The 144,179-nt window shown below is 39.2% G+C and overlaps 2 protein-coding genes and 1 non-coding gene across 6 annotated transcripts in view; all 3 read left to right on the top strand.

Annotated features, from left to right (window-relative positions):
• Window positions 1-35,539, top strand: part of ABCA9 (ATP binding cassette subfamily A member 9) — a 61,368-nt gene extending 25,829 nt beyond the window's left edge. The window contains exons 17-40 of one of the 4 annotated variants that reach the window (XM_032429540.1): window positions 374-464; window positions 2,760-2,899; window positions 5,621-5,740; window positions 6,901-7,099; window positions 9,000-9,166; window positions 9,830-9,963; window positions 12,893-13,030; window positions 14,817-14,924; window positions 17,057-17,230; window positions 17,416-17,529; window positions 19,444-19,563; window positions 22,108-22,176; window positions 22,637-22,728; window positions 23,920-24,040; window positions 24,632-24,749; window positions 25,486-25,577; window positions 27,797-27,957; window positions 28,347-28,422; window positions 28,496-28,590; window positions 29,300-29,419; window positions 29,605-29,745; window positions 30,610-30,689; window positions 33,062-33,117; window positions 33,247-35,539. In XM_032429540.1, the coding sequence (XP_032285431.1) occupies window positions 374-464; window positions 2,760-2,899; window positions 5,621-5,740; window positions 6,901-7,099; window positions 9,000-9,166; window positions 9,830-9,963; window positions 12,893-13,030; window positions 14,817-14,924; window positions 17,057-17,230; window positions 17,416-17,529; window positions 19,444-19,563; window positions 22,108-22,176; window positions 22,637-22,728; window positions 23,920-24,040; window positions 24,632-24,749; window positions 25,486-25,577; window positions 27,797-27,957; window positions 28,347-28,422; window positions 28,496-28,590; window positions 29,300-29,419; window positions 29,605-29,745; window positions 30,610-30,689; window positions 33,062-33,117; window positions 33,247-33,345 (2,825 nt within the window). In that variant the 3' untranslated portion in view covers window positions 33,346-35,539. Of the gene's footprint in view, window positions 1-373; window positions 465-2,759; window positions 2,900-5,620; window positions 5,741-6,900; window positions 7,100-8,999; window positions 9,167-9,829; window positions 9,964-12,892; window positions 13,031-14,816; window positions 14,925-17,056; window positions 17,231-17,415; window positions 17,530-19,443; window positions 19,564-22,107; window positions 22,177-22,636; window positions 22,729-23,919; window positions 24,041-24,631; window positions 24,750-25,485; window positions 25,578-27,796; window positions 27,958-28,346; window positions 28,423-28,495; window positions 28,591-29,299; window positions 29,420-29,604; window positions 29,746-30,609; window positions 30,690-31,975; window positions 32,930-33,061; window positions 33,118-33,246 lie in introns of those variants that run through there. The other 3 variants (XM_032429537.1, XM_032429538.1, XM_032429539.1) reach the window with 3 other exon arrangements.
• A 20,927-nt stretch (window positions 35,540-56,466) lies between these two features.
• Window positions 56,467-120,372, top strand: LOC116647994 (ATP-binding cassette sub-family A member 8-like). Its single transcript, XM_032429706.1, has 39 exons — window positions 56,467-56,811; window positions 62,263-62,364; window positions 63,451-63,655; window positions 65,090-65,254; window positions 68,365-68,468; window positions 69,709-69,935; window positions 72,420-72,561; window positions 72,905-73,090; window positions 75,103-75,250; window positions 77,526-77,694; window positions 79,507-79,565; window positions 80,273-80,383; window positions 81,425-81,600; window positions 82,152-82,271; window positions 82,514-82,652; window positions 83,250-83,340; window positions 86,424-86,563; window positions 90,001-90,120; window positions 92,069-92,267; window positions 94,012-94,178; window positions 97,489-97,622; window positions 98,184-98,321; window positions 100,781-100,888; window positions 104,942-105,115; window positions 105,295-105,408; window positions 107,247-107,366; window positions 108,221-108,286; window positions 108,744-108,835; window positions 110,041-110,161; window positions 111,053-111,170; window positions 111,816-111,907; window positions 114,429-114,589; window positions 115,217-115,292; window positions 115,369-115,463; window positions 116,213-116,332; window positions 116,545-116,685; window positions 118,126-118,205; window positions 119,777-119,832; window positions 119,961-120,372. The coding sequence occupies exons 2-39, from the start codon at window positions 62,269-62,271 to the stop codon at window positions 120,057-120,059; spliced, it is 4,869 nt and encodes a 1,622-aa protein (XP_032285597.1). The 5' UTR covers window positions 56,467-56,811; window positions 62,263-62,268; the 3' UTR covers window positions 120,060-120,372.
• Window positions 101,592-101,698, top strand: LOC116648163. Its single transcript, XR_004302449.1, has one exon. It is a non-coding gene; the product is annotated as a U6 spliceosomal RNA (small nuclear RNA).
• Window positions 120,373-144,179: the final 23,807 nt, after the last annotated feature.

Genomic DNA, 144,179 nt, shown 5'->3' with positions numbered 1-144,179 from the left:
TTTGAATGTCTGCGTCTCCATGTACATTGTCCCACAGATGTATTCTGATCCTATTGCAAAGCAACTCGTTGGTTGTAAATATATAGCATACTCTCAAATATATACTATGTTTTATTCAGTAGGAATGTCAGTTGGCTTGAAACAGATCCTCCCATTGTATGATGATTTTTCTCAACATACTAGAGAATAAACTAACATATCATTTAAGTTATTGGATAACAAAGAAATTGGCTTACGTACGACCAGAATTAGAATGCAAATATTTTAGTGGGTCATGCTCCTAAAATGCATTATTTGTTAATGGATTTGTTCTTTTATAAACAGTGAGAGAATAACCTCTTGATACAATGCATTGTTTTTCTTTTCTGCTTAGATAGGAAGGTGTTTATATCCAATGGGAGGCTGAAGTGTGCGGGCTCTTCTCTATTCCTGAAGAAGAAATGGGGCATCGGCTACCATTTAAGGTACAACCTGTGTTGTTGGAGACATATTAGAACATGTTGCAGACAAGAGATCGTATTAGTATGTTAAAGTAGGCTACAAAATTATTAAGATCCTTTCAAGAGCACTGTGTTAGAACAACTGATCTCTTTCTTAGCTAGAACGAAGGGCAGGTGGGATTGTAGACATGGAGACTACAAGGATGATTAAGCTAAGTTTAAACAACATTTTTGGAAAATATTTTCACAACACCTTGTTTGCAAAGAGAAATTTAATGGCATTCCAACCCTCTCTCAACATTTTTCCAATGCTTCTTTTTGTTCATTGTGACAATTTCAAGTCTCCTCTCTGTTCTCCCTGACTTCATCTTCTCCCTCATTCTTTTCTCTCTTCTTCTCTTCCTGATAGTAATTAATATCATTATTAATTATTATTATTATTATTATTAAGTAATGTCTATCACTTATTCCATATTGGCTATGCTCTAGGTTCTTGCTAAGATATTTACATATGGAATACTCATATAGTCATATTTAATCCTTCAGATAACTGTAAGAAGATGGTATTGTTAGCCTCTGACAGGTCAGGGAGTTTTAGTAATATACCCAATCTCACATTACTTAAAGTGGTAGAATCTTTGGGCCAAGATTACAGGTGTGATATGAATCTCTCCCTATACTTCCTGCTAAAATATTAGTGTTTCTTTTTTTTAAGATTTTATTTATTTATTTGAGAGAGAGAATAAGAGAGAGAGAGAGCATGGGGGGGGGAGGGTCAGAGGGAGAAGCAGACTCCCTGCTGAGCAGGAAGCCCGATGCGGGACTCGATCCTGGGACTCCAGGATCATGACCTAGCTGAAGGCGGTCGCTTACCCAGCGGAGCCACCCAGGGGCCCAGTATTAGTATTTCTTAAAAAATAATTTAAGGCACTTTATCCTCAGAGGTTAAATGTATTCTGTACATTATTTACTGAGGGTTTAATCTGATCAAATCTACCATTCCATCATGATTGCTTGGTACAATCTAATTGAATCAATACCTTCCAACTAAAATGGACCCCTCATTGTTTTCTAAGTATGTTCCGTGATTTAGTTGTCTTCTCTCTGCTCAAGGTAGGATGTCTGTTTGACATGTCCTCCTTCAACCCATTTTAGCCAAGTTCAAGTCTTATCCATTCTTGAAAGTCTTTTTTGAATATTTTCTCCTTAATAAGCATCCTCTTTTCTGGAACCTGGGCAGCACTATTTTGAACTGTTGCCTCAGTCAACTTAATTAACCGGTCTTTGATCCTCAGTAATTTCATTTTATATAATAGTGGTAATAATACCCACATTGCTTAATTGACTTAACTTCCCTCTTCCTCACTTCTTCTATAATATGCTGCTTTATATGACTGCTATGTTCCAAGCTCCTCCAGGGAAAGTTCTGTATTCTTTCTGTTTGGGATCCTGGATCGTGTATTGCATAGGGCCTTGTAAACACAGAATAGTTTTACCTAAAATTGATTTTTTAGGTTTGTATCATCAAAGTGATGTCCTCATCATTTGATAGCCCCAGTAAATTTCAGTGGATGTGACTAATAATGGTGCTTCTAAAATCTGATGATTTCATGAAGAACTTTACGTGTTCTCACCAAGAAGACAGATCAGCTTTGACTCGAATAAATTTTGGACAATAAAAATGATAAAATCAGCTAACATATATTGAAGGTTTACTTGGTGCAAGGCTCTGTGTGATCACATGCATACTTTATATTAATCTGTCTTTTGAAATTCTTTGAGAGCTGAGTATAAGAACACTGATTGGAATTTTGATGGAAATTTGACACTGCAAGACCTTAAGCCTGAGTTCTGGAATGTGGATCAGTGGGACATTAGGACCATGTTCTTAATGACTCTATCAAGTTACCCCTGTGTCTGTGTTCACCATGTTCAAGTCTTAGTTTTTGCAAAACCCGTACTTTACTGCAAAGGGGAAATTCAAAGCTGAGCTTTTGGATAGATGGAGACAAAATCAGGCATTTCCTCCACCTCACTTCAGCCAACATCTAGCTGAATATATCTTTCCTCCAAATAATAATCCTTGAGTTATTACCCCTTATACTGGTGTCTCTAGATTATATAGTTTGGACTATATTAATGTGGACTATCTTTGGACTATTTATTTTTAAGTCTTGCTTCTTCCATTAGATTATATATATATATATATATATATATATATAGTCTCATAAATATTAATGAAGTGACAAACATACTACAATTGTTTGTAGAGATGGTATTGGATAAAAATAGCATTAACATGCTCTTTTTAAATGTCAGTTTGCATCTGAATGAAATGTGTGATCCAGACAATATAACATCACTTGTTAAACAGCACATCCCTGATGCCAAATTAACAGCACAAAGTGAAGAAAAGCTCATATATATTTTGCCTTTGGAGAGGACAAACAAATTTCCAGGTAACAGAACATAGAGACCACAGAATGATTTATAACGATGTTACTAATGATAACGGTGGCCTCAAGAATGATGGATGACATTTTTATTCTTGCTAAGTGCATGGCACTGTGCATAATCCTTTAATATTCCCCAAAGTTACTGCTAATATTAGCCCCTGATATTATCCCCAGATCACTTATGAGGAAACTGAGGCAAAAGATGCTAAATATGCTTCAAGTGGTAATCTGGGCAGTTAAGAGGTACAGGACCACATCAAGCTAAAATTAAGAATATTTGGGACATTTGTTTCAGGAATGAATGAGAGAACCTGGTCCGGCAAGGAGGGGTCTGTGAAAACAGCATAGAGTGTTAAATGGGAGCGAAGGGAATGGTACGCTGCCACATGTAGATGGTTTTATTATAAACACCGTGACATAATGTTATAATCTAAGTAACCGAATAGTAATTATGATCAATTCTAAACTCACAGCTTTGCTGCAAATACAGAAGCCTGGAGGCTCATTGCCATTCCCACTTTTCTACCTGGTCCCCCAGTATGATTTCATTTGCCAAGAGTTTTCAGGTAGATTGCATTAAAAAAAAAAAAAAGTATAACCATAGAATGTGTTTGTTTTCAGTTCAAGGAATTTGCCAGCTTTTAATGGAGGATAATGGCTCCGGGGCTGCCTGCTTGAATCAATAAGCCTGCCATAATCATGGTTCATAAAGAAATATAGTACTAGACAGTAGAGTGTGGTGATTGAAAGCTGGGATACTAGAGCCAGACTGGGTATGTTCAAATCCCAGCAGGGCTGTTAGGAGCTCCATTATCCTGGACAGGTTATATTACCTTTCTGTACTTCAATTTCCCTATTTGTAACAAGGGAATAATGAGAGTACTAACTTTATAGGATTCTCATGAGGATTAAATTATTTAATATATTTAAATATATTATTAAGATATTAAAAATAAGCACAGCACCTGGAATCATACCTGACATAGAAGCTATGGTTATTTCTCCAAGTCTAAGACAGCCTCAGCCCTAGGATGTGTTACCAAGAAAGAAACAGACAATGACATACCAGCATTTGTGATACATTCTCATTTCAAATATGGTAAAAGATGATGAAATGTATTATCTTAGAATCAGTGAGATCACTGCAGTCTTAGATGTGTATACCATGTCTTTGATATACGTGACCTATGGAAGCAGAAACCTTTATGAAACCCACAAAGCAAAGTGTTACCTGATTATTTGTTAAATGCATTTCAAAGGGGAATGCACAATTTAAAGAAAGACTGAAAAAGAACCAACACTTAGGAACCATGACTACATCTGTATTTTTATTTATCTAACATACCCTTAAGATAGATACCTTTAATTTCTCCCAATATTTGAATTAGTTTATCCTTTATTCTACTTCACATTTTCCTGAACTTCCCCCAAACTATTCCCAGTATCTTAAAAAAAAAAAAACCTGCCAAATGACCTACTAATCCCTATAAAGACCTACCTTCTTTTTAAAATTTTTTTGCAGCATGATGTCCCTTTTATTTTTTTATTTAAATTCAATTAATTAACATATAGTGTATAATTAGTTTCAGAGGTAGAGTTCAGTGATTCATCAGTTGCATATAACACCTAGTGCTCATTCTATCATGTGCCCTCCTTAATGCCCATCACCCAGTTACCCCATACCCCTACCCCCCCTCCCCTCCAGCAACCCTCAGTGTGTTTCCTATAGTTAAGAGTCTCTTATCCTTTGTCTCTCAAGACCTACCTTCTTTGAAGGCTCTTGTGTAATCTTCATACCGTGGTCAGAAGCTGAAAAAGAGAGATAGAGTAAATGCAAAGTTACATACATACTTTATCCTTTCCTTTAACTTATATATTTCTCTAAACTAGGGAAGATTGTGCAGCACCTAATTATTTCTATAAACATTAGTTATTTTGCATTTGTTATTTTATTGCCTACTAGTTATTCCTAAGAGCATTCTTCTCTCAGTTTTTGGAATAATATTCCTGAATTAACAAGGTTTTAGAATTTAATATTTCCTACCTTAGTCAGTTGGGGGTGCTATAACACATACCATAGGCTGGGGGGCTTACAAACAGCATACTGATTTTTGACGGTTCTGTAGGCCGGGAAGTCCAAGATCTGGGTTCCAGCACCTTTGGGTTCTAGTGAATTACCTCTTTGGGGTTACAGAGTGCAGACTTCTTGTATTCCCATACGGCAAGAAGCAGGGAGAGGAAGCCAGCTTTCTTGTGACTCTTTCAAAGGTATTAATCCCATTAATCAAAGCTCCACCCTCAGGACTTCATCTAATCCTAATTACCTCCCAAAGCCCCCACCTCCTAATACCACCACACCTGGAGGGTAGGGTTTCAACATATGGATTTATGGGAGACCACAAGCATTCAGTTCATTTATTACACTCCCATTATCAAACAGAATTAATTTTTTAAAAACAGAATAAATAAAACATAGTATTTCTTAAAGAACTCTGCATATGTAGCTTTCCAAGAATGAAACATAGGTGATTACAATTTTATACTCAAGACATGGACACACACTGTATAGGTTATTTTAGAAATAAGGGAATGTCTGTATCATAGCTTTGTTTCTTATGAATGCTTTTGGCTTATCACACATGTTCTCTGTTGTTGAAAAATATAGTTACTATCAATCTCATTACAAATTATATTCTTCTAATGCATTTTTGTGACTACTTTTAGATCTTTACAGGGATCTTGACAGATGCTCTAACCAGGGCATTGAGAATTATGGTGTTTCCCTGACAACTTTGAATGAAGTGTTCTTGAAATTAGAAGGAAAATCAGCTATTGATGAATCAGGTAAAAACAAAAGAAACTTCAATTTTATCTTTCTGTAGAATATTCTATTTTGAAAATATACTTTGAATGATGAGGTTGTATGCTTTTGGAGGTGCTCTGATTCAGTCTGGTCTTGGGAAAACTTAGAGCAGAGAAGAGATATATTTCTATCTCCTTCTTCCCTTTTCTCCCAATACTGGTCCCCCCTCTTAAATTCCTTATTTTGTACTATGCATTTTACTAAGGGTGTGGGATATAGCAGTATACAAGACTAGGTCCTCATGGAGTAGACAATAAATATATAATGTAAGTGCTATAGAGAGAAGGAAATTAAAATTGTATCTTGACAGTTAACTTTTCTTGTAACATTTTGAGGCTACTGTTCCAATATCTTCAGGGTTACATTGTTGTTATTGGAAAGATTTGCTGTTGGTATAATTGCCATTCCTTGGAAAGTCCTCTCTACTTGATCTAAGATAATTCCTTGTTTCTGGTTTACTCTTTTCTATGTTCTTTTTTTTTTTTCCATTTTCTATTTTTTATTGATTGAGTGGATTTTTAAAAATACCTCTTTCCCTCTTTTATCCACTTTTGAAGTTATATACTTGTGGTTATGCTTAACTTTTAATATACATATACTATAGCTTTCTCAAAGTCTAGAGCTGATCAGTTTCTCTAGGCTTGTCTTCCAAAAGAGGTAACTTTTTTCTTGTTTTCAACCATGGCTACATGAAAAAATATTGTCTCTACCAATTTTATACCCTTGGAAGGGGATGGGGAGAGTTCTATATATATACCAACTCTTCCACCTTAGTCAGAAATACTGATAGTTTATCTTTTGCAATGAGTAGATTTTTCTAGGCTAAACATGGGTTTCTTTTCATTGATTTCCCTAGAATAAATTAAGTCCTTAAAGCTATAGACATAAACCTTTTTAAAAAGAAAATACAAGATTTCTTTCATTATGTCATTAGTTTTTCTTCTTGTATTATGCCTTTTTTTTTTTGCTCTGTTTCCTTTTCTTTGGTAGTTACTCTCATAATGCCATGAATTCGTTTATTAACATCTTTGCCCAAGATTCTCTACTCCAACACCATTTGGTGAAAAGATGGTCATAGAAAAATCTAAGTAATGCACATCTAAAATGACACATTATAAATTATTGATTTTATGTTTTATAGATGTTGGAATTTGGGGAGAGTTACAAAGTAATAGGACAAAAGACACAGGAAGCCTTGTTGAGCTGGAACAAATTTTGTCTTCCTTTAAGGAAACAAAGAAATCAATCAGCGGCATGGCTCTCTGGAGACAGCAGCTCTGTGCAATAGCAAAAGTTCGCTTCCTCAAGTTAAAGAATGAAAAAAAAACTCTGTTGACCATGTGAGTACCCAAGTGTTTCAGATATGTTGGGTTAGTGCTCTCAAAATAAATTCAAGGGGAAAAAAACAAAAACAAACAAATAAATAAACAAACAAAACACAAGAAAAACCCCTCTGAGATAAATTCCAGCAATTGCATGTGGTCTTTTTTTTAACACAGAAAACAATTTCCAATTGCTTTGGTGGGTATGTAATTAAACCCAGTAAAGTTTGGGCTTTTTCTCTTAATTTCACACAGAATCTGCTCTTATCCAAGGGTTGAAATCGTTTTTCTGAAGCATGGAAGTTAGCACTTGGGTCCCATCCCCAGAACTTCCTCTTTGCCCAAATAGCCCTGTGCCAGGCTGGATCTGAGCCATCCGCTCTCTGGAACCTGCTTCATGGTTCACACATTTCCCTATAGCTTCGGGCTGTTCATTGAGTAATACCTCCTTGCAAAAATCCTGCTCTCCAGCCAGGAATCATTCATTAAAAAATATTTGTTAGCACTTCTGCATAACACTCTATGTTAAATATCTGTAACACTTATCAAAATAAATCAGACATGAGATTTGGCTCTTGAAGATAATTAGAAGTACACTCAAAACCATAGCATAAGATTAGATAATATTGTCAACCAGAACATTCAGTATGTGAAAGATTATGTTCCAATATGGGCATCAGAAAAATCATTTTATATGAGGGAGAAATGGAGTCTGGTGTAGGAAAATGTAACAGTTAGCCAAGGAAAGAAAGGAGGATGGAAATTCAGGCAGAGGGGGCAATACTGACTATGGAGATACATGGAAACTCAGAAGAGCTATTATCAATTTGAGTCGATTACAACATAAAGGATCCAGAAAAGTAAAAAATAATTTTGATAACGTATTACATACAGCTGAAGAGTTTGGGCTTTATGACTAGGAAGGAAGTATTGAAGTTTTCTTTTTTATTTGAAAAGATGATTGACATAATTAGAACAGATTGCCAGGGAGGGGCACCTGGGTGGCTTGTCTGTTGGGCATCCGACTCTAGATTTCAGCTCATGTCATGATCCCAGGGTCATGAGATCCAGCCCTGTGTCAGATTCTGCACTCAGCAGGGAGTCTGCTTGGGGATTTCTCTTTCTCTCTCCCTCTGCCCCTCCCCGCACTTGCACTCACTCTTACTCTCTCTGTAAAATAAAAAATAAAATAAAATAAAATAAACAGATTGCCAAATTGCACTTAATTGGGCAACAGCGCAAAAATGGCTCAGAAATAGTAGACTCTAGAGACAAGGAAAACAGTCATTGAGGACAATACTGAAAGAGGTCAGGAGAGAGACAATTAAGGTCCAAACTTGAAAAGTGGAAGAGAAAAGTTTTTAGGCACCTAATAATGATGATATGACAGAAATTTTCAGCTATTCAGAAAAGAGACTTAAAGGAGACAGATTAGTGGAAAATGATCCTTGGGAACTTGAGTGAATGAGAAAACGTTGTAATTTATACAAATTGGGAACAGGAAGGGAAAAAGTTTCAGAGTGTGGTACGTTTGAGTGTTGGTGGTATATGCCTGTGTTCAGTGGTCTAGAAAAAGGAAGAAATGCAAGATGGAAACAGAGGAAAGAAGTAGGAATTGGAGAGATATTTAAGAGTCATACCTAGCCAACATCATGAGCTTGAGTGACATGTCCAAAATGGGGGGGGGGGCGGAGGAGAGGCATTTAGAGAGATAGAAAGACCAAGCATAGATACGTAGGAACCATTTCATTTTAGAAAAAAGAAATAAGGGGTGGGGGTGGGGGGGAAGCATGATTCCTATATTTGATTAGTGCTTAGAATTTATTTCTATTTTAATATCCATTATCTACTCAAACTTAAAAATCTACAAAAGTTGCTATAGATTTTTTTTTTTTCTTTTACATTTTCCTCCATGTAGATTATTGCTTTTTGGCATCAGCTTTTGCCCTCAGCTTTTGGAACATCTATTCTATGAGTTATATCAAAAAAGTTATTCTTGGGGACTGACTCCTAATATGTACTTCCTCTCTCCGGGACAACCACCTCAAGCTCCTCTGACCCACTTACTGGTCATCAATAAAACAGGTAAACATAGAGCTAAAATGTAACTTTTCAGTGTTGTTCTTCTTGAGAGATTCCCCAGACAACATAAACCATGAGGGGAAAAATAAATTCTGTATGTTTTAGAAAACACATATGAGGCCAAATAGGAAATTAATTTTAAAAAATGAAAAATTCAAGGTTAGGAAGTTTATGTTAGAAACACATCTTGCAAGGTTACTTAAATCCTAAAGTTGATTGCACCGAACAACCAAAGGGGATTTAGTAAGATAAATCATTGACTGATCTTTGAGGCCTTTCCACAACATTTTTGAAGTACTATGCATTCTTGGGTGCTGGAAAAAAATCTGTTCCAAATTTCTAAGAAAATAGAAGATTAATATCTTTAAGGATTATGATGTTAATTTTAAGTAGTATTTTTACACTAACAGAAATTATATGTAAATGGCTAGGCTCTAGGGAAAGTAATCTTGTCCCATCTTTGATATCAGAATGGATTTTGGTATCATAGCATCATTTCTGCCTTTCTAAGGAAATCCTTAGACAATCTTTTATTATGGTATGCTTTGGGTGACATCATTTAGTTTACTTTAGGGTTTTTTTTGTTTTGTTTTTGTTTTTTTTTATTATTACTTGCCTGTTGTTTTACTTCCCTCTTGCTTCTTTTGATTTTTACCTTCATGATAGGGTCAAGTATTGATAACTTTATACATTCACTGAGGCAACAGAACATAGCTTTGGAAGTGGATGCCTTTGGAACTAGAAGTGGCCCAAACGAGCTATCATACAATGGTGTTATCACTGTGTCAGGTGATGACAAGGTATGTTGGGTTCTGACTGTTGCATCTCACCAAAGATGGGGTATGGCCGCCATTTGAATAATACCTAACAACGGACATAAAAGGCCAATTTAACACAAACAGATGGGATATCTCTCATTTGTAAGAGGAGAAGCTGTACTGCAAATATTTGCCCATAGCCTCCATTATAACAACACAGAATGAAATGCTGTTTGATTTTATTCCTCATTAAATTGTATGCACTATTATTCACAATGAATTTAAATCTTATTATAGATTGTATTCCATTCCAATAATGAACTTAAATCTTATTCTCAATTGGATTTCAACTCAAATGACACTTTGAGGAATCCTCTAATAAGAAGTCTGATTAATATCTATCGTGAACTTCAGCTCCGTTACCAAAAAAAAAAAATCGTTCTTAATTTTTTTACAGTAGACTTTTTTTTCTTTTTTTTAAATTTTTTTATTGTTATGTTAATCCCCATACATTACATCATTAGTTTTAGATATAGTGTTCCATGATTCATTGTTTGTGCATAACACCCAGTGCTCCATGCAGAACGTGCCCTCCTCAATACCCATCACCAGGCTAACCCATCCTCCCACCCCCCTCCCCTCTAGAACCCTCAGTTTGTTTTTCAGAGTCCATTGTCTCTCATGGTTCTTCTCCCCCTCCGATTTCCCCCCCTTCATTCTTCCCCTCCTGCTACATTCTTCTTTTTTTTTTTTCTTTCTTAACATATATTGCATTATTTGTTTCAGAGGTACAGATCTGAGATTCAACAGTCTTGCACAATTCACAGCGCTTACCAGAGCACATACCCTCCCCAGTGTCCGTCACCCAGTCACCCCATCACTCCCACCCCACCCCCCACTCCAGCAACCCTCAGTTTGTTTCCTGACATTAAGAAGCTCAAGTCTTGGCTGCTAAACTTTATACAAATGGGTCAAATCTTTAGATAAATATTTATATTCAGCTATCTGATATTAAAAAATTTCTGTTTCCGGGGCACCTGGGTGGCTCAGTCAGTTAAGCGGCTGCCTTCGGCTCAGGTCATGATCCTGGGGTCCTGGGATCAAGCCCCACGACCGGCTCCCTGCTCAGCGGAGAGCCTGCTTCTCCCTCTCCCTCTGCCTGCCACTCTGCCTACTTGTGCTCTCTCTCTGTCAAATAAATAAATAAAATCTTTAAAAAAAAAAATTTCTGTTTCCTACAACTTGCAGTTCATGAATCAACAACAGTGGATCACCTAGGAGCTTGTTAGAAATGCAGACTCTCAACTAATGAGTCGTTGAACACTACATCAAAAACTAATGATGTACTATATGTTGGCTAATTGAACATAATGATAATAATAAGTAAATAAATAAAAATTATGTGCCAGATGTTGAAAAAAAAGAAAAGAAAAGAATTGCAGACTCTTAGCCCCCACTCCAGACCTACTGAGTATTTGCACTTTAATAAAATCTGTGGATTAGTACGCTCACTGAAGTTTGAGAAGGACTGCCTTATTTGGCAATATTTAAGATTGGTGTAATTCTTATAAAAATTTACATTTCTGCTTCCCTTGAAAAATCCCTCCATATGCTAATTCTGGCAGTCTGTGGTTGGAATTGAGAAACAGTTGCCCAGTTTAGACTTGGACTTTACTTGCCAAGTTGCTCTATCCCCATGCTGCTTCACGCATGTATATGACCTGCCTAGACCCTGTGGGAGTTTGGGGAGAAATCCCTGTGACAGACAAATGAAAAAAGATAACAAGAGAGTGTTATATGTGTAAGCCACAGCAGGTAAATGTTACAACGCTTGACCATTTGCAACTTGTCGGAGTTAATTTTCAGAAATAATTTGTGTGCCAATAATAAAATTAGAAATTACCTTTGATCAAACTGGTCTTTGGTATGTTTTAATCAGGCTAGTTTCCGGTGTGCTCAGAAAAATAGTTTAAAAAATGGCATTCTTAATATCAGTAAACATTACTTTAATTAGATTAGATACAATCCATGTGATTTATTTGTGATTGCAAAAATGCATGCCCAAATAACTTACTTACATTCTTTTTATTTGGGCAAGAAGTAATCATGTTATATATATGTATATACACGTCATATATTTTATATAATATAGAGAGAGATGTAACATTTTTTACCATATGTCTCCCCCCAGTTTTATTAAGATAAAAGTAATATGCAGCACTGTATAAGTCTAAGGTGTACAGCATTATGACTTACATATACTGTGAAATGATTTTAAAATGTCATTTTAAAAGAGATTTTTTTTTTTTAAAGATTTTATTTATTTATTTGACAGAGAGAGAGACAGTGAGAGAGGGAACACAAGCAGGGGGAGTGGGAGAGGGAGAAGCAGGCTTCCTGCCAAGCAGGGAGCCTGATGAGGGGCTCAATCCCAGGACCCTGGGATCACGACCAGAGCCGAAGGCAGACGCTTAACGACTGAGTCACCCAGGTGCCCCTAAAAGAGATTTTTACATGCAGCATTGCTACTGCAAGCTCAGTATTTGTGAAAACCTGTGCTTTCATGACAGTAGCTGCCTGCCTTCTGCTTCCAAGTATCCACGCATTCTTAATTTATAAAGTGCATGTATCGCATTTTGAAAGGAAGCCTACTGCCATGTCAAAGAGACATTGCTTTGTGGAGTTTTATGGTATTGCTGCTAAAAAGCATCTGAGGTATTTCATTTTGTGAGCATTTAGGCATAAATAGCCACACGGCTGATGCTATGGTCAGTAAAGAGCAAAATACTGAATTATTCCTTGCGGTATATCGGGAATTAATCAAATAATATGGGTGATGGTGATATTAATCACATTTAGTGCTTTAGCCTTCCTGTTTTGTCAATAATTCGAACGATTTTCTACCATATTCTTTCATTAAATTTTGTATTTGCTTTCTGAGGACTTAGAATGCATATTTGTTACATTTTAGGATCACAGGTTCTCAATAGCATGTAACACCAAAAGGCTGAATTGCTTTCCTGTCCTCATGGATATCATCAGCAATGGGCTACTTAGAATTTTTAATTCTTCAGAACACATTCGGACTGACAGAAGCACATATTTTGAAGTAAGTATAATTTTTTAGAGGGGGGGCAGAAGAAGAGAGAGAGAGAGAGAGAGAGTCCTAATCAGGTTCCACGCCCAGCTTGGAGCCTGATGCGGGGCTTGATCCCACAACACTGAGATCATGACCTGAGCCGAAATCAAGAGTCGGATGCTTAACCGACTGCACCACCCAGGCGCCCCTGAAGTAAGTATAATATTATCTCACTTATCCTGAACTTTAAGGAGTTTTCAAGAAGACACTTGAAATGCTGAAATAACATCATGTTAATTTTTGTGAACTTGTTCTTGAATAAGTGTATGTTTTACATACATGTAGTTTACATTTACAGGTTTATACACACACACACCTATATACATACACACACTATCTAGTAATGACTATGCAACATTATAACCTGAATTGGATGACTTGGGGTCAGTGGAACAGCAGAAAATACAATTAGTTGAGGAAAAGAACTGACAAATTTTCATCTTAGATCTGTCACCGTCTGTTGCGGTAGGTAATGGGACCTCGTTGAAACAGCCAGAGTCTTAAAGGCCAGACAATGTGGCCATAACAACTTGACCTTCTGTAGCCCTTGGCTCAGCAATCCACAGGAAAAAAATACAGATAAAAACTTCATCTCAAAGTTTTCTTAAGAAGTAAATACAGCAACGTGAGTAGCAGGTGCAGTTGACTGAGTTAAAGACGATGAGTAAGGCACAAAAACATCGGAAACCACAGGCACTCGATAAACTGCTCTCGTGATCACTATTGCTATTTGTATTATTTTTCTTCGGAGCGCATCGAGTTTCCATTAAAGAACGTTCAGCTTTGACTAGATCAGCAGACAGGCTGAACTAGAAGCAGTTTTTGTTTGAATTACAGTTTGCCAGGCCTGCTCAGATCTTGAGTCAGAACCTCCACAGAATCTCCACAGAACTTCCACACGCCACAGTGGGGGAGGGTGGGCAGCTCTATCATCTCGCCATCTTGAATCTCCCTTCGCCTTCTTGAAATGACACCATGGGCATACTCTACAGCTCCCTGGTCACTCTTTGTTATTGAGAATTATTCCAGTGCTGTCCAAAACTTCAATTTCCTATCCAATTCAAACACCGCAGGGTCAATTTGTGGCCTAATGGCGGTGGACTGGGTGGGTGGGCAGTGGTGGGCTTTGCCCTTTTCCCCCCTTTTCTAGTCTAACATCCTGGAGTAGAAAGGAGAGAGTGACCTTGCTCAGACTCCCCACCCCCTCTTTTCTCCACTGCTGGGGCTGGAAGCAGAGAGGAAAGATGGAGAGATTAAGACAGGAAGAAATGCTGCTCTGGAGACATCCTGCTTTCTCTAGTTGTATCTGCTACCTGTAGCTTCTACGTATGTGGCCGCCACAGCCTAGGTGACCTGCCTGATTGTCTTGGGTAGTGTTTAGCTTTGACTCCAGTCGCTTGTGTGGAGGAAGATGCACTCGATGATGCAGAGCAGAATTTCCCTTCGGCTGCTGCAGAGATGCCCTCACTGTCAAGCTCTCTCTCCTTTCCCTTGTTCATTGCTTGATGTGGCCATCATGCGGGTAGTTAACAACTTCCACCCCTGCGTTAACCTCTGTGTTCTTCAGAAAGAGCTGTAAGAACTGTTGAGTGCCTCTTGCATGCTGTTGGAAAGCTATAGAGATTTGGGGGTGCGGGGGAGCTGCCCCACATTCTTCATAACCCTAATTCACATATTTGAATGACTTAGTTAAGATTAAGCACAAATGAACCAGACGTCCAATTGCTAGCAGTTCACATGGTCTGCGTGATTTTAGGAGCACATGTCTTATGAGCATGGGTACCTGAGCAATGCCTTCTTCTGGATACCTGTGGCGGCCTGTTTTACTCCTTACATTGCGATGAGCAGCATCGGGGACTATAAAGTAAGAAGAGTTAACAAAGTCCTTGCATGTTCTTATTACTCAGAGACCCCTTCTCCACTCTATGACCGTACATTTCTATGGGGGTGGTGCACCTAATTTATATGCTTTTAATAAAAGGTTGGCAAATATGAAGAAAATGTTATTTTTCTTAAACAACTGTGAGACCTCAGGAAGGACAGCTGCGGAATATCATCAGCTAACAGGGAATGGCAGCTTTCATCTGGTTTATCACTTAGATTTTTATTGGTAGTCACAACCCTCTGTCATTATCACAATGCCTCTTTCAGCGATGGTTTTCGCTTTAAGATTGTGGTGAAGTTACTCAGTTAAACAGTCCTAACCAACTCACCACAGCATTTTGGCTTATTGTTGAAAAAGGCTGCCCCTTTCAAGATTCATTTTAGCTTCATTTGGTTGGAACATACTTGTACTAAAATTTTTTTTATAGGGTATTTATCTAAAACCCAAATCAAATTGGCAACTCCATGATATTGATATCTCTTTCTCCTTAACCTCCATAGCCGGCTAATGGTGAAGTCATGGAATTTGCCTCTGAAATATGTCTAAATCTTTCCACATTCCTCCATCTCTCCTCAACACCCTAGTGAGATCCACTATCATGTCTCTCCTGGATGAGCACATCAGCCTCCTTAACTGCTCGCTGTGGATCCCCATTAGTCTTCTCCTTACCCATTCTCCACCCAGTGGGACAGAGCAATTACTTAAAAACATGCACCTGACCATGTTGATTACCTGCCTAAGTCCCTCCAGTGGTTTCTTGGCAAACCAAAGAGCAAGAATGAAATCCTTGCTGTAGCCTGAAAAGCCGTGCATGATCTGGACCTGGACGTCTTTCTCCACTTTGATCTGACACCACTATTACCTCAATAACTATGTCCAGCCATGCTGTCTTTCCAGTTTCCCGAGAGGGTCAACTCTCCCCACTGCTGGTCTTCTCTCCTATGCTCTCTGCCCACTGTGCTCCTTACCTGTCACCTGTATAATTCCTACTCACCACTTAGACCCTAACTCAGGCCCTTCATAAGGGAACCTCCTCTGACAAATCCCCTAATTACAATTCACCTCTCCTATGACCCTTATCTTAACACTTTTAATTTTACTTCTTAAATTTTAATTTTCACAATTTTAATTATGTAGCTATCACTACACTTATTTGCATATCACCTTTATCTCTCTTGCCCCCTGCAACTTAAACTCCACAAGAGCCCATGACCAACACAAAGCACATGGTGGGCTCAGCAAACATATATTGAACACATTACTGAATAGAAAATGTCCAACTCTCTAACACACCCTTGCTATCATTCTTTTTCCTGCTGTTTTTCCAGATACACTCCCCTTTCCAGAATATTTATCTCCATTCTAACTTTTTTCCTAAGGAATGTCTTTATATAGACTCAATTTTAGGTTTAAAATTTCCATTGCTTTTGTGCTTCTGTTAAAGTTCAAGTAATATTTTAAGCCTTGTGTTAAGGCAATCACCGCAACAATATAGCTTAGAGTGAGTCACAATATCAAAATCTACTTACTAGTTTTCATATGTAATAATGAAAAATGTGGTCTACTTCAAGACAATAAGTGTCTTATTTTTATCTTATTAGTTTTAACAGACATCTTCTTATGCCAACCTAAAGAGTTGGTAATGAAATTGACCTGTTAGAAGATCATTTCTTAGACCTAAAATAAAATGCCGATAATTAATGGACTCTTTACACCCAGCATAAATTTGAAGAATCTTACAGGAAATTTGCAGACCTACATCTTTTGAATCTTTGTACAGTTTTCAAGTCTCAAGTGTCAAAAGGAAGAGTAGCTTTGTGAATACAAGAACAGGAATCTTCTGAGGCAATGTCCAGTCATTCTGTGATAGAATGTGAGCTGGTTATATTAGTGCATTTCTCCTTCAGATGATGAAGTCACCATGCAGTTTGGAGCATCATCGATCCCCTTGAAGGAGGAGTGTGGCCAGTAAAACTCTCATTTACTAAATCGGCATAATATATGAAAGGGACACAGGAAAAAAAAAATGACTGATTTTGTGACCACATATTTACAGCTTCTCGAGCCTCAACTATTCAGCACTTTTGACGATTCTTCCTTTTCTTTCCCAGAGAAAAGCTCACTCCCAGCTACGGATTTCAGGGCTCTACCCTTCTGCGTACTGGTTTGGCCAGGCGCTGGTAGATATTCCACTCTACTTCTTGATCCTCCTTCTGATGCAAATAATGGATTACGTTTTTAGCCCAGATGAAATTATATTTATAATTCAAAACCTGTTAGTTCAGGTAAGTGGCAAAAATTATGAGGTAGTTTTATTAGACTATATTTCATGAATGCAATGACATTATTTATCTTAAACTAAAGAACTTCAAATTACCTTTGCTATCGCATAGTTTGGAGTTGAGGTTTCAGTAGGAATGCTTTCCTAGGTCGTATTTACCTTCTCCAACCTTAATATTTCTATTTTCAGATCCTGTGTAGTATTGGATATGTCTCATCTCTGATTTTCTTGACATACGTGATTTCATTCATTTTTCGCAATGGGAGAAAAAATAGTGGTATTTGGTCATTTTTCTTCTTAATTGTAAGTATGCAGACAGTGCATATTATTTGATTTTTAAATCATTTTTAAATAATTTTAAGAGTATGTATTTTAAAGGTACAATCAACAAGAGGGACAATGTCAAACTAAAGAGCTTCTGCATAGCAAACAAAGCAATCAACAAAATGACAGGGCAACCTATGGAATGGGGAAAATATTTATAAACCATATATGTCAATTATATCTCAATAAAGCTGGGGGGGAAGGAGAATCATTTAAGGATGAAATTAATCTGACCAAGAAATAAATTAGAATAAAGAATTTAAAAAATTAAAAAATGTTATAAAAGCACTGGTAGAGACCACTGAATTCTGTTAAACATGCATGAAGATTGCAAAACTTTGGGAATCATGGTTATAACATTTATATAAAAAAAATCCACAAAGTGTAATAGTGCCTTTTATAAAGTGAGCATAACTTTAGTAACAAATCCTAAGAAAGATAGGGACACCTAGGTGGCTCAGTCAGTTAAGCATCTGCCTTCAGCTCAGGTCATGATCTCAGGGTCCTGGGATCGAGTCCCACATTGGGCTCCTTGATCAGTGGGGAGCCTGCTGCTCCCCCTGCTTGTGCTCTCTCTTTCTCTCTCTGACAAATAAATAAATAAAATCTTAAAAAAAAGAAAGATAGAGTAAAAAAGAATATCATTGATAAATTAATTTGGAAAATCAAAGACAGTTCTCTAAATAAAAAGATGACAAAGCAAACCCAGAAATAAATTAAAATAATAAGAAGAGGAATAGTCCAGTATGATTTATTTTAGATTGAGATGATGGTTCACTATTAGGAGCTTTCAAACTAAGAGAGGAAAACTGCATGAATTAAGAAAACACCATATAATTCCTTTAAAAATGCCCAGTAAAATGTATAAGCACAGGAAGGACAAATTACTAAAAACCAATGGCAAATATTACAGTACATAGTAAACTTATGCAGCTATTCACCTAATATCAGCAATAAAACAAGGACACCTACAGTAATTAATTATAGCACCCAGTGTCAGTGAGGTGGTGTAACATGCACACCCATTCATGTTCATAAGAGCATAGACTGTCCCCATCGTTTTGAAAAATAATCTGTTAGTAACTGTTGAAAATGTGAATCCACATAAATTTTAACCTGCATTTACATTTCTCAGAATCTTTCCTAAAAGACTAAGAGTGTTGGGGTACCTGGGTGGCACAGTCAGTGAGGTGCCAGACTCTTGGTTTCAGCTCAGGTCATGACCTCAGGGTTGTGAGATGGAGCCCCATGTCCGGCTCTATGCTCAGTGTGGAGTCTGCTTGAGATTCTCTCTCCCTCTCCCTCAGCTCCTCCCACTTGTGCTCAGTCTCTCTCTTTCTCTCTAAAATAAAATAAATAAATCTTAAAAAAAATAAAGATTAAGAGTGTCAATAGATAAGGATTTATGTATGCCATTATTTATAGGAGCAGAGAAATTGAAACAACACATTTTCTAAAGGCAAAATTGTTGAATTCTTGCATATCCACTCAAAGAAATACTATGCAGCTGTGAAAATGAATAACTGGTATATTTAAACCCCAACAGATGTCCATGACCTCCTGTGAAATGAAAAAAAAGAAAAAGGCTGAGCAATGTGTGATAAAGAGCCCTCTTGTCAGATTCTGAATTTCAGCAAGAACTCCAACTGATTTGCATGCACACTGAATTTGAGAAGCCCTGGTGTGTCTTAAAAATGTCATAGTCAATCAAATACAGAATTCTGATAGAATCTTGTGTCGCAAAGAAAAAAAACATGGTGGCAGTACTGCCGTGTGAGGGGAAAGTTGAAAATAAGAACATTTACAAGATGAATTCCCACCCTCTTGGAAAACATACTAAAATTCAGATTTTTTACACTTTAGTGAAATTAGGATGCTTTTTTTTTTTTTTAGATCACCATCTTCTCGATAGTTGCTACGGATCTAAATGAATATGGATTTCTAGGGTTATTTCTCTGCACCATATTAATACCACCTTTCACACTGATTGGTTCTCTATTCATTTTCTCTGAGGTAAGTAATTTCACACCTGTCCTCAGGTCATGAAGTGTGTGGCATTGGAGATAGCCTAGGATATTGTAGAAATGTAGGTAGAGTCCTTATCTACAAAATTTGAAATCTCTGTCTTGGAAAGGTCATTCTCTTACCACAGGCAAGAGTCATGTTATTTAATAAGAAGCTTTGCTTTGGTTCATGAAGGTCAAGGGCGGTTCTGCAGTAGTGGAATTTTATAGTTCTCGTGATAACCCTCACTCCTGGGACCAAATGACCCTACTGGGAGGCTAATGAGATGTACTTTTTCTGTTAATTTTGGACATATTGGGTTTAAGATTCCTAATAGGCACATAATGGGAAATGCCACGTAGCCAGTAGGATGTATGAGTCTGAAATCCAGCATGTGGTTACTTGAGATCCATCAGCATATAAATGATATCTAAGTGATGGCACTAGATAATATAACCTACAGAGTAAGTATAGTTCGAATAAAAAGTGGGCCAAAGATTTGGCCTTGACTCCAAAATTTAAAGATTGGTAAGAAGAGTCAGCCAGTCAGGTTGAGGAGGAGCCCATGAGGTAGGAGAAAAAGTGGGGAACTGTTGATTGCCAGAATCTCTTCTCAGAAACTCTCCTTAAACACTTAAAGTATCCGTATAGAAGGATATGAGCCAGATGGCAGTAAAGAATATTTCAGGAAGGAGGGAGTGATTCAACCATCAAACGAGAGATCTAGAAAGTTGATGACTGAGAAGAGACCACTGGATTTGACTACATGAAAGTCATCGGTGGTATTAACCAGACAGAATTCAAGGAAAGGGTGAACACCAAACCTAACAAGAGCGAGCTTAGTAGATACTGTGATATGAGGAAGTAGTGCAATAGAGACAGCTACTTCTAGTTTCACTGAAAAGAGTAACAGATGGGAAAGTAGATGGATGAGGAAACTACATTTTTGTTTAAGAAGGGAGATAACGTGCTTATAGGAGAGAAAATTTTGATGAAAAGAGAGACATGAACTACCTAAGAAGCCAACTTCTTGAATAGCTGAGAAAAAAAAAACATATAGCACCCAAGCAGAGAGGTTGCTTTCCATCAAAGCAAGAACATCTCATCTATTTATGAAGATCATAGCCAGAGGCAGATCATTTAGTGGCTTTGATGGTAGTAAACGCATGATTCTCTTCTGAGTGATCCTCCTTTCTTAGGGAAAGAGATGAAGTTATCAACTTAAAGTGAGGTGAACAGGGGTGTTGGGATGTTGAGGATAGAGGAAAAGATGTAAACATTTATTTCAGAAAGTAGATCACCAGTAGAATTGACAGGGAGTATTAAAAGACCCCTTGCCCTACTTTGCAAGTGCAGTCAGCAAAGCTGATAGTTTCTCTTATCATAGTCTCCTTCCCAGATGCAGTTCAGGGCAGGTGGAGTTGGGTTCAATCAGGGTTAATGTTTTCCCAGTTGAGTCTGACAAAGAAAAGGATAAAGGTACAATCAATGTGGCAATGAGCAGTGGTTCTGTATAAGGAGGGATTGTAGCAATGGACCATGGAGATTCTAAGCTGGGGAATGATGAAGTTAAGGAGATGAGGGGGTTTATGGACAGTGGGACAGTGGTGGGGTTGGTGGGTTGGAGGGTCACCAACTCCAAATTATGGAGTAAGGATAGTAGAGCAAGGAAGCTGAAAAAATAAAACATAGTAGACAGGACAAAGATTAGGGTGCCTGAAGTTGATTTTGGATGTGGTACATTGTTTGGAAGCGGGTGACAGAGGCACATAGGAGAACAAGATTATTTGAAATAATGTCAGGGTCCTGGAAAACCATTCAATGAGAAAAATATAATCATCTTTTCTAGATGATGGATGGCTGTGATAGAGATTTCCTATGTCAGCTTAACATTGCTCAGAAAAAAGTCCTGGGAAATACAGCTCAAGAAACAAAATTGGCTCTTTACTCTTTATTTACTAAGGGAGTTGGGGGATGTTTTAGAATGTATTGTGAATCTAATGAAAATCATGCACTTATGTATTATGCATGTATATTCTGTATATTATGCATGTGTTGTAAATCTAATGAAAACCATGCCAAATTCCAGGTGAAGAGTTTTGTCTTTAGCATGAAGAGTTGTCATGATTATTCTTAAGAGTGGGTGGAGCAAGGGACAGAGCAATGTACTGGTTCCAGGGCTCTTAGGGAAGGAGCACAAATGTAGGGAGAAAAGCAGGTAAAAGTTAGGGAAGAGGGTTTGTCTTAAGACAGATCTTGCCCATGGCTTCAATGGTCCCCAGCACCACCCAGGATTCTCTTAGCACGGAGAATCATGCTGACTCACAGTGTTCTAAAAGCATCTGAGCCTCTAGGCCAGCACAGGAGAGGAGGTTACTGAGTGACTTTGGAAGCAAGGAAGACACATAGCACAGTCGGAAATCGACTTTTACCTGATGCACGAGAGAACGCTGGCAAAGTCATTAAAAGGACATTAATGTATCTTACATGAGATGAGATGAGATTTGAGAACAGATAAAGGTTCATCTAAACCTACTTTTCCTCATTTTACAGATTTCTCCTGACTCCATGGATTATTTAGGAGCTTCAGAACATCAAGTTGTGTTTCTGGCACTGCTAATAGTAAGAATACATTTCCATTTAAATGTTCTTGCATGAGGGGGACACATTTGTTTGCTTAGCATTAAGTTAAAAAGTTTAACTTTGGCACTTAAAAATGCAGTATTTTAGGCATCTGAAGCAACACACACACACACACACACACACACACACCACAGAGGCTTTAAAATTTGGACCGCTTTCTTTATAACAATCATCTGACATGGAGTGTGGAGCCCAAACTCTCAATGACATGAATAGTCTGGGTACCAACTTACTACTATCTTGTCTATTACAGCTTCTCTGAAGAACAGTGAAGCTAGCTCTGAGAGTTTCATTGGATATTAAATCGATTGTCTTTCAAACTTGTCAAAATGTTATCAGATCTATCTTTGTACATATGATCAAACTCCTTAAATAAATTCCAATATTGAACTTGTTTTTATGGTGATTTCTAATATTGATTGTCTTTTTCTCCCCTTAGCCTTACCTTCATTTTTGCATTTTTGTTTTTGTTCTCCGGTGTCTGGAAGCGAACTTTAGGAAGAAATCAATGAGAAAAGATCCCGCATTCAGGTTGAGAAAATTCAAATACAATTTCATGTTTTATTTAATATTCATTGTTTAAAAACATTTTAATATGCTTAAGTTAATTGAGTAAAAATAACTGCACAGGATTGTTCTTTTAGGAATTGTATAGTGTACAAAATTATTATAATTCACGATATTTTAATGAGCTTACAATCTAATGAGGGAAGCCACATCAGCACACGTGAGATGCTGAAAAATTAAGGAATTTCATTGACATACTAAAAGAAAGTTATATATGAAAGATAAAATCTTTAAAATAATTGGTAAGTATAGATAAACAATTGGTAAGTGTAGCCAGTCCAGGAAGGTAGGGTAGTCTGAGCAAAAGAACAGAAGTTGATATAAATGCCACCTTCCTGTAGATTTGAGTAGACAGCTAGAAAGAACTTGAAAGTTTGTATTGGAAAATAATGGAAAATTAAATTAAAGGTGAATTTTAGAGGGTGTTGGAATAGAGAAGTGTAGGAAAGATTTTGCAAATTACATAATGGGAAATCAAGACAGGTGTGTTTTGGAAACCTCACCTAACTCACAAAATATGAATCAAGTTCAACTGTAAAGTAGGTGGTAGGGCAGGAGCGTGACAAGAATCAGCAGACAGCAGCAATTTGTGATGGCATGACGGAGGGAGAAGATGAGAATCAGCAGTAATCAGTGGTGGGGGTGATGAAGGAAATAACTGGATAGATAGCAGTCAGGAAGGAGTGATTCTGAAACATTCCTAAAAAGTGACAGTGCTCACATACTGGTGATTATGTGTCCTGGATTTTCTGGGATATGTCTCAAATTCCAAATGTTTCAATCCACAGTTCTCGCAAAGTCTTCAGAATTCCAAAATATCTGTGCCAAAATTACAGTTCCTAGATGCCTTTCTCACACAACTGTGCCCCAAAATCTTTTGCCAGAGAATGTGTCCTGTTTTATTATTATTATGTTTTTTAAAAGTCACAACCAACAAGGAAAAGTAAACCTAGGGAAAAAGCAAGAGTTGCATCACTTGACTCGTCATGGAAACCAGGTTGTTTGCAAGGCGCATGGCACAGAGCTGAAAAATGGGGGTTATGTTGTACTCACAGTGAACCCATTCACATAATTGAGAGCAGTCTACAGAAAGCTCATTTTTGCTACAAGTTTTTCAACTGGAAACCTGTTATTATCACACTGTTTTGATTTTAGAATTTCTCCAAGAAGCAGTGGCATTTTTCCAAACCCAGAAGAACCCGAAGGAGAGGATGAAGATGTTCAGATAGAAAGAAGGAGAACCACAAATGCTGGGACTGTTGAAGACTTTGATGAGGTAGAACGACTAAAAACATGCATCAATATTTTGAAAAACACTTTGTGGTTCTTTCGTCCTTACACACATAGCTCATCACTTGACTTCACTGAATATGCAATGTCCACAGAGATAGAACAAGGGAAATACACACATACACACAGGCACAGACTTGTTAATTCATTTTTCAGGGTTGTATTTTGGGTAAGAAAAGCTACACATTACAAAACCTAAGTAAGACATTGTGAGTCTTATGAACTGAGTAAAGCTTACTGCAAGAGGAGGGAGTCCATCTGAGGTGTATGTGTGTTTGTGTGCATGTGTGCATGTGTGTGTGTGTGAGTGTGTGTCTTAACAGTCCTATCGGTTTGGTGGATGTCTCTATTCCTATTTTCTGAGAAAGAGAAGCACAGATCATGCGATACGGTGCAAATGTTATTTCCCTGCAGGAATATAGATTGGGAAATTTCACTTGAAAATGGCAGTTTCTGGGGGAAGGACTTGTCTGAGTCATGATTCTGTACAGGGAAAAATGTGGTTGGAAGGAATATGGTGCACTCACTCATTTCAAGGTAAGAATAAAGCCCCATTGTTATTTACTTGTCTCTACAGAAACCCGTCATCATTGCTAGCTGTCTACGGAAGGAATATGCAGGCAAAAAGAGAAACTGCTTTGCTAAGAGGAAGAAAAAAGTGGCCATAAGAAATGTCTCTTTCTGTGTTAAAAAAGGTTGGAGACAGTAGTTTTAACTGTTGGCAGAGCTATCTTGACCTCCCAAGATGAGGTCTTTGGGAGGAAATAATAGTACCCGAATCTGGGGCCATCTATTGATAATCATGAAAGGCAGCCCACTCATCCACAGGCACACACAGATCTGTCCTGCTTAAAAGCCTCAGTTATAATAACAGTGCTTTTTCTTTGCCTAAGAAGACAGTTCTGTCTGTTCTGTTGAAACAGGCAAACAAACAAAAAAAGAACACCAAAAAAAAAAAAAGAAAAGAAAAAAAGGAGGCAGTTAAGAAGGATGTTATAGCTTTCAAAGTACCATTAATTTCACAACAGGGAATATACGCAAGAGGGAACTCACTGGGACACAGCAGTGCAGTCTCCATTCTAACAAAGAGCACATTTTGTGAAAGTGTCTGTTAAATGCAACAGACTTTGGGACCAAAATTTGTTTCTGTTCCAGCTTAGCATCTCAATGGCTGTATGACCATGGGCATGAGCAAGTTATACATCCTCCTTACCCCTCAGTTTCTTTGCCTATAAATTGAAGCCAGTAACAATGCTTAGGGGTTTGTGTGTGTGTGTGTGTGTGTGTGTGTGTGTGTGTGTGTGTAGAACAGATGAATTAATGCATTCGTGCACTCGACACAGAGCCTGACACATAGTGAGCCCTCCAATAGTATTTGCTTTTAGATTTATTGTAATTACTTGAAGTTCTAAGCATACCTATTTCTTTCAGGTGAAGTTATAGGGCTCTTAGGACACAATGGAGCTGGTAAAAGTACAACTATTAAGATGATAATCGGAGATACAAATCCAACCGCAGGGCAGGTCAGTAAACCACACAGAAATATGGTCATTAATGCTGCCTTGAACAAGCATTAACCCGTGAACATTGATGACAGTCTTAAAAATATGTAAACGATCCTTTCTTATGAATCCATTGAGTTATGCATGGAATGAAGAGGATTAATTAAAAACTTCTCTCCTTAATTCCAAAAATGGTGAGCTGCCAAAAAGGGCTCCATGTTATCTACACCATATGTTTTATTGAATGAAAAGTAGTGACATTAAAAGGAAGTGTTTTGGTAAAAGTAAAGCTGAACATTAGCTTTATTCAGGTCAGAGATCTTTGGGTTTTTTATTTTTTATTTTTTGTTGACTTATGTATCCTAAGAATTTGTTGAATTGAATTGCCAAGATCCAGGATTTATTCAGAAAAGAGAGGTCATAGATTAGAGAAAAAAAATAAGGATTGTCTAAAGTCCCAATCAAAAGCTAGAATGGTATGTGAATGTCACTTGGCAGTACGTCTAGGCCAAGTTGGATAACATGATGGCCGGAGATCCACAGGGACTACAACACTGAGGAGGACCTGCTGCTGACATTTGACAGAAGGTTGAGGGCAGAGGGAGTGGGACCATGAAGAGAGGTTGTGTAGGCGTGTGGATTGCAACATAAGTTTCTGAATTGTCTTTCCATTTCTCCTCTTGCCTCACACAGCAGCCAGAACAGTCCTTAAAAGATGCAGATGAGATCATGTCACTATCCTGCTTATCATCCTTCACTTAGAATTGATCCAAAATCGGTGTTATGCACAAACAATGAATCATGGAACACTACATCTAAAACTAATGATGTAATGTATGGTGATTAACATAACAATAAAAAATTAAAAAAAAAAAAGAATTGATCCAAAATCTTTAGCATGGCCAAAAAAGGCCCTGTAAGATCTGGGCTCTGCTCATCCCTTGCTCACATTGGCCTTTGGTCATCGTCCCTCTGTAGGACCTTTGGGTTTATTTTTCCATTGGCTAGAGTGCTCCTCCTTCGGTTTTGTACTTGGTTACCTCCTTCTCATCACTTTAAAATTTACCTCCGCAAAAGGATTTGCCCTGACTACACTCATGGCTACATTGGATCTTCCCTTTTTATTCTTTATCACGTTTATTGCCTTGAAAGCATTAAGCAGGGGCTATAATTCATCCCCATATGCATCTACTTGTTTTTATTTTCCATTTCTCTGTCTAGATTGAAAGCTCTGTGAGCCCACATTAACTAGTTCTCTCCTCCTTTATATTGGGGAAAGACAACATAGAGTTGGGGTCAAGGGCTTGGATTCTGAAGGCAGAGTCCAGCTTTAACTCCCAGGTTTACCTTGTGTGACCTTCTGCAAGCTACTAAATCTATGCACATGTTACTTTTCTCCTGTGTGAAACAGGGATGATAAAACTAATACCTGAGTCATATAGGATTTTTCTAAGGATAAAGTAATTCAAAACACATAAAATGCTTAGATTCTAGCACATAGTAAGCACTGGTACACATGACCTGTTAATATTGTCATATAGCACAGTGATTGGCTCATTAAAATAATAAATGCTATTTATTAGTATTTACTGGTTCCTTTGTGCCAGACTAGTGCCAAGGACTTCTCATTTATTATCTTAGTTCAGGATTTCTTAAGTTTGGCACTGGTAACATTTTGGTCTAGGTTTTTTTGTGCGTGTGTGTGAGGGACTGTCCTGTGCAGCATCCCTGGTCTCTATCCACTCAATTCCAGCAGCACCCAAGTATAACAACCAAAAACATCTCCAGGCATTACCAAATGTTCTCTGGAAAGAAGATTGCCCCTGATTGAGAACCACTGCCATTTTTAATGCTCACAATAAACTTGCGCAACAAATCCTATAATTATAGCTAGTTTAACATTGGGGAAATAGAATCCTCAACAAGTATCTACTCCTTTGAATGTTTGGATCAGTGAAGGAAGTCAAACAATGAACAACCAAGTAAGCCACCCTGAATCCAACCAAGGTAATGGACTTGGAAATAAAGTCTATAGAGAGATATGACAATGTGGAATATGTTCCTTTTGATTTATTGAGTTTTTGCCATCTTTCGCCTACAGCTAAGTGATCACTTATTTACATTTGTACTCTTGGCAGCTGTGTGTGTACGAGGAGGACATCACTGAATTATGCACTCATGTGCCCATATGTGTGTATACACAATTTTGGACTGAATGTGGGAATGAACTTTTTGTGCAGGTGATTTTGAAAGGGAGCAGTGAGGGGGACTCCCTCGGGTTCCTGGGATACTGTCCTCAGGAGAACGTGCTCTGGCCCAACCTGTCAGTGAGGGAACATCTAGAGGTGTTCGCCGCCATCAAAGGGCTGAAGAAAGGGGACGCCACGGTCACCATCACACAGTACGTGGGGGGAGACACACTGGTTCTCTACTGGGGGGATGTGATAGGAAAGATGTTCCCACAGAATTAAGGAAGGGAGATTCTAACCAATGACTCCACACCTGTGGGAGAAGATGTAGTTATCAAGAAGCTAGTGGAGTGTTGTATTAAGCCTGGAGAGAAAAATATTGTTGATTATTCCTTAATATGGAAAGATGTCATTGAAAAATATGAATTTGACCACTATAAAAGGCTCATAAAGTATCCTAGGTAGTTTCAATTTTATGATCATTCTGAATACTCTTTTTAAAAATGTCTCTAATATAGTGTTTGTTCTGATTTACCCATTCCCCACACACATTCCTCATAGTGTGGGGGTAATGTGGATTGACTCACTCTGCTTCCTCCAGGTTGGTGGATGCGCTCAAGCTGCAGGACCAGCTGAAGCTGCCCGTGAAGACCTTATCCGAGGGAATAAAGAGGAAGGTAGGAACAGGGCTCGGTGTTACTCTGCACACCCCATAGGTCGGTGCCAGACATGCTGTTCCTCTTGTTCCAGGTGTGCTTCGCGCTGAGCATCCTGGGAAACCCATCGGTGGTGCTTCTGGATGAGCCATCCACGGGCATGGACCCCGAGGGGCAGCAGCAGATGTGGTGAGGAGATGTCATGAGTAATCCTAAGTGAACTGATTAGTCCTATAACAACTAGTCTTCAAAATCATTGTTTATAAGGCAAAAGACAACCCATTATCAGGAAATGCAATATTAAGGGCAAAAAATCTGATGCCCTATCACAGCCAGTTTTTATTAAGGAGAAAAAGATAATTCTAACACCCTAATACTCTTAAGAATCTTGTTTTCATGGTAGATCTTCGGAGTATGCATGGCCCATTTTTATACCCAACCATATCAGTCTATTATTCAGTTTCAATTTCTACAACATCACCTGATACACAGTTCTTATGAGGAAAAAAAATCCCAAGTTCTTAGGACGATTCTGAAATCTGCTGTTTTGTATTTTAGGGTTTATATCATTATTATCATGCTTTTAAATAAGTGCTCCTCGTTTTCTCTCTTTCTTCCCACTGCCCTCTCATACATATCCTTGGAATTCAGCATTTTTCTAAATAACCTTTTACCCAATATTATCTTCTACCTTCAGCACCAGCCATGTTCTGAATTATATTACCCCACCCGATAGTTTGGGTATTTACATGAATGCTGTCCCTCCAAAACTCCTTTTTTTGTCTAAACTGAATTCACTAATTATTTCGTGTGTGCTAGTAAAACATGTTTAAAAGATGCGAAGACGTCTTACGTTGAGCATCGCCACCAGCTGGCATTGCCCCTAACCTCCCTTTAGGCAGGCGATCCGGGCCACCTTTAGGAACACGGAGAGGGGCGCCCTCCTGACCACTCATTACATGGCAGAGGCAGAGGCCGTGTGTGACCGCGTGGCCATCATGGTGTCCGGAAGGCTGAGGTGGGTGCCCATCCAAACCCACCCTTGGCTCCCAGTGGGCCTTGAGCAAAGGACATTTCCCTGCACAGGGTTATCACTGTCAGGGGCTGGAGTGGCCTGGCCCTGGACTCCAGAGGCTGAAAGTCACTGGCAATCGATTTATCTTCTCCTTCTCTTCCTTGACTTCATCCTCCTCCTACCTCCAGATGTATCGGTTCCATACAACACCTGAAAAGCAAATTTGGTAAAGAGTATCTGCTAGAGATGAAGGTGAAGACCCCTGCCCAGGTGGAGCCCCTCCACTGTGAAATTCTGAGACTTTTCCCCCAAGCTGCTCGGCAGGAAAGGTGAACACAGGGGTTGGCTTGTTTCATCTTTTTTGTTTTTCTATTATGGCAAAGAGAAATAAAAGCTTTACTTGATCATTCTTCTTTTTTTTTTTTTTAACTCTATGGTAATTGTGACTTAATGAATTAGAGGCTAATCTCTAATTAATTAACTGTGATTTTATTTCTTGATTAATTATTAGAGAAAGGCCCAATTCCACGGGAATTTCCTTCCACAGGAGGGATATAAGAGAGCAAAGTACTGATTGGGAAGCTGATTGTTGTAAGGGAATTCACATTCCTGGCAGCTCTATCATGGGCCAGGTCCTAATGTGTGCATGGACCTTGGTCATCTGGATCCTTTCTAGAGGGTAAAACCATCCCCATTAAATGCGACCACTTGTCTGAAGCTGGGACCCGGTGCCAGGCATCAGTCAAAGCTCAGTGAGTGGTGGCTCTTAGCATTTTTATTATTATCGGTAATGGCACTTGAGGTCGTTTTGATCATGCCAAATCCTAGTGGTGGAGCCAGGAGGTGAACTTAGTTCTTTGTACTTAAATGCTATTCTCTTCTCACTAAGGAAGAAGGATGATAAGTCATCCTGCCTCTCACCATCTTGGGGTGCAAGTGCTGCTGGTCTCCTCTGTCTCCCATTCCTCCCAAGAGTAAAAGGAAGCCCTACTGTGAGAGCCCCCTCCTGCTTCTGCTTGAATAAAGTGACTTCTTGTTGATTAAAGAACATTCCCACTATCACTGCATCCATGGCTCTGCAGACACGTACATTGAGATAAATTGTTGGTGATGTTGCTGCTTTTTAGACATGCATCCAGTAATGGTTGTCTTCTTGAAACATGGAGCTCAGCCTCCCTCTCCATTCCTGGCAGGTACTCCTCCCTGATGGTCTATAAGTTGCCTGTTGAGGATGTGCACCCCTTATCGCAAGCTTTCTTCAAATTAGAGATAGGTAAGAGTGACCATTTGGACTCCAGGAAACAGAGAAATTCAAATCTTGCTTAAAACCAGTATAAGAAGTATTAAGACTTTTAATGATGGTTCTCAACCATGAGTGATTCAGTAATGTCTGTGGATACCTTTGGTTGTCACAACTGGGGCTGGAGTTGGGGGGTGCGACTGGTATCTTGTAGGTCAAGGCCCCGGATGATGCTAAACATCCTACAATGCACACAGGTCCACTCCCTCCCACAGCAAAGAAGGACCAGACCAAAATGTCATCAGTGCCAAGGTTGAGAAGTCCTGTCCTAATTGAATGAGACTCTAGAGGGAAGAGATCGTTGGCATTTAGGGCTGGAGTGTCCACAAAGACATCCCTAGAGTACAGTGAGCCTTTTCTTCAGAGCCTTCTAATGTTTCTGCTTTTAAACATGTTCCCTCCCACCTCAGATTCCTCCTGCTGTGTTTCATTTGCTAAAACTAAAGTTCTGAGGGCACCTGGGTGGCTCAGATGGTTAAGCGTCTGCCTTCAGCTCAGGTCATGATCCCAGGGTCCTGGGATCGAGTCCCACATCGGGCTCCCTGCTCCTTGGGAGCCTGCTTCTCCCTCTGCCTCTGTCTCTCTGTCTCTCATGAATAAATAAATAAAATCTTTAAACAAACAAACAAACAAACAAACAAAAAACTAAAGTTCTGCTTTGGGGGGGTAACCTAACTTTTTATCACAGTTTTCCACCCCACTATGTCGTGGAAATGTAAGTTAGCATTTTTTTTCCCTCCAAATGTTAGGTGAGACACAGTTACCTTCTCAGCTGCAATACATTTATTGAATGAGGTAGATCCCATAGTGTGTGAGCACAACCCATGTCCTGTGACTATTCCTGTGTCCTGCTACATAGACTCATTCCCCCATAGCATCAGATCGCTTTGGGGTGTTGCAAACTGCACAGAACTCCAGCCTCGCATGCCCACTCCAGGTCAGAGTTGCTTAGTTGCTTAATATTTGGAGACTTCAAGCTAGGGAGGTGGGAGGGTTGGTTTTATCTCCCTTCTTATCTTATTCCTCCTCTGCTCATCCGATCTTTTGAGCCTCTCTGGTGTGGAGTGTAAGGAGAGGGAAGAAAAGATATGACAGCAAAGCTTGATTTGCTCATTAGAGCCGGACTATGGCATGAGGGCCTCCTGTGCAGAGAGGAGTTCCTTGAAGACTCCCTCTCCCTCCCATCTGTAACCTCTGACTAAAGCTTCTACTCTGGGGTGGGTGATGCCTTCTCCTCTTGGTCTCTTGGTCTCTTGCAGCCTCTGGGCCACTTCTTGGAATTCCCTTGCCTTTCCAAGAGATCTCTTGGAGGACCTCCATTGGATGCAGCATCTTGGCCTCTCCAAACTCTGCAAGTACAGGGCCATCACTGTCCACAATTTTTTACATGTTCCCAGACTTGAGGCAAGGACCCAATCCCATGTCCCCTGATTACAGGTCAATCCCACCAGATCCTCTGTCCACAGAGGGGAGAAAGGAAATGCCACAGCAATCTGGACAACTGCCCACAAGAAACCTTTGCTTTCTAGTCTTACCTCTCGGTTCATTATTTTCTTCCTTTTATGTATCTGCACATTTGGGGGTCTTAATCACAGTCCACATTGATAACAGATGGTCAACTCAAAATTAGGATAATTTGACAAAGTTTGGTTTAGGCAGGGACCATTTGCCAAGGGGCAAGGCACAGTGCAATGACCCAAGGCTAGACTTAGCAGAAGTGTTGCCATTCTCAGGTCCAAAGGGACTAAGAGAGGAAGCAATGGCTGGAACCCGGGAGTAGAATCATGTAGAATTTGTGACCTCGTGAGAAGCAGTGACTTTCAATCAAGGGACAAAGTTGATATCAGGGAGGGAGTGAAGGAATAAAGGCCTTGACCTCCCCTCTCCTCTGTCCCTCCTCATGAGCTACCACTGGTGGAAACCACCAGAAAAAGCCTCTTAAGTCAGCCGGTAAAGCAAAGAGCAGAGTAGAGAGAGTGAAGGCAAATGTTGAGGGGCACATGGTAGTGTTCTAGCACAGGGGGGAACTGTCTCTCCACTCACCTGGCATAGGTGGTCTGGGACCTTGCACATTGTTTTCCAGTCTGGTATGCCCCGGCCCAAACTCTAAGACAATGGGAGAGTATTTCCGTCCTGTACAAGACCACAGGGTGAATTTGCCTTTCCATATTTAGCATATGTGCTGCCCAGGTGAGCACCTGTCTTTCCATATTTAGTCTGAGAATATTTATTACCTTATCCTTCATGTTTAAAATCTGTATGTATGTAGATTTTGTGCATAACTTGGTAAAACTCTCCAAATAAAAAAGTAGATGAACTCCTAACGTCCGTCCGTCCTTCTGCAGTTAAACAGAGCTTCGACCTGGAGGAGTACAGCCTCTCCCAGTCCACCCTGGAGCAGGTGGGTCAGTGTGCGTGTCTTGGTTCATCCATGCACTATAAATGTACAGCGTGAGCGGACGCTTTGCACTCACTTGGAGCTACGGAGGCAGTGTGGCCTCTCTCCCTCTTTATTTCTTGTCCGTCTCAGGTTTTCCTGGAACTCTCCAAGGAACAGGAGCTGGATGACTTTGAGGAAGAACTTGACCCTTCAGTGAAGAGGAAACTCCTCCCACAGGAAGACCCTTAAAGCCCCAAATACCCTATGTTTCTTTTTAGTCTTATGCCTCTTTTTAAAGATAATATTTTATGTCATTAATATATCTTATCTCAGATATGCTACAAAATGCTTTTGAAACTCATGTCCCCATTTTTCTCAATAACATGAGGGATAGTAGGACTAAGGAGAAAAGGCAGTGAGAACCGTCTCAAAACCGGACCATGGGGCCTCTGTACCGGCAACTAAATCCCACATGTCATACGGAGGTAAATCGAAAATGCATTTGTTGTAGAATGTTTGGATCTCTCAAGATGACACAGAGGTTGCTTTATTTTCTTTGTTTCAACATCAAAACTTTGAATATTTTCTTATCCTTTTGAATAAAGTGCACAAGTACAAAGTAAGACCGAATCCTGATTTTAGGGGAAAGAGAGGCAGTGATTACAGAACAGCACAGTATTTGCTTTTTTTAAAGTTTTTGTTTAAATTCCAGTTAGTTAACGTACAGTGTGATGTTAACTTCAGGTGGACAATACGGTGACACAGCACTTCCATATAAACACCTGGCGCTCATCCCAACAAGTATTTGTGTTTTGTAATTCAGAGTTTGTTTGTTTGTTTTTGTTGTTGTTTGCTTATTCATAATAAACGGATTTTCCTTTTCTGTCATTTTTCACATTTTATGTTGTACAGTCTATGTTTTGTCTGTTGTGACTGTCAAGGAAATTTGAAACCTGTTAAAATAAGTAATTTCAGTAAGAATTTGAATAATCGAGTGGGGGAAAGTTTAAAAATGACATATCTTACAATTTGGAAACATATTTCTGATTTTATATGTTTTCTTATGATGCAAGGGTCTACTCCTATGCAGATCTTAATTTCTCATGTTTATGTATGTTATGACCTCTCCAACTGGTGACCCTGTAACACCTTAAAATCAGTGCAATATACTTGTATACTCTTATTTAGGTAAGTTTTTTTGTTGTTCTTGCTACTATTGCTGTTGTTAGCTCTTATGGACTGACTTGTGTTCCCCTGAAATTCTTCTGTTAAAGCCGCAAACTCCAGTGTGGCTGCATTTGGAGATGGGGCCTTTAAGGAGATGAAGGTTCAGTGAGATCTTAAGATTGGGGCCATAATAGCATTGGTATCTTTACAAGAAGGGGAAGAGACACCATATCTCTGTGCACTCACATGAGGACACGGCAAGGTGGCTATCTGCAAGCCAGGAAGAGAGACGTCACCAGAAACCAAGTTTTCTGGCACCTAGCCTGGGAGTCACCATTTGGAGATGAGCTGCCTACAGAGCTCCCTGGACTGTGCAGGACCAAGGCATGAAACACACACCTACACACACTCCAGTGCAAAACCAAAAAGTGAAACCCCTACAAAACACTTTGTGGCATTGAGCTACTGAGGTTGCTGAGACTGTGGGGTTGTTTGTTACAACAGATAGTCAACATGACGTTAACTAACACAGATCATGCCAGGAAATGGGTGGGGACAAAACCCTGGAGTAACTATTTCTTGCTGCAATCGCCAAAGACCTTTGAACTATTCTAAGCTGCCTGTCCGCAGTCCTTGCCTGGATCAACTCTACAAGGGTGACCCTTCCTTCACTTTCAACCCATTTGTCCCACACCAGCCTCAAAGTATAGCCAAATAACAGTAACTTCCAACCCAAGACATGATGCCTTTGAGTGAGTCCACCCTTCATTGTATTGTAAAAAGCCAAGAAGGGATGACCTAACTTAGATCTACAAAGTTATACTGAGTGAATGTTTGGAGTATTTGAAGTAGAAAGTAAGAATAATTTATTCCAAGGGATTAATAAATGAAAACATTGCAGTGATTATGAATAAATAATTTTAATGATACTGGGTTTATTTTTCTCATACTAGATGTGCTTTTCTCAACAGTGACACCGTTAACACTTTGTGCCAGAGAATTCTTTGTTGGGGGAGGGAGAAAGGAGAGGTTGTCCTGTGTCTTGTAGAATATTCAATGGCAATCCTGATCTGTACCCACTAGATGCTAGTAGCAATCTCCACCTGAGTGTGACAATCAAAAACATTTCTAGACATTGTCCAAATCACCCCACTGTATTACAATTATATGTCCTTAAGCCAACTGCTTGGAATTTTATCATCTTGGAGCGAAGTAAAAAGTGAATTAAAGATAGTGGATCTTGTTCATTTGGGGGTTTTGGTGTCTTGCATTAAATACTCTGGACTAAACTACAAAAATTGTTCTTCTTGAAGAAATCTAGGAAATTAGCAATAAAAATGGTCAATAATACATTTTAAAATTTGTAGGCATTGGAGTAACTTCTGTTTGAAGTTCATGTCTCTTTGAACTTTTTAAAGAGAGCATAAGCCTCAGTAATGTGTTGTACAAGGCTGTAAATGATTTCGGTGAGGGAAAATGAAGAACCTCGCAAACTGGTGTGTCCCAAAGCAGTGGAACCTCTGAAAAAGCAAGTATGGCAAAGAGCATTGAAAGCTAAATGAGGCAGTTGGTTAAGTGACTGACTCTTGATTTTGGCTCAGATCATGATCTCAGGGTCGTGAGATCGAGCCCTGCGTCAGACTCTGTGCTGGGTGTGAAGCCTGCTTGGGATTCTCCTTCTGCCCCTCCCTGCCCCACCTGCATACGGTTTCTCCCTCTCAAAAAATAAAAAAGTACATGTCTCTTGTTTCCATAAATACATATTAACACATCTGAAATCTAATTGAGATTCTCCATAATATTTAGCCATGTTAATACACTGGTAAATACCAATCTTCAGAAACTGATTTATCTAACACAACTTAAGGGGTACTTTGTTAATTCTCCAAGGTTATTTTATTTATGCTAAATTGATGGGAAACTCTCAGATTCTCTTTTCCCTGTGACGAAAACATAATCTTCACTTTGTTTGAAAATACTGCAGTGTTGAAATAGAAAACTTACCAGAATTTTGAACTTGGATGATTCTGTGCCTTTTGAAGATATAAGGATTACACTAAGAATAACATAGATCTTTAATGCACATGTGGGAGAATATGTCTAGATGATGGACCTAGAAGAGAAATTGCAGAGTTGCTGGGCATGAATGTGTGTGTGTGTCCATATCCCCAGTGTTCTCTATTTTCCCACTGGAACTATGTGAGAATTTATTTTCCTAGATCCACTGCCGTGCTGAGTATTGTCCTTCTCTTTGCCCATCTGATAAGAGTATACAGTAATTCATTGCTCTCTGAGGCTGTATTCCCTTGCTTTCCAGAGAAGTCAAGTATCTTCTCAGTTAGCTTTCTTCTTTTGTGAATTGTCCTTTTGTATTACCTGTCCACCTTCCTATTTGACTTTTAAAACTAATGCATTTTTGTGGCGCCTGGGTGGCTCAGATGCTTAAGCATCTGCCTTCAGTTCAGGTCATGATCTCAGGGTCCTGGGATCGAGTCCTGCGTCAGGCTCCCCGCTCAGCAAGGAGTCTGCTTCTCTCTCTCCCTCTGCTTGCTATCCTCCTGCTTGTGTTCTCTGTCTCTCTCTCAAATGAATAAATAAAATCTTTAAAAAGAGAAAGAAAGAAAGAAAACTAATGTATTTTTAAGGGATCTTTATTCTGGATATTCCTTTTTCTGTTTTGTTTGTTTCAGACAACTTCTTTACACATCTGCCAGCTCTTCAACTTTCTTAATCTTGATTTTGTTTATCATTTCTTTTGTTGTATTGAGGTTTTAATTTTATTATGATTGAACATTATAATTTTTACTCTGTGATTGTGTGTCTGTGTGTGTCCTGTTTTAGGAACTCTTTCCTTTTTGGAAATCAAAATATATTCTTCTGTATTTCCTTCCAACTGTTCTGAAGTTTTATTTGTTACATTTTCTCTTGACTCCACCTACACTTTGTTTTTTGTGTGAGGCACAATGTGGGGATCTAACTTTTTTCTTTTACATTTGTCAAGCTAATTGTCACAACACCATTTACTTAAGTTCTTTCTTTCTTCATGGAATTTATGTGTTTCCCTCTCATTTTCAGGCTTTCTTTTCCTATTATGAATCTGTTGTATCCCCTTCCACACTTTTTAAAAAAAGATTTACTTATTTTACAGAGAGAGCGCGTGCATGTGAGTGGGGGGAGGGGCAGAGGGAGCGGGAGAGAATCTCAAGCAGACTCTGCACAGAGCGTGGAGCTCAATCTCATGACCCTGAGACCATGACCTGAACCAAAATCAAGAGTCAGATTCTTAACCAACTGAGCCAGCCACATACTGAGATGTCTAATAATCTTTCTATTATCATCTTTCTATATATCAAAAAAATATATTTTTTTCCAGGTGAGCTTTTAGGGTTATTAGGGCTTAACGGAACCAGTAAAAGCACATCCATTAGGATGTTAACTGGAGACACAAAACCAAGTGCAGGACAGGTAGGTAGATGAGATGAATAATATGTAATCTAAAATACCCAGGATAAAGTCAATTTGAAGATCTAATTGGCTTTATTAAGCAATTGATGATTTGGGCAGCATCCCATCTAGCAAGAAGAGAGACATTCTTCTCCCCTCTATTGATAGCATCTGTGGTCACTGTGACGCATCTTTCTCTTCTCCAACCTGAGTGTCCCAACTTTCCAGCCCGTGTGGTCATTCACAGTACACCCCAGATTGGCACGGTGGCTGCTATTGGCCTGGGACATGTGGTGGCCCATTTCCAATCCACTGGGCTCCAATAGGGACCCTAACTGTGCCTCCCAGGCTATTTTGTTGAACCAGAAGTATTTTCAACTCTATTAGGGGCAAACTGTAATGGCTTCTGAAAAAAAGCCCAAGAGGCTATCTGTTCCTTAGACAACCATAGACAACCATAGCTGTCTTCACTCTAATCTCCTGATGTCTGCCTTTTCCCCAGGTTTCTTCTTCCCACAGCTTCCTGCCGCTGTGCCGAGTCTACTAAAGCTCACGTGCAGGGAAGGAAAACTTCTCAGGATGTCTCCTCCCTCAAACAGAGATCTCACAAAGTGGACAACACCCAAAGATAACACACGCTCTTCCCCCCGCAAACCTGAGCAAACACGTTTGTGTGTTTAGCTATAAGACTCTCTGTCCATCACTCCATTTAAGATTTGCCTGTATTTTCTGTTTGTACCCTAAGGTGATGTCATAAACCATCCAGATTGAAAAAAGATGAGCTCCTAATACCTGGCCGTCCTTCTGCAGTTAAATAGAGCTTCAACCTGGAGGAGTACAGCCTCTTGCCTCCCAGCCTAGAGCAGGTGGGTCAGTGTGAGTGATTTTATATCATCCGTAGACTATCAGTATACAATACATGCAAGACCTTACACTCACTTGGAGCTACAGGACGCAGGGTGACATCCCTCTCTCTATTCCTTGCCCCCCTTTCCTGGAGAGGTTTTCTTGCACCTCTCTGAGGAGCAGGAACTGGATGATTTTGATGAGGAACTTCACCCCTCAGTGAAGTCACGCTTCCACAGGTATTTAAGCCCTAAATGCCCTATGTTTCTACAAAAGAAATATAATGTTATAACTTACTAAAAATGTTTTAGAATGATAAAGTTGTAATATTATAACTTTATATAATATATATAATAATTATGTAATTATTATTTTATAATTATTATCATATAATTATTTTATATAATTATATAATTAAAATTATATTATATAATTATAATTATATATCATTATATTATATAATATAATATATTATATATTATATAATTATCATATTATATGTTATTATATTATATTATAATATATTATTATATATTTTTATTATATTATATATAATAGTATATATTATATATAATATAATAATATATATTATAACTTTATATTATAACTATAATATTATAAAGTTGTATATTATAACTATAATGTTATACATTTCCTGAGAAACACAGCATGGTTCTTCCTGTGGTGGAGAGGAGGAGCAAGGGTTGGGCAGTTACAGCCACCACATGAACAGAGGCACGTGATTGAGCCCACCTCCCAGTCACAGCCTCTGTGTCTCTACAGGTCATGTCTAGTTTTCTTTTTGTTAACTCAACATTATGTGTGAAATCCATCTACATGGCAACTGATCACTCTTATTTGTTTTTGTGTGGTATTTCACTGTATAAATCTACCGTAATTGATTTATCCATTCAGGCTATTATGAATAAGCCTGCTGTGAACATCCACTTATAGGTCTTTTGGTAGAAATAAGCATTCATTTCTGTGTATCGATGTCCTAGTGTCTAATTGCTGCTGGTCATAGAGTAGGCACTTACTTACCCATAGTAGATACTACCAAACAGTTATGAAAAGTAATCATACAAATTCACATGAGTCATATCAATAGTATGCAAGAATTCTGAGCCTTCCACATTGTTGCCTATCTGTTTAATAATAGACATTCTGGTGGGTGTACACAAGTATCTTATTACGATTTTAATTTACATTGCATTGATGGCTAATGATGTTAAATACCTTTTCACATTTATTGGCCATTTGGAAATATTTTTGCATTGAGATCTCTTGTCCATAAAAAAAATCAAGTTGTATGCCTTTTGTTTATTGACTTGTGTGGATCTACAGCGGATGCACACATGTTCTCTTATTTTATGATTTTTAGTTTCATGCTCGTAATACTTCCTTTTAATGAACAGAATTTCATTTATGGCTAGTCCTGACTTAAAAATACTTTGTTTTCCCCAATGTTATGAAAATATTCCTCTGAATAAGTCTTTATTTTTCCTTTTTTTTTTCATTTTAAAATCTTTACTAAAAATATAGTAACAGTGTCTTCATTGTGTTTATGGGTAAATATGTGATCTATTAATACAAAGTATTTTTGATAAATTGTTTTCTAGTCTTAAGTTTTTTTTGTAATATACTAAATATTATATCTTGATCTAAAGTTTTTTCCAAATGTTTTCCTTTATTCTCTAAGAAAAATATTTTTAAAATATTTTTTAAATTTAATTTTATTATGTTATGTTAATCACCATACATCACATCATTAGTTATTGATGTAGTGTTCCATGATTCATTGTTTGCATATAACACCCAGTGCTCCATTCAATACGTGCCCTTTTTAATACCAATTTCCTTTCTAATTACCCATTACTTTCTAATTACGTCTTTTAGTTCATTTTTCTCCATTTTGGCACTGCTAAGACCTCCAATACAATGCTGAAAACACTCCACTGATTGTGGACATCCTTCTTTTTCCTACTCAAAGGGGCAAAACATTCCATACTTCTTCCATGAAGAGTAATATTAGCTGTGTTTTTTTAAAAATCCTTTATCATATTGAAGAATTCCCTTCTTAGTCTGCTGATAGTTTTTATTATGAACAGGTGTAGATTTTTACAAAATGATTTTTTCTTTTGGTAAAGTAACCATTAATTATTAGTGGTTAATATGATTAATTAAATCAATTGATTTTTGAATGCTGACCAGACTTGCATTCTTGGACCAGTTGATGGCCAATTAGGTCACGACTATCTGTATTTGATTTGGCAACATTTGCTCAGGATTTTGTATCTATGCTTATGAGGCATGTTGTTCTATAATTTTCATTTCTTATAATACCCTTGTTTGATGTTGGTATGAAAGTAGTGCTGGCCTCCTAAAACACATTGGGAACTTGTGTGGATCACACAAGATCAGATGTCTGAAGGGACGCTCAGACTCCTCCTGTGAGCTTTTAAAGGTAAAGGATATGCTAGACCAGGGAAAAACATAAGCAAGCAGTGGGCTCTGAGAATACTGCCCTGGGCTTCTTTCTTAGTCACACAGAATGTGCTTCTTGGACTTAGGATCTACCAAGATATGTGTAAGAAATTTGACATCAGGGAAGTCTGGGAAAAAGTTTTCAGCAAGATCTTCTATACCTCACTGCTCATGATGCCAACCTATCTTCAGGAGTTGGGCCAAGAGACCCTCGCCCTCCCGTCACTCAGGATCATAATTCTGGTCTTTGTCTCCCACCATTTCAATTGACACTGGTTTTGAATTGATTGTAGTTTCCTCTTTTGAGTGATCATCAAATATTTCAAAAGTCATTGATGCCGGCTTTCATGGCACGCATCTGCCATGGTCCTGTCGCAGCTCTAAGTGTTGGTGGAACATCTGGATCATCTAATCTCTTTAGTGTTCCATTCCAATTTTGGTAATTATCCATTTCTTCCATTTTTAATTAACCTCCTACATAGTCTACATGACTTAATTATTCCAAGGTTTTTGTTTTTTTACATGTTTATTCTGATCTTCTTTCTTCCAAATGACGGACATTTCCTCCCCATTATTCAGGCACATTTGTGGTAGCTGGGTGAGGAGGTCTGCAACCACTTCCCTCCCCCCAGCTTATCCCCCTGACAATAAAGTCCTACGAGGGGCCAAACAGTGGGAAGCCCTTTTATGATGGCATCCTGCATGAACTGAGGTAAAGACAAAATAAAAAGAAATTGAAGACTCGCCAGTTACCAAGTCTAAAGTTGCTTGCATTCCCAAAATTTTGGCAGCCTCAGAAGGAGTATTCCACTTCATATGTATGACTGGAGTTGCACAATTCCTGTCTCATTGTACTTTATACAACCCTCATATTTACCCTGGTTAACAAATTGGGGATTGAGAATTTGTCCCTTTATACAAATTTCTACAAAAGCTGGTGCCACCTGATGGCCTGAGTAAGACTGAGCATTCCCTTGCACTTGGGCGTATCTGGTGCAAGAAGAAGAGTTCTTTGATATTCGTGTGTAAAATCCACTTCAATAGATGTTCAAGAGAGGGAGGGAATTCCTTAAGCTTGCTCACAAAGCAGCCTAGGTCTTTGACCACATCTCCCCATGTTTAGGTAGTCTTGATTCTCCCCCCCTGCTACCTATATCATCTTGTTGGTGACCATTTATTGGACAGGGACCATATTCCCATCCAAAGAGGTTCCCCCCAACTCCTTTATGATGTTAAGTCCCTCCCTTACAGACTGAATCACTAGCCATAACTCAGGGGTTCGGGTGGTCTTGGGCTGTTACTTAGTTACTTTCATTCTTGGTGAAGGAACCCAAAGCAGCCAAGGTACCATTTTCTTGGCTGACCTCGGCTTGAATTTTCTTTTACAATGTACTTGTAATTCATCTTTGGCCCTAGATATACCAACCCCAAGCCCCAGATAAGCTTTTCCTTTTGTCCACCACTGTGGTGCTTTGCGACTTCACCCCAGGGATGGCCACGAGACCCAGTGGGCATCAGCGGTTCTTCTCCTTTGGCAACCTTTTCCATTTGTCTCTCTGCCAAACAAAGCTATAGCCATTATTAAAACTGCGACACCAAGGATACTTTCTTGTACACAGTGCCAATTCCATAAATTGTATAGAAGCAGATAATTGAAAGAACACACAGACTCTTTGGGTGTATTTCGGTAAGGTACAGCAGGGAAAACAAAGGGCAGGGAAAGTATCTGGGGCCTGAGGGAATTCCAGAAGTAAGTCCTCAACGGTCCTTTTTCAGTCACATGGGTTACTCTTTGTATTTTGATTACCAGCCACAAAATAGGTGCAAGGAATATTGGCTTCAGGAGAACCCAGGTAAAAGTATATAGCAGCATGTTTATCCCTCACTGGTGATTTATCCAAACCAGGCTGTGTAACTGGTTAAATTAGATGTGAACTATCACCTCAACATCTCCATACAATGAAGACAGGATAGCCCCAGGTACTGGCCGGGGCATTTCACATTTTAAGCAAATTACTAGCTGGCCCTTCTAGTCTTCTCTTGGCCGAGGGTCAGTAGCCGACTTCCAAAGTCACTGGAGATAACATGGGCCCATCCAGTCTAGCAGTAAGGTAATTCTTTACATATGTATTCCTTCTGTTTTTTGAAAAGTTTCTGTAAGAGTGTACCAGTTCTTCCTTCAGTATGTAGAAACATTTTCCATCTAGACCTGGCTATTTCCCTCCTCCCCTCCAAGGAAAGGTTTGTGGTGATAAATTCAGTGACTTAAATTGATATAGAATTATTAGATTTTTTTTATTGCTTCTTGTGTTACTTTTGGTAGGTTGCGTTTTTAAGGATTTCTCATTTAATCTGAATTTTCAAATTTATTAAAATATAATAGTTTATAATACCCTCATTACTTTTTGATATTAGTGGGATTTATAAAGAAACTTTCCTTTTCATTCCTGATATAAGTAATTTGTTCTCTGTTTTCTTATTTTCTTACTCAGCCCTCCTAGTAGATTAATAATTTTTATTATTATTTTTTAAGAATCAAATTCTGGCTTTGTTGGTCTTTCTCTTTGGGGTAACTAGACTTCTCTATTGGGTTAAATTTGCTGTTCTATTTCTAGCTTCTTAAGGTGGAAGCTTCGGTCACTGATGTTCAACCTCTTTTCTAATATACACCTTTAGAGCTATAAATTGCTCTCTAGTGTTAGTGTTTGATATGTTGTATTTTCATTATCATTAAGAAATGTTTGATATGTTGTATTTTCATTATCATTAAGAAATAATGTTTTCTAATTTTTCATTTTGATATATGTTTTAAAATATCATTGTGGCATCTCTTCTGAGTCCCATTTCTTATTTAGAATTGCATTCCAAACATCTATGGAAACACACATGCATGTATGTATGTATATACATCTGCATGCATTACTATTCTATTTTCAAAAATATTTCATTTTTTTTAAAGATTTTTTTTTTTTTATTCATTTGAGAGAGAGAGAACAAGAGCATAAGCAGGAGGGAGGAGCAGAGAGAGAGGGAGAAGCAGACTCCTGCTGAGCGGGAAGCCAGTGGTGGGGCTGGATTCCAGGCCCCAGGATCATGACCTGAGCCGAAGGCAGACGCTTAACTGACTGAGCCACCCAGCGCCCCCTGGAAAATGTTTCATTTTAATCTATATTTCCTTTTGGGCCCCCAAATAATTAAGTTAGCTAGTGGTTTACATATTTTTAAATGTTTATTTATTTAAAAGTTTCAGTTAGATCTATTTTCCTTCTCTACTTACTAATCTTTACTTTTTTTTTTTTTTTTGCTGTCTCTTTGCTTTGGCTTTCTTTCTAGTTTATTTTGTTGTGATTTTACTAGCTTTCTGTGCTAGAAATGGACACTTTTTATTTTCTTTTTTCCAGTAGGAGTATGTGTTGGAGGAGGTCACAAGGAGGACAGGACTGCCCCAGGCCCCCAGGGCTGGCCCCAGCAATCCCAGGCTGCTCGCTCCTCCCTGGTCCCTGGAATGTGTGACCCACCCGCCTCACCCATGCCAGAGCCATTTTGAAGATCTCAGCCTTCAGAAAGCAATGTGCTGTTGAGACCATATGGAGGGTGTACAAGACTGAACCCCATTAAGGCCTTTGTGTAAACAATTAAGATTCTGGTGGCCGGTGTGGAGATCTCCCTGTCTGGCCGCGTGGGAAACAAGCCTCCTAAGTAAGTCCCCTTGCTTCTTAAACCCGCCACCTGCTATGGAGTGGTCTGCCTGTGTCTTCTGGTCTCCTGGCCCTCTGCCTTGGTGGGAGGTGTGTGTGTGGGGGGCGGGGGGCAAGTTTCAGATGTCACCCAGAGAACTCCTGAGGGTGCGAACCAACACTATTTAAGGCCATGAAAGTTTCCTTTAATTACTTACCTAAATATGTGCCCCTGATTCTGACCTGTAGTGTCTTATGAGCACTACTTTTTGTAAAATCAGGAACTTCCCATTTTACGTCCCTTTCCACTCAAGAGGTGTTTAGAAGGTTGTGCTGTTTCCAGATGGACCACCTTTTACGTTCTGCTACTAATTCTTAGCCTTATTACATAATTTTCTCAGAATATTGTTTATAGTATTTCTATTTTCTGTAGAACTTATTGATTGATTTTGTGACCTGATACAGAGTCAGTATTTCTAACAGGTCCACGTGCACTGGAGAGAAAGACGGGCTCCCTGTGGTCAGGGCGTCAAGTTATTTCTATCGATGTATGATAGAGCGACATAAATTCAGACTTAAGAAGTTGCAAGAGGGGCACCTGAGTGGCTCAGTTGGTTAAGGCGTTGGGCTCCGTGCTCAGCGGGGAATCTACTTCTCCCTCTGTCTCTCCCCTCGGGCTTGTGCTCTCTCTTTCACTCTCTCTCTAAAATAAATAAATAAAATCTTAAAAAAAAAGAGAAAAGTTGCAAGAATACTTGCACACATGCAAAGTACACAGACACACACATAGACCCAGCCATACACATAGTACCTCGTTGCTGTGATGTTTAAAACAGGCAGATAGAACTATATATATATATACGTATAACTATAGTTTTATGTGTATCTATATCTCTATGTAGTACCTCTGTAAGTATGTTGTTCAGATCTTCTGGGTCCTCACTGTGTTTCGTGCGGTTCCTCTGTCTCGTGCTGAAGGTGGTGTGTTAAAGTATTCCACTGTTGTGATGCTTCTCTTCATGTCTCCCTAGCATCTCTTTGTAATTTTTGTTCTATAGAATTAGTTGCTGGGCTTTTGGTGAATAAATATCATAATTGTTATAAATTGATTGTCATGTTTAATTTTTTTTCTTGGAGTTGATAGCAGTATTGCTACATAGGATTTCTTACCAATTACCCGGTATATTTTTGCCAATCTTCTTTCATTCCTGCTGCGGACGATTTCTGGTTTTTTGTTTGTTTTTATGGTTAGGTTAGCTAGAGGTCATCAATATTATCAGTCCTTCCAAAGACCCTGCTTCTGGTTTCATTGAATTTCTCTATTACTTTCCTTTATTATTTATTCTAGCCTCCATGTTAATTTTAGACTTTTCTTTTTTCTTATACTAGCACATACAACCATAAATTGTCCTCTAAGTACTGTGTTAGCTGCTTCTCAGAAATTTTGATATGCTGCATTTTATTTTTATCACTTCAAAATATTTTATTTCTCCTTTTAATATATTCTTTGAAATATTTTAAGTATATTGTTTAATTTCCAGCTGTTTGGGAAATCTCCAAGTGTATTACTATGATTAATTTCAGTTTAATTCCCTTTTGGTCAAGCTCACTTTTAAAAATACTTTTAATTTATTAAATTTATTGAGATTTGTTTTGTGGTTAATATAGGTCTCTTGTGATGAATATTCCATGTGTATTTTTTGAAAAATTTTTAAAGATTTTATTTATTCGAGAGAGAGAGTGAGCACGAGCAGGGGCAGGGGTGGGGGGTAGGTCCAGCAGAGAGAGAGGGAGAAGCAGACTCTCCACTGAGCTGGGAGTCCAACGTGGGGCTCGATCCTAGGACCGGGAGATCATGACCTGAGCTGAAGGCAGACGCTTAACTGACTGAGCCACCCAGGTGCCCCACATTTATTTTCTTTTTAAATCTGTTTTGTTTTGTTTTTTGCCTGGAATGTTCAGTAGAGGCCAATGAATTCAAGTAGCTTGACTGTGTTGTTCAAATTTCCTATATACTTATTAACTTTTTAATCTAATGATTTTATCAGCTACTGAGATATAGGTGTTGAAATCTCCAAATATAACTGTGGACTTTTAATTGGCTTTTTCAGTTCTATTCCCCCCCCTTTTTTTTTCTCTTTATACTCATTTTTTATTAAACAAATAAGGCTGGTGGGAGTTCTGTTTTTTCAATCATGAGGTTTCAAGCTCTGCTCTTAGGTCTGTGTACATTTAGGTTTTCCATGTCTTTTAATGAATCAACCCCCATATTATTAGGAAATATTCCTCCATTGCTGGAAATAATTCTTGTCCTGAAATCTAGTATGTATCATATTAATGGAACCACTCCAGTTTTCCTGCGATAAGTCTTTCCATAGTGTACCTTTCCCATTGTTTTAGTTCTCATCTTTGGGTCTTTAAATTTAAAGTGGGCTTTCATTTTTTGTTGGTAGCATATATTTATGTCACACTTTTAATATTAAGTCTGGAATTCCCTCTTCTAACTGGAGTGTTTTGATTATTTGTATTTAGTGTCATTGTTGAAATTGGTTGGGTTAAATCTACCATGATTTTTTAATTTCCCATCTGCTTACTATTTCCTTTTTATCACTATTCCTTTTTTTTTTTTTTTACCGATTTTATTCATTTAGTATTCTACTTTATCTGTACACTTGTCGTATTAGCTTTCTTTCTTTCTTATTTATTTTCAGTGGCTCCTTTAGGGCTGACATTATGTATCTTTGTTTCTTTTTATTTTTTTGCACTGTGCCCAGTTCCATCAGCTATTTTTTCTTTTTCTGAAAAGTATTTATTTTGTCTTCCTTTTTGGTAGATATTTTTACTTCGTTAGAAATCTAAGTGGATTAATTTTTTTCCCTACTATAACAATGTGGCTCCATTGGCTATTGACTTGCATAGTTTCTGATAAGAAATGAACCTGGCTTTTTGCAGAGTTGTAGCAGAAACAGTGATTTGACACAATCTGCTACCTCTTGTCTAAAATCAGAAGCATCAGCAAACTTCTGCTTGAAGTTCATGGGTCTGTGAATATTTGCAAAAGGGCACAGGACTCAGAACTGAGTGTTTCAATCATCTGTAAATCATTTATGCATGAGAAAAGAAAGAATCAAAGCAAGTGAATTGTGGCATATACTGATTAATGTGAGCTCTGAAATTTTAATTGTAGCAAAGAATGTGGAAGTGATAGAGAAGTCATCTGGTCAGCTGGAGCTACTCCAGGAACAGGTGCAGAAGGTTCTCCTTTCAGTATCTTAGCCAAAAAAATCATTGAAAAGTTACCATGTGTTTGTGGTGAGATAATGCACCTTATTTTGGTAGCCCGACTAAATACAACTCCTCACCTGAGAGTTAAGAGTGCATTTCGGCCAGTATTAGAATATAATCATAGAGTACAGACCTGAAATTTTCCCTGGAGATGATACTGTCATTTGTGTGCTTTACAAATAAGGAAACTTCTCTGCATATGTGAGAACAGAGGGACCTTTATTACCAGCGTGGGCTCTTGCATGCAATTGAAGCATCCTCGTGGTTTTCACACGTGATTTCCAGTTGTCTATTACTGGGCCTCAGCTACAGTGTGCTAATGGTGTTTCGCAGTAGCCATCAAATATCTTCACTTTTGTATTTACCTGTTGAGACCATGGTCTCAAAAGCCTTAGAGATTTGTACCTGCTAGTGCATTCCTTTCCGCCAGTGCATTTCCTCCTTCTCCAAAGGTGAAAGTTTGAACTGTTGGTCCACCACCCCCCTTTGCACAGGTTTGCGTTCTCCTACCACCCGACTACCCAAAGAAGGGAGGTTTCCATTTCCAGCGAGGAAGTAAGCGATATAGTGTCAAAATCCCATCTCCTTGCCCATTTTCTTGGACCATTTCGGATATTAAATATTAGATTCTCTAGCGCACGACACTGAATTGGCATTTTGAGTGCAAGATAAGGGATTCTTGTCTTTTAAAAGAAAGACGATGGGACCAAATGGCCAACAGACACATGAAAAAGTGCTCAACATCGCTCGGCATCAGGGAAATCCAAATCAAAACCTCAATGAAATATCACCTCCCACCAGTCAGAATGGCTAAAATTAACAAGTCAGGAAATGACAGATGTTGGCAGGGATGCGGAGAAAGGGGAACCCTCCTACACTGTTGGTGGGAATGCAAGCTGGTGCAGCCACTCGGAAAACAGTATGGAGGTTCCTCAAAAAGTTGAAAATAGAGCTACCCTACGACCCAGCAATTGCACTACTGGGTATTTACCCCAAAGATACAAATGTAGGGACCCGAAGGGGTACGTGCACCCCGATGTTTATAGCAGCAATGTCCACAATAGCCAGACTGCGGAAAGAGCCAAGATGTCCATCGTCAGATGAATGGATAAAGAAGATGTGGTATATATACACAATGGAATATTATGCAGCCATCAAAAGGAATAAAATCTTGCCATTTGCAATGACGTGGATGGAACTGGAGGGTATTATGCTGAGCGAAATAAGTCAATCAGAGAAAGACATGTATCATATGACCACTGATATGAGGAATTCTTAATCTCAGGAAACAAACTGAGGGTTGCTGGAGTGGTGGGGGGTGGGAGGGATGGGGTGGCTGGGTGATAGACATTGGGGAGGGTATGTGCTATGGTGAGCGCTGTGAATTGTGCAAGACTGTTGAATCACAGATCTGTACCTCTGAAACAAATAATACATTATATGTTAAAAAAAAGAAGAAGAAGAAAAAGATAGCAGGAGGGGAAGAATGAAGGGGGAAATCGGAGGGGGAGATGAACCATGAGAGACAATGGACTCTGAAAAGCAAACTGAGGGTTCTAGAGGGGAGGGGGGTGGGAGGATGGGTTAGCCTGGTGATGGGTATTAAAGAGGGCACGTTCTGCATGGAGCACTGGGTGTTATACACAAACAATGAATCATGGAACACTACATCAAAAACTAATGATGTAATGTATGGTGATTAACATAACATAATTATTAAAAAAAAGGATATCAAAAAAAAAAAAGAGGATGGGAGAAAAAGGAATGTGGAATTGTGATATCAGAGCAAGAAAGCCTCAGGCAGCCTGGCAGAGGGCTCCGGATGAGTTCTGCCAGCAAAGTTGTCTGCATCAGGTTGGAACAGCTGGGCTTTGTATCGATACCAGCTTCACTCAGTCACTGGATACAAGTGGCCCTGGAAAGAATGTGACCTTGTGTCATATGGGCTTCTGCAGGGAAGATGGATCCAGAAGGAACTGATAGCTAGAGGCTGTCTACTGATCCTGCTCCCCAGAGCTAGGCAGCAGTTTCTTCCTTGAATGGAGGATTCGATGAAAGAGCTTCATGTCTACCGCAGTAATATGAAAGCAACATCATAACTCCATCAGGGTACAGCTCATTAATACGAGAATATCACGAAGGTACCATAGATAAGCATTGTCAGTGAGGTCATTGCCCCACAGATACACGGAATCAAATCTTATGAAAGGGCATCTAATGCTTTCTGATTTTCAGATGTGGTCTATTTATCTAGGTAACAGATTATGAATATTGAACATTTCTGAACAGAATTTCATGCTGAATTCTTAAATATTTTCAGTCTCCTAATCGTAAAATCATCCAGGTTGCCCCATGCTTAGGAATACAGTTTGACTGGTGTAGATGGAGGGAAGAGAGAATGGACCTAGATTTCCAGTATACTTGGGAAATTTTAGGAAACCGGAGGTGTCGTCAGGACATTGAGCTCTTGGTTGGAGTAGTGATGCCCAGAGGCAAGTATGCAGCTTAGAAAGTAAGGTAAGAGATATCAAGAAGGCAGTTGGACTGGTGCTGCCTGCTTCCTTCCAAGGACCCTGAGATGCTAAACTGACTGGATTTACCTTTTGTCCCCCAAATCCTTCTTGCGATCCAGATCATTTTCTTTATCGTGAATTCACTCTAGACTTTGTGACTATACCGAACAGACTCATATTTACCAAATAAGGACTAGAAAGAAGTTTTCCGCAGATTTGCATTTGTTGTAGGTGGTAGCCTGACACCCGGAGCCCAGCCTCCCCCTAGTCTCCCAGGGGTTCCTCTCCAGTGGTCTATACATTTCTGGGGGAGAATATGCAACATTTAGCCCAAACTTCCTTCAAATTAAAAATAGGTAAGAGATAAAAGATTGAAATGAGATTCTGAGAAGCAGATAATTTCAAACATTAAAATAATCCACGTATATGATCCATTGAATTTGACCATCATATGGAAAATGTAAAAACCTCAAATTGAAATTCAAGAGTATGCAACCAAGGAGGTAAGGTATTCTGTTTATAGGTGTGTATATTGTTGTTGGGATGGTTTCATCTCTTGCTCTGTGTTTTTTTGTTTGTTTCACTGTCTTGCATGTATGTTGGTGCAAAATAAGCAAAACCTAGTTAATTACATACCCAGTTATATATATTCATCAAGGAGACTATGTTTTAGAGCGTAGAGACACACACATTAAACACAAAATATGATACATCCCTTTGTAATTGATATTCTTTTATTGGTTTACACCAATAAGTGGATTAAACCAATGGCTTAAGAAACAGGCCACTCATCTAGATGCTGATAACACGTTCTCCTTTGGTTAGTTGCACTTTACAACTAAGCATCCTCGAACATTCCCTCCAGCTCAGTCTTACGGTCTTCTGTTTGTTTTTCTTGCTACGCTAGCTCAGGGGCTCTGCTAGTCAGAACTTCCTCATTGTGCTCTTTTCCTTGTTATTGCTCAGTGATATCTTTGCTTGCTTGTCACCTACTCTAAGGTAAGCATTCAGGTTTTCTGGTTCTGGAAGACTCCTGACTCCTTTTCAGAGCAGCATGGTCACAGGGACACATCTTCTATCCATTCTTTGATTAAGCTAAGCACCTCAGCTGTCTCAAGGACGTGGTCATTGGTCACTGTCCTCAGATAGGCAGTGTGGCGGGGACTGACCCACCACTGCTGGTGGTGTATTTTCAGTCTGCTGGGCTCCTCTTCCAGGCTCTCACTGCCCTTCCCAGACTATTTTGGTCAACAGCAAGGGCGTTCAATCCAATTAAGGGCCATCTGCAGTGGTTTCTGGGAAGAGACACAGAAGGATATCTGCTCTAAAAAACCACAGATAACCAGCTCTATAATCTTCGGTTGCTTCCTTTTTCAAATGTTCCTTCCTCCCACCATTTCCTGCTACTGTGCTGAATGTTAAAACACTTGCTCATGTGCAGGAAGGAACCTTTAAGTTCAGATGCAGTATCTAAGCATTTTTTGTTTTCTCAAACAGACAGAAGCAAATGCATTATGTATTTTAACCCTGTGACAAACTGGGTCCACAGACTTTTATTACCTTATCTTGTTCCTTAGCATTGATACTTTGTTGCTTTTTCAGATCATCTGGATACAGAAATGTATGAACTCTTTTTTTTTTTAATTGAAATAGAGTTGACACATAATGTTACATTACTTTCAGGTGAAAAATGTGTGAACTGTTAACAATAGTTCCATAGTTTTAGAGTTAGAAATTCCATCTGGGGGAGGACAGCAGTCCCAGAGCTCTGCAAGGAGCAGGACTTGGCTGATTTTGATGAGAAAATAGATTCCTTGGTGAAGTAGAAGCTCCTGCAGGAAGACCCATAAAGCCCAAATACCCTACGGTTCTGTTTATGCCTCTGTGGTTTTGTAAGAGAATTATTTTTGTAGCTTTAATATGATGCCTTAATGTTGAATGATTATACCAATTATTTGGTATAAACTATCGTGGAACTCATGTTATGATTTTACATAGAGATGCTGAGATGAATCTTCATGCCAGAAGGAGGGCAAGTGCTAGGGTAAAGTCAGTGATGACATTGACTGAGAAGATCACCCTGTCATAACCAAGATAGATGGGTGGATGGGGAGAGAGACAGAGGGACAGAGAGAGAGGATAGATAATCGATAGTTATCTTCGATAACAAATCAAACTGACAAATGCACAGGACTCGACTTTAAAAGCGTGCAGCTCTCATTTAGGTCAATGTTGGATTCTGGCTTGATTGTTATCCTATGTGCTAAATATAAAAACTAAATACTAATTCCAGTTATCTCCTGGACCCCCTTTAGGTTTATGATAAAAGTAAAAAACAAAACAAACAAACAAAAAACCCAAAAACCCCAGAAAACATAAATGGTGATCAGTTTGAGTATAGCCCTCAACAATCCATTTGCTAATGCAGATTAAACATCTAATTTGAGAAAGAGGTTGGAATTTGGAATCCCAGGTCATCTGAGACGGCATTGGCTTCTTTCTCGTTACATGGTTGAGATTAAAGCCCTAAAGCCCATAACCTTACTGAGTCTGGTGTCCTCTTAGTCCTGTTTACCCACTAGGTTGTATGGAACTCAAATGAGAAACCGCAGGTGGAAGTTTTGTAAACCACAAAGCTCTTTATGCAGATTTTCTACTGAAGCAGAATGCACATTCACACAATGTGTGACCTTGACAACACAAAGTGATTTCCATTAACTCCTAAAATCTTCACTGGTAGGTCACAGACTGGTAAGTCTCTGATCCATTCTCCAAGGACAAGAGGCCCACACAACGAAACATTCTCATTTTAACAGAATTTTCCCACCCTGGGCCTCTCCTGTGCCATAGGGCGTATAGATCACATGATGGGAGTGGCAACTGTTTGCAGAACACTCTGAAGTAAAGTCCGTTCCTACTCAGGCTTCACTCAAAGATGGCAGCCTTCCCGGTGAGGCAGTGCATGGGCTGGAGAGTATTACTAGATGTTGAATGTGTTGCCTCCAGAGTACACAAAGCCATACTAGGTACTGGTCTTCTATTGGTAGAGGATGCAAGATGTGGCAATTCATCTCTTACTTTGGAAGAGATATGCAGAGCACCCCTGACCACTAGACCGAGAACGCCTTCAGTGACGTGATGGGTTCCTTATCCTCAGATGATTTGTCTCCTACTCTCTGGAGCATTTGTGTCTTCCCCATGTGACCAGTGGTGCCCTAGTCATCTCTCCTTGTCCTGATAGATCAGCATGATGTTATCGATGTATCAATATGATGTTCAGGGAGACACTCTAGATCTCTTAAGACTGTAACAGAGGCAAGAGGGTTAACGTAGCCCTGAGGCAAAACTATCAAGGAATATTATTGTGTAACTCACCTGACTATGAACTTTTTTCTAATCAGAATAGAAAAGACTCACCAGCTGATTCTGTTCTAGGAACAGATACCATGTCTGGCAAAGCAGCTGTCACGTTCTGTTTGAGCTTCCAATAACCTGGTTGTTCTTCAGGATCCATCTGGTTTCTGGAGGGATAAGACTAGTAAATTAAATGAAGATGTGGTAGATACACTTCCTTTGTGTCCTGTATGTCATTAATGGTCTCTACTTTCCCTCTCCTCAAGATGTGGTGGTGTTCTTGATTCAGGGTCTTGGCTGGGGGTGGGTTGAAGGAATTGTCAGAAGTGTCCACTTTCCCTTCCCCATTATGTGAGACTTCTTACCCAACAGGCTCAGGACCCAACGTGGGGGTTATTCCCAATACCAAGTATAATTAATTCCTTTTTTTTTTTTTAAAGATTTCATTTATTTATTTATCAGAGAGAGAGAGAGAGAGCATGCACAAGCTGGGGGACTGGCAGAAGGGACAAGGAGAAGCAGGCTCCCCGCTGAGGGAGCCCAGTGTGGGACTCGATACCAGGACCTAGGGATCATGACATGAGCCAAAGGCAGACGCTTAACTGACTGAGCCATCCAGGCATACCCAAGTATATTAATTCTAATGTTATACCTGGTGTTAGAGAAATGGCCACTAGGTGTGTTCATAGACCCGGTGGGACCACATAAAGCTGGGCTTTGACCATAACTCCATTTATTACCTTGACTTCATGTGCCCATTCTAACAATGAGGCCATAGTGACATTTTGGTTTTCTAAATATCAGTGTCCATTTAGGCCCTATGTCCAATAGCTCTAGAAATGTCTGAGGACTTTTTTTTCTCCCTCCAGTGTACAGTCATCCAAGTAAATGGCTGTAGGTTACTTTGAGTAAGGACTAGGGGAAACCATCAGAGTATATACTTGTCAAGATGTTTTGGGATCCTTCCTTCTGGCTACTTCTTCAGACAGAAGATTCTGGATCTGAAAATTAGCTCAGGACTGGGAACTACACAAGGAATAATAAGTTTTTATTGGAGTGATGGTGACTGCCTCTTACTCTCCATTCTTGACTCGTTCTGGTTGTAGCTATTAAGCAGCATCCCGTTGGCTGCCTACCTGTTCTGCCCCCATATGGTGGTAAGGCTTCTACATCCTACTTAAAGTGGTAAAATATTGCTTCTAAGTAGACTGTGTAAAGTTAAGTGTGTCTCTTGTAATCCCTAGAGCAACCGCTAAAATAACTACACAAATATATATGGTTTAACATCACAGTGGATAAATTGGAATACTTAAATTTTTCAGATAAGACAAAAGAAGGTAGGAAATGAGAAACAGAAGAATGAAAATCAGAGAAAATACATAACAACATGGCAGAACTGAATCCTGAAATATCAGTAGTTAGGTTAAATGTAACTGGTCTACACATACCAATTAAAAGGCATGTGTTATCAGATTGGATTTAAACAAACAAATGAACAAAAATGATGTCACTGTAGGCTGTCTAAAAGAAGCTCACTTCATATAGAATTATATAGATAGTTGAAAATAAAAAGATGGAAGAAATATACCATGGGAACCAATCAAAAGGAAGTGGGAATGGTTATATTAAAATCAGACAAAGTAGGGGCGCCTGGGTGGCTCAGTTGTTAAGCATCTGCCTTCGGCTCAGGTCATAATCCCAGGGTCCTGGGATCGAGCCCCGCATCAGGCTCCCTGCTCAGCGGGAAGCCTGCTTCTCCCTTTCCCACTCCCCCTGCTTATGTTCCCTCTCTCGCTGTGTCTCTCTCTGTCAAATAAATAAATAAAATCTTAAAAAAAAAAAAATCAGACAAAGTAGACTTCCGAGCATAGAAAGTCACCAGGAATAGAGATGGGCATTATTACATAATGATAAAAAGGTCAATTCACCAAGAAGACATACCAGTTCTAACTATCTATGTACCTAACACCACAGTGTCAAAGCGGATTGGACAAGACTAGTGAGATCTGAAAGGAAAACAGAAAAATCCATAATTTTTGTTAACATCGTCAGTACTCCTCTCTCAGTAATCAGCAGACCTAGTAAACAGAAAACCAGCAAAAATATAGAAAAACTGAACAGCACCATCAACCAACTAGATCTAACGGATATCTATGTAATACTCCACGCACTCAACAGCAAAATGCACTTCTCCTCAAGTGCATGTGGAATATTCACCAAGACAGATCATATCCTGGATCACAAAACAAGTCCTAACAAATTTGACATACAAAATAAATTTTTTGACCATCATACAATTAAACTAGAAATCAATAACCAAAATATAACAGGAGCATCTCCAGACACTTGCAAATTGGCCCATGTTTCAATAATTCACAGGTCAAAGACTAAGTCATGAGGGAGATTAGAAATATTCTGAGCTGAGTAAAAATGAAAAACAGAAATGAAAACCCTGATTATCCAAGTGATGATGTCAATCAGGCACTGGAGAGCCCTGTGTAGAGAGGAGCTTTTCTCTGATTCAACTGTTTACTTTCTCTTCAAAGGCACTGCTTTCAATGGTGATATTAGCCAACAGTTACGTGGGACAGAATAGACAAAAGCTTAGGAATACTGGATCTCTCTGATAAGATTGCTCCTTATGATATGATATGGACAGGCCACCAAGTGTAAATTCCACTGCGTTCTGCAGGATTTGGCCGAATGTCAATGAGAAGCCCAACGGTCCAAGAGGGATCACGTGAATGCAATGTTTGGCAGGGTCCACAGAGCCCAGGCTGTAACTTCTGAAGCTGGCCCTCGCAGGAACTTTTCATAGAAGTCAGTTAAAGCAGATTCTAGAGATGTGGTAGAAACCAGGGGAAAATGTGCATTGTTTTCTTCTAAATAAGGAGATCAGTGGATAAACTGTGCTTCTCAGAGTCCTGGCCTCAAATGTCTCAAAAGTAAGTTCACCGTATTTTTTCCGTGTTGTGATTTGCGTTTGGAGGTTTTGTTTTTTCCTTTTTTTCCCTCTCGCAAAATTAGAAATAAGCCTTTAGGAATTGAATGCTGACCCTCTGTGGGAGAATCATTTTGAAAACTAATGGGCTATCTTGATGTTTTTGAACACTCAGTGTTTAATATTGTGTAAATGAAAGCGCTGAGTTAAAATACAGTGTTTTATTAAACATTATGCAATTGTTAAATGATTTTTAACCAGAAACTGAGCTTGGAAATAAGCCGAAATTTGCTTTAAAAATTTAGGAAGAACTAAGTATCTTGAGAATTGATTTGTAAACCTGAGTTTTTTCCAAAGTGATAGATATTTACTTTTATTGCCCAATAATGTTAGGGCATTTTGGATAAACTGTTCTATGACTCTGAGACTGTTTACCAGAAGCATTTACAGAAATATTTGTCTTGTCTCTGGCTCTCACTCTGGGGCTCTGCAAATTTGGGAAATGTAAGATGCTTTCCAGGATCTTTTACTCTGTGCACAAGATGTACTGAGTCAGAATTGAAATATGCCACATTTCCTTATCACAATATTATTTCAAATGCACTTTATTTCCGTAAACAGAGATTTCAAGCTCCTCAAGTGTTAGCATTTTGCTCTGACTTTAACAAACATATAAGAGGAAAAAAATCAGAGTCCTCACAACTTGGAACTGTCTACTGCATGCATAGTAAGGAATTCAGGTTGTTAGTCTTTTGATAAACTACAGAACATACATGAGTTGGGGGGAAATAAAGTAGGCGATACTAATTTCCGAAGGAAAATCGAAGGGACTGGAGCCAGGCAGAAGTTTCTTAATCTGGCTAAAGCCTATCCAAGCCTTTTCAGGTGGAGTTTCTACCTTCCATCGCAAGAACAAGCTCAAATATATCACAGCATCCCCAGAGTAACCTGGGTAATCCATTAGCAAATTTAATTAACTATAGGTGGCTAAAATAAATTCACTTTGTGTATTCTTTAAAGATTGAACAAATTTCTGTATAATAATAACCAGAATGATCAGGTTGGAAATTCAGCAGAGAGATAATTTCTAGAAAGTCTTTGTCTATAAGAGGATAGGGATAATAAATTATGTGGAGTTTCCATTTGAAAAAGAAAGATATTTTTCCAGGAAAGACCCCAAATTAAGAGTAGTCATCGAAGGAATATCTTTTATAAGTATCTTTGTATCTTTGGGACAGGAAGAAAACATGGGGAGGGATCCTTGATAAATTTCAATAGAAGGTAATATGGACAAAACTAGAAGCAGAGGAAAAGCAGACTTCAAGTGAGAATAAAACACAGTGAAAGATAATCCAAAATGAAAATTTATACATGACTAAATTCACTTCTTAAAAATATAGCATCTATCAGCTTGGATTTCTAAAAAGAAATTATGAATCTTTCTTACATTAATCACACATTTAAAAAATTTGCAAAAGGTTAAAAATAAAGAGAGGGATAGGGGCGCCTGGGTGGCTCAGTTGTTAGGTGTCTGCCTTCGGCTCGGGTCATGATCGCAGGGTCCTGGGATCAAGCCCCACATCAGGCTCCCTGCTCAGCAGAGAGCCTGCTTCTCCCTCTCCCACTCCCCCTGCTTGTGTTCCCTCTCTCGCTGTGTCTCTCTCTGTCAAATAAATAAATAAATAACCTTAAAAAAAAAAAGTATACACAAGATAAAAGGCAATTTAAAAAAAATTAAAAAATAAAAAAGAGACGGATAAAGCTACATTAGGCAAATATTAAGCTAAAGTCTGTGCTATTATCAGAAGTAGAAGCAACCTACCCTTAAAATATGAATAGTAGAGCAATGTTTTATGCACCTAATCTCTTAGTCTTTAAATGCACACACTAAAAAGTAACAGAGATACAATAAGAAATTGGCAAACCTATTATCAGCCTGGAAAAATTTAATAGAATTCTATCATGAAATAATTGATCTAGTAAACGTAACATTAGAAAGGATACTGAAAATTCAAAGAACACAATTATAAAACAAACTAAAAGCTGACATATGTTTATTTCAAGCATCTATGGAATATTTCCAAATATTAATATATGCTGTGCCACCAAGGAAGTCTCAGGATATTTCCAGGAAGCAATACCTTACAGAGTCGCAATTCCTCTGACCACAGCATGATCAAATTAGAAACCAAAAATAAAAAGCCACTAAAATCAAAGAAACACAATATTGTAGAAGCTAAATAGGGAATCCTAAGTAATATATCTGTGGTCTATAGCTGCATTTACATTGCACAGCAAAAGAGAAAGAAGCAACAAATAACACATAACAATAAACATAGCTGGGATGCATGGGGTGATATAGTTTTTTGGGGTTTTTTTTCATCTTTTTTTTAATTTAATTTTATTATGTTATGTTAGTCACCATACATTACATCATTAGTTTTTGATGTAGTGTTCCATGATTCATTGTTTGCACATAACACCCAGTGCTCCATGCAATACGTGCTCTCCTTAATACCCATCACCAGGCTAACCCATCCTCCCACCCCCCTCCCCTCTAAAACCCTCAGTTTGTTTCTCTGAGTCCATAGTCTCTCATGGTTCGTCTCCCCCTCCAATTTCCCCCCTTCATTTTTCCCTTTCTACTATCTTCTTTTTTTTTTTTTAACATATAATGTATTATTTGTTTCAGAGGTACAAATCTGTGATTCATCAGTCTTATGCAATTCACAGCACTCACCATAGCACATACCCTCTCCAATGTCCATCACCCAGCCACCCCATCCCTCCCACCCCCCACCACTCCAGCAACCCTCAGTTTGTTTCCTGAGATTAAGAATTCCTCATATCAGTGAGATCATACGATACTTGTCTTTCTCTGATTGACTTATTTCACTTAGCATAATACCCTCTAGTTCCATCCGTATTGTTGCAAATGGCAAGATTTCGGGGGGTTTTTTTGATGGCTGCGTAATATTCCATTGTATATATATATACCACATCTTCTTTATCCATTCATCTGTCGATGGACATCTTGGCTCTTTCCATAGTTTGGATATTGCGGACATTGCTGCTATAAACACTGGGGTGCGTGTACCCCTTCGGATCCCTACATTTGTATCTCTGGGGTAAATACCCAGCAGTGCATTTGCTGGGTCGTAGGGTAGCTCTATTTTCAACTTTTTGAGGAACCTCCATACTGTTTCCCAGAGTGGCTGCACCAGCTTGCATTCCCACCAACAGTATAGGAGGGTTCCCCTTTCTCTGCATGAATGGGGTGGTTTTTAGGAGGTTCTGCTGATCTTGGATAGGCTTGGATCCCTAGAGTCTGGCTGCCCATAGTCTGATGTAGGCTACTCTATACTGGCATGACTGGGATGACTCAGCTCTGTTTCATATGCTTTTCAGGTCCCAGAGGCTGGCCCAGTATTCTCTTACAGCAATGACCAAGCCATAACAGCAAGCAGATACACCCAGGGCTTCATAAGGGCTAGGCTGAGAATTGGCACATAGTCACTCCCACTCCTTTCTACAGTCAAAGTTATACTCTGCCTTTAAGGAAGGAACTCAAGAGTTACCAGACAAAAGGTGTTGACAAAAGTAGAGTGAGGAACTGGGGCTTCTGTGTTGGACAGGAGGGGTAAAAATGGGTGTCTTTGTCTTATTCCCAATCATAGATGGAAAGCTGTCAACCTTTCACCCATGAGTATGATGTTAGCCATGGGCTTATTGTATATAGGCTTTATTATGTTAAGATATATTCCTTCTATACGTACTTTGTTGAGGGTTTTTATCATGAAAGGATGTTGTCTTCTGTGAAATGTATTGTCTGCATCTATTGAGATGATCATATGATTTTTACCTTTCATTCTATTCACATGGTGTATAACATTTATTGATTTACATATGTTGCACCATCCTTGCATCCCAGGAGTGAATCCCACTTGATCATGGTGTGTGATCCTTTTAATGTGTGGATGCATTCAGTTTGCTAACGTTTTGTTGAGAATTTTTGCATCTAAATTCCCCAGGGATGTTGGTCTATAATGTTCTCTTCTTTTAGTGTCATCTGTCATTGGCCTCGGGGTAATGCTGGCCTCACAGAGTGAGTTTGAAAGTATTCCCTCCCCTTCAATTTTTTGGAAAACTTTGAGAAGGACTGGCATTCATTCTTTTTTATTTTTTAATTTTTAAAAAAGATTTTATTTTATTTGAGAGTGAGAGAGCACAAGCAGGGGAGAGGGGGAGAGGGAGAAGCAGACTCCCCACCGAGCAGGCAGCCCAACTCGAGACTTAATCCCAGGACTTTGGGATCATGACCTGAGCTGAAGGCCTACACTTAACCAACTGAACCACCCAGGTGCCCTTCATTCTTTTTTAAATGTTTGGTAGAATTCACCAGAGAAGCCATCTGATCCTGGCCCTGGGCTTTTCTCTGTTGGGAGGTCTTTGATCATGGATTCAATATCCTTCCAGCTTTTCTTTTGTTTCTGATTTCTAGTTTCCTATCCCCATGGTCAGAAAAGATACTCAGTATAATCTCAATTTGCTAAGACTTGTTTTGTGGCCTGTTGTACAATCTGTTCTTGTATCTGTTGGGAGGTCTTGGATATGTGAGAGCTGCTTCACCCCTCTTTGGGTAATAGCTTGTCTCTGCTTTGTGTCAATGCTGGGTTGCCAAGCAAACCTCAGCAACAACTCACCTTTGCTTAGGAATGGGGGCAGGGAGGTTTCCCACCCCACCCATGGTGGTAGATGGCCATTGCTTTTTACTCCATGCAAGGGTCATGTTGCGTCAACTAAGGTGTGTTTAGATAGGTGTTGTCGCAGCCCACTGAAAGTCAAGCCATGGGCACAAGGAGTGCACTGACTTTGCAATAGGGGATCCAAAGGAAACAAAGCTCTGGGGGAAAGGCCCTAGCTGTCTGGGGCTCCCAGATACATTACTGCTCTTGAGTCAAGAGCTATTGAAAACACACAGTGAAACCTTCACCATCCAGGCACTTTGCATTGGAGAAAATCATTTAGTCTGAGCAGTGGGGAAAAAAAAATACAGTCTCTAGGAATGGGGAAAATGAACCACTCTGACACCAGAAAGGAGGGCCTCTTCTTCCTGCAATGTCTCTTCGATCCTCTCTGCTGACAAAGCTTTACATCATGCCGGCTGGCAAAGAAAACAATTTAAAAGGCCGAGATCCATTTTCATAGAGCTGAGGCAATACGTTGGTCACTGATACAATGCATGACCAAAAAAATAAGGCAGTAAAGAGTTTGGAAGTGGAAAGAAAAGAAAGCCAGGGGAGTCATAACACGCTAACTTTGGAACTCACAGAGTCCAAGCACTCATTTGTAGCACTGCAATTATCAGGCTGCTCTTTTTCTGTTTGCAGGGTATGTCTTCTCATGAAGATCGTCACATTTACGTTATCTTCTCTTTTTCTTTCTTCTTAAACAGGGCAAAATGATTAAGAGAGAAATAAGTGTGTGTCAACAGACATGGGCATTATTATGCAAGAACCTTCTGAAGAAATGGAGAATGAAAAGAGAGTCCTTGATGGTATGATTCAGTATCTCTGTCACTTCTTATTTACAATATGGAAATGTATATTTCCTGGGAAGTAACCATACTTTATCTCCCCTTCCAAAAACCAAACCAAACCAGAAATCCTCTCTACAAGAGAAGGAGTTGTTCCTCAAACTGCAATCTGTCTGCAGACCTTTCAGTTGACACAGATCCCAAGTTGAGGTCTAAAGTCACTGACACTGGCCAGCAATAGAAAATCCAATAAATGTTTTAAAAGTCAGTGGTCACATGTTTGCTAGGGCTCCTACTCATGGATAGTCAGGTTTAGACACTGAGATTTTGAAGGCATGGTTAATTAACCCACGGAAGTAGGTAACTGGTATATTCTCTTTTGAATCTCTTTCTCTTTTTAAAAATAAATCATTCTCTTCAAAAGAGTAGAAAACTTGGAAATGTTATTAGTACCAAGAAGAAAATTAGCATTAGCTCCTATCATTTTACCATATAACAAAAATCCTGGTTGAACTTCAATATCTTCTGAAAATCAGATAGATATAAATTAGTAGCATTTTTAACTAAATTAGAATTTTACTGTCTAATTGTGAATTTTTTCTATCATCATCCATTTAGGAAATAAAGTGATGTCTTATTGGAAGTTTGCAGGTGACCAACAATGATAACTAACAAAACAGTCTTTCTCCGGTTGCCTGAATTGTGCTGAGTTTCCAATACCAGGATCTTGGCATGTAGCCAGTATATTATTACTCAGTAAGCAGTGCCTTGGAACTGTCTCATGTAACACTAGGCTCTCAGTAGAACCAGATACAGCATGAGTAGGTCATACCAGCTGGTAATAATTTATAATAGCTTGCCTCTCATATTTTCATGATCAGTGCATGCTTTAGACTGGTGCTGTGGATCAATACACTTGAATACCTATTAAGAGCTCATTGGAATTACTCAGACTGCTGAATTTTGTACTGTACATATTTTAAACAGTTCATAATGTGGCGTATATTGAAAGCAGAAAAATGCACAAGACAAACTGTATGACCAAATGATTGTGGATAACTAATTCAAAATCATAATTTTCTTTATTCTTTCTCTTGGATTGTGTAGGAATGGTTGACCCCATTGCTCCTCCTACTTTGTTTGTATCTATATCCTACTAATCATAAAGTTAATGATTTTTCTTCACTGCCTGCTGTGGACCTGGGACCGGTAGACTCATTTAAAGATTCTACATTGTCTATTATATACACACCTGTCACCAATACAACCCAACAGATAATGAGTAAAGTAGCCTTAGCCTCCTTCATGAAAGGTGAGTTTTCTAGCAACCAAGAGGAATTTCTGATGTCAATTTTTGGTTCATTTGACTGCAGAGACATGCATTTAATTTGCATTTCAGTTGATAAACTGTGTTGTCAAAATTTATAGATTATGTGAAATTGAGTGCACAGTCTCTCAGCAAAGAAATCTTGATCTTGCATAGGGTTTGGGGAAGCATGGAATATAGTGTTTGGAGACTTTGAAAAGCAGGAGTGTTTAGGGAATTGTTGACATTTGGCTGTGGAAGCCTTATTACTAGAATGAGACTGTCACTCTAGTATTTGCTTATTATTAGAGACAAAAACAATGAGTCTTTTCTTGAATTTGATTATGGGAGTTCTATCTCCAGCTTTTTACTACCAAAAATTGTCTTACTATATTTGAAGATTCTATTGATGAGTATTCTGAGTTTCAAGTTTCCACCCTTCAGTGTTAAGATACTTACCAGTGAAAAATAAGGAGAGCATTATGACTGTCAAAGTCACTTTCCTTTAGAATAATTTTCTGAAATCAGAAGAGAAACAGCCTAGTGCAGAGGCAAGAGAACTAGTCTTAATATTCATTAAATGCTCTCATGCACTAGATTTTATAGAGCCTTTATTCTGTAGTAATAGAATATTATTCTGTGATAATATTATTCTGTATTATATTTTTCTGTACTCTGTAGTAATATTATGTACTAATAATAGATATTATTGTTTATTTTACAAATAATGGAAATTGAGTGATAAAGCTTACATGACTTGCTCAAGATTACATGGATTTAAGGAATAGATTCCAGAAAAAGAATAGTTCTATCAAAATACGTGCTGCCTTTTTCCTCCACTTGCATCTTCAACACTCCCACCCCAATCCAGGACTTTCTTTGCATTCCTTCTCATTCTTTCAGTCTTAGTGAGACCTCTGTATGGCATTGAACACAATATCTGCTGAAAAGAGGGATTATTTTAGTGATGTCAATCGACGTATTTTTAAAATTTTTCATTCTTCCTTTTTTAAGTATATTTACCATACTGTCAGGATTATTAAAGGAAAGTGAATTTTTATAATTATTTCCATCTGCTATAAACCAGAGCCTAATTGTGATTTAAACACAATGACCTACCATTCGTGACCATTTTTTTTACTACAATTGTAGATTTATTGCAATGCTAATTCTCCTGTGAATAGTTTAATTTGTATGGAATAATATTATATGTGATTGAAATTGGTTCAAGAACTACAAATGAAAATAAAATAACTAATTTTCATGTAGTTCTTCTGAAGAGCAATGTCTCTTCCCAAACTTTACTCTGCCTGACCTATTCAAAGTTGATATTTGATTTTATTTCCATGAAGAACTCTAGTAAAAGTAATTTATCATGACATCCTGAAGTTGATCTCCTAGTAATTTACTAACAAATATATTCCCTTCTTGTAATGGCAGGTATAAAAGTTTTGGGGCTGTCCAATGAAGAAAATATTAAAGAATTAATGCCAGATTATCCTGAGGAAGTAATACAAGTCATCTTTACTAATACATTCTCATATCATTTGAAATTCTTGCTGGGATACAGAATCCCGACAAAGAAGGAACACAGGGACCATGAAGGTAACTTTTCCAGCTATGTAATTCCAGTGCTGTCCACTTCAATTATGTCATAAGTTATATATAGGAATGGATGTTAATACAGCAAATTTAAAAATCCCTATCTGCAATGTGATGTCAACAGGATAATCAACACATTTTAAAAATGTACATTGGTTTTTGGGTTTATTAACATACTGTATTAGATAGTTGTTATATATGGTTTTATATATATATTATATATTTCCATATATGCATGTGCACATATACATATATATTAAATGCAATATGTGGTTATAATATATATTGCTAAAGGAAAGTAAAATTGTTTATGGATAAAATAGAAGCTTCTCTTCAAATGTCTGAGTAAGCTTATTTTTGAGGGCCCAAAATGAAGAGGGCACCAAATCCAGAGTGATTGATTATTGTTAATGCTCTATGATTTTGCCAATCTCACCAACCAAGAGGTTTGGGTTTTAGCTACATGAGGACAGGTGAGAAGATCTTGGGTTTATATGAGATGGACATTTCTGTATTAATTTGGAAACTGGAGAGACTATATACTCAGTGAATGCATAGACAAGAAAAAAGGCCAAGATGGTTTTTAAAAAGAATTAAATAAGTAATTAAGAGAGTATGCTATTACCATAGTAAAAGACAGATAGACCAATGAAACAGAAGAAAGAAACCTGGAAAGCTCTCACATAAACATGAAAACTAACATATGACTGAGAAGACACTGTGATTGGTACTGGGAAAATCATCTCTCCATAAAGAACAAAATGAAATTATCTCATACTAAACAATCAATTCCAGGTACAGAACTCAGTGAAAAAAAAAATCCTGTAAACTTTCTAGAAGTCAATATAGGAGAATATCTTTATAACTGTCGGATAGAACAGAATTCTTAAACAAAACAAAAAATACATAAACTATAAAAGAAAAGTTTGCTTAATTCAGCTAGATCAAAATTAAGGAATTATCTTTATCAAAAGACATCAGAGAGTGAAAAGTAAGGGCAAAACTTGTGATGAAATATTTATGCAAATGAAACTAACAAAAAGTTAATACCAGAATATATAAAGATTTTCTCTGAATAAATAAGAAAAAAAGCATAGAAATAGGAAAGAAGTGAAAGATATAAATAGGAACTTCATAGAAGGAGAAACACAGATCAAGAATAAACACTTGGACCTGCATTAGTAATCAGGGAAATGCATTTAGAAACCACATGTGGTATCATTTTATATTTAACAAGATTGGCCAAAAACAGTAAACAGAACGATACAAAGTATTGACGAGGATATGTAGCAAAGAAAACCCAATATTATAAAAATATTTTAAACATTTAATATTGAGAAATTTTATTTTTAAATTGAAATTTAAATAGAATTTAAATAGAAATTTAGCATCATAGAAACTTTATTAGTGAAAGTCTCATGCCTGTGTTAAAGATTTGCAGCCTATTCTCCTCTCCTTCTGAGGGCATAGAATAATTGTTTTGTAGCTATAATTAGATACCTAGATTCAAGGCATTGAAAAACAGATGTGAGTTCTCTCTACCCTTTCCTCACCTTCTTCTGCAAGCTAGATGGAAACTGTCACCTTGGGACCCCTGGTGTGAAACAGAGGACCTCGCTCCCCCCCTTCCAAAGACCTGTGCTGAATCTATAGTCTGAGTGAGAAGTAAACTGTTGCTGTGAAAAGACATTAAGATGTTGAAGGTTGTTACTAGGCATATCATAGACTATCCTGATGATACACACATATTCATGAGAAGACATATATAAGTATTTTCATAGCAGTGGCTTTTTTTTTTTTTTGTAATAGCAAAAAGAAAAAAGAAATTAACCAAATTGTCATCTATGAGAGAATGGATAAATACACTGAGTTGCATTCCTGCAACGTGGTTCTACACAATCATAAGAAGAAAAAATGGGGCCATCTATATAAATTTCAAAATCATAACATAGAACAAATGAAGCAAAATGCAGAATGATGACTGTAATGAGGTAGAAGATAGAAAGTTCAACAATTTTAAATTACGTGTGTAGTTTGGGGATACATTACAGAAGCTTAATGGCATATATAAACACAAAGTTCAGGAAAGCAGTTAGCAGTTAGGAGCTTGCTGCTAGGAAAAGCAATAAGATCATAGACAATATACAGGGAATTCCAGTTGTATTTGTAATGATTTATTCATTTTTTTACATATGTGTTCATTATATCATCATTTGTAGGCTTGAACTGTTTCCAAATGACTTTTAAATATTTAAAATGTTAATGAAACATGAAACATGCATTTAATTCTAATACTCAATTTTATTTTATTTTATTTTTTATTTTTTTATTTTTTTAAAGATTTTATTTATTTATTTGACAGAGAGAGACACAGCGAGAGAGGGAACACAAGCAGGGGGAGTGGGAGAGGGTGAAGCAGGCTTCCCGCAGAGCAGGGAGCCCGATGCGGGGCTCGATCCCAGGATCCTGGGATCATGACCTGAGCCAAAGGCAGACGCTTAACGACTGAGCCACCCAGGCGCCCTCTAATACTCAATTTTAATTTTTCATATTAAATATCACCATCTCTTTAATGCAGTTTAATACTCAATGGACTGGTAGGCTTTTTTTTTTTTTTTTTGGTAAGATGTTTTTTCTTCAGAAGATGTTCTGGTTGACACGATTTGAACATAGTAAGTTATTTCCTCTGAACTCCCAGTTGCTCATTATTGCCTGTGTTGCATGTAATGTTAGGCAAAGCTCTAGTTCTCAATCCATATGGTTCTCAATCCATAAAAGACCTACTAACCTTTGAAAAACATAAAAAGATTGTTTTGACAATACAAAATCATAGAAGAGAAAAGCTCCACAAAATTCTTGATGGGTGAAGAAGCAGGGAAGATAGTGTAAGAAAGCATAGTATATGCTTTAAATGCTAATTTAATGCAGAACATCCCCTATAAGTGCTCTGTCTGCCCTGCTTTGAGAATCATTACTCCAGTTTATGTTTTCATAGGCCTTGAGTCAAAATAACAACATTTGGAATGTGCAGCCATTGTAAAGTCCACTGTTTCCTATAATCAGGACTGAAATAATCCATAATGATATTTATGGCTTTCTTTTTTTTCTTAAAGCTCATTGTTTTAAAATGAGTGGCGATGTTAACTGCCAAGTTTCACAGTACTGGGAGAGAGGTTTCGTCGCTCTTCAAGCTGTTATCAATGCTGCTATTATAGAAGTGAGTTCAAATGTTCCATGCTAACTAATGTTGCATGCAGACTAATGATATTAGAGGCCTCAAAAGGTTCATGAAATAATACATAAATGGGTAGCCTTGTTCTTTCACTTAATCACTGGTTTCTTTAATACAAAGTTTATTTATAAAGTTTCTGTATGCCATGGGGGCTACAAACATAAACAGAAACTTTCTCTCCCAAGAATTCAAACTTGTCAAGAAGCCAGGCATATAATAGGAACATTATTAGCACCCAAATGTCCATCAGCTGATGAATGGATAAGGAAGTTGTGATACATATATATAGATATGTATTTATTTATATTTGTCTTTATATATATTATACATATATCACATATTATCACATTATATATATATATATATACACATACACATACATATATATATAATGGAATATTACTCAGCTATCAAAAAGAATGAAATCTTGTCATTTTAATGATGTGGCTGGAGCTAGAGTGTATTATGCCAAGCAAAATAAGTTAGTCAGAGAAAGACAAATATCATATGATTTCACTCATATGTGGAATTTAAGAAACAAAACAGATGAACATAAGGGAAGAAAAAAAAAAAGAAAGAGGAAGGCAAACCACAAGAAACTCTTCACTATAGAGAACAAACTAAGGTTTGCTGGAGGGGAGGTGGGTGGGGGAGGGGCTAAATGGGTGATGGGTATTAAGGAGGGCACTTGTGAAGAGCACTGGGTGTTGTATGTAAGTGATGAATCACTAAATTCTACTCCTGAAGTCAGTATTACGGTATATGTTAACCAACTAGAATTTAAATAAATAAAGAAAGAAAGAACATTATTAGAAAGGGAGAAGTAAGGTATAGGGAGGTATAAAGTGTCTGTAAGTAAACAAGCCTAATTTCTCAGACTAGAATGCCATGGAAGAATTCCTAATTGAAGTAACATTTAAAACGGAAGCTTGAGGTAAGATTTGCCAAGTATATAAAGTCATAAATGGATTTCAAGCACATTATAAGGCAGTGTTAGGCAGGGAGGTGATAAAACACATCGTAAATTTTGAGAACTGTGAGAAGCTCAGAATGCTGGGAGTCAGGGCCCCAAGTGGGCCAATGGTGGAACATGGAAGTGAAAATTTAGGCTAGGATCAGATCCAGATTGACCACTTACACATTCAGAGGAAAACAGTTGACTGAAAGAAAACAGAGCATGCCATCCATGAATATACAAATTTTGTTTATTAATATATTTCTTCAGACTGCAACAAATCATTCAGTGATGGAGGAATTGATGTCCGTTACTGGAAAAAATATGAAGATACATCCCTTTGTCAGTCAAGGGGGGATTGCAACTGATTTCTTCATTTTCTTCTGCGTTATTTCCTTTTCCTCATTCACTTATTATGCATCTCTTAACGTTACAAGAGAGAGGAAAAAGATGAAGGGCTTGATGAGGATGATGGGTCTTCGGGATTCAGCATTCTGGTGAGTAAAGTGTAGCACAAATAAATGTAGGGATTCAGGAAGAGTGGGCCTCTTCAAAGCATCAGTATTCAAATCTAATGATTTTCTTTTTTTTTTTTAATTTTTTTATTGTTATGTTAATCCCCATACATTACATCATTAGTTTTAGATGTAGTGTTCCATGATTCATTGTTTGTGCATAACACCCAGTGCTCCATGCAGAACATGCCCTCCTCAATACCCATCACCAGGCTAACCCATCCTCCCACCCCCCTCCCCTCTAGAACTGTCAGTTTGTTTTTCAGAGTCCATCGTCTCTCATGGTTCGTCTACCCCTCCGATTTCCCCCCCTTCATTCTTCCCCTCCTGCTACCTTCTTCTTTTTTTTTTTCTCAACATATATTGCATTATTTGTTTCAGAGGTACAGATCTGACATTCAACAGCCTTGCACAATTCACAGCGCTTACCAGAGAACATACCCTCCCCAGTGTCTATCACCCAGCCACCCCATCCCTCCCACTCCACCCCCCACTCCAGCAACCCTCAGTTTGTTTCCTGAGATTAAGAATTCCTCATATCAGTGAGGTCATATGATACATGTCTTTCTCTGTTTGACTTATTTCGCTCAGCATAATACCCTCCAGTTCCATCCACGTCGTTGCAAATGGCAAGATCTCATTCCTTTTGATGGCTGCATAATATTCCATTGTATATATATACCACATCTTCTTTATCCATTCATCTGTCGATGGACATCTTGGCTCTTTCCACAGTTTGGCTATTGTGGACATTGCTGCTATAAACATCGGGGTGCACGTACCCTTTCGGATCCCTACTTTTGTATCTTTGGGGTAAATACCTAGTAGTGCAATTGCTGGATCAGATGGTAGCTCTATTTTCAACTTTTTGAGGAACCTCCATACTGTTTTCCAGAGTGGCTGCACCAGCTTGCATTCCCACCAACAGTGTAGGAGGGTTCCCCTTTCTCCGCATCCCCGCCAACATCTGTCATTTCCTGACTTGTTAATTTTAGCCATTCTGACTGGTGTGAGGTGGTATCTCATTGAGGTCAAACCTAATGATTTTCTAACTCTTCCCTATGAATGGGATAAATTGTCATTGATGTAATACTTGCCAAGTTAAGGCTGCGGGTTACTGTGCTTCTCAGACTGAAGAAAGAATAGCAGGTTTGGGTTTGTGTGGTGGTTGTGAGGTAGGGATAATGAGGGATGGCCATTGAGTCTACTGGTAAGAGTGCAGTAGAAATGGCAGATTTGGGTGTCAAAGCTGGATGGAAGTGGAATTCAAGCCAGCATGGACTGAAAGGGGGAAAAGAAGAGGTCAAAGATCAGGAGCTCTTTTGAGACTAAAGATCTGGTATGATGGATATATTTGAAGGAAGAAGCTGGCAGAACAGGATTGTGAATAAGGGCTGGGTAGTTTGGATGGACAAGGCCCTGTGTGAGAGAGAACTTGAGAATGACTGAAAAAAGCATGGAGGTGATGTTCGTAGTGAAGAGAAAGTAAAGTAACACAGAGGCTAGGAAGCCAGGTGGAATATGCAAATGGCAACGAATTTGGAATCTGGAAGAAAATGCTATAAGTCAATATTGAACTGCTTATTGAATTAATATTGGAGGGAAGTATGACGGAGCAGTGAAATCTAACGACTCTAGAGCCAAAATGCCTGGACTTGAAACCATATTACTTAACATCTTTGTTCAGTAGGTTCTTTGTCTAGAAATTAAGAAAATAATGATGCTCCTGCATAGAGCCTTTGTGAAAATAAAATGATTTTCTATTTGCTAAGTTCATAAAACACTTTCTGGCACAGAGTAATTGCTATATGTGTGGACTATTATTTTGTTGGTTTTGCTGCTGTTTTTGTTTTTCATTATTTCATTATACCCTTCAAAGAATAGTGATCAACGTGATAAAAGAATTGAAGAAAGGAAGGTGAACTATCCTATATCTTTGAGGAAATCCATGAAGCTCCTCACCCCTAGAGAGGCCTGAGAGGAGAAAAGGATTTGAGATTCACTGAGGGGTTACCGTGTACTAAGACAGTGTCCCACATAGACATAACTTCATTGAACTAAAACTGTGGTATTATTCCTAGTGTACAGAGCAATAAAAAAAAAAAAAGAAAGAAAATGATGAGGGATTACAGAGTTTGCTCAAGGTCACAGAGTATGAAGGCAGCCGAAAAAAATGTTTCAACCAAAATCAATCAGACTGGAAGACTATTTTCTCCTTTTCCCCACAGTGATGTGTGTGTGTACATGTAGGTGTGTGTGTATTTCTGGAATTAATTTTAGGACAAAAAATATCCCTAATTCCTATAGAATTCTTCCCAAAACATTTATCTTGTATTTATATATCCTGAAACTCAATAAGTATCTACTGAAAGAATGAATGGATCAATGAATAATATTAGAATCCATTCTAGATCCTCCTTTCAATGGAACATGAAATTCTAAAATAACATCTTATTTCCATCCTAGGCTCTCCTGGGGTCTGCTCTATGGTGTTTTCATCTTCATTATGGCACTTTTCTTGGCACTTATTATAAAATCTGTCCAGTTTGTCATTCTGACTGGCTTCATGGCGATCTTCACCCTCTTTTTCCTCTATGGATTGTCTTTGGTGAGTTGGTGAATTAAATTGCTTTCTATCCAATTTACCAATCTACCCTAAGGATCAAGTGTTGGTTTCTAAATAGGTAATTATTCTCCATATCCCTTTTCTTCACTGTCTACTCTTTGCCTGAGAACATCTATGTATATCTATGTATTTGATTTGTAGTGTTTTTTTAAAAGATTTGCAGTGTTTTGTAATGCCAACTTATAGTGCAATTTGTAGAGCACAGTTTTGTATTATAGACCAAAAAAAAATGTAACTCTAATTTTGTATATTCAATCCCTTATTGTGTTATGCTAAGAATAATCCTTAGAGAAATATAAACCAACTGGATCTTCTCTCATTTTAGATAGCTTTGGCTTTTCTAATGAGTGTCTTGGTAAAGAAATCTTTCCTCACTGGTCTGGTCATGTTCCTTCTCACCGTCTTTTGGGGAAGTTTGGGATTTACAGCATTGTACGGGCAACTTCCTACATCCTTGGAGTGGATTTTAAGCTTTCTTAGCCCCTTCGCCTTCATGCTTGGAATGGCCCAGGTGAGAAACAATCCAATTGTTGATTGATGGAATTTCAGAAACATCTTTTCTGTCTGGAATTCAGTTGTCTATAGTCATTTCTATGATTAGCGTTGTCAGATTTAAAGCCTCAGTGCCAATTACTGTGACATTGCAAAGATGAACTTTTTAAAAAAGATTTATTCATGTATTTGAGAGAGAGATTGAGAGAGAGACAATAGGGGAGAGGGACAGAGGGAGAGAGAATCCCAAGCAGACTCTGTGCTAAGTGCAGAGTCCAACACAGGGCTCGATCCCAGGACCCTGAGATCATGACCTGCACTGAAACCAAAAGTTGGTCACTTAACTGACTGAGCCACCCAGACACCCCGCAAAAATGAACTTTTAAAAGCTTTAGGCATACTGAGCTCAGCAAAATAAGCCATTTGGTGAGTGAAAAAAAGGAAGGTCAGCGTATCATTCTTCATAGATGATCTAAAGCATTTTCTTGACTATTATTATTATTTTTTTAAGATTTTATTTATTTATTTGACAGAGAGAGACATAGCGAAAGAGGGAACACAAGCAGGGGGGGTGGGAGAGGGAGAAGCAGGTTTCATGTGGAGCAGGGAGCCCTACATGAGGCTCGATCCCAGGACCCTGGGATCATGACCTGAGCCGAAGGCAGACACTTAACTGACTGAACCACCCAGTGCCCCTTTGGCTCTTAATTAAATATGGATTTGATATTGCAAATCTAATTCTAATTATTCCAGCTCGAATTTTGACTTCGTAACTGAACAACACACATGAATCTATAAACCACCATATAAAAGAAAAGAAAATCACAAATTAAAAACACATTAATTGACCAGCAAATTTCATTTCTGCTCATCAAATGTCATTTCTCTTTATCTGATTCTCAAATTGAACTCACTTTGCTGTACCTCCAATTAAATGGTAATGTCGATCATTGCATACATATCCGTTATTTAGTTCTTAATGAAAGGATTATTAATTATAAAAGACCCATTAACTTGAACATTATAGACAAGCCCACTTTTCCCACAGGTTCTCCTTAAACACACCAGTTTTGTTTTGTTTTGTTTTTCCAAGAGCATGAATTCTCTCTCATGTAGCCATTTCAAGGAGGACCACACTTTTGTCCTGTATCCTATTTGGTAAAAATTTATCTAAGGTTGAGCTCAAATGTCATCTTTTCCCATATTTCCCTGCCTCCTCCTTTTAGGACTTAATTGGACACTTAGGTAGTCAGGGCCAGGGTCCCCAACAAGAAAACAGAGAGCCAGGACAGCTAAGATGAAACCACACTAGCATCCTGTTTTACAGATTAGACAAGACCACAATGGCATCCTGTCTAGTAGCCTCTGCAGAAGTGACTTTTGCAAAACATCCTGAAACAAAACAATTAACCATAAAACATGGGTCACTATCACAAGTTGAGGCAGTTCATGTCCAAATGTCAGCCCAAAAGACCATCAACATGTGAACAATAACCCAACAGGTAGACAGGTGCATGATCAAAGCCCTGACTGGCACCCCTTAGCAGCCAATCCACAAGGGGCCCACACTCAGGATGCTCAAGATACATCTGCAAAAGAGCTTAGAAAAACCCCTAGATTTGAATACCAAAAGGGCAACCCTCTCAGGTCCCCTCCCTCTCCTGGAGCTTTATACTATCGCTCAATAAACTTTGCTTTGCTGCCCACCACTCTTTGTCTGGTCTACCTCTTCATTCTTCGAAGTGGCGTGACCAAGAACAACAGGCACCAAGGGAACAAAAATCCTGTAACACTCCTAATGCTCCAGTTTCACTTGGAACATACTTTAATCACAGCAGTTACTAAATTTCATTATAGTTGGTCACACACCTATGCCTTCCAAAAGATTTGAGAATTGTAAAGAAGGCAGTTTCATTCAACTTTGTGTTAGTGGGAGGCAAAAAGTAGCTCTTACACGTTTACGCTAAACCTAATTGTTTAAAATTTATCACAAAACTAACGTCCTTTCTTTAACTACTTTTTAATTTTCAGCTTTTGCGCTCAGACTATGATTTGAATTCCAATGCATTTCCTAATCCATCGGACTACTCAAATCTGATAATAGCAACAAATTTCATGTTGGCTTTTGATCTTTTCTTCTATGTGGCACTGACGATTTATTTTGAGAAAATTTTGCCAAGTGAGTACTGATGTGATTAAAATCAAATATTATTTCCTAAAGACGAATCTCCTAACACATGTGTTATTTATATTTTAAAAACTACTTTTTGCATCCAAAGGAAGGCAATGAACAAGGTCATTGCCAATGGCCACATTAGTTCTTTATTTCTTGCTACTTGACTGGTCAGAACTACAGCTTGAATTTTGTTTATAGGATCACTGATCTTCGAACTTCACTGTGCTCTAAATGTAGTTTGTTTCTTTTTAAAAAGATGCTTAGAAAGCTATTTCCTAAATGGGTCTGGCTTGGTATTTAATCATGGAAATTTACAGTTGCTTTTGCGTAATTATTTTGCTCAGTGGTTCTTAGCCCTGGCTGTATTTCAGAACCACCTTGGGAACTTTAAAAAAAAAAATACCAAGCACAATTCAACCCTAAGAGATTATGATTCATTTCATCAGTGGTGGGACTGGGCATCTATATTTTTAAAAATCTCCCTGGAGTTCTACAATAGGGAAGTCAATAGGTCATACATTTTTACTTTTGTAGTAGATCTCAGGTGTTTTCACCACACACACACACACACACACACACACACACACACAGAAAAATGATAACCATGTGAGGTGATGATATGTTAATTTGCTTGATGATGGTAATACTTCACAATGTATGCCTGAATCAAAACATCACATTATATACCTTCCATGTATACAGGTTTTATTTGCCAGTCATACTTCAATCAAGCTGTAAAGATTATGGAAGTTTCTAATGAAATAAATACATTGAGTATATATTTTTTTAAAGTCAATGATTCAACACTTGGTCAAAGGGACAAAGGAGAAAGAGTGAGGGCAAAGGTGCAGAGAAACATCTGGAAGCAGTGAACTGATCATGTTGTTGTTTTCAGATAATCCCTTAAGAACAGTAACTGTCTCTCCCTTTCAGAAGAGACCAGAATAATAGAGGCCAGAATCTACAATTTTGGCTAAAACATTTATTATACACTTGGAATTATTTTTATCATCCATTCACTAAGGCTGAATGTAAGCCTGAATTCAAACAAGGTGACTTTGTTCAAAATTCTTTGAAAGATAAGCAGTATCAATGAGAGAAAGGAAAATTAACTGGCTAAAATGACAGAATCATGTCATGGGGAATCTGGTGGTAAAATGGACCCAGTCGAGCTATATGCTTTCATTCAATAGATTTCCTCATGAAGGGAAAGAGATAAGTACTAACTAATAACGTACCAAGTAACAGGTGTTTAGAAAGTATTCGGTCAATATTGCACGAAGGAATGAAATAAACACGTGAAAAGTACACATAAATTTGAAAACCCATGGTTAGTACCCTGGAGGTCATTACAGAATATTAGTGAAATATAATGTTTTTTTCATTTCATAATGTCTCTCAACATGTAGGGAAATAGAAATGATAATTAAATGCACATACACAGTGGGTTAATTTCCAGAAAGAGGGTCATGAAGAGTAAGTTTGCTTCAGAGGAAAATTATTATTTGGGGATGGAATAAAACATAAATACAAAAGAGCTTTTTAAAAAATTGCACTCTGTTAAATTTCAATAAATTATTTTGCCTCTTTCTCTCCCTTTGTTACAGTATGTCCACCTTTTTCCTTAAATCCTGTTCTGTTTTCTCTTGGAATATTTGTATCCAATAATAACATTGGATACAAATTCTCAATTTCTTCTTCCTTTGTGGGTGGCATGACACCTGGGCTCCTAGATAGCATTCGGCATGCCTGGCACATCTTGCATTTGTATTCTAATAGCTGGCTTTCTTGGGGTCAGGGAAAGTCTTAACATTTATTTAAGTCCCTCCTTGATTTTTTTTTTTTTTTTTTTTTTTTTTTTTTTTTATTTGACACAGAGAGACACAGCGAGAGAGGAAACACAAGCAGGGGGAGTGAGAGAGGGAGAAGCAGGCTCCTGGCTGAGCAGGGAGCCCAATGCGGGACTCGATCCCAGGACCCTGGGATCATGACCTGAGCTGAAGGCAGACGCTTAACGACTGAGCCACCCAGGCGCCCCCCCTCCTGGATTTTTTAAAATTCCAGTTTCCTTTCCTCCTGTAGGAACAATGATTATAATAGAGACATCTTAGTGATTTTTTTTCCTTATGTGATTACACCTATCAAGGAAAATGTGTGCATTTTGTGTTGATGACGTGTTCAGATGTCTGGGCAAAGAGGTGACATTGTGCTGCTTTATTAGGATGACTCTTTCCCTTAAACTGGTGATTGACCCAGTATTTTTCTCCTGGTCATATAGATGAATATGGACATGGATATCCCCTCTTGTTTTTCCTAAAGTCCTCCTTTTGGTCACGGCAACAGAAAGCTGATCATGTGGTCCTTGAAGATGAAATAGATTCCAATCCTTCATCTAATGACTCCTTTGAACCAATGCCTCCAGAATTCCATGGGAAAGAAGCCATCAGGTAACAATGATGCAGATGGAGAGCAGGCCAAAGACTGAGAATCTCAGTTCTCTTTTGTGGCCTACGGACAGCTCCCACCTATAACCCCCTCCACGCTACCTTCATCATTTCCCACCTCAAGTTTAGAGAAAAATTCCTTTAACCTGTTTTAGATCATATTGTTGACATTTACATTAAATACAAACTTAGATTTCACCAACAAAGATAATCCAAAGAAAACCTTGCCTGGATTCTCAATCTTTTCTCTGCGGTTTCTCTTCTCTGTCCTTGGCTTCTCTCATTTCTTTGCCTGGTCTCATTTATTCACACCTTGCCCCACCTCCTTTATCATACTCCCTATTTTTTTCTCGCAGTTTTTTAAGCTTCTCTTCCCTCTTCTCTTGATTGCCTTTTCAAAGGGAATGAAAGAGTAGGGGAGAGGAAGGGAGAAAGGATCTGGAGACAGACACACAGGGAATTGAGGAAGATGTGCCTTAGAGTGTCATGCACATCTTCGTTTCCAGATGTGTGTTTCATTTGGGGCCAGCAACTTTTCTTTCCAGATAAGAAAATAGGAAGAAAGTTCTCTAGATCCCTGACTGTTTGCATCTTCCTTGTCCGTCAGTGATTGCCACCTGTCAGCCCTCTGTGAGTGGTCTCAGGTTACCCCAGCCTACAGAGTTTCTAGAGCCCATGTCAGTTTTTAGTTTAGCCTGTTCCATATTTATCTTCTATCCTTATATTTGTCCTGTGACCTAAGCTAGGTTTAACTTCCAGCAGAGCAGCTGGGAGGGAGCAAAGTAATGGCTTTATTTAATGTGTTTCTGTGTTTCTTTTTGTATTTCTTCTATCTCTTTAGCATCTCACCCAACTATAAGTGCTATGGAGTGACAGTAAATGGGATTAAAATAGAGTTAAGAATCTAATCAAACAATCCAATATGAATGGAACCTGAATCCTTTGATGAATTGTAGATGACAATATAAGAAACATAAATTTGGTTTAGTTATGGATTACATATTTATCTGATAGAATAAAATTAATAAAGTGCCTAGGATTCCAGATCTGTAACAGCACTGGGCATATGTTAATTCTATTCCTTTCTATTATCATAATCAACTAATCTAACTGATACCATTTTATGTTTATTGAATATTTATCATGTACAAAGCACTGTGCATGCAAGATGAAATATTTTACTCATCCTTCAACACAACCCTAAAACACTCAAAAGTTTCAGGTTGCAAAAGCTGAAACTTACCTGGAATAAGTACATTGGTTAAGGTAACAGCTACTAAAGAGTATAGATAGCATGAGTTCAGTTAGGTAAGACTGCAAAACCCATGCTGTCACTGTTATCATCTTTGCATCTCTTCCTTACTCCACCCTTGTACCTCTTACCCAACTTCTGGAGACCTGGACTCAAGATAACCAAAGATACCTCCAACCTGAGCCAGTAGTTCATAATGAGCCTTTCAGTATTGGATGCCATGTTACCTGTTGGTCTAGCTTTCTTGGCTTTGCAGTTTAAGAGATGATCCTGGTCCTCAATACTAATGCCGGGCCATACCCTAATCTTTGGAATCAGAAGATCTGGTGATGGGATATAAGCATAGGTAAATTTATAAAACTCCTCAGGTGATGCTAATGTGCAGCCAGGACTGGGAAGCAGTATTCTAGCTGATTCTCTCACACAACCATGACTTCATAAGAGTGAAATCCCAGATCTTCCTGTACCCTGAGCATAAGATTTATTTAATCCTGTCAACCAAAGCTAGAATTACAAACTGAGGAAAATTGTCATACTTTGAAGTATCTTTTCTTTTTTTTCAGAATCAGAAATGTTACAAAAGAATATAAAGGAAAGCCTGATAAAATAGAAGCTTTGAAAGGTAAGGGGGGAAAAAAAGAACATTTAGTTATTATATTGATACTGATTTGTAATTTTAATTCAATTTCTTTTTTGCTCTTGGTGAGCAATTACTGGTGGTATTTCAGATTTGAAATGAATTATTTGAGCCACATGATAAAATTTCCTTTCTAACACACGCTTTGACTGCATAAAAGTTAGAAAAAAGTGATTATATTTTAGAACTAGATGTACTTGAAAGACGTATTGTGTAATAGTGAGGTAGTCTAAGGATTTTCTTGGAGGGTTGGTTTCTACAAATTCAAATTTTTCTTCTGTCATTTCAGAGCTGTTGTAGATATTATATATTTTTCTTTTGTGCAAAAAGAGCAATTTATCTCAAAGGATATTTAGCCACATAATAATTTACTGAACTATTAATCTGTTATTTAGTCCATAAATATTAACATCCACCTACCGTATGCCAGGCAATGTCAATGAACCTGGTAGTATTAAATATGTTACCTGCTGTGAAACCACATAATTTCAAAATTTCAAAACAGAACAGACATTTTATTTAACAACCCAGTGTATTTATATTTAGAAAACAAGGCCATTCAAGGATATAAAAAAGCAGTCCATTAGTTCCATAATACAGTTTTATTTGTGATTTCGTTTTCCTTCCTGTCTCCCTGCTACTTTCCCTTCCTTCCTTTCTCTCATCTTTTTTCCCTTTCTTTTTCTTCCTAGATCTGGTATTTGACATATATGAAGGCCAAATCACTGCAATACTTGGTCACAGTGGAACTGGAAAATCAACACTGTTAAACATTCTTAGCGGGCTATCTGTTCCCACCAAAGGTAGGAGGTTTTTTTCCCAAAGTCAGGTCAACATATAAATCAGCTGTTAATATAAAGTCCTTCTGATTATCAGTCACAAACACAAACAACTATGGAAAAATGGAAGTTAACTTATAGTATTCATCTATAGAGGTATATGATATTTAATTGGTATATATGAAATTTGAGTTGTTCATGAGAATCATCATCATGGTCATTAGTTACTAGTTGACATTCGAACTTGTACCTGTTAGCTTTTGCTGCATAACAAGCATTCCCCAAATTAATTGGCTTAATATAAAAATGTTTTATTATTTCTCATGATTCTGTGAGTTGACTGGCAGTGTTTCTCTCTGGACTTAATTGGCTGGTGCTGAATGTTTTGGAGTGTCCTCACTCACATATATGGGGCTTCAGTTAAGACTGCTGCTCCTCTCTGCTTACATGGACTTTCATCGTCCAAGAATCCAGTTGGGATTCTTCACCCAGGGGTCCACGATCCCAGAAACCAAGAGAAGGCACATCCCAGTGCAGAGGCATCTTCACAGCCTCTGCTTGTATCCCATTTGCTAGGATTCTGTTTGTTACATAACCAAGCCTAAATGGGAGGGGTGGATAAATAGATGACATCTTGATGGGAAAAAATACAGATGGGACTTTTTTTTTTTTTCCTTCCAGTATACCACACAACTATAATGGAAGCTTGTAATGCCTGAATTGTAAAAACCTTGAAGAGAAAATCATGTGTCTAAAATGTAATAAATATATAGTGATTTTTCATCTAGAAAGATCTTTTCTTTTTAAGTGTTTATTTCAATTCCAGTTAGTTAACATACAGTATAATATTAGTTTCAGGTGTACAATATAGTGATTCAACACTTCATACAACACCTGGTGCTCATCACAACAAGCGCCATCCTTAAGCCCCATCACCTATTTCCCCCATCCACCCAGGCCCCTCCCCTCTGGTAAACATCAGCGTGTTCTCTATAGTTAAGAGTCTGTCTAGAAAGATCTTAATTCAAGCATTACCCTGTTATTAACTTTTAACCTCTGTTATAGGTTCAGTCACCATTTATAACAATAAACTTTCAGAAATGACTGACCTAGAGAATATCATCAAGCTCACTGGAATTTGTCCACAATCCAATGTGCAGTTTGACTTCCTCACTGTGAAAGAAAATCTCAGGCTCTTTGCTAAAATAAAAGGAATTCAGTCGCATGAACTGGACAAAGAGGTACTAAATAGTTAGAACGAATGTACTGGTCAAAATGAGATTGTTAACTCTACTTGCATGCAATTCTTTATGTTTTCATTAAATTATATTTGTGCAAATCATGTCTAAATGTTGGGCCAAAAAAAATCTAATTTAGATAACAGCTAACATTTATGTATGATTTACAATGTGTCAAGCATTATCCTTAATTTCAAATATAACAATTGACTTATTCCTCACAACAACTTGAAATGGAAACTATTATCATCCCCATTTTACACATGTAGAAACTGAAGTTCAAAAGCAAGTTATTGCCTAAATGACGCAGCTAGCACTTTAGTAGTGTGGTTTTCAAATCCAGGCATTCTGCCTCAGGATCCATGCTTTTAACCATTTCACTTTACAGCCTTGTATTTCCAAATGGAATGGAATGGAAAAGAAAGGAAAGGAAAGAAAAGGAAAGGAAAGGAGGAAGGGGGAAAGGGGAAAGGAAGTGGAGAGAAAGAGGAAAGAGGAAAAGGGAAAAAGGAAAGAAATCTTGGTTTGTGACATAAATGTTGTCATTTGGCTAGATACAAAGAGTTTTGCTGGCATTGGAGATGAAAAATATTCAAGACGTCTTGGCTCAAAACTTAAGTGGTGGACAGAAAAGAAAACTCAGCTTTGCAACTGCTATTTTAGGGGATCCTCAGGTAAGTCAGACTAAATTTAGAGATGAATTCAAATTTTTAAAAATGAAACTTTAGTAGTAGTTCCAATCTTTTATTTGCAAAGGACATCTGTGATAAAATAGTTGTGGTAGAACATTAAATATAATAACCAGGTCCTAACTACAATATCCTTTTAAATATGTAAGTAATATGGTTTCTGCATGTTTTCTGAAAGAACTGCACTTTTCCTGGAAACGCCCTTTATATACATCCATCCTTGGTAGGTTTTCCTGTTGGATGAACCAACTGCTGGATTGGATCCCTTTTCAAGGCACCAGGTTTGGAACCTCCTGAAGGAGCGGAGAGCAGACCGTGTGATCCTCTTCAGTACCCAGTTCATGGATGAGGCTGACATCCTGGCTGGTATCTGCTGACTTTCTCTAAGTGTCCTGATGAGGTCTTTATGAGACTTGAGAAATATGGATTGGTATTCTGAGCAGCTGTATTTTATAATGTGGTCATCTAGCTGTACCTGGCAATCTGAACTGATGGTAATGATGTGAACTGGGCCCAAAGAGTCTCACTCTGAACCCTTTCCATTTATCTCCTCGAATTTTTTATCATTCGATTACACAGTGGGTATCATCTGCCAGGAAAGTCAATTATTGTGAAGTGAGAGTCTGTATTCTAATACATTAATCCTTTTACACAAAATTAAGGCAAATCAACTTGAAATATTCAAATGATTTTGGTGTCTGGTCCATTAAAATAAATAATGTAATGGTAGTCTATTTTAGGAGACATATGCACATAACCTCCCTGGCTGGCTGGATAGCAAAACAATAGCCTGAAGTATACAAATAAGATTAAAGGGTGTCTGTTTCAGTGAGTCTTTATTAAGCCCTGGATTTGCACATGCAAATGATCCTAAATTAGAGTTGGGTCATGATTACCTGTCTTTTCTTGGGAAAGAATGGGTGACTTCTTAACAAGCTTTCTTCTTTGCTTCTTCCTTTTCAGATAGGAAAGTGTTTCTCTCCAATGGGAGGCTGAAGTGTGCAGGTTCTTCTCTGTTCCTAAAGAAGAAATGGGGCATTGGATATCACTTAAGGTAGAGCCACGTAAGGAGGCTGGGAAAATGAGAAATGAGCTAGAGGAGGCATGATGCTTGATGTAGCACATTACAACACATGAGAAACTCTTGATTTGTTACACACAGATGTTTGCATATACATTGGTGGAGACACTTGTGTACATATATGGAATTGCTGTATGTATATGAGGATACTGATTGGTAGATTTTAGAGATTGAAAATAAAAGATCACTTGGGGTGCCTGCTTGGGTCGCTCAGTCAGTTAAGCGTCCAACTCTTGATTTCATCTCAGGTCATGATCTCAGGGTTGTGAGAGCATGGAGCCTGCTTAAAATTCTCCCTCTCCCTCTCCTTCTGCCCCTGCAGCCCCCCCAAACACGTGTGCACATTCTCTCTCTCCCCCCCCAAAAAAAAGAAAAGAAAAAAAGAAAATGTAAGATAACTTAACAAAAAATTGAGATAAATGTGATAGAAAATGTATCTACAACACATTGTTTGTTAAGGAAAGTTTGTATTAAGGGAACTTTCACAATTGACACATTATTTCATACACCCCTCGCCTCTCTCCCCCACCTGTTAACCTAGTATCTGTTCTTATCAGTTTAAGTAGGCTCCTTGCTTCTCCTCCTCCTCCCAGCTATCCTGTTCTTGTGTTTCCTCTTCTTCCCATCCTCTTCATTTTATTTTTATCATTATGTTGAATAGTAGCATGTTCTAGCTGTTATTGAGTCACTCAGAGATAAGATACTTAACATTATTTTATTTAAATCTTTTGTCTTTTGAGATAGAAACTCTTGTTAATTTTACTCTACAGATAAACATTTGGTCTCCCTAGGTTCATAAATGATAGAGCCAGGAATTGAACCTGGATATTTTTAACTTTGAAGACTAGTATCCATATCCATATTTTAAATTAATTTTTAATTTATTCATGAATTGATCAGTTTGTCTAAAGTACAGCTCTGATTTAGACCATCTATACCTTAAAAAGAAAAAAATATATATGACAACAACAAGATCAAGCAAACAAAAAAACTTTAATGGTTCCATTTTACCCACTGGAATCCAAATTTTGTAGTCATGTGATGCTGGTGTGGCCCACCCTATCATGATTTCCTTATTATTTGCCTTTAGCGAATTCAATATCATTTAGTAAAAAATAAAATATTCATTGTTCATTGCATGACCTACATTTCCCCTTGTTTGAGGTTATTTACTGAGCTTGGCAGTTTTCTTGGACCCATTACCACCTTTTCAAGTCCTAAAGCATTATTTGAATGCCATCTCACGTAGTCTTTATTAATCTTCCAGCTCTGTGTATTGTTCCAATATTTCATTTCCTAAGCCACGTTGTTTGAATTGCTTCTTGGAAATTAATTAAACTCCCTGAAACTCAGTTTTCTCACTTATGAATTGGGAATAACAATTCCTAGCTGCAAGTAAAGGTTATAGAAAAGTAAATGACATGGTGCCTAGCACATAGCATGGCAACAGAACGTGTTCTCAAAATAAAAAATGCTCATCAGGATCCCTGCCCAATTCACAAGTCTCTTCATGGGCTCCTGGACAATACTTTGTGTAATTGCCTTATTTCTTCTTCTAAATCAGGGTCAGCCAACTATGATCCATGGGCCAAATCCAGCCCATTTCCTGTTGTTGTAAATAATGTTTGATTGGAACATAGCCATACCCATGTGTTTAGATATTGCCTATGACTGCTTCCATGTTGCAGTGGCAGTGTTGAATAATTGCAGAGGAGATCTACTGGCCTGCAAAGACTGAAATATTTATAATCTAGTCATTTTCAGAAAAAGTTTGCTGACCTCCATTTCCAAGCTATACACTCTCATGCACTGCTCATGCCATTCTCTGGTGCCCCACACAAATTCTTGTAAGTGACCAAGAAGTATTTCTTAAATTGTTCTTATTTCAGGGGGCAGCAACATCACAGAAAACAACTATGATTTTTTTGGTTTTTTCTTCATTCCCTCAGTGGGTTTCACGGCTTCTAAAAATAGCATATATTCTCAGATGTTCTTAATACTTGAGTAAATAGCATAATTTCAATATAAGCATTTGCTCAAATAAAATAGGCATTTTTAAAGGACTTGCTAAGTGCAAACATCACTATTATTCTGTTCTTAGGACAATCTTAGATGTTAGGAATCATTATTCCATTTTTGCTAATGAGCAAACTGTCCAGATAGGTTAAATAACACATTTCAAATGGCAAAACCAAGGTTAGAAGCCAAGCCACTACTGATATTTTGTCCACTACATACTTTATAACCTTGATTAATACATTTTTGTTTGTTTTCCTATACTGTGGAGTTATCCATGGTATTTTGAAATAGATAGACTGGTTTTCTCTATGATAGTTTGTTCTTAGTCAAAGTTCTGAGTTTAGCATACAAAGAAAGCAAAAATCAGTGATCTCAACAAACCATACCCACATTCATCCACAGTTAATTTCTATCTATAACCCATTTCCTTCATAGCACTTACTACTATTGTTAATCATTTCTTTATCTGTTTGTTTATTTGTTTTCTCCCTGTCTCCCCATTAGACAGTCAACTCCATAAGAGCAGGGCAATGCTCTTTTATTCACCATTGTACCCTCAGCATTTAGGGATATTTTTGTCACATACTAATAACTTAATAAATATGTATGAAAGAGTAAATTAAATAACTGAACCTGCTTTGTGTCTTTCCCTATCAAAAATCCCCTCTTCTTGCCCAATGCAATAATCCTATTAACTCCCTTCGAAAAATCCACACCATTTTCCATTTTATGTAGTCCTGGTTGTGTCCCTGCTATCTGTACTCTGCCAGTTCTCCTTTTAAGGACTTGAGTGAGTACCAACCTTGTCTGGGCATCATAACCTGAATGCCTGACCAGTAGTTCTGATTAGCTGCCCCTGCTTTCTCCCATTACATTTATATGATCTGATTTTTTTGTCCTCTCATTTCATGTTTGAATGGCCTATCTCTTGCATTGGATTTTAATTGATTTTTCTTTGTCCACTAGAAGTTAGTAATTTTCCTCATGCCACTGGAGACCATGTCAAATAACATAGATCTTTTTTTTTCAAATACCAGTTTGCAGTTGAAAGAAATGCATGTTCAGGAAAATATAACATCACTTATTAAACAGCACATCCCTGATGCCAAATTATCAGCAGAAAGTGAAGGAAAACTTGTCTACACATTGCCCTTAGAAAGAACAAATAGATTTCCAGGTAATGTACAAGAACACTGAAATGAAATATGTAAATAATATTCATAGTAATAATGATGATTCTTATATATTGAGAGCTTACAATGTGTTCAGCTATTTGAAACATGATGCAAAGAATAATACAGTAACTGGATGATTTTATCTACAGTGAGAAATATTATATTCTTATAGTTGCATTACAGTGTCTGGGTATTTTGGGAAGCTTTTTTAGTCTTTCATTCCCTTTGTAGTACATAGCAAAATATTCTAGTGTTCATAACTGTGAATGAATACAAATGGTTAAAAACCTCTGGCTTAACCATTACGAACAGCTCCATGATTCTTCTCTTAATAAGACTTTGTAATGACTTTGGGGTTTTTAGGCCAATGCATAAAAGTTTACTTTATGACAGCTTTTTTTAATTTTATTTTATGACAGCTATTTTGAATTCTTTGTCAGGTAAATTGTATAGCTTCATTTCATGAGGGTCTGTTTCTGGTGGTTTATCTTGTTCCCCTTTTGGGAACATCTTCCACTGATTTTTCATTTTCCTTGACACTCTGTGTTAATGCCTATGCACTAGATAAAGCAGGCACCTCTTCTAGTCTTCAAAGACTGGCTTTCTGCAGGAGAAGACACCCAGAAATCAGCCCGGTCAGAGATTCTGTGCACCCCCATCAACTCTTTTGAAGCAGGCAGCTGTGGTTTTGGTCAGGCCACTCTGTGGAGAGTCAGGGGAGTGAGTTATAACATTATGTAAACTAGAATAATCAAGATAATGTGTTACTGGCAGAGTGATCAATGCAAAGATAGATAGAACAGACTCAAGAACCCAGAAATAAACCTACACAGATATGCCTCACTGATTTTTAACAAAGGTGGAAAAGCAATTCAATGGACAAAGGATAACCTTTCCAACAAATGGAGCAAGTAGATCCACAGGCATAAAAATGAACCTTTACCTAAATCTCCCACCTTATTATACAGAAATTAACTTAATGTAAATCATGGACTTAAATGTAAAATGTAAAACCGCATTTTTTTTTTTTAAATGAATAAGAAAATCTGCAGGATCTACTACTAGGCAGAGTTCTTAGACTGGACACCAAAATCACAGTCTATGAAAGGAAAAAAATAATAAGTTGTCCTCCATCAAAATTTATTTGTGGAAAGATCCTGTTAAGGAGATGACAGAACAAGCTATAGATTGGGAGAAAGTATTCGCAAACTATGTATCTCACAGAGGACTGGTATCTGAACATATAAAGAACTCTGAAAACTCAACTGTAAAAAACAAACAACCTAACTGGAAAATGGGCAAAAGATAAGAAGAGACACTGAAGATGATGTACGGGTGGCAGAGACGCACATGAAAAGGTGTGCAGTATCATATGTCAGCAGGGACCTGCAAATTAAAACCACTACGAGATCTCATTACATACTTAGCAGAATGGCTAAAGAAATTATTTTTTTACACAGTGATAATATCCAATGCTGGTAGGATATGGACAAAATGGATCACTCACACATTGCTGATCGGAGTGTAAAATGGCACCGCCACTCTGGGAAAAAGCTTGCAGTTCCCACAACTCCCATACAACTGAATCATTTCACTGCTGGACATTTATCCCAGTGATATGAAAACATATTCACACAAAAACTGGTACATGAATGTTTGTAGCAGCTTTATTTGGAACAGACAACAGCTGAAAGGACCCAGATGCCCTTTAACAAGTAAATGGTTTAATTGTGGTACATTCATGACATGTAATGCCGCTCAACGATAAAAAGGAACAGGCTACTGACTGGCATATGCAACAACCTTGATGAATATTCAGAAAGCTATTCTCAGTGGAAATAGCCAGTTCTCAAAGTTTATATACTGTAGGACTCAATTTATATAACATTCTTAAAATAACAGAATTCTAGAAATGGAGAGTAGATTAGTAGTTGCCATGGGTTGGGAGAAGATGGGTCAAGAGCAATGGGTGCGGCTGTCAATGGGTAGCATGATCTTTGTGGTGATGGAAATGTTCTGTATCTTGATTGTATTAATGTCAATAGCATAGTTGTAATATCCTATGGTGGCTTTTTAAGATATTACCATCGGGGAATACTGAGTGAAGTGTACAGATCTATTATTTTTTACAACCACATGTGAATCTGAAATTATCTCAAGGGACGCCTGGGTGGTAGTTGGGTAAGCGTCCAACTCTTGATTTTGGCTCAGGTCATGATCTCAGGATCGTGAGATCGAGACCCACATCAGGCTCTGTGCTGGGTGTGGGGCCTGCTTGGGATTCTCTCTCCTTCTCCCTCTGCCCCTCCCCCTGCTCACACCCTCTCTCTCCCTCAAAATAAAATAAAATAATCTCAAAAAAAGTTTAATTAAAAAAGAAAGAAAAAGTTTAGTTATTATGTATGCCATTCAGAAGATTTGCTCCCTGGTAATGGGGTAAAATGAGGGCCATGTTTGGTGGTTGAAGCAATTAGCCTGGCCGTAAGTGTGGTTAACAGACACATAAATTACCCCACAAAGTCATTCAAATATATATTTTACAGTAACAGCACAGGTATTCCTTAGAGCCATCAGGCAAAATGCTAATTGAACCCTAATTAATGTGTTTTCATACTAGCTATAATTTAGAGGAGGCCTGTAAAATTTTAGGTAAAATGAAGAATGACACATAATGCTCATTAGCAGTTTGAATCTTACTTCTTTTCTGCTTTTCTGTATATGTTCCTCTCACCAAGACAGAAAGCCTTTAACTTATCCTTTTGTCCAATGAGAAGCTGCAGGTGGAATCTTCAGGACGTCTATAATCATACTAGGATTTAAAATTAGGTTTTTATTCAAGCTTCATTGAATTAACTATTATTATTCAGATCCTTGTAGGCAGGTACATTGTTCATTGTTGTAAGAATACCTGAAGTATTTTTGGTAAACAAACTAAGGAATGAGTGGATAACAGAATTGCTAGCGGGAGACTGGCTGCCACTTTCCTACTATTCCAAGATGCCCTGAGTCAGCTGTGCATTCTCTGTGAGATATTGTGAATTTTTTCTTCCACAGTCAAAAGCTGAAATTAACAAAAATGATTTATAATTTATGTCCTTCCTTTAACAGAGATTTTCTGAACTGAAAAAGCTTCTGCACCATCCAACTAATTCTCAAAAATATTAGTTCTTTCCCTCGGGTCGGTTAAAACAGGTGGCTCTGGAAAAGAGTCTTCAGTTAATTCGAGTTAATTAATATATGGGCTGTAACACAATATACAATTAAAAATAACATATAGGATTTGAAGAATAACATTCCTTATTAGGAAATATGAGTTTTAAAATGTCTGACCTATCACAAGTATGATTTCATATATTTGTGCTTTTTAGTTTGAAAAGTTGTCCTCAACTCACTTGTGATTTTTGTTGTTTTGATTTGCTATTGTGTGTGTGTTCTGCAGCACTTTATGAGGATTTGGATAGATGTCCTGGCCTGGGGATTGAGAATTATGGTGTTTCCATGACAACCTTGAACGAAGTGTTCCTGAAACTGGAAGGAAAATCAGCTATTGATGAATCAGGTAAGTAAAATGCATGAGCACAATCATGTAACGGTATTCACAACACCTCGTGCAGTGTATATTTCCATAAGATACAAGTCCATTCCTAGACAGGGATAAATAAAGCCAAAATGCATCCCTGTGACTTTTGTTACCTTTTCTGCCAATATTGCCTTGTTATTAGGGATGGCCCATTTTCTTCTAACCAGGGCTCGCTGCCTTCATCCCGCTTCCCAAGAGCAATTTCAGACAAAACATTGATTTTCAGTCTCTCTTCTCAAGCATTCTGATTATGTCTTCTCACTGCCTGCTAGCTTCCCCAGTTTCTGATGAGAAGTCAGCTTTAGATCTTGTTGAGAATCTCTTGTGTATGGTGAGTTGTTTTTCTCTTGCTGCTTTCCAGATTCTGTTTTTGTCTGACAGCTTAACTCTGATGTCTTTAGGTGTTGGTCTCCTTGCATTTATCCTGCTGGGAGTTTGGTGAGCTTTTTATATGTGTGGTTAATGTTTTTCATCAAATTTGGGGAGTTTTTAGCCATTAATTTTTCAACTGTACTTTCTGACCCTTTCTCTCTCAACTCTCCTTCTGGAACTTCCATTAATGTATGCGGTAGTGTATGTTAGTAGGCTTGATGGTGTTTCACATTTCTCTGAGACTTCATTTTTTTTCATTCCTTTTTCTTTCTGTTCTTTAAACTTAATAATCTCAATTTATCTTTTGTCATGTTCACTGATTTCTTTCTTCCACCAGAAGGCATCTGTTGAGCTTTTATTTTTTTTTTTGGTGAATTTTTAAAATCAGTTATTATACATTTCAACTCCAAAATTTCTAGTTGCTTATTTTAAATAATTTTACACTTTTATTATATACCCTATTTGATGAGAGAGTATTGTAATACTTGGTGATTTATAAATGTATCATTCAATGTACAAATATTTGTGGATTTCCTAGATATTGTTATTGACATTAAAATCATATTCCAGCACAGGCAAAATTCTAGACCTCTCTCTATGTTATATAGCCCACTGCCAATTTCTCAACGATAAGAGATATCTCCCTGATTTTCAGCTCGCTATCATTTTTTTAATTTATTTGTTTTTTGGGGATTTTCAGTTTTTCTAATACTGGGGAGTTAACCTGACTCTCCACTCTTGACCATAGCTACCATGTCTTGGGAGATCTCTCCATCTTACCACCCTACACTCAAACATTAGTCAGTCAATGTATGTACCCAGCCAAGATCCATTCTACCTCAGTCTATCTCTCTCTCTGCTCATTTGTCCAGTAGCCAGTCCCTGGTGGATTTCCTTCACAAAGGAAGGTCCCATGTACCTTGATGATATCTTGCACAAGACTCTATGTAACTTGGTGTGTATCTTTCTTAGCTTTTCTTTCCTGTCTCCAGCCTTTGTTCCCATGTGTTTGGTGAAGTTCTCATGGGAAACAATTGGTAAAAGGTGTAAACTCAGTTTGTGACTTGGGTACCATGTGACTGTAGTCTGTCCTGCCAGACTATATATGACCATAAGAGTTTGTTTAATGCTCTCTCCTCATTCGTGTCTAAAGTTGTTCTTTCCTTCTTCTACCGTGCCCCTACCATGAAAACACCCATACGTATCATCTCCCCTAGGAATGGCTCTTCCCTTTATGAAAATTTTTATTATTATTTTGCTTTCTTTGTGCTCTCATTTATCTGATGGGTTAAAAATAGCAGGTATTCTTCTCTTGGTAAGAGAGGTGACAGTCTCTGGGGTGCCTGGGGGGCACTATGTGATCTTGCATATTCATCGTAACCTCTTTAATGTATTGTCTGTATCCAGATGATCTAAGATTCCCTTGCACCACATAATGCCTACAGTTTCGCAGAAGACTGTGGTATCGTTGGTAAACCAACTCCTCCAGTAAGCTCTATAAGGTCCATCTGAAGTGGGGTTTTATGAATTGTTTTGTTGTTGTTTTGTTTTGCAGATATTGCCACGTTGGGAGAAGCACAGGCAGAAAGAACCGGAGACACAGAGAGGCTTGTTGAGACGGAACAAGTTCTCAGTTCACTCAATGAGATGACAAAGACAATAGGGGGCCTGGCTCTCTGGAGACAGCAGCTCTGCACGATTGCACGGGTTCGCTTCTTGAAGTTAAAGCATGAAAGAAAAGCTCTCTTATCGCTGTGAGTGCCAGAGGGCCACAGGCAGTTTTTTTTTTTTTTTCCAGTCAATACATTAAAAGACAAATCTAAGATGTAAAAACAAGAGAAGACAATCAAAAAATAAAAACACATGTCTGCACCTACAAAACTGGGTAAAGAATAATACCCAGTTGAGTAAATGGTTTCAGTGGTTACCTATCGGCATTCTAGCAGGGGAAATTTATAATGTTTTTGGAGGCAATTTTCAGGAAAAAGTTGAAGTAATGTAATTTTCCTGTGTTATTCTGTCTCTTTCAAATTTTCCACGAGGGTAGGTGACTGAAACATTAGGATGTGGATTTTTTTTCCCCTAGAGTATCCCATATGCCGATGCCTTATTTTGGATACTATACGGTAATGCTCCTGACTCTTCCCTGGATGTCCTGACTCTCCCACTGGGTTCTACTTGCGCTTATCTACATGTCATAACTTCCCACCAGCCCTCTTAAGTGATGCTAGTTCACTCTCCATACTTCCTTTTTTTTTTTTTTTAAGATTTTATTTATTTATATATCAGAGAGAGAGCAGGCTCCCTGCTGAGCAATAAGCCCGATGTGGGGCTCCATCCCAGGACCCTGGGATTATGACCTGAGCTAAAGGCAGTTGCTTAACTGACTGAGCCACCCAGGCGCCCCTCATTCTCCATACTTTCTGTGTGCACAACGGTTACTATCCCTGCTCCTCAGATTCGCATTACCTCTCATTGGCACCTTGTGTCTGGCTGTCAATCAGTACCTGGTCTATGAATACTTTGATTAAGCATCAAAAAGAGGAGGCTTGTTAACATATAATAGGGTCTCAATAAGTACTTACAAAATAAGTAATGGGAATTCATTGAGAACCTTTGACAAGGAGCGAGCATGATTTAAGAAAAACCTTTATTATTAATCTGGCAACCCTGTGCAACAGAGTCTGGACAGATGCCAGGCATTCAGCAAGAATTCAAACAAGATGTAATATTGTAAAATTAGAAATTAGGAATAGAGAAAAGTTTTGAAGTAAAATATGAAGAACGATAAAAATTTTCAACTGGGGGTGACTGGGTGGCGCCATTGGTAAAGCGTCCAACTCTTGGTTTCAGCTCAGGTCATGGTCTCAGGGTCGTGAGATTGAGTCCAGTGTTGGGCTCCGTGTTCATCAGGGAGTCTGCTTGGGGATTCTCTCTCTCTCCTTCTCCCTCTGCCCCTCCCCACCCCACTCACGCCTTCTCTCTCTCTCTCTCAAATTAAAAAAAAAAAAAATCAACTTATTTGAAATGGAGAATACAGGAGAATAAAGAGTAAAGAATAATTGAAAATTTGAGTCCGGAGACTAAAAAAATCCTGCTCTCACTAACAGAAATAGGGACCATGTGAAGAGGAGTAGATGTGAAGAGAATTGAGTACGGAGCGCAGATGGACTAACTAGCAGGAAGGGAGGGCAAAGAACTGGAGTCTCAGGAGAGAAGCTGAATCTGCAGGCACAGTTAAAGGACACCTGCCCCTTGAAACCGTGTGGGATATGCAATAGCCAGAGAGTAACAAGAGAAGTGAGCAAAGGATAAATCTCCATTTTGTTATCTTTCATTAAGAGGTAGGAAAAGGGCAAAATACTCAAAAAATGAGTCAGAGAGCTCTAGGTTTAATTTTCATAATCGTTTGATCTCATCACATCATCATCTGCTCAGGCAGTTCTGAAAGGTTCAGAAATGACTGTGCATTCATGCTGGCTCTTTTCTTCTGTGTAGGCTCTTGATTCTAGGAGTTGGAATTTGCCCTCTTCTTTTGAAGAATATCATCACTAAAATATATGAAAAGAGCTACGCTTGGGACCTTTCTCCTCGTTTATACTTCCTTGCTCCAGGACAGCAACCCCGTGATCCTCTCACTCAGTTATTGATCATCAATAAAACAGGTAAGATGGGGTGAATACTCCATTCCTAAATGCATTCACTGTTATGAAGCTTACATAGACAACATAAAACATGAGAGAGAAAAATGAGCTTTGGACTTCTTCAGCATAAAACTGCTCATGAGGCTTGAGGATGATGAATACAAGCCAAAATGGAGAAGGAACTAGGAGAGGATTTGCCAAGGAGAAATAAATTTTCTGGTGGCTGTGTGCAAGATGAAAGCATTTGTATCAAAAAAAAATTTTTGGGGGCGCCTGGGTGGCTCAGTCGTTAAGCGTCTGCCTTCGGCTCAGGTCATGATCCCGGGGTCCTGGGATCGAGCCCCGCATCGGGCTCCCTGCTCAGTGGAAAGCCTGCTTCTCCCTCTCCCACTCCCCCTGCTTGTGTTCTCTCTCTCGCTGTGTCTCTGTCAGATAAATAAATAAAATCTTTAAAAAAAAAAAAAAATTTTGTAACAGCTTGAGATATAACTCATGTGCTATTCCATTTATTCCAAATGTACAATTCAGTGGGTTTGAGTGTATTTCACAGAATTGTGTGACCATCATTACAACTTATTTTAGAACATTTTCGTCTCAAAAAGAAATCCCATACTCGTGAATACCTACTCCCATTCACTCTGTCCCCAGCTTGGAGAAACCACAAATTTTCTTTCTGTTTCTATGGATCTGCTACTCTGGACATTTAATATAATTAGAATTATACAATGTCTGATATTTTATGACTGACTTCTTTCACTTAGCATGATGTTTTCAAGGTTCCTCTATGTTGTAGCATGTTTCAATATTTAATCTCTTAATTGTGGAATAATATTCTGTTGTGTGAATATGCTACATCTATTTATTATTCACCAGATGATGGGTATATTCCTGGCTATTATGAATAATGCTGCTATAAAGATCCATTGACAAGTTTTTGAATGAATGTATTTTTTTTTTCATCTCGTTGATGAAACCCAGGAATGGAATTGTAGGGTCATATGGTGACTATATTTAACCTTTTGAGGAACAGCCAAACTTTTTTAAAGTGACTACCCCAATTTATTTTTATGCTAGCAGTTTGTGAGGATTCCAGTTTCTACACATTTTCACCCAAACTTGTTATTTTCTTTTTTTGTCATACCCCTCCTAGTGTGAATCAAGTAGTATCTTTTTTTTAAAAGATTTTATTTATTTATTTGACAGAGAGAGAGACAGTGAGAGAGGGAACACAAGCAGGGGGAGTGGGAGAGGGAGAAGCAGGCTCCCCGCTGAGCAGGGAGCCTGATATGGGGCTTGATCCCAGGACCCTGGGATCATGACCTGAGCTGAAGGCAAACACTTAACGACTGAGCCACCCAGGTGCCCTGAATCAAGTAGTATCTTGTGGTTTGATTTGCATTTTGCTAATAGCTAGTAACCTTAGGCATCTTTTCATGTGCTTACTGACAAGTTGTATATCTATCTTTGGAGAAACGTCTTTTTAAAAAATGGGTTGTATGTCCTTTTTATTGAGTCCTAAGTGTTCTTTATATATTCTAGATACATGTATCTTATTAGATGCAATAGATCCTCAGTATTCACAGATTCTGTATTTGCAAACTTGTCTAGTCAGTAAAATTTATTTGTGACCCTGAAACCAATCCTCATGGCTCTTTCATAGTCATTCACAGACATGCTCAGAGAACTGAAAAATTTGAGTCACCTGATGCACAATTTCCAGCTGAGGTAGAACAAGGTGATACTCTGCCTTCTTGTTTCAGTTCTCATACTGTACATAAATATCCTTTCTGTAGTCTATTTAGTGCCATATTTTTGACATTTTCATGCTTTTTTTGGTGATTTTGCTGTTGAAAATGGCCCCCAAGGATAGTGTGGAAGTGCTTTCCAGTGTCCCTAAGTAGGGAAGGCTGTGAGGTAACTTACAGAGAAAATATGTGTGTTAAATAAACTTTGTTTAGGCATGATGTTATAGTGCTGTTGGCTGTGAGATCAATGTTAATGAATCAATTATATATACACCAAAACATATGTAAAATATGGTGATATATTGATTGGTCAAAGAAACTATTGTGACCAGAGGCTCACAGGAACCTAACCTTGTGTTTCTCTTCAGAACAATAATTAAGAATTCACTAATTCAGTGTTTGTGGTGATGTTAGAGAATATATGTACCATCAATAATAAGAATCGACTTCAAATGTTTTGCAAATATTTCACTTCATCCTGTAGATTGCCTTTGTATTTTCTCATTGGTGTCCTTTGAAACATAATGTTTTAAGTCTTATGAGGTCTAACTTATTTTTTTCCCTTGCTTGTGCTTTTGGTGTCATATCTTAGTGAGCTTCACCTAACCCAAGATCACAAAGATTTACTTCCATATTTTCTTCTAAGGTTTTCATACTCTTAGTTCTTGTATGTAGGTCTGTGATCCATTTTGAGTTAATTTTCATGTATGGTGTGAGGAAGGGATGCAACTTCAATGGCTATCCAGTTATCTTCCTAGAAGGGGCTGGCCGCCAACCTCTCTCATTCCTTCCAGTCGGGTGTTGCAGAAACTCCATCCCAGGCAGTGAGAGGTCTGGAGTTCTCTTATTCCATCCATCCTCTACCCATAAGATGGAAACTCTATTGTAGGCACAAGTTCTTGGCTAGATCCAGTCAGAGTGGAGCTTCTGTCACACTAATCAAGGACAGGGAGTGAAGGTATAGGTTTTTGGCTCAAATGCCAGTTTCTTAGTGTTCTTCCCCAGATTTATTAAATTTTCTTAAATAAAATTTTTTTTTCATTTTCTATATGCCCTTAAGACAGTCCAGAGATTTTAACTTGTTGGATTTTTAAAAATTTTCACAACTTATGGTTGCTTTTCTAGGGGAAGGCCCACGAACCTCGCCATGCCTTCATCCAGCAAGTTGTCTTCCTGTTTCAAGACACATGTTGAAAGTCAGTTAATAATGTAGCAGTAGTGAAGTGATATTTTTAGCAATTTTGGTGGTTAGTTACTGGAGATTATCTGTGTCACTAAAACTTTAATTGTTACAGCCACTCATTGCAATATTCTGGGGGAATATATCTATTCCAAATACCGTATGGTGGTAAAAAAGACTTACCTTTCACATTAGCAGTAATCAGAAGCAAATAAACATATTGTAAAGTAAACTGCATGACAAGTGATTAGACTTTTAATTCACAGTAGCAAGTATGTTCTTATGTGGAAAAATATCTTGACAGTCCATATTACAGTAAGGATCACATAATGACATTAATTATAATTTCACTGTACAACCTGATATTGATTTTCTAAGTTTTGTGATATACCTAACTACAACTTAGGGGCAAGCATTGATGATTTTATACGTTCTGTGGAGCATCAGAACATAGCTTTGGAAGTGGATATATTTGGAACTAAAAATGGCCTGGATGACCCATCTTATAATGGAGCCATCATAGTATCTGGTAATACAAAGGTATGCTGGTCTCTGTTTTATAATGTTTCCCAAAGGTGTGGAAAAGCTAATATAATATCAGTGTACTCAGTTCTCCCCTTTAGGAAACAAAATGAAAAACAAATACTGCTTTTATTACTTAGTGAATGGTATTAATATGATGAATAATTCATATCTTAATCATTGTCTACCAATACAAACTGTGTGTATTAACAAAATAAATACTATATAATACCCACTGTCAAGTGCATATTTGAGTCCAAAGAACTCAGATTTCCTCTCCGTGATTTTATAATACATATATTCTGAAACCTCTGTTTTATTCTTAAACAGTAATACTTGATTCTAGCCTTAAGCCAGATGTCTGGGGTCCTGAAAATTAGATACAGCCTGAATATATGTTTTGTTTTACTTACACAGTGTTTGTTTTTTGCTTTGACTATTTGACATCATTTTAAAAACATGATCTTTTCATCAAAATATTGAATTTTGACCTCTTAAGCAAAATTCCTTTAAGAATTTATAAATTCCTCCAAAAATAAATTCCTTTAAGAATTTATAACCTTACTTTTTATATTTTAGAATTACAGATTTTCATTAGCATGCAATACCAAAAGACTAAATTGCTTCCCAGTTCTTATGGATATTATTAGTAATGCGCTACTTGGAATGATTACACCATCAGCACATATCCAAACTGACAGAAGTACATTTTTAAGGGTAAGTATATTGACTCTCCTCCATCAGGATCTGGACTCTCCTCCATCAGGGATCTCCCAGATCACTCTTTTAAGTGCTGTGATCTCATTCTTGTTGAGTGAACTACTGCATAATAAATTACCATTTGTATTCATGCTAGCTCCTGGTTTTGAAAAATCAATACACTTTTTAGAGCTTCAATTTTTAAAGTCATCTCTACACCCAACGTGGGGCTTGAACTCAGAATCCCAAGGTCAAGAGTCACATGCTCTACCAGCTAAGCCAGCCAAGCCGCCCCAGAGCTTCAATTTTTTAAATGCAAAACAGAACTAACAAAATATTTTTCAAAGAGAATGTGAGGTAATGAAAATGAACTCATGCAGCACTGAGACTAGCACAAAAGTAACAAAAGATGGAAGGAAAGAAAGGAAGGAGCGAAGGTGGGAGGGGTACAGAGAGGAAAAGAAAAGAAAAGAAATTGAAGTCTTATTAGTACTTTTAGAAATGCTACAAAAGGAAAAAATTTAGGACAAAGTTCAGGCCAAAATTGCAGACTGGTTACATTAAAATTACTCCAGTTCCTTGTAATAAATACTCATTATCTGAGCCAACCCTAGACCTACCAAACCAGATTTTTCATACCTGGGACAAAAAAAAAAAAAAAAAAAAATCCTTATTTCTAAAAAAAAAGCCCAGGTGATTACACTGTATACAGTTTTGTAAGTTTAGAAACCAGAATACCTATTAGAGTTTGTAATTATTCCTTTTTTATTATTTCCTAAATATAGTTCTTCCTCTTAGAGAGTTCTTTGAACACAGAGAACATGTATTTTTTTTTTTAAAGATTTTATTTATTTGACAGAGAGATACAGCAAGAGAGGGAACACAAGCAGGGGGAGTGGGAGAGGGAGAAGCAGGCTTCCCGCCGAGCAGAGAGCCCGATGCGGGGCTCCATCCCAGGACCCTGGGATCATGACCTGAGCCGAAGGCAGACACTTAACCGACAGCCACCCAGGCGCCCGAGACCATGTATTTTTAACACTACATAATATTTTGTACCTGAGATAGGCCTGGAACATGATAAGCACTAATTTATTTGTTAAATGCATAAATGAATGTCAGAGGTCAGCAAATTATCTATATTCCATTCCAGTGTAAGGTTTTATGATAATACATATGGCTAAGAACCAGTTACTCATGTGTATATAAAATGAACCCACCATTATTTTTATACACTCCTGCAAGATCTTGAGTTAGCTTCTCACAACATACCTCATGGTGTGTTCAGAAAATGAAAATCCCTTTCATTAAGAATGTGTAAGAAGCTAAATCATTAAAGCAAAAGGTTCTAATTCTCCATCAAGTATTAATTAATTTTAGAACCTATGCTGTGGTTCATTTAATTAACCTCCTATCAATTTTCTGATTTCTGAGGGAGGATACAAATTGAACAAATTGCCTTGAGCTTCCATCTATGAAAACATTGTTTTAGCTGCGAGGAGTTTGATACCAGTCACTTTGTTTGACCTTGTACATATGTGCCCAACATCTGAACTTTAATATCTCCAGCAACTCATTTCCTGTTCTATTTGAATTTACCTATTCATTGCTCAAGTAAGAGTTTTCTGTAGTTTCAGACCTTGTGTCTGTCCTGTTCAAAGTCATGGACTTACCACTGAGTCCTGAACCCACCAAGCATGGAAGGTGTTCTGAAAAGATCCTGTCAATAAGCCTAAATCTCACCTTTCTGTAGTTAGCAAGTGTATCTCTAATGGCCAGGCTGGAAATGACCAGACTCTGCTTGTAATAACTTTTTTTCAGTAATATGTGTAATCAAACAACACCTATGTGGATCATGAAAGTAACATGGGAATTGCTTTCAGGGCAGCCTGTGAATCCTCTGTCCTCAAAGATTGTTCCAAACAGTAGCAACAATATGTGTAGCCAAGTGCAAAGGTTTTTGCTTGGAGATTTCACTTCCCCTTCTAGTACTGTACTTTATCTCTACTTTTGAACCCTCAACCAATATTTATCTGGTCTCATGGTGTACCTAGAAAGATACTTAGCATCACTGTGCCCATAAAGCATCTGATATGATTTTTTGACTCAAGCTATCACATTTGAAATACTTAAACAGGAGTTAAAAATGGAATGTTTCAACTGTGAATGATCATTATTTATTAGCATCAGAATAAATTTTAGAAGCATAAGAAAATGACAAATCTTACTCCTTTTTTATTTTCCAACTGTGTTGTATTATCAATTCATTCACCTTCTTTGAGTCATTTTCCTTATCCATGAATTTGGATAGAAAGCCAAGAGTTAAGCTTCAAAATTGGATGGATAATGAAAGAGTTTGGGAACCTCCACAGGGACCTAAGGCAGGAGTATAGATCATCAGTTTAATATTTTTTAAAATGTATTCCAGAAAACAAATTTTGAATTTGTTATTCAGCTCATTGTATTCTTTGCATTTTCAGGACAGAAGGAGTAATCCATATGAATTCCAGGGATATTCCATTCCCTGGTTAATTTTGACATCCTCATGTACTCCTTATATTGCCATGAGCAGCATTGATGATTATAAGGTAATAATGAAACCTTCATTACTTTGTATGAATAGAAGCTGAAGGGTAATATAATGATAGGATTTTCCTTAGGGCTATTTTATACACGTTTAATAGAGCAGCCAACTCAGCAATAAGTCCTAAGATACAAAATTTTTTTAAGTCTTTATAAATATAGGGATAAATAAATAGATTACAGATAGAGAATGATTCTAAAATTTACATGGATATGCAGAGCCTAGAATAGACAAAATAACTTTGAAAAAGAAAAAAACAATGTTGGGTGAGTTATGCTTCTGACTTCAAGGCTTACTACAAAGTTATAGGGATGAAGAATGTGTTGTATTTATTTAGGAGAGTTATATGGGCATATGAAATGAAATAGACAATTCAGGTATTATCAGTTGAATTTCAGTAAAACTACCAGGGAGTTCAGCAAAATTTACCAGAACGACCTGATATTGGTATGAGGAAAAAAGAATGTTCTCAACACTCACCTCACGCCATACTCAAAATTATTTTGAAATAAATCATAGATTTTGTGGTAGGCAGTTATTTCCTAGATGGGACAGAATAAGCATATACCTTCAAAGAAAATGAGAAATTGAACCTCATCAAAGTTAAAACCTTTTGCTCTTTGTAAAACACCAATAATAAAATAAAAAACTTTGGGCTGGGAGAAAAATATTCACAATACTCATTCATCTAACAAAAGCCTTGTATCGTGCTTGCGTTGGTAGCACATAAACTAAAATTGGGAAGATACGCAGAAGAGTAATATGGTCCCTACACAAGGATGTCACAAAAATTTGTGAAGCATTCCATATTAAAAAAAAAAAAAAAAGATTTGTGTCAAGAATATAAAGAACTCTTACTAATAGAAGATAGCCTAGTTTTAAAGATGGGCAATAAAAGACAGCCTAATCTTAAAGAGAGCCTAATTTTAATAAAATATAGCCTCAGTAATAAAAGATAGCCTAATTTTAAAGATGGGCAAATATTTGAACAAACACTTCACCAAAGAAGATATATAGAAGGAAAATGCTCCAATAAAAAGATGGCTGATATCATGAGTAATCAGGAAAATAGCCCCAATGAAGTCCCTCTGCTCATTAAATAAAATGAATAACATTAACATGACTGAAAATATCAAGTTTGTGAGGATATGGAGACACTGGAACTCTTATGCACTGTTGGCGGGAATGTAAAATGCACAATCACTTTTGGCTCTGTCTTATAAAATTAAAAATATATTTATTGTATGGTCCAGAATTTCTCTCCTAAGTATTTACCTGGGAGAAAAGAAAACATCTTTCCACATACAGACTGGTACATTACTATTCTTGGTAGCTTTATTCATAATAGCCTACAATCTGAAACAGCCCCAATTTCCATCAAACTGTGAATTGATAAATAAATTCTTGTGAAGGAACAACTAAAACTGCATCAGCATGGGTACAACTCACAACCATTACACTGAGGGAACGAAGACAGAAAAGAGTAAATCCTGAATGATTTCATTTATAGGAAATTCTCAGAAAGGTAAAATAAATTCGTAGTGACAGAAAGCAGACCTGTGGTTTCTTGCAACCAGTGCTAAAGGCTATTGACTGCAAAGGAGCGTGGGAAGTTGGGGGTTGGCGGGTAATGAAAATGCTCTATACTTTGTGAGTGTGAGACAAGAATACATGCATTTGTCAAACCCCTTGCAACTCTACTTAACAGGGATATTTTTTATTGTTTCAAAATTACATTTCAAAAAAGTTAATGAAAAAGAGATGACTGAAACAAAAGGAAATGGTATTTTGAAAATGTGAGAACTTAGATAAAAAATAAATTTCAATGTTTAACTGACAATCTGTTTATACATTTTCATTCACAGACACTCTTTCATTAATCCCAATGAATTTTTAATGTATCTACACATATTTGGAGCATCTTGTAAGGTGAAGATTCTGATTCAGTAGTTCTGGGTGGAGACAAATTTTGAGTGGCAGTCGTAGGGTGGTGAATTTATGACTAATCAACCCAGGCCAACTCACGTTAGTTTTATTTACAGATCTTAATAGAATATTCTTTAATGGTTCCATTTTTGTAACTTATTACACAAAATGACCTTGCATAACCATCTTTATCTGTTTCAAACCTCCTCCCTCTCCCAAGTAATTCTGTTGTCCAAGGGAAGGGTGTGCTATCCGGATAATGTCCTCTTCTCTTCAGTGTAGAACCTCCAGGAATCTTGGGGAATGCCATTTGCTGGCCTGATGTGACTGTCAGTCATCCTGGTGTTAACATAGTCCCAATTTAAATATGTCTCCCATGGGAAACACAAACACTCTCTTTCTCTGGCCACAATTCTATCATGGTTCTCCCAACACCGTGGCCACTGTCTGTTTGCCTCCGTTGGAACTTCTAATTCTTCCCCATTGTGCCTAAATTCTGGAACCCCTCAGAGCTGATCTCGTAGCTCTCTCATCATGCTAGAGTCATTCTCTCCTTGGCAAGCTCATCGAACCCGAGGGCTTCAAACCCCCTTTACCTAACCCGTCACTCACAGCTTTGACCCCAGCCCAGATCTCTAATTTCTAACATTACCTCCAGGGCTGATCTGAACTCCCTTCTCAGGGTCGCTACTGGGAGCAGCATCACAGACTCAAACTTCACGTCTCCAAAGCTGAATTTATGATATTCTTGAATGTGTACCCCCTTCCGTATTTCCTGCCTCCATAGATGGCAGCACCATGTATTCAGGTGCTCTGTCAGTAACCTAAAACCACAATTCGCCCCTCTCATGGCTTCACCCACAGATCAGTCCAGCACCAGAACCTTGTCAGTCGTGCGAACCGAACAGGCCTATGCTGGGAGATTTTGATATGTATCCTTAGATCAGATTACATCTAAGACGGGAGCCTCATTTAGCTAATCAGAGACCACCAGCAAATGAATTTAACTATTTATAAGTAGTTAAGTAGTATTTTTAAGTAGTTGATAAGTAGTTTTAAAATATGTAATTTAGTATGTTTATTCAGAGAATGACAAGGAATGCAAAATACATAATATTTATGAATGTAATAATAATATATATATATTTATTATATACAAAGAGACAGCACAAGTCTCTCCCCAAAGATGATGTATTTTATATATATAAAATACTATATCTTATTTATGATTATATTCTACATAAATATATAAAATAATATGTATTCTTATATACATATAAAATTGCTTTATTCTTTTAATTATAAGTAAATGATGCATTAGGGTCATTTTGGCATAGCACACATTCAAATATTTATTACCCATCCAAATATTTATGCATACATACATCAATATTATTACATTCATAAATATCATGTATTTTGTATTCCTTATCATTCTCTGAATAAACATAACCAAATCCATATTTTAAAATTACTTATCAAGTGATGTGGGGTTTGGCACAAATTAAACAATTATAATAAACAATTAAACAAGTTCGAATATATTTTTTCTTTCAAAAATAATTAAATTCAGGGCTCCTGGGTGGCTCAGTCGGTTAAGGGTCTGCTGCCTTCAGCTCAGGTCATGATGTTCGGGTCCTGGGATCGAGCCCCATGTCAGGCTCCCTGCTCAGTGGAGAGTCTGCTTCTCCCTCTGTCCCTCCCCCACTCATACTCTCTCTCTCTCTCTCTCTTTTGGTCTCTCAAATAAATAAAATCTTTAAAAAAAATAGTTAATTTGCTGATAGTCTCTGATTAGCCAAATGAGGCTCCTGTCTGAGATGTAATTTGATTTACGCTCCCATACATCATTAATCTCTATATTGTTTACTGCAGCACTAATGCCTTGATTACACTTAGCTCTTCCTTCACATATGTCTACCAGGTGTGTGATGAACATCAGTGTTGTTAAAGCAGCAAACTGATCACTCATGTTTGGAATTATCCGTATCCCTTGGTCCAGATGATGCATATAGCATGACGCAGAACTATTACAAATGAAAATTTTGTTTGAATATTTCCTTACATAAGCCATATTTTCTTAAGCCTCAAGTTGAAATGCCACTTCGTATCTTTGCTGTTTTTTAATCAGAGCAAGGCTCAGTCTCAGCTATGGATTTCGGGCCTCTTCCCTTCTGCCTACTGGTGTGGGCAGGCGCTGGTGGATGTTCCGATGTACTGCTTGATCTTCCTTCTTATGTATTTGATGGACTACGGTTTAAATGCCCAAGACACTCTATTTACAGTTGTAAATCAGATTATACAAGTAAGTGACCATCTTCATAGAACAAATACCCTGTATGATTTAATGAAAACATGTTTGCATTGATAGTTACATTGCCATAAATGAAATAACTGTAGAACCCTGTGCTCTAACCATCTTTTGGACCCTAACGTTTTCTTGGAGTGCATTTGTCTTTAACTAAACATTCCTGTTGATTTCAGATCCTGTGTGCGGTTGGTTATGCCGCCTCCCTTATCTTCTTGACATACGTGATTTCATTCATTTTTCGCAAGGGGAAAAGAAATAGTGGCATTTGGTCTTTTTGCTTCTGTATGGTAAGTATATTTCTTGTGAACATTCATTTTATGCATTTAAATACACAATTCTGAGCCAGTACTTTAAAATGTGCCCTCAGTAGAATGAAAAATTAGTATTACAGTCTAAAGTATTTTGTTTTCCTTAGGTAGGATCCTTTTCAAAATCTGCATCTTTTTCCTCTTCCTAATTTCTACGCTTGTCTCTTTTAAAACTCGCTAAATTGTTTCTAGAACCATAAAGTATTTGCCAGAAGGAAACCTGGAAGCCATTTGTGTCTTCTTTTTACTGAAAAAGAAATAAGCACAAAGACCTCCACAAAGATAATACAGGATAACAAATATTGTTGCTAACATAGTTAAAACTAGAAACCACTTCTCTATACTCTACTAGAATTAATTCCATAAAAGCAACACTTATTTTATCTAAATGAGGAAGGAAAAATATGTGTTATCTCCTAGTATCTATTCTGATTTCCTGTCATTTCAACTGCCAAAAAGTAAATTATCATTTCAACAAATATTAGTTGGCTTCCAACAATGTGTCACAAACGAAGATCGATAATGCAGAAAAAATAAGACCGTTTCAACCCTGAGAGGGCACTCAGAGGGTAAACAGAGAAGTAAATAGCCACTTACTAAAGCAAAGTGATAAGGAAAAGATTATCTCCTTTTAAAAGATTGTTTCTGTGACAACCAGAGAAGGGAAAGATTAACTCATGAAAATGAGAGCACAGATTTCCTTGAGGAACTGAAGAGTAAGATTTTAGTAGCTGGAGAAGACTGATGAGTCAGTGAATGAACAGAAACTCAGGCGAGAAAGTCCAGGCTTATCCTGGGAACTGGTAATAAGCTGGCATGGATAAGGGAAGAGAACAAAGTGCAGCGTGGGCGTGGCCCTAGTTATAAAAATATTGATTGGAACCACATTGGCCTTTAATCATGCACTCAAGAATTTATTCTACAGGCTGTGGGAAGCCGTGGAAGCTTAGAGGGCAGAACAGAAATTAGATCAGAAATATACTTTTAGGGGCGCCTGGGTGGCTCAGTTGATTAAGCAGCAGATTCTTTGATTGCAGCTCAGGTCATGATCTCAGGGTCTTGAGATCAAGCCCCACATCCGGCTCCGCGCTCAGTGGGGAGTCTGCTTGAGATTCTCCTTCTCTCTATGCCCCACGCCCCGCTCGCTTGCTCTCTCTCTCTCAAATAAATAAATAAATCTTTAAAAAAAAAAAAAGAAAGAAAGAAAGAAATATACTTTTAGGAAGAATATGCTGAATGCCATAAAAATGGTAATTTGTAACAGAAAGAAGTACAAAAACTGTTAGGAAGCTTTTATCATTGCAATGTTTTAGAAGAAAAAGTCTGAGAAAAAGGGGATACCAATACCCTTGTCCCTGTAACTATCTCTTATTCCTGAATTTTGAATTTGAGTACTTCCACTGAAGCCACTCCGGGTTGCTCCATGCTTCTCTTTCCCCACTGGTGTCCCTAACAGAAGTCTTCTCTGTTGCCGTTGCATGATTTCCAGGAGATATCAATTTGTGTTCCCTCTGATTATTGCTTATCTACTAATTTTTCCTCCAAAACCAATATAATGCCAACTTTCTTCTCTTTCTGTAATGAAAGTAAGTTATCTATTAGATCCTAGATTTGTCCAGTCATGTCTCATTCATGACACTCCCAGTTAAAGGAATCTGGCTAAGTACCTGAGAGAACATGTCGATGGAGATACGCTGAATCCCTTGTGTTTCTGAGGTGGGAGTTGAAATTAGGAATATCCTCAAGATGAGCCATCTCAATTTGGAGCATATGTGGAAATGCAGAGTGGTTAACGTGCATGTTCATATCTTCTTTAGATCACCATCTTCTCTGTGTTTATATTGCTGTTTGAGCGCTATGGACATGTCGCGCTGTACTGTGTCACCTTTTTAGTACCACACGCCACGTTAATTGGCTGTATGTTCTTATATTTTCAGGTAAGTAATGCTGCTGTCTGCCCCGGTGTCCTGGGAACTCTTAACCAGTTGTGGAAGCTATGCCTGGGGGGCTCTCCTCCATGCTGAATATACATGGCATTTAAAGATTTCTACCTCATGGATTCCGGTTGAATTCCTTCCAGATAGGGCAGTGTGCTCCAGCTGAATCATGTTAGAAAACCTGGCCCTGGTCCATGTGTGGGGAGACAGGGTAATAGGTGGTGGGAAATAGAGCAGCAAATAGGCAAATGAAATACCCCTAATCTTTGGGATCTCAAGATTCTAGAGAAGCATTCAATAGGAATAAAATCTCCACCCCCCCCTTTTTTTTCTAGATAGAAAAGTATCAACTTCTACAACTATATAGATATAGATGTAGAAGTATCAACTTCTACAAATATATGGATATAGATGTAGAAGTATGGACTTCTACGAAAGGAACAAAGATACAGTACGTGAGTGAAGATGGGGAAAGGGAGGGGAAAAAAAGGAAGGGGCCTTCTGAAGGATCAATGGACATAGGAAGGTATATGAAGCTCTGGGGGATAAGGAGAAAACACTGTTTCTCTCTCATTATTTGGGGAGGCTAACACAGATACCCAAGATTGTCTCACCAGGTAAGGAGTAACTGCTAAACCTTATTGCTTCAAATAAAAGCACAGTGCCTCATAGACCTTGGGAGGAAGGAATACCTCCTCTTGCTACACATTTTGGAATAGACATCTACCAATACCCATGGTGAAATCAGGGCACGTGTTAGTAGGACCGTTCAGTGGGTCAGTTCACAATTATATAGATAAAATTCATGAAACCAAAAAACTTCCTATTTAACCATTGTTTTTTTCCTTTTGCAGGTGTTCATATTTTATTTCCAGAATGAAGAATCAAGAAGTATAGAGCTATTTCTGGTATTCTTAATTGTAAGAACACACTTGTCTTTAACAATCTTCGTGTCTTTTACTATACTGAAACTTTTTAATTCCTGTACACACAGTGAAACTTTTTTTTATTAAGGTAAGCATATGGATATTTGTAGCCCATGGAGATAAAGTATTTGTAAAATATAGAAAAAATTTTTCTCTAAAGATTGACTGACCAGATAATATGCTTCCCAAATTTTGAAAACACTGTACCAGTATTAGCATAAGTGACATAAAGTAATGGTATTCCATAATTATATTTGTTTCCAATGCTCTGTAAACAAGATTGAAAGTGAATTTGATAGTTTCACAAATTTAAAATAGATCATTGGAAATTCGTAATGGTTTTTCCAACTGTATCTTTGGAGAAGTCCAACTACTTCTAATTCACTTCTGATGTGAAACATTTTTCTTGGAGTGCTTCTAATCACGCATCTCTCTCTCTCTTTCTTCCTAGCCTTTCCTTCATTTTATCATCTTCCTTTTTATTCTTCGATGTCTGGAATGGAAGTTTGGAAAGAAACCAATGAGGAAGGATCCCTTCTTTAGGTTGGGAGAAATCAAATTGGCTTCTTTTATTTTAGTCATTAACACTTAAAATTTTTTTCCTGCATAAATTAACAGTCAGTAAAGAACTGCCAAGTCTGAGGTAACAACCATATGCCAATACAAAAAATAGAGATCTAGGTACCTAAATCAAAGAGGATTTTAGGTAGAGAGGGAAACAGACCTGAAACATTGATTATTAAGGGCTCTGACACCATGTGCAGTAAAAGGGTGGGAAAAGCTACATGCCGCTACTTCAATTTAAATAGCAATCCATTTAAATAGATTCGTAGTTGAAGGAATGCTGCCATTCCAGGAAGGAAGGATGGAATGATCAATAGGCCAAAGACAGCAGTAATTGTCCCCTTTTTCTGTGGTAGTAAGAAGCCCAACTGGTGGATCACAGATTGGTCCAGTTATTAATGGGACTTAAAAGCTGAGACTGTCTTTTTACACCGTGCAAGGACATGGCCATAAGCATCTTATTCCCTCTGTGTCTCCCATTGGTTTCATCTTTACCTATTACAGACAGTTGAGTGGGCAACTTGCAAGATGACCTTTAACTATTTATCTATTCATCTTTAACTATTATAGACAGTTGAGTGGGCAAGGAGAAAGATGACCTTTAAGAAATCTAAGATCAATATGGGGGATTAGATTGAGGTAAGAGAGAATAGAATGACCTATATATGGGTATGAAGGACCAGACTTAAAGTGGAGGAGAAAGTGAATCTGACACACATTCCCAAGAAATGGCTAGGTTTCCGAGGAGATCAAGCATCTAACTTGTATTTTCTGAGACCATCCTGACTTCAAATACTCTGACTCATTATCCCCATGGGAATGTAATAATGCCAACATGGCAGTGGTATTAAAGCTAAGGTTTCCAGAAAGATTACATCATTAAACTATGCTATTAAAATCTTCTGTTAGATAATAGATACTAAGTTGCCCAGTGATAATGGAAAAAGAATCTTCCACAGATAAGTAGGATGAAAGGTATGTACGAAGCAAGGGTCACTAAATATAGCAGTACCCTTGATAGGAACTAGGTTGGGAAGGGAGGAAGAGTCACCTCACTGAAAGGAGGTTATAATAGTTTATTAATTACCCGACCTACTCAAAGCATAAGATTTAAAGAATGCAGTATTCTTAATACAAGGATGAAAACCCCGTATCGATGATTCATGGATGGCTCTTGACTCTAGAATTTCTCCAAGAAGCAACGATGTTTATGAAAATCCAGAAGCACCAGAAGGGGAGGATGAAGATGTTCAACTGGAAAGAATGAGAACAGCAGATGCCTTGAATTCCACAAACTTTGATGAGGTAACACCTATGAAGTACTCATTTCATCAAATAACACAAACATTGGTCAGTTAACGTAGTCAGTCTAGGAGTCTGATCTTCAAATAATCCTGGTCTATACAAGCACAGATCATGACTTCCTTTTAGTAAGTAATCATCTTGTTTACATTGAAACAAACAGATTAAAAGTCACGTCAACAATAAAAAAATTAAAAAAAAAAAAAAAGTCACGTCACCTCAGTTTGTTGTCCTTGGAGTAAAAACCAAGAAATGGAGTACAACTGAAGTTGCAAAAGCCAAGAAAGAACTTTATTTTATTTTTTAAAGATTTTATTTATTTATTTGAAACAGCACACATGCAGGGGTGGGGGAGGTGGGGGTCGGGGGAGGGGAGGCGGGGCAGAGGGAGAGGGAGAAGCAGACTCTCTGCTGAGCAGTGAGTCCTAGGTGGGGCTCGATCCCAGGACCCTGAGATCATGACCTGAGCTGAAGGCAGACGCTTCACTGACTGAGCCAGCCAGGTGCCCCAGAACTTGTGAATTTTAGAATGGGAAAAAAGCGACACATTAGCACTGCTCCTTGGAGAATGGCACTGTATGGACTGCAGGGAAAAGTCTGGTCGGCAGCCCGTTGTCTTGTCCTTAGAGCAGGACTCAGTACTTCTCCAAGTCTCTTTGCTCCTGTTCTGCACAGAATAATGTGCTTCTGAGTCACTGCCTTGGTAGGAGGGGAAAACGACCATCTCTTCTCTCCAAGACTGAGGACCAGGATTGGAGAATGGCCAGGAAAGGTGTCCCCTCATGGAAGGTCTCCTGTGATGGCATGGCTTGTGTCGTGAGGGGCCACACCAATGGGAGGACAGAGCTTCAAAGTTCATGGAGAGAATTAAGTTCTGATGTGATTTACTTACAGAAACCGGTCATTATCTCCAGCTGCCTGCGCAAAGAGTATGCAGGGAAAAGGAAATGCTGCTTTTCCAAGAGGAAGAAGAAAATCGCCACAAGAAATGTCTCTTTCTGTGTGAGAAAAGGTTTGACCCCTATGGCCCTTCCCCCGGTGGCCTGGGGCCCTCGTGAGCTTTATTATGTCTTGATGAGAATCGTTCTGTACATCGCCTCTTGGTTTCCCACACAGACCCATCAGCAGGTGACCTTGACAACACCTCGACATGTCCCATTTCTAAGTTGAATTAATCAACATCTACACGGAAACCATAAGCACTCTATTAAAACAAACCACTGAAGCCATGACGTATCTATTTCGTGAGCATGATTGATTTCCTAGTGTTTGTTCTATTTCATAAGAGAACGAACTGGGGTTGTGCCCAGTGCAGTCTGAAGGCTTGAGCAGCAGCTGTTGAGATGACCTCATTTTGTGTACTGACCACAGTACTTAGGGTCACAGGAGACAGAGTCTGACACACTGGCTTCCAAGAGGGGCTGTACCCCTTCCAATCGGTGTGACCGTGGGCAGCTAACCTCATCTCTGAGAGCCATCCCCAAATATGTACACAGGGATTATGACAACAACCTCTCAGGCTTGACGAGTAAATGAGACACCGTATATAAAGCACAGAGCACAACACTTGTCACATAGCAAGACTTCAGACTGTGTTTTATTCTTAATTTTACTATTAAAGTCAATTCATATTAAGTGCAACCAATTTTTTTTTCAGGTGAGGTTTTAGGATTATTAGGACACAATGGAGCTGGGAAAAGCACATCCATTAAGGTGGTAACTGGAGACACGAAACCGACTGCCGGACAGGTAGATGAATTGTGTGGAGAATGTGCTATCTCGTGGTGCTCAGAATAAACTTGTAAGATGTGAAAGCTTTGTAAAGAGCAAATCTCATTTAGTCATTAGATGACAGAAGTAGTTAAAGTTGCAGACTAACATCTTCACAAAGTTAACGTGTTCATACATGGAAAAATTAATCACTGGCAGGGAATAATTACTTATGCCTTCAACGACATCTAGAGGGAATGTCCAGTATCTGATCAGAAATAACATCACAATCTACACAGGCCTTAGTTATCATACCATAAAACACATGGAGTTGCACTTTTTTTTTCTTGGCAACTATCTGTTTCCATGTATTAACAGTGAGTGCAGTGTAACACATTACATTTTTGGTTTTGATTTTTTTTTGAAGATTTTATTTATTTATTTGAGAGAGAGAGAGCACAAGCAGGGAGAGGGGCAGATGGAGAAGGAGAAGCAGACTCCCCATCGAGCAGGGAGCCCGACGCGGGGCTCGATCCCAGGACCCTGGGATCATGACCTGAGCCGAAGGCAGACGCTTAACCGACTGAGCCACCCAGGCGCCCCCTTGATTTTTTTTTTAATGGAAGTATAGTTGACATACAGGATTTGTACTTTCAATGGGCATTGTCTTCCCAGTATGTAATGCTTTAATCTTGAATTAAAATTAAAAAAAAAAAAACCTTTATTAAGCCATTATATTCATTGTCCTCCACAAAGTGCTTGGATCCTGAGACATATATTTTTGTAGAAATACACTATTTCTTGGGAGTGTTTTCAAAGAATGATTCAAAATTGAGCAACAGGGATACGAAGTGAACTTGAGTCCTACATGCAGTTGAACCATGTAAGATGGTCAGACACCAGAAAAAGAGCTGAGATTTAGTAAAGAGGGGACAACACAATAGAGTATAGAGAACATATTTCCCCCCAAATTCTATGGCAGAAAATAGAACGCTTTAAGAGCTCCTTTGGAAAGGATGTCCAGGGATTTTAGAGAACAGAATATAAGGCAGAGAGAGGTCTGTGGCACCACACCAGGGGAGAGGGGCTGGTGCTCAAGCCCAGAAGGGAAAAGACCTCCGGGAATGTGATTGATAAATATGCCACCAAAGACGGAGGAGAAAATAAATATTCATAATCCCTCCAAAGCCGAGATGAGAGCACGTGATGGTGAACGGGGGCTGCTCAGGGATGTTGGTGGCTTGCTCGACCCTAACTGGATTCCTTAGCTTAGTGGAGACCACGCTCCAATTGAGTCACCATCTGGACCCTAAATCATTATTTCATTTCTCATTAAACATGGGCAAAAAAGGAGGTAGTAACTGTTCACAGATATATGATAATGAACTATTTAAAAGGTAAGTAAGATCTGAGTTAACAAAGCGAACTCTTTGGGTGTCATGAAATTAGCTTTAATCAGATCAGCCAGTGTGATCTTTATAAACAATACTATCGTCCTACTTCAATATTTTCAACAACCTCTTACTGCACTAAGGCTGAAGGACCCCCCTCCCCACATCCCTCTGGCTCGTCCGGAGGGGCCGATTATCATATCCCTTCCTCACTCTGCACCAGGCCCCCAGCTTTGCCTCGGGTCTAAAAACAGATCGAGCTTCATCAGGGCACAGGGCTTTGCTCTGCTCCAAATTCCTTTCGTCTGGGCTTTTCCATGGCAGGTGCCCTGTCCCTCTTCTGCCCCAGTGGTCCCTCAGCAGACAGGGCCCTCTCTAATCATCCTACCTAGTGATGTTAGTTAGTCCCCGCCCCCAGCATCCTGACTACTTCCGTTAGAACACCACTTAGGAGCTGTCTGTATTCCAGCCGCTCATTTTTCTACTTGTTTATTGCCCAATTTGCTCAGCAGAATGAAAACACAAGTAACAAGGGTGCTGGCTATTCCATTCCCCACTGTATCCAAAGCAGACAGCACAACATTTGTTACGTGCTCAAAAGACACGCGCTCACTGAGTGTGTTCAATAGTGAGGAATTCCATTCATAAATTCATATACTTGTTTCCTGATTGTGATAAAAAAAAATTGGATATAACCGGTTGGCCATGATGGCAAGACATATTTGCGAGATACTTGATTTTTCAGCTTAGATTAGGGGGTGCACACACTTGTTTTCATGTGTTTACTCTCTGACAACCTCTCTCCAACACAGAATGATTATAGATTATTCAGCCCAATTAGGACTTAGAGAGTTTCTAGTTTTTCTAGGTTTGTAAGGAGAAAGAGGCCATTGTGGGGTGCCTGGGTGGCTCAGTCGTTAAGTGTCTGCCTTCGGCTCAGGTCATGATCCCGGGGTCCTGGGATCAAGCCCCCACATCGGGCTCACTGCTCCGCGGGAAGCTTGCTTCTCTCTCTCCCACTCCCCCTGCTTGTGTTCCCTCTCTCGCTGTGTCTCTCTCTGTCAAATAAATAAATAAAATCTTAAAAAAAAAAAAAAAAAGAAGCCATTGAGAAATGCAGGAAAGACAAACCCAGAAGGCAGGCTCTGAGAGTGAACTTTTCTCTGCAGGTCCTACTTAAAGGGAGCAGCGGGGAGGGCTCCTTGGGCTTCCTAGGGTACTGTCCCCAGGAGAACGTGCTGTGGCCCAATCTGACCATGAAGGAGCACCTGGAGGTGTTTGCTGCCATTAAAGGGCTGAGGAAAGCGGACGCAGCCATCACCATCTCGAGGTGGGTGAGAGCCACACCTGTTCTATACCTGCGGGGGCAGGAGACGGTTGGGAGTGAGGAGCTTCACTGTCAGATCAGGACAGGAGACTGAACCCTGACCCAGATCACACTGGGTAGATTCCCCACTAGAAACTGGTTTCCCAGATTTCAAAGTGTTAATTTTCTTCTCATAGTAAATATAAAAGTAGTAACCGTTGGTGAAAGTTATCAAAAATACTAAAATTTAAGTATAAAGTATTTCTCATAGACCAACTATTTAAAAATCATGAAATGGGCTTATATTCTTTTAAAAGGGAAAACTATCTGGAGGGATCAAACCAGCCAGTTTAAGATTGCCTGGCCTGGGGCCCCTAGGTGGCTCAGTCAGTTAAGCGTCTGCCTTCAGCTTAGGTCATGATCTGGGGTCCTGAGATCAAGCCCCGGGTTGGGCTCCCTGCTCAGTGGGCAGTCAGCTTCTCCCTCTCTCTCTGCCCCTCCCCCCCCAATAAATAAATAAACTCTTTTAAAAAAATTGCCTGGCATCTATTTTCTGAACTGCATTTCTGAGCTCTGCTCCCCATCCCTGTGCTGTGTGGCCCATCCTCGTACCAACTTCCTTACTGTGATGCTCCATTGTGTTTGCTCCAGGTTGGTGGATGCGCTCAAGCTGCAGGACCAGCTGAAGCAGCCCGTGAAGGCCTTATCCGAGGGAATAAAGAGGAAGGTAAGGGGGGAGAGGGCTCAGTGTTACTCTGCGCACCCCACACGTCGGTGCCAGACATGCTGTTCTCCCATTCCAGGTGTGCTTCGCACTGAGCATCCTGGGAAACCCATCGGTGGTGCTTCTGGACGAGCCGTCCACGGGGGTGGACCCCGAGGGGCAGCAGCAGATGTGGTAAGGGACGCTATCCAGTCACGGACGGCCCCAAAGCCTTGCAGGAAATTTGTGAATTGTTTTACTTGTGTAAAAATGGTCCCTTAAACTGTTTCTTAATGTGGGGGGGGGGGAGGAGGGAAAACACCTCTCAATATCATAAGTAACACCAATATTTCGTGAAACAAACACCAACCCTCTCCCTGATAATATTTCATCATTGAAGGAAAAATAAGCATTGGCAGGACCCAGACACACTCACTGTAAGTAGTACCATTGGCCCAGTGATCTTTTAGGTAGGGGTGGTGCATCCCTGGGCCACGGGGACCGTGGCCAGTGCTGGGGGAGGGGGAGAATGGTAATTCCCATTAGGTTGTAAAGGTGGGGGCGGGTTCTGGATGTTATCTTGAATATTTATTCTGCATTTATTTTCTCCTACTAGGTTGTGACCCCCCCTGTTGTTGAATTCTGTCTCTCTGTTCCTTGGCACAGCCCTTTCATGAACAATCTCTTGCTCAGCATTTCTCTCTCAACACAAGCTCGGGATAAACTCTGTGTTCCCGGACAGCTCCTCTTCTAGTGCCTACCTCCGCCTCACGCCCTCACCTGGCTCGCCCTTCCTCCTCCCACCTGCCCTCTCAAGGGTCCTCCCTTGCTTGAGCTCCTTTTGCTAATTACTCACAGGCATGCCGGTTAAAAATTCTTTTCCCCGCCCATCTATGATTAATTCGAAATCTTTCTTCACTGCAAATGGTCTTTTGACGATTTAGGCAGGTGATCCGGGCCACCTTCAAAGACACAGAGAGGGGTGCCCTCCTGACGACCCACTACATGGCAGAGGCTGAGGCCGTGTGTGATCGCGTGGCCATCATGGTGTCCGGGAAGCTGAGGTGGGTGCCCGTCCCCGCCCACACTCCCCCCCGCCGGCAACAGGTGCATGGCTGGAGGAGTTTGTCCGCGCACAGCGCGACTATAGCTACTGCATCTGGGTCTAACAGTGACGCCCTGGAGACGACCCTAGCAGCAAATCAGGAGTCTCAAACATTGTGTGCCCGGTCTCTTTCCCCTTTCTGTGACGACCTCATCCTCCTCTGACCTCCAGATGTATCGGTTCCATCCAACACCTGAAGAGTAAATTTGGTAAGAATTATCTGCTGGAGATGAAGGTGAAGACCCCGGAGCAGAGGGAAAGCCTCCATCGTGAAATTCTGAGGGTTTTCCCCCAGGCTGCCCGGCAAGAAAGGTAAAGTTGGTTGCTGAGTTTGATCTGATACCAAATGTCAGCTTTTCCTTGCTGGTTTCATTCATTTTTTGTCATTAGAGTCCATATTTAGCCCAAAAGGAAATCTAAAAGAAAGTATCTGTTGGACACTGCAGAAACTAAATTTGAGAAGAGGAGAGCTGGATGGAAAATCGGAGGTAACATGTGTTGCAGTCTTACTAGCTGCCAGATACCGTCCTGGTCTCGTGCTGTCGTATTTAATCCGCACTGAAACTTTCCGAGGTAGACACTGTTTTTCCAGTGAAAAATGAGATGATTTCAAAAAAGCATTGTGAGCGTCTGGCCACTACAAGGACCTTAATAAATAGAATTGATTATTATCTTTAAGCATAGGAAACTGAGAAGTTAGGTCACACGACAGAGCTAACAAGTGGCATAGGTAGAATAGAAAGCTAATTATTTTCTTTCAAATCTATTAACACTTCCAATTTTATACACAGTCTGGTCATGGAACAGTTCTCAGGAAAATCATACAGTAAAAATCAAAGATTAACTTTAGAGTCATTTTTAACACCTAGAATTTACTGCAGAAGACAGATGATTTAGGAGTTGGGGGAAAAACAGATAGAAAAGAGTAATAATAAGTCATAACAATATGGTGGGAAAATATATTTCTACACTGGAGTATAAATGTCAAAGCAAATGCTGTACCTCAATGTGCAGCCCACGACCAAATAGAAATAGGTCATAAAGGCACAGGGAATGAGCAGAATAGATGAGAATGATCGCCCCGTAAATAGAGGAAACAGTATCTTATGAAATGAAATCAAAATCTTCCTGATTTTCAAATGATAAAAAGACAAACGTTAATCTGAGAAACAAATTATTTAAAAAAAAAAAAAAAAACTGTTCCTGAACATTATTTGGTGCTGAATTCCTGGCGATTTCCAGTCTCCTCGTCAGAGACTCAATAATAACCTAAATTAGAAAAGTAGTTTGGCAATGAATCATGGAACACTGCGTCAAAAACTAATGATGTAATGGATGGTGATTAACATAACATAATAAAAAGAAAAGTAGTTTGGGTAACATGGGGCAAGGTTGGAGAGGTAAGAGTTCTCTAGAGAAAAGACCTAGACCCCCACCTGAGTTCAGTGACTTTAAGAAACTATGTGGCATCAGTTCCTGGTGGAAGATGAAGCTCGAGAAGCAAGTGTTCAGCTGAAAAGATAAGGTGGCAGGCAACTTTGGAAATGTCCACATTTCATCTGCCCCACACCTGCTCCTCTCCATCCCAAGCCTCTCCCCTCACCGGGTTCTCCTTGTGAACAGCCTCACCCTAGGCATTTCGCCTGCCCCACACTGACTCTTATTTATCAGGATAACGACCAGAGACAGGGTCGCAGCCAGCTTGCCCCCGCACAGGTGGTATCAGCCTCAGCCCCACCTCTCTCCCTGCAGGTACTCTTCTGTGATGGTCTATAAACTGCCAGTGGAAAATGTGCGACCTTTAGCGCAAGCTTTCTGCGCATTAGAGAAGGGTAAGAGCGATAAACTTTGAAATGAGATCCCAGGAAGCAGATAATTCCAGATCATAGACTAATCCATTGGCCTGACAAAAACAGAATGGGAGCTAAGGTGTTAATTTTAAAGATTTTATTTGTTTATTTATTTTAAGAGAAAGAGAGCACGAGTGGGCAGAGTGGGGGAGAGAGAGAGAGAGAGAGAGAGAGAATCTCAAGCAGACTCCGTGCTCAGCATGGAGCCCAACACGGGGCTTGATCCCACGACCCTGAGATCCTGACCTGAGCCGAAATCAAGAGTCAGACACTTAATCGACTGTGCCACCCAAGCACCTCTAAGGTGTTAATTTTTAAAGTTAAAAATTGCCAATTGAACTTTAGGGGCACAAAAAAATCAAAGAAGTGGAGGTATTCTGTGTTGGGGTGTTGGGGGGCAGGGGCTTAATGGGAGTGATTTTACTTTTGCTTTGTGGGGTTTTTGCATGTGTTTTTGTATATATGTGTATATATATGTATATATATATATATAGGGAAAACCTAAATCAAAATTCAGTTGTGTATGCATTCAAGGAGGACACTTTCTTTGGGAACATTGATGCATGATGCATGTTTACAGTTTAATTTTATATGGACTTGCATGTTACTTATGGCCTTAGGCTGTGTATTAAGAAACTGGCCTCCTGTCTGGTTATTAAAACAATCTTCCTGTGTCTGTTGCACTTCACAGCTAGCCACACTGCATCTGTCATCACCACCCCGTGTTTGTCTTGCCACCTGAGCTCATTAACTCTGCCTCTCTGAACTGTGCTAGCCGGAACTCCCTCCCTATATGCTCTTTTCATTGTCACGGCTCAGTGATCTTTTTGCTTGCTTGTCACCTTCCCTAAGGAAGAGATTCAAGTCTCCTGGTTCTAGAAGACTCTTTGTACTCCTGCCGATAGCATTGATAGCCACAGGGACACCCCCTTTCCATTCTCTGCACCGAGCACCCCAACCTTCTGGACCACGTGATCATGCAAACACTCCCAGATTGGCACCGTGGCCAGTACTGGCCTGGTACTGTTGGTGACATTTCCAGGCTGCTGCCTCCTATCAGGGCTCTGACTACCCTTCCCATCTATTCTGGTCAAGGAGAAAGGTTTTCAACTCACTTAGGAGCAAGAGGTCACGGTAGAAAGAGGGTCACAAAGGATACCTGCTCCCCAGGAAACCTCAGACATCTTTCTCCATAGTCTTCTGAGGCTTCCCTTTGCAAAACATGTCTTCCTTCCACCTCTTCTTATGCTCAGTGTGCAAAAGCACTAGCTCACGCGTACCGGGAAGGAAACCTTTGCAGCACTGTTTCCTGCTTAAGTAGAAATCTCCAACACTGTGCTAAATGAGCATAGCACGCACACTTTTCTCCCCAAACCCAAGTGAATGCATGGGTGTATTTTTAACTGCATGCCATACTTAAATCAGGAACATTTTTATCTAAACTTTTTTATTTAAGATTTTTTAAAAATTGCTATTTGTATGGTATGCTGACTTCTGAGACTGTCTGGGTATAAAAATATATGAACTCCTAACGTCCATCCGTCCTTCTGCAGTTAAACAGAGCTTTGACCTGGAGGAGTACAGCCTCTCCCAGTCCACCCTGGAGCAGGTGGGTCAGTGTGTGGGACTCGGTTCATCCATGCACTATGAATGTACAGCGTGAGCGACGCTTTGCACTCACTTGGAGCTACGGAGGCAGTGTGGCCTCTCTCCCTCTTTATTTCTTGTCTGTCTCAGGTTTTCCTGGAACTCTCCAAGAAACAGGAGCTGGATGACTTTGATGAAGAACTTGACCCTTCAGTGAGGAGGAAACTCCTCCCACAGGAAGACCCTTAAAGCCCAAATACCCTATGTTTCCATTCAAGCATGTGGTTATTTTTTAAGACATTTATTTTTATAGCATCAATGTCATATTTTTAGCAACTGCATTATAAGCACTGACATGGTTCTTCCTGTGGTGGAGAGGAGGGGGGAGCAATGCCTGGGCAGTCCCTGCTACCACGTGGACAGAGGCCCGTGGCTGAGCCCACCTCCCAGTCACTGCCTCTGTGTCTCTGCAGGTCACCCTGATTCCACTTTTCTGTACAATACTGAATAAATAAATTTACTTTTATGAGGTCGTTTCATTTTTTTTTTGAGTACCGTAAGCACATTTTGTTTAATTTTTTATCAAAACCTTAAAAAATACTTTTTCTAACCTAGGCTGGGAAGTCCGTACATTTATTCTTCTACAAGTTTGATACTTTGTGAAGCTGGTATTTTAGTAAGAACTTTAAGTGATCATGTCAAAAGCATCATACTTTTTAAAATAGATTTTTGTGTATATTCTTATGGCTTAAAAATATTAAACCATCATTGGCCATAATATCTGATATCAGTATATTTGAAAACATATCTGCTGGTAACAATCAATAGTATAGACATAGTCTGATACTTGCTATTAGGAATTTATTGTACTTTTTGGATTTCTGTGAATCAGTGAAGTCCCACTTTCATTGTATTTTAAAATCAAGGCTTTAGAGTTGCCTGTTTTTGTAACTGACCTTTTGTGGATATTTGCCACTTGGTCTAAGAATATTGATCCATGTAGTAAGAAGTCAAATGACCAAGTTGGTGGGAAATACAAATCTTGTATGTGCAGTTTTGAAATACATTCTCTATTTCAAGTATTTTCACGTGTCTTTTTCTCGACTAAGTGGCCTCCCTATTTACAAATTCATTGAAATCAAATTGAAAAAAGTTCTGATATAAGAGCTAGTTTACCGCTTTCATCAACATGTTACCAAATGTAAAGAAAGAAAAAACACCACACCATGATTAAGGAAGTTAAAGGTGGTGGCAAACAGAGACATTTCCTAGAACAGTGTTGTTGTTGTTGTTGTTTTAAATACTGGCTGTGATTACCTTGCATAAAATGTAGTTAAACAAGATTTTCTGAGTTGTGAAGATGATTCTCTGAGCAGATTTCCCCTCCAGTTCTGACTTTGCATGTCCTTTCTTCCCTTTGGAATCTCTGACCCTCTCAGACTCAGATAATTTTGAGCAGCTCAGAAAATTCTGTTCTGGAGAGCACGCCTCCCATGCTCTCTTCCCAAGGTCCATTTGCTCATCTTGTGCTGGTGTGTGGTATGTGCTGGTGGGCTGGTTTGTGCAAGCGCACCCTGATTGCCCCTTTAATCTCTCTTGAGAAGGTAGGGATCCTGTCCTCCCTCTGTATTCCTACCAAGCAGAATATGCCAAAGAACATGCTGTTCAGTGTTCAAGGTCAGGGCTCCAGGGGTGGCCAACCTGGAAGGGCTCCTTTGTAACAAAGACTATCCAGATGGCAGGCTTTGCTCTCCTGGGAGCGCTGCTCGTGCAAGAAGGGGAGAAGCTACAAGTGAGTAGTTGCGAAGCGAGTTACCATGCTATGCAACCTCACTGCAGATGGGTCCCTGCAGCGGATGCTTTGTCCCAGTCGCCGCTCCTGGACACCCAGTGCATAAGGTCCCCCCAGTAAACCTACCTCTCCATCGCCATCTTCGGTCATCTCTTCAGTCTTTCTGGGCCATCACCCACCCTCGGCTTAGAGTCTGCGTGGCTGGGGGACACAGCTAAGGATGAAAACATGAGCAAAACTCAGTTCCTGCCTTCAGCAACTGATGCTGTGTGGCACAGTGGAAGTCGACCTAAATTCAGTCTGGGGTCTACCATTTACTACTTGTGCACCCCTAGTTTACTGTCTTCAGCACGGAGCTACTAGTACCCACCTCGGAGGGTTACCGCGACCACCCAAAGCGACAAACGCGGTAACAGCGTCAGCTGTTCACCAGCGTCCAGTGACTCCAAGAAGTGCTCCCCTGCCCCGGATGGCTCCCTCTCTCTCCCATAGGCCCTCAGTTCTCAAGGATGCATCGACATAGACCTGTTTCACCACATTTCCTAAGGGCCAGCCAAGGTATCTGTAAATAACACCACCAAACAGACTTATTTTCAGACACAAGCCATGTCTCCTTGACATCCTACACCTGGTTGAAAAATAAAGATCTTGATCCATTAGCAGAGGTATTGTTTCTACCAAGCCAATCAATTTACTTTAATTGAATGTTTCCCTTGAATACTATTTTGTTCATCTCTACACAACCAAAGGAAAGACAAAACAAACAAGCAAACTAAGTCAGAAGACTTCACATCACAACCCAAAGAAATAATACAAACTAGCTCTGTTTTCTTATTTGAAGTTATCTGGGGGGTCAGTGGGAGAGACATCCCGACGGGAGCAGAATTACAGCACTAAGCGGCTTTTTACTCGGCCTGTGGATCGAACCAGCCTTAACATTACAGACAACCAGGTCTGTGGACAAATGAAAGTGACAGTTGTGCCAACCTGAGCTTACGTTTTGTACTTTCTCTTTTGCAAGGAAAAGCCTGCCAGCCCTTCACATGGCTTCATGTGGGACGAACATCTGGGGTTGGCTTCATCCGATACACCTGCAGAGGTCATCTGCTGTATCACACACTCGGTGCCACACAGAGCATGGTGAACTATGAAATGTTTGGTGACCCCATGGCAGATGTTGACATTTCTGAGGCCGGTGGGGAAACTAGAAACTAAAAGCACAGACTAGCTCTGCAGGTTTTACCCCCAACCTGGAGCAACCCATTATATCTGCAGGCCACAGAAGACAGGGAACATTGCTGTGCTAAAAATCACTCCTTGCTCCTTGTGGTCAGTCTTACTCTATCCATCCTTTTCCTCCTCATCTCGCTTGTAGCCTATAATATTCTTCTAACTTCCTTTGGTTTTTTGTTCGTTTGTTTTGCCTTTCCTTTGGTTGTGTAAAGATCCAACAAAATAGTATTCAAGGGAAACATTCAATTAAAGTAAATTGATTGGCTTGGTAGAAACAATACCCCAGCTAATGGACCAATATCTTTAGTTTTCAACCAGGTGTAGGACGTCAAGGAGACATGGCTTGTGTCTCCCTGTCCCCAACTCCGTCTTATTCTGATCTCCATGCTTGATTCCATTCCAGCTCACTTGTTGGTTTCCCCTCCTTCTATCCAGATTGACGCCACTTTCAGAGCCTTTCCAAAAATGTTGAAGTAAAACTGTGGGGGAGAGATTTTCCCACAATTAAAAAAAAGCAGTTTTCCAAGATCCCAGAGAGTACAAGTAATACATTATGTTGAATAACAAATGCTAAAGGCATCAGGAAAATTATGCAATGACTTTAAGATGGTGGGAACCAAGTGTCTCAGGAGACATCCTTTATCTACTTCATCCAAGAAGAACATGCACAGATGTGCAAGAATTGAAGGGCTAACTAAAGCAGTAGCAACAATGTCACACAGAGGAAATGCAACATTTTGAAGGAGGGAGGCTTAATATTCTTTTTATAAATTCCAAAATGTCCTTACGTTCTTCTGTTGATTTGAAACTTGTGTCTTCTTCCTGCTCTTGATGTCCAAGAAAAAAAATACACCACATCTAAATTAAGTAGAGATTCTAGAGTTGAGGTCTTAACTCCTGGAAGACTGAGTGATCTAAGTCTCGCTTTGGGGATTGAGAGGTAGCCTGTACCCAGATTCTAGACAGGCCAATGCTGCTCGGCTGCCACCAGTCAGAGCACTCATGAGGACAGACATAAAAAATGACAAGAATTCTTATTATCCTGGTGAGTTGAAATCTGACTCCCTGGACTGGTTGGGGTGGCCCTGAAACGAAGGAGAGGAGAAATTTCCAGCCTCTACAATACAGGAAAGTGTCCTGGAAGGAGGATGGAATAGATGTTGGAGTCTAATTTATCAAATGCAATGAAACTCTCCAATAAAGCAGGGCAAATAGTGAGTGAGAGTGACTGGGAGCTACTCCAGATTGGGTGGTCAGGGTGATATTTTAGAAGAGGAGGCATCTGAGCTGAGGCCTGAAGGATAGTCAGGAGCCAAGCATATGAATGTCTGAGGGAAGGAAGTTTTGGCAGAGGGAAAAGTAGTTGCAAAGGTCCTGATGTGGGAACAATTGTTGAGGAGCAAGAGTTCCCGTCCCTTCAAAGATCCTTCTAGCTGGACTAAGAATCAAATTGACATAAGACAGAGTAATAGGAGAAAATCAAATTTAATAGGTGTACATATGGCAATCCACATAGACATGGAAATTCCAAAGACAGGCAAAATGAGGTCTATATGTCATTCTGAACTAAGGAAAAGGGGGAACGGATCTGGGATTTCAGAGGACAAGAATGCACTTCACAGGGTGGCAAGAAGAGCAGATGTTTGACAATTAAATGTTTGCCCCACCATGCAGATGGGTCACTCAGATAAAACTTATTTCTGTTAATAACCCTTATTCTGGCAAAGACCCCTCCCCACTGCTGCCAGTTTAGATTCTTCTGTGTAGTTAAGGGAAACAAAAGTTTCTCTTGCGCCCCCAGGGTTTCAAGTGCCTTCAGCTCAAAATAATCCACATGCCAAAGTGGCCCATTTGGGGAAGGGGGGGCCTGTCCCGAACCCCCTCACAATCTTGATGTGTTTAAGGAACAGAAAGATTCCATGTTGCTGGAGTCTCAGAGTGGTGGGCAGAGGCCACATCATATGAGGATCCGTAAGCCTGAACAGGGAGCTTGAATTTTATTTTAGTGCAGTGGTGGATTTAAAAAAGAGAGAGAGAGAGATACCCAGGAAAACTGAGAAACTCCCTGCAATGGCCCAACCATCACCCTAACTGCCATTTCCAGCTAAAAACAAAAGATATTAGGTGGTGGGGGAGAGCCAGGTATGGGAGGTTTTCAGGAAAGCACAGTAAAGAAGGGTGAGGTTGTTGTTCAAGCGCATGTCTTCTCCACTGATAACAGTTTCTAGAGATTTTTGTCACCCCCCACTTCCTGGTACAGCCAGGGAGACACCCTTACACAGGGAGATTGCCCTTGTAAATGTAAATTTCCCTTACAAAAGGGTAACTTCGACTTGGTTTTCAGAGCTTCTCTTGCGTCTGCTGTTTCTTAAAAATGAGCAGCTCAAAATAATCCCTATGCCAAAGAGGCGTATTTTGGAGTGGTTCATTTTGTTCCCTGACAAAGGGGAAGGATCATGTCTCATTTGTCTTTGTATCCCCAGCTCCCAATACATACTATACACTCAGGAAATGTCAGGTGAGTACTCCGAGAAGTGGAGAACATCCGAGAGAGTAAGGGGGAAATTATCTGAGACAAATTGTTCTTACTTCAAAATAAGGTACGTGGCTGAAAATAACCTGAACGTTGCTAGACCAAAGGGCTATGGGCCATTTGAGCAACAGTGACTGATTGTTCTAATTACAATCTGTGAGCTTCTGAGACCCCCCCAAAAACTTGAAAATTGAATTACAAATAAAAATCACAAAATTCATGGCTAGGAATATAGATCAAGGTTGAGAAGGGTGGTTTGCTTCTTTCAAGATGAAAAATTCATGACATGTAATATACTCTCTTGGAGAGGTCTTCTTATTCATTTCTTCAATAACTAGGTACTTAGGAATTCTTTCTGTGCCAAACACCAACACACTTACAGGAATGGCAAAATAAGTCAAACACTATCAGGAAGGGGAGGGAAGAGGACTTCTGTTAATTAATCATCTTCTCTATCCCAGACATTCAGACTACAATCTTAAAAGGACGATTATTATCACGTCGCAGTAAGAAAACTGATTGGCAGTTGGAGTAACTCACCTATAATTACATGGTTGGCAGAGCTGGAATTTGAACCCAAGTTTGTCTGGTTCTAAAGCCCCCATGATTATTCCAATGTATCTAGAATGAAAATTGAATATGATAAATGCTGTGCAAACATAATTACCTAAAACCACAGTGGGAGAAAAGGAGCGTAATTGACTCTTGGCTCTTTCTGGTAGTGAGAGTAAAGTTTGAAGCAGAGAAAACTTCAAGGTGTCCTTGAAGTGAGGTCCTACAGGATGAAGGAAGTATATGGCAAGTCATCAAAAGGGAGAAGAAAAAGCAAGTGGAGTGGTAGGGAGTCATGAAACTGACTAACCCCGTGCCCATGCCAATTTGGGGAAGACCAAAACCAATAAACTGTAAGATCATTATTTTACTGCCTAGAGAATTGAAGGAAGGGGATCAGGAAAGGGAGACCAAAAAAGTTCCCAGAGCCACTTTTTTCAGATCTGAGCCTGAAAACCAAGATTATTTGTCTTTTTTTTTTTTTTAATGGCCATGGCCATGTTTTGTGGCCATTCAGTGTATTTTCTTGGATTTGTTGCAACATGCAAACCATGGCAGCTGGGCATTTAGCTGCCATCGTCTAAGCAGTGACACATCAAGTCTGTGCTTGTCGGACACTCTGTGGGTCCCTTTGTAAATGGCCATTTCCTTTATTTTCTCTGAAGAGGGATTTCAAAGAGCAGAGAGGCTTAAAAACAAATACAGGAGATTGCTATTTCTATGTGAACACAGATTTTGGATGCTCTATGCTGAATATCTGCTATTCAAAAAATGGGATGTTATGAAGAACGTGTGTTCTGTGCTTCAGAAAGGTGGAGAGCCTGGTTCCTTCAAGAAATCCCAGCAGGGCAGAAAGAAGATGCTGGTAAAGAACACAGAAAAGGAGGAAAATGAGCTGTGGGATGAGAAGGATGTGCCAGGGGACCCCAGACTAGAGAGAGAGGGAGCTGATTTTCCATTTTGTGCACTAATGAAGTCTTTGCCAGAGTTCTGGAAGGACGAATGTTTGCAAAGTTTGAATACAAGGAACGAGGGAAGGTCTATTAAGCTACTGGAGCCTTTAAGACTAGTGAGAAAGAGCAATTAGTACAAATACCCCAATTCAAAATAAAACTATGTTAGCATTGTTTCTTCACTCAAAACCACCATGCAATTTACCTCTGTTGACCAAGACTTCAAAAATAACGTCGCTTTTGTCTTTATTTTTATTAAACTATGCGGCTCAACTGTATGCTCTAAACTTCTGGGCAAGATTTTTATAAGGGATTAGTGGGATACTGTTTCCCTACCTTTCGGTTGCAATAACAGGTAACTATAGTTAATAGTAATGTCACAGGCCACTTGAGCAGATGGTGATCCAGGCTGTCTGCCTTTCGCAATGGATCCATGTTGCATCTAGGCTTTTGATGCTACCAAATCAAGTAGCTAATTTTTTTTCTCAGAGCCTCTAATTACATTTGTGAATTAAGATCAAAGTTGAGAAGTGTTCTAACAGTATACTAGAACTCTACCTCCTTCACTGGGGTTCAAAGATATTAAACTGATAGGTTGAGGTGTCCTCAAATTAGTCAAGATGCCTGTATTTTCAGAATGAGAGTGAACTTGGGAAGTAAAGGGAACTTGGTTTTAAAGACTCAGAAACACAGGTTCCACAAGTTGAGGGGTTTACTTGTTCCTTGTCAGTGATTTGCGCTCTTGAGATTTTTGTAAGTATTAAAAGCAGAAAGCACAGGCTGGTTCTTCAACAGATTGTAGGTGTCCATATAATGACTGTGCCTCTTAGCTTAAATGTACAAGAATTTTAGAAAAAAATGATTGAGTTAGTGAATATAATATTCTCATTTATTATTATTATTCATACCATTTCACACTGGTAAAAAGAGTTGAGATAGCTTGCACTAAACAAAATACAATCCAACTATTCAGACAAGGGTAAAAGAACAGAAAAACTAAAACAACAACCAAGAGAACCTAGAATGCCAAGAAAATACACAGGAGGAGGAGGAAATGGGTGGATAAAAATTTAGGCACGTGTAAAATGATACGCCATGTCTGCAAATGGGTTTAAGAGGGAGTGGAATAATTTTTCATCATTAAAAATGGCTGCAGCCGTATCTCAAAGGAATTCATCTAATCTGGCCAGCCAGATTTCACAAAAGATGAACACTTGGAAATACTGCAGCTGCAAAAGACCTCTGAGAGAGTGCGCTGTATCAGCCTGGAACATTCCACAAAACAAAGGGGAAATAAATTGCCCTTGTGTGTAGGTAAGAAAATACTTCCATAGTGGCGACATTCTATTAAGAAAAACTTTATTTTTTTCTGCAAAAGACATAAACACTGGTAGGTATGTGGGAACTTGGAAGTCATGTGGAAATTCATTTGTCTGGTTTCATAAGCCAAAGAGCAATTGTAAGACTACTTGCAGGAAAAGCATCATGGAGCAGATCATTTTCCTTCATAGAAAACAAGTATAAAACTGGACAAAATCGTTGCAAACAACCATTTGAAGGTACCATTGAAAATGATCAATGGAAGACAACAAATTATGATGATTTCCCTCCTGAAAAATTGCCCCTGGACCTGGTAGGACAGTGGTGAATGCATGGCATTCTTGCCTGGACACATCCAGGTGAGACACCTTGTCATCCCTCATGCATACACCCAGGCAGCAGAACCTGCAGGATTGCCCTTGAACCGAGAGGTCAGGAAGCTCAGCTTCCTGCTGGCAGCAAGGACCCCCAACTCTACTGCCGGAAGCAGGGCACTGAATTCAGGGCAGCTAAAATTGTAACAGAGAGTTTCTTGAAGTCAGCAAGCCACAGGAAGATCGAGAAGGTAAACTCACCACGTGTGAGTGACTGTCTACATACCCATGAATGCGGTGATAGCCTGGCAGACAAGTGAATCCTGACAGAAGTGGAGAACTTGCTAGGACTTTGAATGCAACCCTTAACTCACACACAGCTCAGGCAGCAGAAGGAGGACACCTCACAGGCTCCAAGTGTCTGGAGCAGAACTTCTGCCCAAATCATTGTCTGACCTCCAAAGTGCACGGATACTAGGGAGAGCCCTAAGAAGCTAACAACGGTCTACACATGTGCTTCCCCCTGTCCTGCGATCCACTGCTCCCTCTTTTCTAACACAATCCTGGTTTTGAGGTGGCTTTGGGGCATTTGGGGACAAGGGGTAGGATCCTTTATTATAAATCATGGCTACCTGCGCAGGAGGGGCTGTGGGTAAGGTAGAGACAGTGTGCATCTTATGAAATATATGCAATAGACACACAGAACAAGGCAAGACATGGTTCTCACCCTCTAGAGAGGACTTTGTATGAGTGTGTGTGATGTGGAAATGGACTCATTGGGAAGAAAAAGGCACGGGAGTGTCTAAATCTGAAGAATTCCTGGTTGGAGTCAGGTCCCAGCATGAGTCGGCAGACACAAACCCCTCTGCCTTCCTGAATGCCTTTTAACCAAGAGTGAAGTTCGTAAAAAAAAAAAAAAGATGTGGATTAAGGTAATGAATTCCACTGACATTTGTTCTTTTCTCTCTGTCATCTTTCTGCAGAGATAAGCTAACTAATCTATACAATGACTCATGGATAAGGACATCCCTAGCTTTGTGCCACCTCCAGAAACTCAAGAAGGGTCCCACTCACAAGCCAAAGCTTAATTCAAAGAATTGTTCTATGGGTTATGTAACAGTCTTGTTTGAAATAATAGAAATCAAATCTGGCAGCTCCCAAAGCCTTTATTGTAAAGATACTGGGAACTCACAGAAATGCTGGAAAAGCTAAACACCCAGTCTCAGAAAGTGGTCAGGAACCAGAGGTTAGGCAGGCGGGAAATCACAGCTAATGTCACACTTCAGGGGCCATCTGGTTCGAGGTCACAATACCAGCACCATCACTGCAAGACTGTTGACGCCAAGAGCAATGGCCACAGCTACTGGATGCTGGATGTTGTCACTGCTGCTGGACTCCCAGCACTGCCACCACGAAGACTGTCTCTACTATCCTTACTTCTTTACCTCATTTCCCCTGGGTTCAAAGACTCAAGCTGGAGCATTTTACTGGATGTATTGAGAAGGAAGATTGGTCCATTTGGCATACATGGTGGGTAGCCAAATCCTGCCTTTCACCAATGCTTAAACTTTATCGATTTTGCTCAGTGTAATGTCTGAAAGAGATGTACTAAATTTAAGAAAGTTTGCATGAGGATGAGAAAAATGGCTTACTTGGAGCAAGCAATGCTTCAGGGAATGGAAAAGACGGACTTATCATGGAAGGAACACATCCCCTGTAAAAGACAAAGCTTCACAGGAGAGAACATCTTCCAGATCAGCAGCTGTGAAAGTATGAGAGGATAAAGATCACTCAATGACACACAGAAAAAAATCAGATTTATCACAGGACTTTCTTGTTCTGTTCTTTCTTGTGGTCTGTTGTTTGTCGCTACTCCAGCATCTCCACACTCTTCTGGATACTCATCAATTACTAGCTATCTTCAATTTAAAGATTTTAAATATTTGGACTTCATATGAGATTTTCTTCCATACCCAAATAAAATATCTTGAAACCCCAAAAATTCACTAAACAGAGGCTCTTCATCTCAGAAAACTTACTCGTTTAATGCTTTTAGGTATGTTTTTGTATGATGGAGAAAAGAATAACAAAATTGTGTTGATGGTTGATTCCTTAGATTAATTGATAATTCCCAACATGATGACCATAAGACCTCCATGAAGAGTTGGTTCTATCTGCTTTGTTGTACTTGTAAACCACGATGCTGGTTGCTTTTGAAGCATCCTCCGGATTTCAAATAACTTCCTGCATGTTGAGAAGATGGATGACCACTTTGTTCTAGTTCTGATTCACTCTTTAATGACACAGTGATAACACAGTTGAGACCTTCCAGAGTCACCAAAAATTTTATTGGATTCCAACTTTCTTTTAAAACTATACTCTGGGGCCTTCCCCCCTTCTTTCCTGAAATCCAAACTTGCAATGTCTGTACATTTTTGAGCCAAAACATTGAGATCTTCCTTCAACGAGGGATATTCTACAATTTGGATAGTTTGCCAAGTGAGAGCTCTTCGATGTCAAGAGGGAAATCCAAAATTTCACAAACTTTGGATTAAATAAAACCAATAAAAGAAAATCTTTACAATATTGTTTTGCTTTAAACTAACTGGGAAACTCTGTCATCATGTCATTAAAAATGGAGTCTGACTGATTTTGTGCCTTTTACAGTCAGAAAAATAGGCTCAGATCTGAACCTATGTATCATTGATAAATGCTGGAAGAAAAACAAACCACTGGGGCTCTTACATAACTTAGCTTTTAAAAAATCAATTAAAACCAAGTGCATTTTATCCTTTTGCTTGTTCTTGAGACCAGCGCAGAGTAAATCCAGTTTTCAATATCCCATCTTTTTTTTTTATTATTTTTGTATTAATATATAATGCATTATTTGTTTCAGGGGTACAGGTCTGTGATTCATCAGTCTTACACAATTCACAGCACTCACCATAGCACATACCCTCCCCAGTGTCCATCACCCAGCCACCCCATACCCCCACCCCCTCCACTCCAGCAACCCTCAGTTTGTTTCCTGAGATTAAGCATCTCTTATGGTTTGTCTCCCTCTCTGGTTTTGTCTTGTTTCATTTTTCCCTCCCTTCCCCTATGATCCTCTGTCTTGTTTCTCAAATTCCTCATATCAGCAAGATCATATGATAATTGTCTTTCTCGGATTGACTTATTTCGCTTAGCATAATACCCTCTAGTTCCATCCACATCATTGCAAATGGCAAGATTTCATTTTTTGATGGCTGCATAATATTCCATTGTATATATATACCACATCTTCTTTATCCATTCATCTATTGATGGACATCTTGGCTCTTTCCATAGTTGGGCTATTGTGGACATTGCTGCTATACACATTGGGGTGCACGTGCCCCTTCGGATCACTACGTTTGTATCTTTGGGGTAAATACCCAGTAGTGCCATTGCTGACTTGTAGGGTAGCTCTATTTTCAACTTTTTGAGGAACCTCCATACTGTTTTCCAGAGTGGCTGCACCAGCTTGCATTCCCACTTCAATATCCCATCTTGCAATGACTTGAAGAACTCACTCCTCACATAACACAGACTCAAGATTTTGCTTAAACAGGAGCACAGTGGATCTTCGCACTTCCTTCCTTGACTATCTCAATTGTTCAGTCAAGTCTTTATGTAGAGCAATATGCCCATTCTTTCTCAAATATACTAGAAGGTGGGGAGTCTTTTGTCAGGGGAGGGGAGAACGGAAAGAGGCTGATGCTTGGTGTCCTTGTTATTTTCTATCTCAATCTTAAATGGAAGATTTCTGTTTCAAGATAAATAATTACATCCTTCCCTCCCACTCAAACTCCTCCGAGATTATGAAAAGATGCAAAAACAAATAAACAGTGAGTATGAGAAAAAACATAGACAACTGGTAAACCCAGAACTGTGAAGAAATCCTCAAAAAAATAAAAGCTACCAAAAGCACATTGAGAAAAGGAAACTTACCCCAACATGTGGATCAGAGAGGGCTATAAGAACAAGTGGGAGTGATGCAGTGCTCTGCACTCAATAGAGGTGATACCAGGAGTAACAGAAGCCCAAGGCCAATGAGCAGATAATTTTTTGGAAATGTTGACCCTGCACAGCACCCTCCATTTGGGCCAGGACTGTTCATGCCACATGGTTGCCCGACATCAGAGAGAAGAGATCAGTGGGTGACCAAACAAGACTGAGGTGCAGGAATGTATTGGGACCAATACTGCATTTCTGAGAGACCGGTCTTGATTCCAAATGCCTGCGCACATTTCACCTCATTTGGTATTTACTTGAATGAAGCCACATCTGTTCTCCATATGAGCGGGTTGTTTATGCTACATTAGAGATAAATTCTTCCCCACTGAAGTCATTAAACTTTGTCCTTAATTCTCTCCCTGGCTTGATTCTCTTTCCTTCTAGCAAAATCAGGCTTGTTCTATTGAGGGTTATGTGGTCTCTGAGGGATGTTTCAGTCTTGATTTCTCTGAAGGAGCAGCTCAGGATCCATCACCTCCTGACCTGGGCGTATCGACGTGGTGTGTTACTCATCTTTGCCTCCAAGTATCTCTGGCTCTGTTATCCCCAGCGGTTCACACTCTCTGCCATGTGTCTACCTCTGCCTTCCCAGACTGTTTAAAAAAAAATTGAGGGACACCTGGGTGGCTCAGTTGGTTAAGCAGCTGCCTTCGGCTCAGGTGATGATCCCAAGGTCCTGGGATCAAGCCCCGCATCGGGCTCCCTGCTCAGCGGGGAGTCTGCTTCTCCCTCTCCCACTGCCCCTGCTTGTGTTCCCTCTCTCACTGTCTCTCTCTGTCAAATAAATAAAATCTTTAAAAAAAAAAACCTCTAAAAATCTCTAGATCTCAAAAAAGAAAATTTCTGGATCTCTCCCTCAGAGTCTTACTGTTTTGTCTTTTAGATGATGAATATTTAAAGCGTATTTTCTTTATAATGGCAAGAGGAATTTTATCCCTGTAATCTCCAAAACTTAGACAAGACAAATACAAATCATAGCAGACAGTTGTTCCTTTTATTTGCTCAGCATTTCTTTCCTCTTATTCTTCAACCGTGTCCTTTTTTTTTTCTCTCGAAGGAATCCCATCTCTCCATGACACCGCGGCGGGGCTCTATTGTACCCTGGCAAGTTGGGCTGGTAGCTGGTAGCAGTGAGTTCATACCCAAAAGAGGACACTTCGATTCATTACTCTGGTGTCTAAAATTGAACCTTAGGATTCTGATCGCCTTCACGTGGTTCTGCTAAGGAGATGGAAGCTTGGAGCTGCCCACAGACATGGTTCCAGACTCAGAGAGAGATGCAGTGTGAGGCAGGTAGCAATCAGAGATCCAGGGCTATGTGTGGCATCTTCAGCTGCACATCTTCAGATAATGCCTTAGATTTGGTAAGAACCTTTCAAGAGTTGGGTTAGGGAAGGAGGGAGTATGTGAGAGGGGGCAGCCAAGGAGTGGACCATAGCAAAATGTCTCTTTCCTAATAAGCCCCTCTTTCTGAAATACTCTGCAAGAATATGATTCACGAAAGCAAAGAGTATTGAGAGAAGGTTATTGACACTTGGTTCACAGAAGTTACATGTTTATATTTCATGTGTATTTATATAGGTATACATATATTTATACACAGAGTATATATCTATACAAATGTGTGTACATAGTATGTGATCTTCACTAATTCATGTAGTGAGAACAAAGTGTGCATAGAGGAAAGGAAAACAGAAGAAAGGGGAAAGAGGAGTTTCATACTTTACCAGCTGGTTCATTCTCTTCCTCACAACACGCCCCTGCAAAGAAAATTAAAGGGCACCACTAATGGGGCGCCTGGGTGGCTCAGTGGGTTAAGCGTCTGATTCTTGATTTCGGCTCAGGTCATGATCTCAGGGTCGTGATAAGGGGCAGATAAGTAAAATAATTCTTTAAGCTCCTGAAATCACTTTGAAAGGAAGGGGTTGGCTTCTGCTGTGATTCCTGCTGCTCGAATAAGAAAACATTTTGTTTGTCTCTCTGCTGATGTGGGAATGTACTCTTGCACTCACCCTGGAAAGATGAAATATTTGTGATGTTTCTTATTAAGTTGTTGACTTCCTGTAGCTATTGAAAAATCTCTGACATCAGCGAGAAACATCAGAGGTCTGCTCTTAGTAATATCTTGCTTCACAGTGCTGCATAGAAGTGATAAGGAAATCCACCTCTCCAGCTGATTTGAGCAATTTGAAAGTTTGCAAATCCAAATTTATGTCAGTCTCGTTAAAGGGGGCAGTTGAACAAAATAATCATCCCATTTTGCTTCAAAATTAATTTTAAGAAAGCTTTGCTTTGCAAACGAGAAAATATGGCCTATCGGGCCGTTCTCCTATCAAGGGATGTAAGAACAAAGTTAAGGTATGAAGGTAGGGGTGCCTGGGTGGCTTAGTTGGTTAAGCAACTGCCTTCGGCTCAGGTCATGATCCTGGAGTCCCGGGATCAAGTCCCGCATCGGGGTCCCTGCTCAGCATGGAGTCTGCTTCTCCCTCTGACCCTTCTCCTTCTCATGCTCTCTGTCTCTCATTCTCTCTCTCTCTCGCAAATATAAATAAATAAATCTTAAAAAATTTTTTTTAAAAAGGTATGAAGGTAGTCATACAATTAGGTTTTATTTGAGCCCTCAGGTTATGTGACCAAGGCTCAATGGAGCATCCCCTGGGGGAAAACATTTCATTTGCTGCTCCCTACTCTCTGTTCTAAAATGTATGTGACCAACATTCCTGGTATCAGCATCCTCTGAACTTACCACCTACCTACATTTGACAGTTCGATGTTCTTCCAGATGTGGCAATCATGAATTTTTTCGGTAATGAACCTCACTTATTGACTCCCCAACTGAAACATGTGCAGCCTGAATGTAACCCAACTGAGGTTGTGGATATGGCCTGTTTGTCTTTGTCTCAAGCAAATGTTGATGAATATGAAATACTATTGGAGAAGACACTTGATGGAGCAGATACTGCCGTCACAACTCTCTTGAAGGATCCACACTGGGAAGACATACAGGTAAAAGGACTAGAAAAAAACTGAGTAAAAGGGGCACAGGAAATGATACTTTACAGGGTCATTTCTAGTTCTGCCATGTTGTTGCCGTGGAAGCTTGCTGGCTCAGATGCTTCAGGTCCCACCCTGGACCGCACTCAAGCTCTGGCTGCCCTTTTCTTATGCGGAACATGGACTTCTTAGTTCAGCGAACCAAAGAGACATTTTAAAAGTCCTTCCTTAGTTGAAACTCGAAGCGTCTTCCAAGTGGCTGTGGTGGAAAGATGGAGGTAGGAAAGGGGGAAATGGGTCATCCATCTTGGGGAGGATTTGAGATGGTATTATTGCCATAGTTATGTTTAGAAGGTTGTTCTAGGATCAGAAGTGCCTTTTCTTCGGAATGGTGCAACTAAGTAATGGACTTCTTTTGTCCAAGAAATATATTCAGTGATGTAATGGGGTCTTGAATTGTTTCTTAAAGACTATTTTTTCTTTCCTTACCTGGATTAAAACCTCATTAGCGTAAGAACCAGGTGTTCTGCTCTAGCCTTGTTGTAGACTCAGAACACATTTCCTAATATTACTGAGGAATTATTATGAGCTCTTATGCTCTTTGACTTCTCCTTAACTAGATTATCTTTTTTTTCCTCCAAATTGTACATTTTCTCCAAAGTCAAGCTCAAATGTGTAACTACTTATAAAGGCTTTGTCAGTTCTGTGTATTTTTCTTCCTTAAATTTTCATTGATGTCAGACTTGTTGGGACTAGGCAGTGAAACATCTGATAGTATGTTGTTCTGCTCTCTTCCTTGGTTTGCATTACGTATCTGTAACTTGTCTTCTTTATAAAATTGTGAGGAAATCAAAGAAAAGGACTGAGTTTTCCAGGTCCACTATCCCCTCACTCAGTGTTTGGTGAGTGCTCAGGCAGCTCGGGGTAATGGGGAGACCACCAGCTTGATGATGGGCCAATCTGGGTTTTAATCCTAGCAGGGCTCATTAGTAATTGCATGGTCTTGGTCAATGTATTAATCTTCTCTGAACATTGATTTACTATCCTGGAAAAATCATTAAATCAACCCATCCATCAGTGTCTGAAATCTCTGCATCAGGAGAGCTAGAACAGACACTCAGTAACCTGTGGCCTGCTTGACTTTGAAGTTTAGACTCTATAATACAGGGACTTTTGCTCGGTTCATTTCAAACATTGCACACAGCTGCATATGGCTTTCTGCTTCTACAGACTCTGCATGTAAAGAATATTAGGATTCAGGAGAGTGCCTACTGCAGCTCCTTGAGTTCCCAGCAACCCAGCAGGTGAATGGGATGGAAGAGAAAACCAAGGTTTGGTGAGGTCATGGCATCACAAAGCTAGAAAGAAGACACTCTCAGACTGTGTGGGCTCCAAATTCCCTCAGCTTCAAGATGGCAGAGGAGGAATGGGAGGTGAGTGTTTAATGGGTACAGAGTTTCAGTTTTGCCAGATGAAAAGTTAGTTGTGGGGATGGAAGGTGGTGATGGTTGCACGGCATCATGGGTATTGCTGAACTGTATATGTAAAAATGGTTAAGATGGCAAATTTTATGTTACGTGTATTTTGCCACAACTTAAACATTTAAGTGTGCCTCTAGAATGTCTGGAACACTCATAGTCTGTGCTCTATGATAGCTATTTGCTACATCTTTTTCCTCATTGTGATACTCATTCCTCTGAACTTACCGTAGAGCTGAGATTCTGTGAGACCCAACTTCAGTGAAGGAATATTGAGTTTTATAAAAATATTAGATTTAAATTCGCTACCTGAAAAGATCTCTTTCTTCATGTCCAGAACTTTGAGGGAATACTGAGAAAGCTAGAATGATACAAGAGGGTTGTCCCAGGCTACAGGCCTGGTTCCCAGAAACTTGGTCATTAAGCCCTCTGAATGGCAAATCCTTACCAAGGAGCAGTACAGCCTCTATATTTGAATTTGGAGAGGGACAAAACTCTTATAAAAGGTGAAGGAATTCAGCACAAGAAGACTTTCTTTAGTTTCTCTTGATACAGGAAATATGATTCCTACTCCTACCAACTGCTCTGTAAAATACTCTATATTACGTTAAGAATGTCCATATATTACTTGATCACCAACATCACCCAATCAACAAGAATAATCTTCCATCCTTTAAAGATGAATAAACTGAGGCTCAGTGCAACAAGTTTTCGTTGACGTTTTCCCTATGCTCAAAAGCTAAGCAACAGAACCACACTTGTGTATGGTTTAATTTCAAATCCCTTCACATTTCCTGGGATTTGGAGACATTACACAGATGTTGCAACTTGTAAAGCATGACCTCTGCCCTCACAAATACAAAGATAAGCATTCTTCTCTCTGCCAATGACATAGTTTTACTGTTACAAATTTTAAGTAATCTCAACAACAACTGAAGTTATGCTCTTTAAGGACAAACACAGTTCAGTACAAAATATGCCAAATTTCAAACTAACGACACTTGGCAGATCTATACGACGGTTTAAGAGACGTTAACAAAATTAATATAGTATTATTTTTAAAGATTTTTATTGTCTCTATTATCTCCAAACGCATGCATTATAAAAGATGGTGCTGTGGGCTGAATTGTATCTCCCTCTCTCAAATTCATATGTGGAAGCTCTAACCCCCAATGCAATTGTATTTAGAGATGGGCCTTTTAGGAGGTAATTAAGGTTAAAGGTCATAACAGATAGGACTGTTGGTGGCCTTATAAGAAGAGATATCTCTCAGGGCACCTGCGTGGCTCAGTAGGTTAAGCATCTGCCTTCAGCTCAGGTCATGATCTCAGGGTCCTGGGATCTAGACCCGAGTCAGACTCTCTGCTCAGCGGGGAGTCTGCTTCTCCCTCTCACTCTCCTGCTGTGCTCTCCCTCTCTCTCTCTCTCAAATAAAAAAAGAAGAGATATCTCTCTCTCTTTCTCCATCTCTCTTTCTCTCTCTCACTCTCTATCCCTCCACAAGCAGGTGCCAAGAAAAGACCATGTGGGCAAACAGAGAGATGGCTCTGTGCTAACCAGGAGGAGGACCCTCACCAGAGCCTAACCACCCTGGTACCCTGATCTCAGACTTCAGTCTCCAGACCCCAGAAGGGATTCTGCTGAAACATAGTGGGTCAAGTCAAAGAGCTCTCACACAAAGCTCTAGAAAAAAATAAATAAAATGAAACAAGGAATTTGTAAGATGAAAAGCATCAAAATAATATAATAGGGTCTACCTAAGAAGGAAAAAATTAACGCAGGGGAAATATTTGAAGAAATACCAATTGAAATTTTCCAGAATTAAAGAAACAGGTAAGCTTCAAAATTGAAGTGCATAAAGCACCAAACAAGAGAGATAAGAAAAATGAACTCAAAATCAAATACATTGTCATAACATTTCAGGACATCAAATACAGAAAGAAAAATTTAAAGCACCGTAAGAGGAAAAACAGATCAACCACAGAAGTATAAAGATGATATTGTTAAAAATCTTTCCAATGAGAATGTTGGACGTGAACTAAGAATGGGGTGATATTTTCATTGGGTTGAACAAAAAGGACTCTGAAGCTAGAATTTTATCTAGCTTCAAGATAAAATTCTATCCAATTTGTTTTATTGATCCTTACGTGTGTCAATTTTGGCATCTCATATAGGTTGGACTGGATCAAGACACATCTTTTGTAGAACAGAATATAGAAATGATGGACTTAATTGATAGCAAAACATCAATATATGTATGGGTCATATTGAATTTGGAAAAATTATCTGAGATGCCAAAATTGACACAGGCATCAATAAAACAAATTGGATAGAATAATAATCATTAATGATGTGGGGCGCCTGGGTGGCTCAGTGGGTTGAGCAACTGACCCTTGATTTTGGCTCAGGGCATGATCTTGGGGTCCTGGGATTAAGCCCTGTGTCAGGCTCTTTGCTCTGCAGGGAGTCTGCTTGAGGAATCTCTCTCCCTCTCCCTCTGCACCACCACCAACCCTCTAAAATACATAAATAAATCTTTTTTAAAAATCATTAATAATGTTGAAATAACAACTGAATCCTTTACACCCAGAAAGCCCCAGGTCCAGATAGTTTAAGGGATAAATTCTATCAAATTTATAAGAAGCAGATAAAAGTTATCCTTGTTTTATGCATGTTAATATTTTATATATATATTTGTATATAATATATATAAATTGTATTTCATTCTTTGGACTTACATGCCCAAATCTCTTTCCTAGTTATAAACCATAATTTAGAATTATATATACTATTATACAAAATATGTATAATGTATTATATAAAATCATCTATAATACATTATATATTATATTATATTATGTAATATATAAATATATAATATATGTTATATATAAATTTTATAATATAATTACAAATGTATGTAATTATATGCATAATACAACTAATACGCTTAATAATATTATTGTATATATTATTACAGAGAAAGAATTCTAGATTATGATTTGCCACTAGGAATAGAGAGATCGGCATCTAAGTCCAGAGAATCAAATAGAAGAAAGAGCAGGAAGGTCAGAAGCTGGAAGCCTGGAGAAGAGGATAAGCAAACTGAAGAATGGACTAGGGCGAGTGGTTTGGTGGAAAGAGGACTCTTCCTGTGATATATTCGTGGAGAAAAGAGGCAGAGCTAAAATAAAAACAAAGCCCTTATTTGGGGTCTCAGAATTGCAGTTTGGGGAACACAGAATTGGGCAGAAACCCCCAATAGCTCCATTCCCACCAGGAACAAGGTCAAGGGTCTTTAAAGACAAAAGGGAGTGCTTGTAGGTATCATTTACGAAGACTTTGATTGGTGATGGCTGCAGAAAACTAAGCTTGACCAAATCAAATATAACTGGTTGCCGAGGCTGTCACTAAGCAGAGTCTCCTCCCGTAGCCACTTGCAGGTGTTTGGGCCGAGTCCTTGGAATATGGTTCCTCCCGTGAAGATGTACATATGAGGCCCATCTCCTTCATGGCTTCTCAGTTCCATTGTAAAACCCCTTGACATAAGTGACCCCATTTCATTTCACCGTTCATGGATACAAGTGCCTGGCTCAAAGGTGGAGTAGATAGTTTAGAAGACCCAGCTGGGCTTGCTCCGGATGTTTAATGAATACACCACCCTTATCGTGTATGTACGTGTATGTGTGTGCGCCTTTGGGTTGGGACTGTTGCTTGTCGTTGGAAGCCTTGACCATGATGTTGGGATCATCCACCGCAGCAGCCTTTGCTTTGATTCTGGGAGCCTTAGTTGTACAGGTCCTCAGTGGGCTCCTGGTGGGTGGGGGTTGGGGTCACTTGTGTCTCTCAAGAATGTGGCCCTCAGACTCTGGGGGTCTTTTCAAAAGTGATGCATTGGGGGCACCTGGGGGGTGTCTGCCTTCAGCTAGGGTCATGATCCCAGGGTGCTGGGATGGAGTCCTGTATCAGGCTCCCTGCTTGGTGGGGGTGGGGGGGTGTGTGTCTCCTTCTCCCTCTGCCCCTCCCCCCACTCGTGTGCTCGCTCTTTCTCTCTCTCATGCAAAAATAAATATATAAAATAATCTTAAGCAAAAAAAGAAGAAGAAGGACAGAGAAGAGAAGGCGCTATTGGGGGTTTTTGCCCAATTCTGTGTTCCCCAAACTGCAATTCTAAGCAAGGAGTGGTCTGGGCTGAAGAATAGTTTCAGCCTCCTCCATGAGGAGCTCTGGAGAATGATTTGCCCCAGACTTGGTGAATTTGAGGCGAGTGTAACCCGTGCCTGTGGATTGCCAGCTGGGGGGGGGGGGGGGGAGGGAGGGGGCGTGGGGAGGCTGCTGCCCTGAGGCCAACGGCAATTCGCAGGAGGAAAGAGTGACTGTGAGTCAGTAGCAAACAAAACCCCATCTCAGAGAAGGAGAATGAGGTGGGTCCCCACAACCGCCCCTAGCCACGGTTTGGAAGAGCAGAGCCAGGATTCCAGCCCCGGCAGGCGGGTCCCAGAGCCCCCGCTGTTTGGACATGCCACACATCGCAGAGGATGGAGCACGCTGATCTCTTAAAAATTAAGATATCATAGCGTTATCTCTAAGTTCATTTTCAGTTCAAAACTAGACGACGATTTTGGATCTGGGGCCAAAACACACTCCCTTGCTTAAGCTTGAGAGTCGCTGCTCCCTCCAGCTCCCACAGCTAGGTTCTGTTTTCCAGAACAAGCAGATTCTGGCCACTCAGGAACCGCCTTTCCTGTTGCCCGGCTGTGGAAAACAATTCGGGCCCTTGTACCTTCTTGTACACATTCAAAAAGAATGAACTTTCAAAACCGGCTATCCCATCACCTAAAAGTTTTCCTTCCAATGGAATAAACAGTAATTATTGCTAGCGGTTTTGAATGATTTTCAGTCAATTCCCCAACACGCATACTGAGTACAGGACAACTCCATGGTGATGTTCATGCAGGGAAAACATGAAGCGGAGGAAGGGGGATCGAGAATGAAGGGCACATCGAGGGCAAATCAAGAGCAAGTCGCTCTTTCAAATAGAGAGGTTCGGGTCGATTTGATCAGGAATGATCTGGGCCAAGACTTGAAGAAGGTGAGGAAGTCAAGTACATGGAAGAGTCTTCCAGGCAGAGGAAACAAGGGCAGAGCAAGGGTGCTGGGGTGGGAGGCTGCCCGGCAGGTGCGAGGAACGGAAGAGCATGGGCGAGGCTGAAAGGCGGGAGCGGTGGAGGCGGAGGGAGGAGGTAAGAGCAGGACAATCACGGGAGGAGGCGGGTCTATGCATGCGCTCCGACTTACACCCGGGAGTGGGAAGCGGACTCGCCCGGGAGTCCCGGCACTGAGGTGGCAGGCGAGCGTGAATTCTGGAAAGGGGCAGTCCCCCTGTGGAGTGGACATAACTGCAAGTCTCAGGATGGACGACGGAATTCCTTTGGGATCTGAGCATCATTAGACAATAACCAGAGACTCAGCAAATTGCCTGATATTCGTGGGAAAGACAAGAACATATTCCCCAGCCAATCCTGTCTGTACAAGAAGCATGTGGTAAAATATGGACATGAAATGACCTTGTGGTCACGCTCGAAACTTCCCACCTTGAGCCCGACAAGAGCCCCTAAGCACTTCCTGCCTGTGTGCCAGGCTCTGGGCAACTTATAAAATCTACGAAGCGTACCTACAGCCCCGAGGATTCCTCCAAGCTCTGCCTTCCACTCTCATCCTTTTTTTTTATTTTTATTTTATTATGTTATGTTAATCACCATACATTACATCATTAGTTTTTGATGTAGTGTTCCATGATTCATTGTTTGCGTATAACACCCAGTGCTCCGTGCCCTCTTTAATACCCATCACCCTTTGAACTCTTTTATCTCATACCTGCATTTCCCTTCTCCTCCTTGTCTGTGGGGATCGATAACCAGGTTGGACTATGTGCCTGGCTTTCCGTTTTGGTCTGTTCATAAGATAACTTGCTGTCTCAGCTTCACACACTGTAGGCCATGAGCAAATGTCTCTTTGCTCCCTGGCAACAGACCATATTCATTTGGGAAAATCATGTTAATTTTTAGCTGGGATTCATGAAAATAAAGATGCCATTGGGTCCCCACCCCCAAGCCCATGGACCCCTGAATTGTAGCCCTGAGCCCTTGAGTTCTGTGGACCTCCAATGAAGCATCTCTGGACCACATGGAAGGAGCTTTAATCCCTGAGTATTAAATCAATGTGATTTGGGTCTCTTTATTATAATAGTTAGCCTGCCCTCGTTAATATGACCTCTCCACTATAAACACTTTGAACTCTCTTCTCCAACTTATTGACCTCAAGTTTCTGCCTAATTCCGAGTGTACTGACTGGCGTGGGAAGTAGATGGGGAAGATAGAACAGGTAGAAGTTTTATCTACTTACCTTCCTTTGCAAATCACAGCAGTCCCAGCATACCTCCAACTGAGACAGAACATACAGCTACCAGTGACATCTAAAATCACAAAATCAGGGGCGCCTGGGTGGCTCAGTTGGTTAAGCAACTGCCTTCAGCTCGGGTCATGATCCTGGAGTCCCGGGATCGAGTCCCGCATCGGGCTCCCTGCTCAGCAGGGGGTCTGCTTCTCCCTCTGACCCTCTTCCCTCTCGTGCTCTCTGTCTCTCATTCTCTCTCTCAAATAAATAAATAAAATCTTTAAAAAAAATTAAAAAAAATAAAATCATGAAATCAAATACAATTATGCAAGTCCCTGACCCCCAGTGCAGCATTACTTCAGAGTTGCTGGATCCATCTTTTTTTCCAAGCTTGATCTATTCCTGAATAATGAAAAGTATGTCAGTGCTTGTGGATTGAAGTAGTAGTTAAATATTGGGATTTGCAATCGACATGTAATTAATGTGTAATACATCAAAATCAATGCATAGACCTCCTAACTATTCTCCACAACTGTAATAGCAATTAAACCTTCTAATGCTCAAATGAAGTTTAGTAGTATTAAAAGGTCATTAAAAATAACTAGGACTTATTACAAAGGCCAATGTCTATTGTCTATCAACTGAGATGAGAATACTATTAATAGAAAATACTTCCAAAACCAGTGGAATCAAAATGCAAGTATAAACAGGCTTTTGATGGTAGATCAAGAATCCCGATCAAGTTCTGTAAGTTAGAACATATTTT

This window comes from Phoca vitulina, unplaced genomic scaffold (genome assembly GCF_004348235.1).
Source record: "Phoca vitulina isolate PV1807 unplaced genomic scaffold, GSC_HSeal_1.0 scaffold41, whole genome shotgun sequence".
NCBI lineage: Eukaryota > Metazoa > Chordata > Mammalia > Carnivora > Phocidae > Phoca > Phoca vitulina.
The sequence above is the reverse complement of the archived record's forward strand: the minus strand, read 5'-3'. Positions and strand labels throughout refer to the sequence as shown.

What these genes read in the sequence shown, in the direction of transcription:
- LOC116647994 (XM_032429706.1), top strand. Translation starts at nt 62,269, where the DNA reads ATGATTAAGAGAGAAATAAGTGTGTGTCAACAGACATGGGCATTATTA. An exon ending in TTTTGAGAAAATTTTGCCAA is followed by an intron (nt 75,251 to 77,525) that starts GTGAGTACTGAT and finishes CTGGTCATATAG; the next exon opens with ATGAATATGGACATGGATAT. An exon ending in TTGTAAATCAGATTATACAA is followed by an intron (nt 105,116 to 105,294) that starts GTAAGTGACCAT and finishes TGTTGATTTCAG; the next exon opens with ATCCTGTGTGCGGTTGGTTA.